The sequence below is a fragment of the Mustela lutreola genome, chromosome 4, assembly GCF_030435805.1.
Source record: "Mustela lutreola isolate mMusLut2 chromosome 4, mMusLut2.pri, whole genome shotgun sequence".
Lineage (NCBI taxonomy): Eukaryota > Metazoa > Chordata > Mammalia > Carnivora > Mustelidae > Mustela > Mustela lutreola.
The window spans coordinates 37,558,446-37,702,624 of record NC_081293.1 but is presented as its reverse complement, the minus strand read 5'-3'; the positions used below and the strand labels follow the sequence as shown (position 1 = coordinate 37,702,624).

General features: G+C 40.8%; 3 protein-coding genes and 3 long non-coding RNA genes across 22 annotated transcripts in view; 3 read left to right on the top strand and 3 right to left on the bottom strand.

Moving 5' to 3' along the window:
• The first annotated feature begins 8,314 nt into the window (after window positions 1-8,314).
• ZNF32 (zinc finger protein 32) lies at window positions 8,315-13,158 on the top strand. 5 transcript variants are annotated; one of them, XM_059169574.1, is made up of 3 exons: window positions 8,315-8,458; window positions 10,811-10,950; window positions 12,209-13,158. In XM_059169574.1, exons 2-3 carry the CDS (start codon window positions 10,881-10,883, stop codon window positions 12,958-12,960), a joined length of 822 nt encoding a protein of 273 aa, XP_059025557.1. In that variant the 5' UTR covers window positions 8,315-8,458; window positions 10,811-10,880; the 3' UTR covers window positions 12,961-13,158. The 5 variants fall into 5 exon arrangements, with proteins under 5 accessions (XP_059025557.1, XP_059025555.1, XP_059025556.1 ...); XM_059169572.1 differs by having other exon boundaries at window positions 12,167-13,158; XM_059169573.1 differs by lacking the exon at window positions 8,315-8,458 and adding an exon at window positions 8,477-8,658 and having other exon boundaries at window positions 12,167-13,158.
• Window positions 13,159-25,830: 12,672 nt separating this feature from the next.
• On the bottom strand, window positions 25,831-35,954 carry ZNF485 (zinc finger protein 485; the record flags this gene model as incomplete). Its single annotated transcript, XM_059169570.1, is given in 4 exon segments — window positions 25,831-26,488; window positions 26,490-27,382; window positions 34,925-35,020; window positions 35,816-35,954. Coding segments are annotated over 4 exon segments (1,317 nt in total), but the record flags the coding sequence as incomplete, so codon positions are not given.
• A 124-nt stretch (window positions 35,955-36,078) lies between these two features.
• Window positions 36,079-38,816, bottom strand: LOC131828693 (uncharacterized). Of its 2 annotated transcripts, none has more exons than XR_009352547.1 (3): window positions 38,641-38,816; window positions 38,139-38,229; window positions 36,079-36,285 (listed from the first exon to the last, which is right to left on the bottom strand). It is a non-coding gene; the product is annotated as an uncharacterized LOC131828693 (long non-coding RNA). The 2 variants fall into 2 exon arrangements; XR_009352546.1 differs by lacking the exon at window positions 36,079-36,285 and adding an exon at window positions 36,351-37,626.
• Window positions 38,817-54,404: 15,588 nt separating this feature from the next.
• On the top strand, window positions 54,405-86,471 carry ZNF239 (zinc finger protein 239). Of its 9 annotated transcripts, none has more exons than XM_059169557.1 (5): window positions 54,405-54,481; window positions 55,319-55,359; window positions 56,126-56,182; window positions 62,122-62,254; window positions 71,554-73,392. In XM_059169557.1, exon 5 carries the CDS (start codon window positions 71,807-71,809, stop codon window positions 73,043-73,045), a length of 1,239 nt encoding a protein of 412 aa, XP_059025540.1. In that variant the 5' UTR covers window positions 54,405-54,481; window positions 55,319-55,359; window positions 56,126-56,182; window positions 62,122-62,254; window positions 71,554-71,806; the 3' UTR covers window positions 73,046-73,392. The 9 variants fall into 9 exon arrangements, 7 of the variants coding, with proteins under 7 accessions (XP_059025540.1, XP_059025542.1, XP_059025539.1 ...); XM_059169559.1 differs by having other exon boundaries at window positions 62,044-62,254; XM_059169563.1 differs by lacking the exon at window positions 54,405-54,481 and adding an exon at window positions 54,490-54,628 and having other exon boundaries at window positions 71,554-71,958.
• Window positions 57,544-121,909, bottom strand: LOC131828692 (uncharacterized). 4 transcript variants are annotated; one of them, XR_009352542.1, is made up of 6 exons: window positions 120,889-121,909; window positions 120,636-120,694; window positions 94,864-97,084; window positions 63,176-63,267; window positions 59,644-59,896; window positions 57,544-57,767 (listed from the first exon to the last, which is right to left on the bottom strand). It is a non-coding gene; the product is annotated as an uncharacterized LOC131828692 (long non-coding RNA). The 4 variants fall into 4 exon arrangements; XR_009352544.1 differs by having other exon boundaries at window positions 121,249-121,909; XR_009352543.1 differs by lacking the exon at window positions 94,864-97,084.
• Window positions 121,910-142,209: 20,300 nt separating this feature from the next.
• The window catches only part of LOC131828694 (uncharacterized), a 16,572-nt gene continuing 14,602 nt past the window's right edge, over window positions 142,210-144,179 (top strand). Inside the window, exon 1 of the long non-coding RNA XR_009352548.1 lies at window positions 142,210-142,713. This is a non-coding gene — a long non-coding RNA (uncharacterized LOC131828694). The remainder of the gene's footprint in view (window positions 142,714-144,179) is intronic.

The window sequence follows — 144,179 nt, the reverse complement described above, 5'->3', positions numbered from 1 at the left end:
CCTCAGAGTAGTATTTAAGCATCTGATCAGAGTGGTATTTCATAAAGTCCCACAAGGAGCACCAGAGGCTATGCCAACTGGACATATTTGAGAGTAATTGCATTACAGTGCTGCTTCGCAACTATTTTTGGAGTCTGTGCCATGAGAACACCTTCCCATTAAGACCTCAAGCAAGGCATGTGAACAAAAACAAGGTCCCAAAATTATAGCAACTTCTCCTAGAATTGTAGAAAGATTACAGAAAAAAATATTACATCTCTTATTTTGTTAGTAAGCTCTTTTAAATGTTAAATATTTTCCAGTTAAATATTTTAAAATTTTGTCCCTGAAGGCATTTCTGAAAATGTTATTCAGAAAAATATAGGGAAATATTTTCCAGCAGCTTGTTTTATGAGTTAAAAACACCTTATTTCAACTCCTTGTGCAATAAATTTTATTTTAAAGGTATTCAAGTTAGCAAGTTGTCAAGTTCAGAGTCAAATATTGGAAAAGTCATAAATGTTGACCAACAGTTATATACTATACAATGAAACATTACTCAACCACCAAAAAAGGATGAGCTCTATCATTTGCAGTAACTTGGATGGACCTAGAGGGTATTATGCTAAGTAAAATAAGTCAGAAAGAGAATATGGTTTCACTTATATGTGAAACCTAAAAAACAAAATGAATAAACAAACAAAAAATAGAATCATATCTATAAATATAAAGAATAAACTGATGGCTGGCAAAGGAGAGGGAAAAATGGATATGGGGAAAATGGGTATAGGGGAGTTGGAGACACAAGCTTTCAGTTATAGAATGGTACAGCACAGGAAATACAGCTGATGGTACTGTATTGTGTGGTGACAGTGGTAGCTACACTTGTGGTGAGCATGGCATAATGTATAGAGTTGCTGAATCATGATGTTGTACACCTGAAAGTAATGTGATATTGTATGTCAACTATACTCAAAGCAAAATAAGTTTATGAACATTTGAAATGCCAATAGACTACACTACTTTTGAAAGGTTGAAATTTTTTTTGAAGATTTTATTTATTTATTTGACAGAGAGAGAGATCACAAATAGGCAGAGGCGTGGGGTGGGGGGGGAGCAGGCTCCCTGCTGAGCAGAGAGCCCGATGTGGGGCTCCATCCCAGAACCTTGAGATCATGACCCAAGCAGAAGGCAGAGGCTTAACCCACTGAGCCATCCAGGCACCCCTTGAATGGTTGAAATTTTTAAATAGTTGAAAGGATTTCAGAAATAAAAAAGGACAAAAACACAATGTTGTGTTCATATGCGCCCACTGGCATATTGTGCCACATACTTAAAATTTTTAAATGAAAAATGTTCCCAAATGCTATGGCATAAACCATTTTCTCAATTAGAGCTCATTTCCACACTGCTCTAAAAATAGCAGTCTTTGATAATGCAAAGCATAAATTTAGCATTCACCCTACAATTCATCTTTTCTCTTTTTAAGTAAACACTAGGACTTCTGTTTTCAGAAACTGAACAACCATTAAAGCAAGCTTAGCGTCTGAAAAATACTCTGCACTTGAGTGTGCCTGGTTTCTATAATGAAAAGATGCACTTGACTCATAGCAATTTTGTCAGATTTGAACATTTGGAAAGATACTCCCATTACCAAACTACACACCACCACCACCACCTCCACTGGAATTACATAAATTAATTTAGGACTAAGGTCAAAGTTTCTTTAAAAAAAAAATTTTTTTTTAAGTCTATAAAGCTGTTCTTTAGGCCTGAAGAACTTAGATCTTGATGAAACATTAAGACATTTTTTTAAAACTCTGGGATCTAGACAGATACATGTGTGACCTACCAATAAAGGCTGCCACAAGTTGTGATCAGGGTCTTTCAAGGCAGTGGTTCTAGGGGCACCTGAGTGGTTCAGTCAGTTAAGCATCTGACTTCAACTCAGGTCATGATCTCAGGGTCTTGGGATCCAGCCATGTGGAGGTTCTCTGCTCAGCAGGGAGTCTACTTGTCCCTCTCCCTCTACTCCTTCCCCCAATGGAGCACTCTCGCTCTCAAATAAATAAAATTTTAAAAAAAAAAAAAAAGACAGTGGTTCTATGTTGGGTTTAATCTCCACCCTATATAGAAGAACTCTAATATTTGTTATAAATCCTCAGTGCAAGTAAGATAACTTCAGGTCTGAAAGTGACCCGCTCTCTTCTATTGTATTCTTACAAATGAAATGTGTTGAAATGAGGAAAGGAACTTCAGTTGACATGGACCTGCTAAATATAAAATGACAATTTACCAGTAACAAACCCTCATTTGTCTTGGGAGAAGAATTATTTTTATCTTTAAGTGCAAAGTTTCAGATTCAGCTCTAAATGTCATTGCAGGCTTCCCCCTCTCTCTCTGCCTGCTTGTGATCTCTCTCTGTCAAATAAACAAATAAAAGCTTAAAAACAAAATAAAATCAGCCAAGGAGAGAAATGCATAGGGCAGAGTCCAGGAAAAGTAGCAAGCATGGATCTCTCAGTTGTCCTCTCCCCAAGGAGTCAGGATACCACTGCTTTCCCAGCATTAATGTGACAAAATGTCCAAAGTATTGCCAGCCAAGTAAGTTCACTTAAGCCTTGATGTCCAGAGTGTTTATTTGGGGTCCATCACATAGACATGATAAACTGCTCAGGTGACCCAAAGCTTCCACCATCTGTCATACTGTTAACTACCTGGAGTGTCCAGGCTCTATCCTAAGACTACTTGTTTAGTGTGGCAGCCCATACTGTAAATCACATTTTTAGACTATCCAGTGTAACCGAAAGCCTCCAGACTGATGAAAACACTCTTATCAAGCATAAAATTCTCTCTCCCTCTCACTTCAACCCCCTACTCACACTCTAAATTAATTAATTAAAATCATCAGTTGCCTTTTTTTACTAATTTTAAAATAAATAAATTATTTCTGTTAGCAAATAAAAATAAAACTAATTTTTAAGTTTCGCTTGGGGAAAAAAAATGAGTAAGAAGGGAAAAAAGAAGACAGGGAGGCAAATCATATGTATGTCCTTACATTTATCTTGCATTTTAATGTCATCACTACCAACAGATTTTATTTTCTTCTTTAAAATAGGGAAGTGCCACAAATATGAGAAAATTAATGAGACACAACAACTAAATGCAGTATGGGACCCTAGACTGGACCTAGGAACAGAAAATGAACATAAGGGTTAAAACTGGTGAAATTTCAGTAAGGTTAGTCATTTACTCTCTAGTATCACTTTTGGGTATTGTACAAATGTTAATTTCCTGGTTTTCATTGTTGTTGTAATTCTCTCAGTTGTTACTGTTAGGAAAAGCTGGGGGAAAGATGAATGTGAAAACTCCTGTATTGTTCTTGCAACTTTTCTGTAAGTCCGAAATTATTTCAAAATGAAAGTTCAGGGACGCCTGAGTGGCTCAGTTGGTTAAGTGGCTGCCTTCCGCTCAGGTCATGATCCCAGCGTCCTGGAATCCAGTCACAGCATCGGGCTCCTTGCTCAGCAGGGAGCTTGCTTCTCCCTCTGCCTCTGCCTGACACTCTTTCTGCCTGTGCTCTGCCTGTGCTCACTCTGAGAAATAAATAAATAAAATCTTTTAAAAAAGAAAGAAAGAAAGAAAGTTCAGGGTGCCTGGGTGGCTCAGTCGGTTGTGTCCAACTCTTCTCCTCCTGTCTCTCTCGCTCTCTCTCATTGTCAAATAAATAAATAAAATCTTAAAAAAAAAAAAAAAGTTAAGCATCTGCTTTCAGCTCTGGTCATGATCCCAGGGTCCTGGGATGAAGTCCCGCATCAGGCTCCCTGCTTGGCGGGGAGCCTGCTTCTCCCTCTCCTTCTGCCTGCCGCTCCCCCTTTTTGTGCTCGCTCTCTCTCTCTCTCTCTCTCTCTCACTGTCAAATAAATAAATAAAATCTTTAAAAAAAAAAAAACGTGTCTGACTCTTGATCTCAGCTCAGGTCTTGATCTCAGGATTGTGAGTTCAGGCCCAGATTGGGCTCCACAATGGGCATGTAGCCTACTTAAAAAAGGAAAAGTTAAAAGAAAAAGTTGAAAATGATATATCTCTATTTATTCAAGGATTCTCTAAAATAATCAATTTAATCTTTTTGGAGGTCAACCAACTCTTCAATGAAAATTAAGTACAATCTGCTCCAAAAGTTCACTTATGCCATTTTGCAAGTCCACAGACCCACGTGGCATACATCTATGGGTCCCCAGTGAAGAACCCTGGCTCCCAGGGCTGTAGCTGAGTCTTGGGTATAGCAGGAAGTAACATCCAACAGATAATCTGAACAGGAACAACTTCTAGCTCTCACCTGCAATCCCATTCATGCCTCTTCATTGTCTGGCTTTTTGGCGGGGTGGGGGGGAGCTTCCTACGAAGTCGGCTGACAGAAACATAGAACTTCATGCTCCCCCTTGACATCTCCTTAGAGGGTCATTATGAAAGGACTATACTCACCCACGCAACAAAGGGCACCTCCTCTTTTTGGGCCAAGCAGCACCATAAATATATCCTAAAGGGATCCCTAAAAGCAGCCCCACTAAGTGCTACCAAACAGAATAATCAGCTCTGGGCACTGGAACCTACGCAGGGAAGGACAGCCTGCCTGGCCCTTAGTGCTAGAAATAGATGCAAATATATACTAAGTGTGGGGCATCAATCCCCACCCCAAACTTCCCCTCCCATCTTCTGCTTTATAAGCAACTCCATCAAAAAACTGCATGAAGAAAGGTATAACAAGTTACATGGGAGAAATAAAGGGCAAGAATAAAAATCTGTCTGAATCCTGTACAAATAGTCTCCACAAGGATGAATGATTTAGATTTGAATAGAGTTAAGTTACAAAAGCTAAGATGCACACAGTAGGCATCATTAATGCCAAATCATTAGTAGAATGTAGGAATAGGGAGAATAAACACAAGACATGTTTGCTCAAAGGGACAGACGCAGCTGCAGAGAACAGGAATGGCTTGTCCAAGGAGAGGCCAGGATGACTTCCAGCCCTGAGAACTAGCTAGCAAGTCAAGAGACCTGTGGATGGCTCTAACTGAGAATTCAACCTTTCCAAAGAATTGTTCTAACACAGAGATCCCTTTCTTTCTGGTAGATCCATCTCCTCAAGTCTGGCCACTGGGCATAAAGCCCTGAGAGACAGCCAGCTTTCTGCCAAGCACTGGCATCCAAGATGGACATAAAGAGATGGCTTTGGAGGGCTGGGAAGGCCGGTTAGTTCAGTGAATGTACAGAATAATGGTATGAAGACATAAAACACAGTTGTTGAAAATGACTAAAGGCACTGCATTTCTGACAGGGACTAGAATGAACACAGACTTGAAACATAATGGAAATTATTCTGATAAACCCTTTCAGGAGGGCAGATTTTACCACTCTAGACCCAAAGACTGTTCAGAACTATGGCAGCAAGTGAAGGAGTAGAGCTTTCCTTGAGCATCATGCTATCTCATGGAAACTTCTGGGGCAGCAACTCCCTTCAAAGAAACGAGAATTTCTTTCTAAGTCAATAATTCACTTTAGAAATTTAGATGCTGCAGCTTTCATTCCACTTATAGGATACAATTATCTAATTTTTTTCCCTGGGGAAAATACTCTAGACATAATATGTATATTTTTAGGACTTTTTGATAGATATCACCAAATGTCTAGTCAGAATGACTGTCTCAATTTACACACGGATGAAAATGTCCATTACCCTAGTCCCTTCCACAATTTTTGCCATTCAACGGTCAGGAGAAAAAAAAATTTCCTCTGTCACCTGGCATTTTAAAAAGAGTAATAGCAAACCTAAGTATTTTCTTTTTTGAGTTGCTGTCCTTTGCCAAATTTCTTTTGAAATGTTTTTGTATGTTATCTTTAAATATGACAGTTATTAATATTTTCCCAGCTTTTCATATGTTAACTTCATAAATGGTGTTGACACACAGAAGTGTTGGATTTTAATGCTGTCAAATCCAGCAATCTTATTCTTTATTGTTTCTACCTTTGTTACCATGGTTAGGAAAGCCTGTCCCATGCCAAGATTATAAAAGTATTAAGCCATACATTCTTCTGGGCCTTTTGTGGACCTGGGTATTACATTTTACATTTAATCCATCTGGAGGCTATCTTGGCTATAGTAAGGTAAACCTTTAACTTTATTTCATTCCCAAATGGTTAGCCTTTTGTCATAACACCATTTATTGAATTATCTATCCTTGCCTAATGTTTTGAAATACATGCAAAGTGGAGGAATAGTTCTTTGGCAATTTTTCAAATCTACACTACTGACACCATCACCCTATTCCCTCCTCCACCTCCTGTTGAGTGGGGGCATTAAGTTGCTGGTTGTGTTTGAAGACTGGGCCCCATTTAGGATCTCAGTGAAGACTGCTAAGCATCTGTCTAGTGAGCATTAGGTCTTATCAATTCCAGTCCTAACTGCTTTCTCCCCTTAAGAGAATTTATGCAGATTTATGTGAGAAAAGTAACTACAAGTCCCCCCTCCTTTTTTTTTTAAGATTTTATTTATTTATTTGACAGAGAGAGATCACAAGTAGGCAGAGAGGCAGGCAGAGAGAGAGAGGGGAGAGATGGCTCCCTGCTGAGCAGGGAGCCCAATGCGGGACTGAATCCCAGGACCCTGAGATCATGACCTGAGCCGAAGGCAGAGGCTTTAACCCACTGAGCCACCCAGGCACCCCTACAAGTCCCCTTTTACAGCTACCTTTTCCCACTGAAGCTTTGTCATCTGCTTTCATGATGGGATCTGAAACTTGTCCTAATGCCCACAACTGATCCTGACCTCAACAGAACCAATATACCCAGAGTGACTTCTAGGTGCCTGGTGCTGTTTATCAGCAGAAGAAATGACTCCTGGAGTTTGGCAGGTGATAAACACAGCCCTATTGACATAGCTCAGGAGAGAAGAAAGCAGCAAACACTGGGACTGGCCTTTGCTGTGTGCTTCCTGAGCTTTGAAAAAGTAAAAGTATCTGGCTGTTCAGCAAGGAAAGAAAAACGGAACAGTGATTGTGCCCCATCCCCTGGTGACCTACCCCTTTCTCTCCCTGACTCTGGAATGAATGACAGAAGGATGCACCACAGGGAGATCTGCATTGGTGCTGAGGGGCTTTTGTGGGTGGCGATGGGGGGCATCAGAGCAGTTTCCACTGCACACTCATGGACCTCTCTGTGGAGAAGCCACTGGCACAGATTTTAAGAAAGGTGGTGTGTTTGTTTCTCAGCTAGACTTTCAGCTCCCCTCCCAAGAGAAGGGAGTGTGCCTTGTTCACATTTATGTCCCCATCACTCAGCACAGTACCTGGCACTTAAAATGGGCTCAGCACATAGATTCAATTGAACTTGAGTAATGATATTTTATTAGTAATAGTAATGACTAACATTTAAGAACCAACTTATTACTTACACTTTGTATACTCTGTGAAATTAATTTTTCTGTTTTGTTTTGCTTAACTGGTGGCTATGGGGTAGAGGACAAGGACATAGCAATAGAAAGTTTGCTTTATGAAGCCCTCCATTCAAGAGGCCAAACCAGTCCGCAAGTGGAAGCTCCGGAGCAGGGAGCCTGAAGAGAAAAGTACAATGAGCAAGAGAGTTCCAGGAAAAAGGAGAGCAAAGGTGATTCTAAAGAGGAGTCCCAGGCAACAGCAACCTGAGTCATCAGGAATTTTAAAGCCATTCTTGCCTATCCAAATTCCCTCTTGGGAAGAGGGCAAGATCCTAGAAAAGTGTGTTTGAGGGAGGCTTGGGGCACTTTCAGAGAACCTTTATCTCACAGATAGTCAGTGGTGGAGCCACCCACTTGCAAATTGAAGACAAGTATCTTGCTAAAAAGATCTGAAAGGAATAGCTCTACACCAGACGAAAGTATCCTCCTCTCAGACCCTTTAAAGTCTCCAGCTATGTCAAATTACTAACCCACAGGCTCTACTTGACAGATTTGCTCCTAGCTTCAGAGCCTGAACTACAGACCAGTCTTTGCTCAAGCAGCAGCTCAACACATAACCCCAATGCACCCAAGGCTTTTCTCCCGCAAGATTTTGTTTCCTTCCATGAAATCCTCAAGAACCCTGGATTCCGGATTTCCTGGCCCACCGGTCGGCTTTACTACGCGGTTATTCCAGGCCTAATCTGAGCGGCTGCATGGCTCCCTCACTCCCCGGACTACGACGGTGGACAGAACGCCTCTTCCTACAGCACAAAGGGGATCCGACCAAGAGCCCCGCCCGGTCGGGACCCTCAGAGTCCGAGTAGCAAGGCGCGCCACGGAACTACGTTTCCCACAGTGCTCCAAGAAGCCAGGCCAGCCAAGGCCCAGGACCCGGCAGGCGGGCTCTCGCGCAGCCTCTTGGGAGTTGTAGTTCGGTCCGCTCGCGCCGGCGCTGCTGTGGGCTCGGCGCCGGCCTTTGTCTGTCTGCGGGCGCGCGCCGCTGCGGTGAGTGAGGCCGCCGGCCGGGTCAGTGAGCCCGGCTAGGCGGGGCCGCGTGGGCAGGCCGCCGCCCCCGGGCCCTCTTCGGCCCCGGCTGCCCTAGAGCAGGCCTGGCCGGCCTGATCCCCGAGGGAGGCCACCCGCGAGGGGAGAGGCGTGCGGCCCGCAGAGAAGGGTCCAGCCGGACTGGAGAGCGGGATGCTGAGGTCCAGCACGCAGGGCGGGCCCGGGGGCGCCTGCGGCGGGAGGGGAGAGTGTACCCGGGGGAGCAGGGGCCCCTCCGACCACCGCTCCGCAGGACAGAGCATATGTGAAGGCCCCGCACCCTGGAGAAGCGGGAGGGGGAGGCCACAGGCAGGTGTGCCTGGGGCCTGCAGAGAGGATTTCACAAAACGTTGGGGCTGGGGGCTGCTCTGTCTAGGGAGGGGGAATGGGAGAGAGGACAGCCTTGTTAAGGTGGAGAATGGGAGGAAGAACAAAATGGATTCAGATGTGTAGAGAAAATAATCACCCCCACCCTCATCTCCTAAACCTGAGACTATGGCCCAAGAGGTCCAAAGACAGCAAAGCTTACCCCCTTTGAGGGCTCTCCACTTTAGGCATTCAGTCTGTAGGTGCCATCAGAGATTCTTCACATTTGGTTTTTATTCCCCTGAGAGCTACCTGATATGACAGTATTGTTAACCTATTTAGTTAGAGAGGAAATAGAGCCAGGGCTGTTTGGTTACTTGCCCAAGGCTGTATAGGGGTAGGGGAGATTCAAGGCAAGAAACCAAGTTATCTCCTGGCCTTATTCTGAGTTTTTCCAAAGGATAAATAGCCTTTGATAGGAAAAGCAATTTTCTATTAATAAAGCCACTTATAAATTTTTCAGGAAATTATTTCCTCAGATTTGTGACCTAAGGAGAAAAATAAAACAATCCCCATTTATTAACCAAGGCAGTTCCTGAGATGCAGCTGAGTTGTTACTTGTTGGAAGATCTCGTAGCATGCGGAGAAGCAGAGTTGTAAATTCTACCCACTTGTTCTGACCAAACTATTTGCTGGATTCCCCAGAGACAGAGTCTGACCTTAGGCAGGGTTTAGGTTTCGTGCACTTTCCAGGGACTCCTGATGGATGTGCAGTTGTTAAGCAGTAGCACCTTGAACAAATGAACTTCCTGTAGCATCCTGGCAGTATCAGAGGATATCATAGATAAGGATATCATAGAGGATTCCTTTGTAGCCTCTACTCCAGATTGGAGGTGACAGCTCCAAATACAAGTTTAAAATGCCTCTCCAGTCAGAACAAATGTGGCAGAACGTACAGTTGTCAAGACCAGATGTTCAGGTTAACAAAACCACTGTAGCATCACACCGCTATTTCATTAAAACAGGAGGCCTGCATTTTGATGAAACATATTGGAGGGGAATAAAGATTATGCACTGAACCACTGCATAAAGTGTACGAATTTAGTAATTAGGATCCTAAAGTAAGAAGAAAATACTCAAAAATGGGGAGAGGGAGGGGAGAAAGAGTGTGGAACAAGAGGATTCCTATGATCTCGAAGAGTGGTAAAGTCCTATCAAGCATTGTTACATTCTGTTCCAGTTTATAAAAATTCTCACCAGCTCTTAATTGTCTAGTTTAAGGGCATAGACTCTCAAAAGTCTTGAATTTGATCCTTTGCCCCCCCTGGACTCCTTACTGACTGTATGACTTTGGACAGGTTACTTATCCTAGTTGGAGGGCCTTGGGCTTGGTTTTGGGAGTCTGAAGAAGGTCTTTCTTTTCCTAGAATTGGCAAGTACTTACACTTAGAATTGGTATTCTCATATCCTGAAGAATAGGAGAGGGGTGGTTCTGGATCTGGACCCTCCTAAATATTGTTAAAAGGTAGACATGAGATCTCTTGTCCTTATAACCTGGGGGGAACTGGAGGGGAGACCTGGAGCCATTTTCATCATAGAATGAATCATGACGGCTGAAATGTTGTGTTTTTTTTTTAATTCTGAATTCCTTTGGAGGCTTGAAGTATAAAAGAGCAGGTGGTTAGGTGGGGGAAGGAAGCGGGAGATCCCAATCACATGCCATAGCTAAAGTACAAACAGGAGTGACCATTATCTTGGGATTGGCAGGAAGAGATATATGTGTTCTGTGCTTCCCACCTCACGTTTCCATCTTGACTCATTTATATGTGGTCATGGTACCTTTAGACCAACTTTGGGTTACATTATAGGTGGCTAAGATTACATCAGGCAATCCAGATTTCTTCCATTTACTCAAACCCCAAATTTATCCTTCTCACTTATCAATTCTCTTGCCTTTTCCTGTTTTTCTTTTTATGTTTTTTGTTTGTTTTTTTTTTTCCTCCTCAGGTGTTCAAGAATAGCCCATGGAAGGATCATATGAAGAGGTGGTAATTAAAGTCATACAGCAGGCGTGGACATGTTTGGATTTCCAACAGCTACCCTGCTGGATTGTCATGGAAGATATGCGCAGAATGTAGCATTTTTCAGTGAGTGAGTCGGTTGATCACTGAGATGCCCTTAAATCACAATATTTAGTATCCCTGTACTCAAGCACTGATCAGTAGGCTGAGGAAGCAGAGGAGACATTCCTTTGGAGGAGTTCACCATTCCTGGGGGTTACAGGGAAAGTTTGCAAGCTAGAATTAGAAATAGCATTAGAAACAGAGCAAGAGAATGATCTTGATATGGAGTAGTTTTGAGGTAGTCTCTGAGAAAATGAACGAGTAGCTTAACATCAGGGCACAATCGTTGAATAAGAGTAAGGCAAGAGAAAATTTTCCTAGGATGACTCCAAGAAAACTGTTAATAGTGATTAATGGACCCATAATTAAAGTGCAGTAGCAGGCTCAGATGCAGGGCACTATGGAAAACACTGTCAGCATGCATAGGAAGTGTCTGAGAATAACTTCCAAACCAAAATTGATTTCAGTTCCACCATAGCTTAGTAGACTGAAATAGCATGAATATTAAAGGGGAAAGTTCCCTGGATCAGATTCTATAATTGTCCTAGCTTGATCTGTGGTATCAGGCAAATTGTTTAACTTCCTTGAGCTCCAGGCTCTTCATCTGTAAAAAGGGACAGTAAACTCTACCTTGCAGGGTTACTGGGACTAGAGATAGTAGATGTAATGTTCCAAAGATTCTGGTACATATTTTCTGATGTCCTGGAGCTTACTCCACTGTCAGGAAAATAGATTGGTACAGAGATGATTTCTCACGTATTGGTCTCTCAGAACTCTCTACCTACTTTTATATTATACTTTTTCTTAATGGAGTGCCTCCAGAATCTTAAAGTTTTAGGTCCTGCACAATCTGGATCCATACCCATCTTGGAGTCAGAGAAAACTTGGTTATGGGACTCTATTTGATCTTATATAGTTTTGTTCATTTTCTGAGCCTATATTCTTGTCTATAAAAAGGAGATAATCATGTCTACCTTACAGGTTCTTTGGGAGGCTAAATTAAACTAAATTTAGAGACAGTATACTTCTGTGGAGCATGCCTGTGTTTGAATCCCAACTCTACACTTAGCTAACTGCAAGATCTGTGACAACCTCCCTGTGCTCTCATTTCCTTATCTGTAGGATAAGGTTTCATAGGGTTTTCATGATTAAATTATCTATGCAAAGTTCACAGTGTAATGTCTGGCACATAATAAGCATTCAAAGCATTGTTTCTTTTTTCCCTATTCTTCTCACTCAGCATATTGGTGCATCTTACATGACTTCCCTCTCATTTTACCAGATGTGATGACAGAAGCCCACCACAAATATGATCACTCTGAGGCCACAGGATCCTCAAGCTGGGATTTCCAGAATTCTTTCAGAAGAGAGAAGCTGGAACAAAAATCCCCAGATTCTAAGACACTACAGGAAGATTCACCTGGAGTGAGACAGAGGGTCTATGAGTGTCAGGAATGTGGAAAATCCTTCAGGCAAAAAGGCAGTCTAACCTTGCATGAGAGAATCCACACTGGTCAAAAGCCCTTTGAGTGTACCCATTGTGGAAAAAGCTTTAGGGCCAAAGGCAATCTTGTTACACATCAGCGAATACACACAGGAGAGAAGCCCTATCAGTGCAAGGAGTGTGGGAAAAGCTTTAGTCAACGAGGTAGTCTGGCTGTTCATGAAAGACTTCATACTGGACAGAAACCCTATGAGTGTGCTATCTGTCAGAGAAGCTTCAGGAATCAAAGTAACCTTGCTGTTCATAGAAGAGTGCACAGTGGAGAAAAGCCCTATAGATGTGATCAGTGTGGAAAAGCCTTCAGTCAGAAAGGAAGCTTAATTGTTCACATCAGAGTCCACACAGGCCTGAAACCCTATGCCTGCACCCAGTGCAGGAAGAGTTTCCACACCAGGGGCAATTGTATCCTGCATGGCAAAATCCACACAGGAGAGACACCCTATCTGTGTGGCCAGTGTGGGAAAAGCTTCACTCAGAGAGGGAGTCTGGCTGTGCACCAGCGAAGCTGCTCACAAAGACTCACCCTTTGACCACCCTCTTCAAAGGAAGTTCTCTTTATGAATTAAAAGTTTAAAAAAAAAAAAAAACTCAGATCAAGCAACCTATCCAATGCTATGGAATGAATGGAGACTCTTTCAGAAAGACCATCACTGGGTAGAGCAAACTGACTTTTCTCCTTTCCCCCAAATAAGTATGAAAAATAAATGTCTTGTTTATTATCATTATCACATATGTTTCATAATTTGTCAGTTTATTTTGACCTAAGTTCCCCCAAGTACCTCCATTAATCTAGTGCATACATGGGAGATTTTTCTATGTATAACAGATTCAGATTTTCAATCTGTAGTTGACATCGTTAGTTTTTGTTTAAATCAACCCTTTATTAGTCCCACGGTCTTTTCTTTACATATTCAAATCAATCTTGTATCAGGATTCAAGAAGGGAAGAATTCATCCCAAAGAGCTTGGTAGCAAATCTTTATCATCTAGAGAGGTAAATTATATCAAAGGTCTTTGGGCACAGAAATACTTTAGAAATACTGTGGGTTTGAATAGTAATATAATATCGCTCCCAAAGATACCCTGATACCATTTGAAGATGTATACAAGAATGTTGATATCATCCCAATTGGTAATAGTCATAAACTGGACAAAACCCAAAATATCCAACAATAGGTAAGGTAACATATGCTGGTATGTTCATATAATGAAATGTGACTCAGCAATAAAAAATAACATACAACTAATATATGCAATAATATAGAAGAATCTCAAAACTTTATGTTGAGTGGAAACACACACACACTAGAAAACTCATCTAATAGAATAGAACTAATGGAATTCAGATAGTTGCTAACTATGGGTGGAGGGAACTGAGTAAGGACTGACTTAAAAAGGGCACAAGGCAACCTTATAAAGTGAAAACATGCTCTATCCTTATTTCAGGTGGTAGATGCATGGGTCTGTGCAATTGTCAAAATTCATTGAACTTAACAGGAGTCTATGCATTTTCTTATCTGTAAGGTATACTTTAGGAACAATGAGGCAGTTTAAAAATACTGCACACAAGTTCTTTAGCACTTATCTCATGAAGAGATGGGGGTCTGTCACCTCCACTTGAGTTTGGGTAGGCTTGTGACTGCCTCAAACACAAAAAACAGAACTGATACTATATAATTTCCAAGAATAGGTCTGAAGAGCCCTTCAAAAGTGTGAAAAGTTTCTGCCTGATTCTCTTGAGATGCTTACTCTGGAGAAAATCAGCTGCCATGTAAAAAGTCTATCTTGAGGCCACTATAATGGACAAGCTGCATGTAAGTGCTCTAGCTGACAGCTTCCGCTGAGCTCCAACAGACAGCATCAACTACCAGCCACGTGAGTGCGTTACTGTAGATGTCCAGGCAAGTGCAACCTTGAGATGACTGAAGCCCCATATGACATCTGACAAAAACTATATGAGAGAGCCCTAAGTAAGAACAGACTTCTCAAATTCCTAACACAAAAAGTCATTAGAGAAATAAAAAGCTATGGTTTTCTACCACTAAATATTTATGTTATTTACTATACAGCAATAATAGAACATAACATTTTCTAAAAAGATAAGATACTATGAAAAGAAAAGGAAAAATCTGGGAGAATGACTTGAGATTTACTTACTGACTAAACCAAAACACGAAATTATAATTCATGATTCATGAGAAAGCTTAAGATTTAAAAGTAAACATTTCTTTTGACAAAACAGAAGGCAACGTATAGATTAGTTAACCCAGATACAAGTGACATGAAGAAGTAAATGCTGGTCTCCAGCAGTCCTGCTCTGTAAGAAATTTATTAGATAATTCAGTAACAATGAGGCAGTTTAAAAACGCTCCCCACAAGTTCTGTTAACACTAATCTCATGAAAAGATGGAGATTGGTTTCACCTCCACTTGAATCTGGGTAGGCTTGTAACTGCTTCAGACACAAAAAACAGCACTGATGGGACATGACTTCCAAGAATAGGTCTGAAGAGCTCTTTAAAGTGTGAAAAGTTTCTGCATGATTAGACAGATACATACATACATGCATAATCTATATATAGGTATCTTAGAATCCTTGTTCTGCAGAAAAGAAATGAGTATTTATAATAAAGAGTAAATAGGTCAGAAAATATAAAAGATCTTTAAAAATATTCTTCCTGGGACTTCTGGGTGGCTCAGCGGTTAAGCATCTGCCTTCAGCTCAGGTCATGATCCCAGCACCCTGGGACAGAGACCCGCATCATGCTCCCTGCTCAGCGGGGAGCCTGCTTGTCCCTCTTGAGCTTCCCTGTGCTTGTGTTCCCTCTCTCGCTCTATCACAAATAAAATCTTAAAAATAAATATTCTTCCTATTTTTTATACAGATATTATTAACTTTCTAAAGATTGTTGGCTGCTTCCATTAAAGTAACAACAAAAGAGTGTTCTAGTTTAAGAGGACAATGTAGGAAGATCCTGGGTTCACCTCCTCACACAGACAACCTACTCTACAGCTACCTATGGAACAATTTCCTCTTAAAAAACAAAAAACCTAAAAACTTGCTGAGTCACACCTACAGATAACACAAATAAAAAATTTGTATTGAAGCTGGTAGGAGAAGCTGAGACAACTGCCATAAATCCTACCCCTGGTGCAGCCAACCCACAATCAGGAGGGAACCCACAACCTGGATCTTCTTTCTGAGGAGTAGAGTTTGAGTCCCACATTAGGTACTTCAACTTGTAAGACTTGAGACATGAGTCCCCAAAACAACTAGCTTTGAAAACCAAGAGGACTTACATTCATGAGACCCACAACAGCTCTTAAAGAGCTCTCACACTTAGACTCACCTCAGGGACCAGCTCAGAAGCAGCCAATTGAGAGGTACTCAGACTTCATATGAAAGAAACTTATTTTCTTAAAGTGATGGCCTGAGGCACAGACATCTTTTTTTTTTTAAGATTTTATTTATTTATTTGACAGAGATCACAAGTAGGTAGAGAGGCAGGCAGAGAGAGAGGGGGAAGCAGGCTCCCCACTGAGCAGAGAGCCAGATGATGTGGGGCTCTATCCCAGGACCTTGAGATCAGAACCTGAGCTGAAGGCAGAGGCTTAACCCACTGAGCCACCCAGGTGCTCCGAGGCATCTTAATTTAACACACATCTAGGGGCCTGCATCTCCAGGGATGGAAGATGGCTGGCTCCCTCTGCCTCACTTCAGCTCACAGGTAATTCCCAGAAAACAGCTTATACCCTCCTCTGGCACAACAATTCTTGCAGCTGTGGCCAGGGGAACAACTCTAGTCACCTGGCTCTGGTAGCCAGCCAGTGGGGCTTATGTTCAGGGGCCCACAGAACTGTAACCAATGGAGAATTAGTTCTTAACTAGCTACCACCCTCAAAGCACAACAAGAGACAACAGAACAAGGCACTCAGTCTTTCCATGAAAGAGGTTTATTAGCTTATCTTCATAGCTGTGGCCTGAAGGGCAGGATGCTAATTAAACATACAAAGGCACACTATAATTCTCTCCAGAGATCTCAGAGGGCAGTCATTATCTTCATTCTCCCTCTGCTGTGCTCCACAGTACCAATATTTCCCAGAGACATGCTTGCACATGTCTCTGGTATGCTGGTTTTTATGGGTGAAACCCAGAGGGCATCCCCTTTCTCTGGTGGCCACCACTGAGCCACCCAGGCTCAGGATACAGTTCCTGTATCCCACAGGACTGTAACAAACAAAGAGATAATTCTTGGCTGGCTACCAACCCTAAGACATTGTGCACAGAGAAGACTGAAACACACCCCCAGTCTTTCTGGGAAAGAGACCTATTTGCTTGTCCTGGAATATCAGCCTGAGGGGCAGGCTTCTGGTTTGGCACACAACTAGGTGCCTACTGAGATACACTAACAGATGGCCCAGTGGATGCCATGTTCACACTTTCTCTCTGCCTCACTCCAAGTCATTGGTGTCTCCCAGAAGGAAACGTGTATACTCTCCTGGCACTTAAATATAGACACTTGTAGAGCATCTAGCTATGATGGCCAGTGGGACCTGCACTTGTGGCCCCACAGGACAATATATATTTGCATAAGTTAGAAGCTACTGCTTGAGCTGAACCTAAGTGCTGACTGATACCTACTCTTTGGGACACCGATAGGTCTTAATGCACCCCAGCTACTAAGAGTCTCTAAAATAAAATAAGCTGCTTGGACAATCATGAATTTGAGAGAACCAAGAGTTGGAGCAGGGTTGAATGATAAGGTTCATCTATTTTACAAGTCCACTTCATCAGGACTGGGAAAGGTGGCTATTTTATCCAGTGCATAGGAACCAACAGAGAGAGATGAAAATGAGAAACAGAGGAATATGTTCCAAATGAAAGAACAAGATAAAACCTCAGGGGGAAAAAGTTCTTAATGAGTGGGAGAAAATAAGTGATCTACCTGAAAAAGAGTTCAAAATAATGGTCATAAAGATGCTCACTGAACTTGGGAGAAGAATGCATGAACACAGTGAGAACTTCCAAAAAAGGTACAGAAAATATAAGAAGGAACCAAATAGAAGCCACCAGGGTGAAGAATACAAGAAGTGAATTGAAAAATATTGTAGAGGTGTTAAATAGCAGACTAGACAAAACAGAAAAAAGACTCAGTAAACTTGAAAACAAGGCAGTAGAACTCACCCAATCAAAGTAGCAAAAAGAAAAAAGAATGCAAAACAGTGAAAGAACTTATGGGACATCAGGTGGACCAATGTTCACATTATAGGGATTCCAAAACGAGAACAAAAAGAGGCAGACAATTTACTGGAAGAAATAATGTCTAGAAATTTCCCTAATCTAGGGAAGGAAACCAATATCCAGAACCAGGAATCCCAGAGTTCCAAATAAAATGAACCCAAAAAGACTCACACCAAGACACATTATAATTAAATGGTCAAAAGTAAAGGACAAGGAGAGAATCATAAAAACATGACAAAAACAACTTATTACATGCAAGGAAACGTCCCATAAAAACTTTGTATACCAGAAGAAGATAGCTTAGTATATTCAAAGTGCTGAAAGAAAAACAACTGCCAACCAAGACTATCCTACCCAGCAAAAGAAAAAAAAGTCCTTCATAACTGAAAGCAGGATAAAGTTTTTTAAACAAAAAAAGTTTTCCACACAAGCAAAAGCTAAAAGGAGTTCATTACCACTAGACCAGACTTACAAGAATGTTAAAGGGACTTCTTTAAGCCTATAAAGAAATGGACACTAATTAGTAACAGAAAAACTTGAAAGTATAAATCTCAACAATAAGGTAAAAAAAAAAAAATACATAGAAAGTTTAGAAAAATCAAATGTAAATGTGATAGATTAATTAATTATAAAGCACGTATGAAGGTTAATAGACAAAAGTAGTAAGAATAACTAACTATAACAATTAGTTAAGGGATACACAAAATAAAAAGGTATAAAATGTGACATCAAAAACAAAATTTGGGGGGAGTGAGTAAAATTCAGAGCTTTAGAATACATTCAAATTTAGGTTATCAACTTAAAAATAGACTCTTGTAAGTTGTTACATGTAAGCTTCAGAAAAAGGAATCTAAACCTACCACCAAAGAAAATAATCAAATCATAAAGAAAGCAGGAGAAGAAGATAGGAACAGAGGAACTACAAAACAGCCAGAAAACAATTAACAAAATGGCATTAAGTACATCCCTAGCAAATTACTTTAAGTGAATATGACTTAAATTATCTAATCAAAAGATACAGAGTGACTGAGTGGATAAAAAACAAGACCCAGGACAGCTGGGTGGCTCAGTCAGTTGAGCATCTGACTCCTGGTTTCAGCTCAGGTCATGATCTCATGGGTTGTGGGATCAAGCCTGGATCAGGCTCCATGCTCAGTTGGAAGCCTGCTTGAAATTCTCTCCCTCTGCCCTTCCCCTTGGCTCATACACACATGTATGTGCTCTCTCTCAAATAAATAAATAAATCTTTACAACTACAATAAGACCATCTCTATACTGCCTACAAGATACTCACTTCAGATGTAAGGACACACATAGGCTGAAAATGAAAAGACAGAAAAATATATTCCATGCAAATGAGAACCAAAAGAAAGCTGGGGCAGCTATACATATAACAGACAAAATAGAACTTAAAACAAAGACTACAATCAGAAACAAAGAAGGCCATTATATAGTGATAAAGGGGTCAATCCAACAAGATGTAAAACATTTGTAAATATTTATGCACCCAATATAGGAATGCCTAAATATATAAAGCAATGTTGACAGAAATAAAGGGAGAAACAGACAATAATGCAATAATACCAAAGGACTTTAATACACCACTGATATCATACAGACATAAAATCAGTAAGGAAACATGGATGGAATTAACAGATATATAACTTATATCTAAGACTGTAACAGATATATATAGAACAGTCCATCCTAAACCAATAGAATACATTCTTTTCACACATGGAATATTCTCTAGAATTGATCAGATATTGGGCTACAAAACAAACCTTAATAAATTTCAGAAGGCTGAAATTTATTTCAGTCTGATATCAGACATTACAACTGATACCACAGAAATGCATATCAGGCATCTTTTCTAACCACAATGGTATGAAAGTAGAAAATCAATTACAAAAAGAAAATTGAAAAACTCACAAATATGTGGCAATGAAACATGGTACTGAACAACCAATTGGTCAAAGAAGAAATCAAAAGGGAAATTAAAAAATACTTAAAGCAAATATAAATGAAAATATGGCATACCAAAATCTATGGGATGCAGCTAAGGCAGTTCTATGAGAAACTCATAACATTTAATGTCTACATCAAGGAAAAAACAGATCTCAAACACTCTAACATTATACCTAAAGGAACCAGAAGAACAACAAAGCAAAGCCCAAAGTTAGGGGAACCTGGATGGCTCAGTCAGTTAAGCATCTGCCTTCAGCTCAGATCATGATCCCAGGGTCCTGGGACTGAGCCCCATGTCAGGTTCCCTGCTCAGTGGGGAGTCTGCTTCTCCCTCCCCCTGCTCTTGCATTCTTGCTCTCTCTCTCTCCCTCTCAAAAAAATAAACAAAATCTTAAAAAATAAACCAAAGTTAGCAGAAGAAAGAACATAACAAATATCATAAATAACAGAGAGACTAAATAAATAACACAGAAATAAATAGCATGGAGACTAAAAAGAAAAGTCTCTAAAGAAAAGAGACTAAGAAGAAAAGACTAAAAACTAAATAGAAAAGATCAATGAGGGGTGCCAGGGTGGCTCAGTTGTTAAGCATCTGCCTTCGGCTCGGGTCATGATCCTGGGGTCCTGGGATCAAGCCCCATATTGGGCTCCCTGCTCGGTGGGAAGCCTGCTTACCTGTTCTGCCTGTAGCTCTCCATGCTCTCACTCTGACAAATAAATAAATAAAATCTTAAAAAAAAAAAAAGATAACCAAAACTGACAAACCTTTATCAAGGCTCACCCAGAAAAAAAGATAAGGGGATTCAAAATCAGAAATGAAAGAGAAGACATTACAACTTGATGCCACAGAAATACAAAGGATCACAGAGCCTACTATGAACAATTATAGGCCAACAAATTAGACACCTTAGAAGAACGGATCAGTTTCTAGAAACAGATCTCAGGGTTGTGAGATCCAGCCCTGCATTGGACTCCACTTTAGGCATGGAGCCTGCTGAAGATTCCCTCCTTACCACCCCGCCATATGCATGCTCTCTCTCTGAAAAAGGAAAAGAAAACCCAAAGACATCACCAAAAACCAACTGTTAGGTCCATAATCAAAGGAGTGAGACTGATACAAAGCGAAGGTCAAGCAAAACTTTATTTCGTGCCAAGCACTGAGAATCAAACCAACCATTCTGGGCCGCCTCTTACAGAGAGGGCGAACCCTCCCTGCCTTACAGACTAACTTTTATAGAGCAAAGGCCATGTGATTGACCTTGGCCACACACAGGTGGCAAATGAGATTATAACACACAGAAAAAGCTGCATAGTCATGCTAGATCACACAAGGGTGGCCAATTGAATTACAATTCACCCCATAGTAGCTATTTGAACTAACCTATCACCTTGGTCAGAATTGGCACCCAAAAGGCAGAGGCCCACACTCCTTGGTAGCTAGGGATACAGTATGTGCACCCCACTGAGTGGATGGCTCCACCTGGCCCGACTCATCCCTGCATTCGGGCTGTTATCTCCACCTGACCTGACCCGCCCTCCTTTTTGGGCTCTGTTATCAGGGACTGGTCGACCATATTTTACTGGTTTCCTGGACTTACTTTTAAGTAAGTTCCCCTGGGGGGCTGGTGGCAGGGTCAGTTTAAGTTTTACTGCATAAACAACAAAATGGCTGTTCAATCAAGGTGGAGCCACTCTGGCTAAATAGGCCCTTACACAGTTAAAACTAGTAAATGTATTCAGTCAAGCATAGAAAATAAATATATATACAAAATCTGTTGCATTTCTGTACACCAATAACAATCAGAAAGAGAAACTGAGGAAACAATCTGACTTACAATTGCACCAAAAAGAATAAAATATCTAGAAATAAATCTAACAAAAGAGGTGGAGAAAACCTGTACACTAAAAACTATAAGGCATTGATGAAAGAAATTGAGTAAGACAAATAAATGAAAAGATATTCTGGGCTCAGGGATGGAAAAATTAATATTGTTAAAATGTCCTCACTAAGGGCGCCTGAGTGGCTCAGTCAGCTAAGTGCCTTCAGCTCAGGTCATGATTCCAGGGTCCTGGGATCAAGTCCTGCATCAAGCCTACTTCTCCCTCTGCCTCCGCCTCTCTCTCTCTCTCTCTCTCATGAATAAATAAATAAAATCTTAAAAAAAAAAAAACTGCCCACACTACTCAAAGCAATCTACATATTCAATGAAATCCCTATCTAAACTCCAATGGCATTTTTCACAGAAACAGACAATCCTGGGGCACCTGGGTGGCTCCATAGTTTAAGTGTCTGCCTTCAGCTCAGGTAGTAATCCCAGGGTCCTGGGATCAAGCCCCGCATCAAGCTCCTGGCTCAGAAGAGTCTGCTGCTCCCTCTCCCTTCTGCTTGTGCTGTCTCTCACTATATATCTCTCTCTCTCTCGAATAAATGAAATCTTAAAAAAAGAAAAGAAATAGACAATCCTAAAAATTGTATGGAACCACAAAAGACCCCAAATAGTCAAGACAATCTTGATAAGAACAACACTGGAGACAACATGCTCCCTGATTTCAAACTATATTACAAAACCATCGTAATCAAATCTCTATGTATTGACATAAAAGAGACACAGAGATCAATGGAACAGAAAAGAGATCCCAGAAATAAACACACAATAAATTAATCTGTGACAAGGGGGCTTACATGAGTGATGGGAGTCAAAAAGTACAAACTTCCACTCACAAAAATGTCACCTTGCCAAAGCACTCCCTTCACAGAGCACCCTGGGAACCCCCAATTTGTGACCCACCTCAGCTCCAGCCACCCTGTCAGGGTACCCCCTCTAAGTTAGCACCCCCAGAAACCCCTGGCCCATATCCTGCCTTGGCTCCAGCCACCCCACTAGGGTGCCCCCTATGCTGAGCACCCCAAGACACCACAGGTTACACTCACTTCAGCTTCAGCTGTCCTGCAGCCCTATCTGAGGTCCTAGCCAATAGCATCAACCACCAAACCTGTAAACATGCTTTCAAACCAGAACTGACCAATAGAAATACAATGTGAGCCCCAAATATGGGTCTCATATGTAACTAAATTTTCTAGCAGACACGTTAAAATCATTCTAAATAATTTTAATATATTTAACTTAACCTATTTATCCAAAATACAATTCTAACATGTAATAACATTGAAAAATTGAGATACTTTAGTTTTTTCATACTATGTCTTCAAAATCCAATGTATACTTTACACTTACAGCACATCTCAATTCAGACCAGCCTGTTTTTAACTGCTCATCAGCCACTTGTGGCTACTGTACTGCGACAGCCTCAAATGATTTAACCATGCAACTGCTAAGTCAATTCCAGCCTTGAGTTTTCCCAGCTGAGACCCAAACATCATACAGTTAGAAAATTGCTCCTGCTCTGCTTTCTGATTTCTTGATACACAATCTGTGAGCATTAACAAAATGGTAATGAAGTCTGCGTGGCTTATAATGTACCACTAAAAACAGATATCAGTCTATGAAAGCTCTATAATGTATTTAAATATTTTCCTACCCTAGGTGTTTTTCCCACCTCTTCCCAGGGTTTTATTACAAACAGTGCTATGATGAGCAATACAATCTCTGTAAGCTAGGCGAATTGAGAGTGGCTTTTCCAGGTCAATGGGAGCACAAATTTAGATTCACATTCACATTGTCAAACTGCTCTCCAAAGCTTAACCAGTTTTCACTAATAACACACATACTAGGGTGCCTGGCTGGCTCAGTGGGTTAAAGCCTTTGTCTTCAGCTCTGGTCATGTATCCCAGAGTCCTGGGATCAAGCCCTGCATCGGGCTCTCTGCTTAGCGGGAAGCCTGCTCTCTCCTCTCTCTCTCTCTGCCTCTCAGCCTACTTGTGATCTACTTGTGATAAATAAATAAAAAAACACACACACAAATATACCCAACTGTGCTTTTAATTAATACCAGCCCTTTTCTAGTTTGAGCTGAATGTTTAGTTCCTCTCCTTTCTGTTCTAAAAAACTCCTCAATAATCTTGCTTTATTCTATATTTTAAACTACAAGTCATATATTTGAATGAAAGATTGAAATAGTGCACAAACTATATTAAATAGGTCCTATATTATTACACAATTCGGCTTTTTTCCCACTTATGTCTTAGACATCTTTCCCTGTTAATTAAAAAATTAAATCATTGGGGCGCCTGGGTGGCTCAATGGGTTAAGCCTTTGCCTTCAGCTCAGGTCATGATCTCAGGGTTCTGGGATCAAGCCCCGCATCCAGCTCTCTGCTCAGAAGGGAGCCTGCTTCCTCCTAACCCTTTCTCTCTGCCTGCCTCTCTGCCTACTTTGATCTCTGTCAAATAAATAAATAAAATCTTTAAAAAAAAATAACTCATTAAGAGCACCAAGATGGCTTAGTCAGTTAAGCATCTGACTTCAGCTCAGGTCATGATTTCAGGACCCTGGGACCAAGCCCTTTTCAGCAAGGATTTGGCTTCTCCCTCTCCCTCTGCCCCGCCCCCTGCTCACACTCACTCTCTCTCTCTAATAAATAAATAAAATCTTCCAAAAAATTTAACTCATTGGGGCGCCTGGGTGGCTCAGTGAGTTAAAGCTTCTGCCTTCAGCTCAGGTCATGATCCCGGAGTCCTGGGATGGAGCCCCACATAGGGCTCTCTGCTCGGCAGGGAACATGCTTCCTCCTCTCTCTCTCTCTGCCTCCTCTCTGCCTATTTGTGGTCTCTGTCTGTCAAATAAATAGATAAATCTTTTCAAAAAATTAACTCATTAAATGTTAACCGATTAATTGAATGATTTGTAATGGTTATATATTAAATGACTGCATGGTGGTCCAATGAGTGCATGTATCTTAATTTAATCATTGCCCTGGTAATAGATACTATGGTGACCCCAACTTTTCTTTACCATAGTCCTATAAAGATGTTCTTTACTCTTTATTGGATTTTAAGAAGTAGAAATGTTAAGTCGAAGAGTAGCTTTCTAAAAGTTGGTCAATATAGTCAAATTACACTTCCCATAATCAAACTTAATTCACAATTCCTTCAACAATATGTAGGTGTGGCTATTTTACTGTATCTTCAAAAGCACAAAATATATTTCTTATAAATTTTTGCCAAAGAGAACAAAAAAATGTTATTTTAATTCACATTTCTCTAAAGCTGGTTATCTCTTTTTGACTATTTGTACTTGTTTTTTCTGACAACTGTATATTCATATTCCAAACCATTTCTCCAATGGGATTTTTATATTACTCTTTTCTTTCCCTAAGATTTATTTATTTATTTTAGAAAGAGTGAATGCATGGGGGAAGGGAAGAGAGAAAGTTGGGGAGAGAATCTAAAGCAAACTCCCCAACGGGGACAGAACCTGATGCAGCGCTTAATCTCAAAACCATGAGATCAAGACCTGAGCTAAAATTAAAAGTAGTATATTTAGGGGCGCCTGGGTGGCTCAGTTGTTAAGCAGCTGGCTTTGGCTCAGGTCATGATCCCAGGGTCCTGGGATCGAGCCCCACATCGAGCCCTACATCAGGCTCCCTGCTCAGCAAGGAGTCAGCTTCTCCCTCTCCCACCCCCCATTTTTGTATTCCCTCTCTTGCTGTCTCTCTCTCTCTGTCAAATAAATAAATAGAATCTTTAAAAAAAAAAAAAAAAAAGAGTAGTACATTGAACCAACAGCCACCCTGGTGCCCCTGGGATTTTATATTATTCTTATGCATCTTTATGAATTCTTTAGATATTCTAAGTATTATTTGTTATAATATGATAATAATATTCTCCCCAAGTCTGGTTCTTTGTATTTTAACATCATGAAGCCTCTGGTCATACAAAAGTTTTTAATTTTTATTTTTTTTTAAGTTTTTATGGTTTCTGAATTCTCTTATTTAGAAAGACAACTATGTTAAATTATAGAGTATGCATGAAATATATATATATATATATACACGTGTGTGTGTGTGTGTGTGTATAGGATTAAATATTTCAAAAAACAAAGCCAAAGTCAAAATTTCACTTCATCATACAATAAAAACATTCTTCTCAAAGAAAGCAACTTTTGGACCTTATTTATCAGATCTTTTTGAATACACAGGAAATATATGTATAAATAAAAATAGCTTCATTGTTTTAAATATAAATTAGACCACAATACGTAGATTTTCTTTTTAAGATTTTATTTATTTGACAGAGATCACAAGTAGGTAGAGAGGCAGGCAGAGAGAGAGGATGAAGCAGGCTCCCTGCTGAGCAGAGAGCCCGATGCGGGGCTCAATCCTAGGACCCTGGGATCTTGACCTGAGCCGAAGGCAGAGGCTTAACCCACTGAGCCATCCAGGTGCCCCTGTAGATTTTTTTCAACTTGCTCTCTTAACTTGAACAACATATCATGTATTTCTATGACTCTACACAGAGCTCTACCTCATTCTTTTTGCTTCCTTCATAGTGTTCTATAGTAACTATTTCCTATTTCCATATTGATAGACATCTACATTCTTCAAATATTTCAGTAGTACAAACTATACTACAGTGAACATCCTCACAAATGAGAAGTTCTCCCAGATAGAGGCACACAGACTATTTTTCTTAAATGTGTGATTTGTTGGAAGTCTCCTCTTTGATAGTCAAAAGGAATAAACTACTTCTTCATTTACCACACTAACTACATTTGATGGTTCTTTCTTTGTTATGCATTTTCTTATGTTGTTTAAGGGCTGAACTCTGGGGAAAAGCCTTCCCACATACATTACATTCATAAGGTTTTTCTCCAGTATGGATTCTCTGGTGTTCAACAAGGCCAGAGCTATGCCTAAAGGATTTCCCACATTTCTTACAGTAATAGGGCTTTTTCTCCAGTATGAATTCTCTGGTGTCCAATAAGAGTTGAGCTCTTCATAAAGACTTTCCCATAGTCATTACATTGATAGGGTTTATTTCCACTATGAGTTTTCTGATGTCCAACAAAGGATGAGCTATACCTGAAAGATTTTCCACATTTACTGCAGTGATAGGGTTTCTCTCCTGTATGCATTCTTTGATGACTAATAAGAGTGGAGCTCTTCCTAAAGGTTTTTCCACATTAATTACACCAATATGGTTTTTCACCAGTATGGACTTTCAGATGTTCCAACACAGTTGAGTTATCCCTAAAAGCTCTCCCACATACATTACATTTAAAAGGCTTCTCTCTGCTATGTATTCTCTCATGACAAGTGAGAGCTACATTCTGAGCAAAGGCTTTCCCACAGTCATTACATTTGTAGGGTTTCTGACCAGTATGAATTCTCTGATGACGTAAAAGGATAGAGTTCTTTCCAAAAGCTTTTCCACATTCATTACATTTATGAGGTTTCTCTCTAGAAGGAATTTTCTGATGATTAACAAATGTTGAGTACTTCTTAAGGAATTTCCCACATTTAATACATCTATACGGCTGCTTGTCTGTATGAATTTTATAATGATTTAAAAGAGAAGAACTGCTCATAAAGGCGATCCCACATTCATTACATTTATGGGGTTTCTCACCAGTATGATTTCTCTGGTGGCTAATAAGGGAGGAATTATATTTGAAGACTTTCCCACATTCCTCACATTTATAATGTGCCTTCTCCATGGAAATTCTGCCCTCCCAGTCCAGGCCTCTTTCCATCACATCACTTCTTGTTTGCTCTCCCAGTACAGATCCTTCAGAAGTATGTTGCTTTAGGGTGGACATCTTTGTTTCAAAGCAGTACTTCTGGACTGAAAAAATTGTTTTAATTCAAACATTCGCTATGTTGAAATACTGAAAATGAGAGCTGCAGAGCATAATGTTCTATTTTACACAATTAAGGGTTATGTAAAACTAATTCATCCCACTGATGATTCTTGCTAAGAAAAGATGGCAAGACTAAAGATAAAAGTAAGAATCTAAAGAAGTGGAAGGAAGTTATATAATAAATATTTTATTTAAATAATGCAAGGAGAATCTAAAAAGTTGGCAGGTTAGGAAGGTTATATAGAAAACACATACCCCGAAAAATAGATGAGAATGTGAGAATAAATACATACTTGGAGAGAAAACAAAATATCCCAAAGCAAACCATGATTTCTAGGGCATATAGCTATAAGGTGGTACATTAGAGAACACTTTAATGTTTCCAAAAACTTAAGAATAACATTTCTCTGAGGATTTAACAGAGAACCAATATTTAATGTCTCAGAGAAAAAAAAACAGACAAAATATTTAAGGAACAAAAACAGTTCTCAAGAACAAAAAACTTTGTGGTAATCTATGTTTTTTAACATATCTTAAAAACAACACACCAAATTGCGACTTTCTTTTTTTTTTTTTTTTTTTTTACAAAGTACACACCTATTACCCAAGAAAAAATAGGTAAGATGATTCTGAAAAACTAATGGAGCCAAATTTATGATAAAAGTCACTGATCAATTCTTTTACTGAATGAATTTTTTCTTATATACATACATACATATCTATACTTATATCTTTTACTATTTATATTTATTAGCCTGGGGAGAGATTCCATACATCAGATACTAGAGCTAAGACTTATTTTTTTAGGAAAACTCAAGCTGAAAAGGAAGGCTGGTGAGAAACAGTCCAGATCCTTCAAATGGCCTTTGATGAGATACACATTTAATGTGTAATGATTAAACCAGAGAAAATTTTTAAGATACTGATTGTAAAGGTAGGTGGAGGCAAATTAGTCATATGAAGAGAAAGAGAAGCATATGGACAATTGTTCTACGACAAAGGTAGCTTGCAGAGCAGTGAGGAAAAGGAGAGAACACAGGTACTTGTGAGGTATGGGGGTTGGTTAAACATAAACCCCTACCTCTTGCCATGCTCAAAAATAAATTCTAAGAGGATGATAAATCTAAAAGTAAAAGACCAACAATAAAACTTCTAGTAGTTAACACAATAGAATGTTCTCATGAACATGGGGAAATGAAAGATTTATTTAAAAGGACACAAAGGTGTGCCTGGGTGGCTCAGTGGGTTGGGCCTCTACCTTCGACTTGGGTCGTGATCCCAGAGTCCTGGGATGGAGCCCCGGATTGGGCTCTCTGCTCAGCGGGGAGTCTGCTTTCCCCTCTCTCTCTGCCTGCCTCTCTGCCTACTTGTGATCTGTCTGTCAAATAAATAAACAAATAAATAAAATCTTTTTTGAAAAATAAATAAATAAAAGGACACTGACAAGGAAAGGGAAAGTGATAAACTAGAGGTCATCAAAATTAAGAACTTCTATTCATCAAAAGACCATTAATAGTGAAAAGCAAACCACAGAGAGAAGGGGATACTGCTATGTAATCAAGAAAAGATTCTCTGAATAGATACTTCATAAAAGATGATATATAATGGCCTATAAACATTTGAAAATGTCCTTATCCTCATTAAATACAATGGATAAGGATATTAAAACCACAATGAGATAAACACACCCAAAAAATGCCTAACTTCAAAAGATTAGCATTATCAAGTGTTGGTAGATACAAAAAAATGAGTACTCTCTCACACTGATGGCAGAAATATAAATGGAACAAACCTTTGAAAACCTATTTGACACTAGGTACTAAAGCTGAATATATACATATCCCATAAAATAGAAATTCCACTCCTTAGGTATACACCCAAAAGAAACATAGCCACACATGAACCAAAAGATAACCTACCTATAAGAATGTTCATAGTCTAACAGTCAAAAGCTGGAAATATCCCAAATTTCCATACACATATATGAGACAAGCTATAGAATAGCCATGCAATGAATAAAATACTCCAGCAATGGTTTTCAAAGTATGGTTCCCAGCCCAATAGCATCAGCAGCAGCATCACCTGGGAACTTGGTTCCAGCAGCAAGGACAATGAATCAAAGTGGCCAAATAAACTTTAGTGTTAGTTTGGGGGGGTGGAGAGAGGATGGCTAATTATTGGGAGGGATCAACATGTGATTTAGTAGTATTGCCAATGTTCTTTTCCTTGACGTGAGTGCTGGTTACATAGTAGTGGCTTTAAAAATACTAATTTAGACTGTGTATATATATTTTTTATCAACTTTTCTATATTATGTATTAAATTTTTAAAAATTTTTTTCTTTAAGAGGGGCGCCTGGGTGGCTCAGTGGGTTAAGCCTCTGCCTTTGGCTCGGGTCATGATCTCAGGGCCCTGTGATCGAGCCCCGCATCGGGCTCTCTGCTCAGCGGGGAGCCTGCTTCCCCCTCTCTCTCTGCCTGCCTCTCTGCCTACTTGTGATCTCTGTCTGTCAAATAAATAAATAAAATCTTTAAAAAAATTTAAAAAAAATTTTTTGAGTCTCTTAATACTTTGAGTATTATGAGTCTCTTAATATTTTGAGTCTCTTATGAGTCTCTTAATACTTATGAGTCTCTTAATACTTTGAGTCTCTTATGAGCTTATGAGTCTCTTAATACTTTGTCAGAGTAATGAAAACACAAAGTGCAAAATATCTAATAATCATGAAAACCATATCAGAATCTACTGAATACAACCAAAACACTGTACAAACAAAAGCTGAAAGCTTTAAATATATATATTACATAAACAAGAATGAAAATCAATGAATTTAAGTTAACAATTAAGAAGGTTAGCAAAGGTAAATAAACCTAAGAAAACTAAAAGGAAAAGGAATTAAATATTAAAAAATGGAATATAATAATAGATAAATACATCTAAGAGCTCTTTAAAAAAGCAAAAGAGTTAATAAATCTTAAAAAGGCAAATAAATAATATAAGAAATCAGTAGAAAGTAACCATAAATGTAGAGGATATTACAAAATGAATCAGCTGGCTCAGTTGGAAGAACTGAGGGTCATGAGAACTCAGGGTCATGAGTTTGAGCCCCGCGTTGGACATAGAGGTTACTTTAAAAAATAAATAAACTTTTTAAAAATAAACAAATAAAAATCAAAAAGATTCATAAAGTCGGGGCACCTGGGTGGTTCACTCAGTTAAGTGTCTACCTTCAGCTCAGGCCATGATCCCAGAGTTCTGGGATCAAGCCCCATGTTGGTCTCCCTGGTCATCAGGGAATCTGCTTCTCCCTTTTCCTCTGCCCCTCCTCTCAGCATGTCCCCTCGCAACCCATCTTAAATAAATAAATACAATTTTTAAAAAATCAGAAAGGTACTTTGTTCAAATTTACACAGACAAATTTGAGAACTTGAATTACTGGATATTTTTAGGACATTATAAATTACCAAAACTGTTTTGAGAGAAAGCGAAAATCTACTTGGACAAGCTACTATAAAAGAAAGAATATCATCATCATACTTACCTGGCAGGGGAGATACCATGATCATGAAGAAAGAATATCATCAAATAACTACCCCCCAATTCCTCTCCCCTGAACCTGCCATTAAAAATAAGTAAAAACAAAACAACGGCCAAACTTTCAGGGAACCAGCTATCATGTGAATTAAACTATACCAGAGGATGAAAATAGGAAAGGTTCAAAAAAATTTTTAAGAGGTATTACAAAACTGGGGCACCTGGATGGCTCAGAGAGTTGGGCCTCTGCCTTTGGCTCGAGTTATGATTCCAGAGTCCTGGGATTAAGACCCACATCGGGCTCTCTGTTCAGTGGGGAGCTTGCTTCCCCCTCTCTTTGTCTGCCTCTCTGCCTACTTGTGAACTCTCTCTCTCTCTCTCTATCTCTCTCTCTCTAATAAATAAATAAATAAATCTTTAAAAGAGAGAGAGAAAGATTAGGGGCACCTGGGTGGCTCAGTGGGTTAAAGCCTCTGCCTTCAGCTCGGGTTGTGATCACAGGGTCCTGGGATCGAGCCCCACATTGGGCTCTCTGCTCTGCAGGGAGCCTGCTTCCTCCTCTTTCTCTCTGCCTGCCTCTCTGCCTACTTGTGATCTCTGTCAAATAAGTAAATAAAATATTTTAAAAAATAATAAATAAATAAATGTTTCCTTATTTAAAAAAAAACTGAAATCAAGACCTAATGAAAATGGCCTGACAAGAAAGAAAAATGTAAATAAATTTTTTACAAATATCAACGCAAAAACTTACATAAAAGATTAGCAAACAGAATCATCTACTAGCATATTTAAAAAATAATGTAATGATGTCATAACCAAGATGGTTCTATTAAGAATGCAAAGTCGTTAAGATAATTGAAAGTAAAATTTACCGTATTAACAGATCAAAAGGGAAAAGAAAGATATTATCTTCACACAGGCTGAGAGGCACTTGATAAAATTCAATGTCCATGGGGCACCTGGGTGGCTCAGTTGTTAAAGCCACTGGCTTCGGCTCAGGTCATGATCTCAGGGTCCTGGGATCAAGCCCGCATCCGGCTCCCTGCTCAGCAAGGAGCTGGCTTCCCCCACACCCTCTGCCTGCCTCTCTGCCTACTTGTGATCTCTCTCTGTCAAATAAATAAATAAAATCTTAAAAAAAAATCCAATGTCCATGCTTACTTGAAAAACAATAATTTCTTAATGAAAGAAGTGAATTAAATACTTCCTTTACATAACATTTTTGTATCCCAACCTAATAACCAGTTAAATGGAAGAATCATAGACACAATCCCATTAGAAACACTAAAAGAGAAGCATATCCATCATTACCATTATAGTTGACAATACAAAAAAGTCAATATAAAACAAACATAAGGGGCGCCTGGGTGGCTCAGTGGGTTAAGCTGCTGCCTTCCGCTCAGGTCATGATCTCAGGGTCCTGGGATCGAGTCCCGCATCGGGCTCTCTGCTCAGCGGGGAGCCTGCTTCTCCCTCTGCCTCTGCCTGCCATTCTGTCTGCCTGTGCTCGCTCTCTCCCTCTCTCTCTCTCTGATAAATAAATAAAATTAAAAAAAAAAAAAAAAAACATAAAAAATCTACACTCAACCACACTCCTGATAAGAGAAATGCCTATCAAAATTACAATAAAATAAAAGGTTTTAACTATCAGATTAGAAATTATCAAAAAGTTTAAGACACTCTTGATGAGGTATGATCAGATTGGCATCTGGTATGACAATCATACATTGTCAACAGGAGTATAAATGTATGGATACTAGTATTGTCCACCAATTTAAAAATATACTTACACTTTCACCTATAAATTATTGTTCTAGAATTTATTTTAGATTTACTTGTACTTGAGAGAATTGATATGTGTATCAATAATCACTGCACCACTGTTCATAGTTACTATGTCCAATAAGAAACTGAGTATATAAGTTACAGTATAATCTGTAAAATGGAAAACTATACAGCCATTAAAAATAAAACAGCACTCTAAACAATGTAGCTATGTGAAATGATTTCCAAGGTATGACAAAAGCAAGACACGGAATAGTGTACAACCATATACCTTTAAAAAAAAAAAGGAATACATGTATATTCTTGCAAAGCATACATTATGTTTGGAAATTTCCACAAGAAATTTATACAAAGATGCCTCTGGGAAGAGGAACTAGATGATTAAGAAAGGTATGTGAAGAAAGCTGCATACCATTTGAACCACCTGAAATTTATACCATATGCATTTCTAAAACCAATAGAGTGGAATATGCAAAAAAAGAGGGGAAACTGTGAAACATGGAATGGTTGTGGAATCTTTGTATAAAGATTTATTAGTCTGCCAAATGGATGGAAGAAATGTCAAAGGAAACACTGCTAGCTTTTACTACATATCTAAATTCTAAACATTTTATATCAAAAAATACCAAAATCAAAACAGAAAGAACAAAGAAGGAAGAGTGAGTTACTACTATTACCCTATAAAGAATCTACACAGGGGTTCCTGGGTCATTCAGTCAGTTAAGTATCTGCCTTGGGCTCAGGGCATGATCTCACGGTCCTGGGATCGGCCCAGAGTCAGTCTTCCTGCTCAGCAGAGAGTCTGCTTCTCCCTCTTCTTCTGCCCTTCCCCCCTGCTCATGCTCTCTCTCTCTCAAATGAATAAATAAAATCTTTTTGAAAAAAATAATCTACCCAAAAACTTAGGGAAAACACATTAAACGTAGTAAGAACAAAAAGAATTACTGAAAAGCATTAAAAAACAAAACAAAACCAAAAACCTAGGTTAAACAAACTGTGCATCCTTGGTATGTTCCATGAAATACAGTTATAAAAGTTTCTCTAAGGATGATACAGACAAAATAACAGAGTTTTTTTAAAAAGGAATATTGGCAGGATAAATATTTTAGGTGAAAGAAACATCCCTTTTTAAAGATTTTGAAATGAATTATGACATGAAGAAAGTGACACACAGAAATTTATGCAGAGTATATGTAAAAAAAAAAAAAAAAAAAAATGAGAGTCAAGAGCAAAGGGTAACAGAGAAAAAGACCACAAGAGAAGAAAATGCTTCCCCATCAGTTTGTTTGCCAAAAATAGTAATTATCTAATAGTACGAAACTATGCTTACATTTGGAATCTGCCACTGCCACTATATGATTAGAGATAATGGATATTAAAACTAGAAAGGGATAGAGAGTCATTTATTAAGTTAATCATGACAGAAATTGAAAGGAATTGAGAATGGACAGAAGACAGAAACCCAAAGTATAGCCTGACAAGTGCCTGCAAATGGGAAGGGAAAAAAAACACATAAAAAAACTGAGGATTTCCGGGGTGCCTGGGTGGCTCAGTGGGTTAAGCCGCTGCCTTTGGCTCGGGTCATGATCTCAGGGTCCTGGGATTGAGTCCCGCATCGGGCTCTCTGTTCAGCGGGGAGCCTGCTTCCCTCTCTCTCTCTGCCTACCTCCCCGTCTACTTGTGATTTCTCTCTGTCAAATAAATTAAAAAATTTTAAAAAAAAGAAACTGAGGATTTCCGAGCAAGAGGTCGTGGGCCTGAAGCCCTCAAGAAGGGAGCTCCTGGGACACCTGGGTGGCTCAGTTGGTTAAGCAGCTGCCTTCGGCTCAGGTCATGATCCCAGCGTCCTGGGATCGAGTCCCACATCGGGCTCCTTGCTCCACAGGGAGCCTGCTTCTCCCTCTGACTCTGCCTTCCACTCTGTCTGCCTATGCTCGCTCTCGCTCGCTCTCTCTCTGACAAATAAATAAATAAAATCTTTAAAAAAAAAAAAGAAGAAGAAGAAGGGAGCTCCTCTACATAGGAATGAAGAGAAAAATGGCAAGTCATTTGATATGACAGTGACATTTAAAAGAGGAAACTTGTGTCAAGTACCCCAGCCTTGCTGCCCAGACATGGGCCCTCTAAGATGAGCCTTCTCACCAAGAACCCTTCCTAACCATTCAGTGTGTTCAGCTACTGCTTGAAATGGTACCCACCTCACTCACCAGAACAAGTATTTGATGGAATCTGTTGTACTTCCATCCATGGCTCTGCCCCTTGCTCCAGCTTGGTGATAAGTTTGGGTTTGGAAGAGAGAAGGCCTGTTCATACAGAAAGAAAAGGAATGCTATGGTGGTAATGAGCAAAAGCAGTTATTCCAGACCTCAATCTCACAGAGGTCTCCATGTCAGGAAGGATAGCACTCTCTGTGGTATCAGGATGTCCAAATCATGTAGTTATAGACACAAACATGGAAAAATTTAGAGACTGGCCTAGACTGCCCACAATGCTGCCATTTTAAACTCTACGCCTCTGACTTTCTTTTTTTTTTTTTTTTTTAAGATTTTATTTATTTATTTGATAGGCAGAGATCACAAGTAGGTGGAGAGGCAGGCAGAGAGAGAGAGAGGAGGAAGCAGGCTCCCGCTGAGCAGAGAGCCCGATGCGGGGCTCGATCCCAGGACCCTGAGATCATGACCTGAGCCGAAGGCAGAGGCTTTAACCCACTGTGCCACCCAGGCGCCCCTATGCCTCTGACTTTCTGAGGGACACAATGAGCATTAACTCCAGTCTCAAAGCCCATGCTAAAAACAAACAAAACCTCCTATTTAAGATCTTTAAATACCTATACACCTTGTGAAAACCCACAGTTTCCAAGGAATTCAATTTTGAGTTAAAAAGACATCCTTAAGGGGCACCTGGGTGGCTCAATCAGTTAAGGATCTGCCTTCAGCTCAGGTCATAATCCTGGGGTCCTGGGATGCCTGGGGTTCCCTGTTCAGTGGGAGTCTGCTTCTTCCTCTCACTCTGCCCCTCTCCCCTTTACTCACATGCATGCATGCTCAAGCTCTCTCTCTCAAATAAAGTCTTAAAAAAAAAAAAAAAGACACTCTTACCCAAAGACACCAAATTCCCATAGTTTTCCGGCATCACATCCCTATACAGCGTCTGCTGAGTGGTATCCAGGTGTTTCCATTCAAACTGGGTAAAGGTCAGAGCAACATCCCCAAATGTTAGTGATCCCTGCAAAATCAAACCCAACTCTGCTCATCCAGGAACTGTTTACACCTTTGACCCTGAAGTAGGGAACAAGGAAGTCCTCACGGGAAAAGGAAAGCTACACGTTCAAGGCCAGCTTCTGATATTCCAGATTGTTTATGCAGAGGGAAGTGGAACACAGTTAATAAAAGGATCAAGGGGGACGCCTGGGTGGCTCAGTTGGTTGAGCAGCTGCCTTCGGCTCAGGTCATGATCCCAGCGTCCTGGGATCGAGTCCCACATCGGGCTCCTTGCTCCGCAGGGAGCCTGCTTCTCCCTCTGACTCTGCCTTCCACTGTGTCTGCCTGTGCTTGCTCTTGCTCGCTCTCTCTCTGACAAATAAATAAATCTTTTTAAATAAATAAATAAATAAATAAAAGGATCAAGGGGGCTCAGAAAGCAGACTTGTTACACACGAACAACAAATTAGAAGATAAGAAGCTGGAAAATCCAGCCAGGGATAAAGGGAGGTAGTGGCTCCTCATTTGAACCACACTGGGCTCCTCCTGCTCTTCCAACGCACCGATCATGCTCCTTCCTCTGGGCCTAGCATTTGCTCATCCCTCATTTTGTATATCTTTACTTCAATGTCACTTCACCAGAAAGTTATCTTCTCCCATCCTCTACCACCTTCTATCCCATGAACCACTTCACTTTCTTCACAGGATTTCTCCCTTCCTGGCAGGATCAGATTTATTGTCGGTATCATCTATAATGTGAGCTCCAGGAGGTTAGGGACCACTTGGGTCACTGCTGTGTCACCAGCCTAAAATACTGGTTGGCACACTTTGGAAGTGTCCAAGGATTTGTCAATCAACAAATGAACTGAAATTCCAAAAGACATGCAGAGTAAAACTGGCTTTATCCTAGAATTTACTGATAAATAATATATATTACATAATATATATAGGTAAATATAGACATATATCTACCTATATATATGTATATATAGCAATGGCAACTTATATGTACCAGACACAATGCTAAGTCCCAGGATATACATCATATCTCTGAATTTCTACCATGACTATCCATAAAGTAAATCTACTTTGTGGCTAAGAACACTAAAGCTCAAAGAGTTGAAAGAATTTGTTCAAGGTCACCAGGCTGGTTGACTACAATATAAAAAGGAGCTACAAAAAATGGCAGACTCTGGGGCAAATTGGAAGAAATGGCTATGACATATTAAAAGGAAAAAAAAATGGGCAAACCTAAAAAACACATATGCAAAACAGTTTCAAATGAAATAATTTGAATTGTTAGTGTGACAGGAATACAGGTAATCTTTAATTTTTAAAATTTTCTGTTACTCTTAATTTGTACAATACTCAAATACATATTCCTCCCTGCCAACTTCTGAAAATCCTTCAAAACCCAGTTTTCTCCAGGATAAGGGCAAACTCCACCCTGGCATTCTAGGCCACAAATGTTTCCAAATTTCTCTGGGACCATTCAGATGTAATGGCTTCACTCATGTCTTAGCCTTCCCCTAGTCACCCCAACTTCTACAATTATGCAAGCTTCATTTAATCTTCAGGAAGAACTAAAAGGATTGGGGCGCCTGGGTGGCTCAGTGGGTTGAGCCGCTGCCTTCGGCTCAGGTCATGATCTCAGGGTGCTGGGATCGAGTCTGTCTCTCTCTGCCTGCCTCTCCATCTACTTGTGATTTCTCTCTGTCAAATAAATACATAAATAAAATCTTAAAAAAAAAAAAAAAGAACTAAAAGGATTACTACCACCACCACCACCACCCACCCACCCTTTGGATTCCTCTGACCCCTGAACATCAAGAGCACAACCATCACTGTGTCATGTGTATCATTCGCTGACACTGCAGCCTCTGCTGTTCTAGGATAAATGAGTGTTTTTTCTCTTCTGTGAGTTGGCAACCCCTCTGGGGCAAGAGCTATACTTTATGTACAAAGTATTCTTCAGCTTCTAGCACTACGAAAGCATGGGAAGCAAAGATCTGCTTAGTGAACAACTCTGTCATGATAGAGAGGAAATGAGAGGACAACAGTGGAGAGAGGGGTCCTTTCTCTGTAAAGCTGCACCAGTCCAGGATTGGCTCAGGCAACCTAATTTGGTTCAGGTACTGAGAGTGTATCTTCCAGGAAAGAAGCATAAACCCAACTTCACTTGAAAACGGTGTCGATTTCTCAGGAAAAGTTGAAATCAAACTTGCCTGGATTTGGACTCTTGGTAGACTTGGGGCCATCTGCCTCCTGAACTGTTCTCCCAGGCAAAGGCAAAGGATCCTCAATAAGCCAATCTGGGAAAGAAGAAAGGAAATGTGACGAGTCCCTCCGTGTCCTAAACTAGCTAGAACTTTCTGGAAGCTGGACAAGACCAGTCCTCCTCCCTCCCTACTCTCAGGTGAGTGAATATGTGAAGGTGGTTAAGGTCAGAGCCGGCTGGGCTGCCTGGAGTCTGACCCCGCAGCAAGCTTCAGGCCAAGCTCCGGGTGTGTGAGGGAGTTAGGCAGCTTCGCGAACAAGGGTGGAAAGTCTCACAGGTGACTCAATCCCTGGGCTTTAGTACAAGCCTTTAAACTTTAGGTCAGGCGACAGATTAGGGCGCTCACTCTGCAGGGCACCGCTCCTTGGGTTGGGGCCGCGGCCACATGTGCCCGTCCCCTCCTCAGCCAGCTCCTTCGGGCCCCCTCAGGAAAAGAGAGGCGCACCGGGTCTCAGTGCCCCAGCCCAGCGACGGCGTCCAGGACCAAGCTCGGCTGGCTGGGATACGAGGGTGGGCGGTCTGCGCTGCGACGCAGAGGACACGGAAAAACTGCGACCATCCGGAAAGGTACTTGCCACAGAGACCTTCAAGCTTACAGGAAGCCGATTCTACTCTCGCGGAAGCGGGCAGGGCCGGAAACAGAAGCGTCCGCGGGGGCCTCTGGGAAATGTAGTCTGGGGTGCAGTCTAGGCTCTGAATCTTCTTCCTATACCTTTTTGTGCATAGCTTTAAGAGCTTTAAAAAGCTACAGGGCGGAACGCCGGGGTGGCTCAACGGGTTAACCCCGCTGCCTTCCGCTCAGGTCACAATCCCCATCCCCAGGTCCTGGGATAGAGTCCCGCCTGGGGCTCCTTGCTGACCAGGAATCCTGCTTCTCCCTCTGCCTGCCGCTCCCCCTTCTTGTGCCTTCTCCCCGGCAAAAATAAATAAATAAAAAGAAATGGGGCCTACCTCGTGTTCCTAGGTAGCCCTGGCATGGGGGCTTTTTAAAGCTCCCACGTGATTCTAATGTGCAGCCAAGATTGGTACACTAAAAACTTCCTCACTATTTGCTGACATAGAAAATGGAACAAGATTGAAACCATTTTTTAAAAAAACGTGTCATTTTCTAGGGGGGGGGGGGAGTCCTACTCACAAACTCCAGGAATTTGACAGCTTAGGAAGGAAAATATATCTCTTTTGTTCAATTAAGACTTTTTATTCGGAAGACTATTTCTCAGAATGGGGCATTTATTCACCAAATTAACAGTAATTAACCAGTGCCCTGCTAAATGCCACTCACTATTCTAGATGCCAAGGACAGAGCACTTGACAAGGACTTCCTCCTTAACCAAATTTTGGTCAGAATCCTCAGAATCCTCTTCTGCAAGACCTTGTCTTTGGACTAATGAGCCCAATTTTAGCGAAGAATCCTACTAAGCCAGTTCATCAAGAATTCCCCCAACTGGGCACCTGGGTGGCTCAGTTGATTAAGCACGGGGAGCCTCCTTCTCCTTCTCCCTCCCCCTCTGTCCCTGGGCTCATGCTCACTCTCCATCTTAAATAAATAGTCTTTTTAAAAAAAAATCCCCCACCCTTGATCTCTAACCAAATTCTATTCTGCCCTCCCTCCATCTTCATACCTAATCAGTTTCTTCATAGTCATTTTCCATTACTCCTTCACCCTGTCAGTTGGCTATAAATCCCAACTTGTCTCTGTTATATTGGGAGTTAAGTTCAGGCTCTCTTCCATATAGCAATACAATAAAGTCTTGAATAAACTCTTCTTTGCAAGTTTCAAAAGTTGTCAGTATAATGACAGTGTACAAAACAAATAATGGGGGCGCCTGGGTGGCTCAGTGGGTTAAGCCGCTGCTTTCGGCTCAGGTCATGATCTCAGGGTCCTGGGATCAAGTCCCGCATCGGGCTCTCTGCTCAGCAGGGAGCCTGCTTCCTTCTCTCTCTCTCTGCCTGCCTCTCAGTGTACTTGTAATTTCTCTCTGTCAAATAAATAAATAAAATCTTAAAAAAAAAATAAAATAATGCCCATCCCCTCAAAGAGCTTACATTCAAATGGACATCTAAAAGAGAGAGATTCAATAAAATCAAGGTAAAGAGGTGAGAAGATTATTTTTATTTAATATAGAGCTGTAAGGACTGGCCCCTTTGATAAGAGATCATATATGCAGAAATCTTTAGAAAGTGAGATAACAAAAAGAGAAGTGTATCTGTGGGAAGTTAGTTTCAGGCTGATAAAACAGCAGATGCAAAGCCCCTACAGAGTATACTTGGTTTATTTGAGAAACAACAAAAGGTCAATGTGGTAAGAACACTAAAGACAGGTAAAGTCTAGATCATGTTTGTCATGATTAGTTTTGTGTCAAGGGATGCCCAGACAGCTGGTAAAACATTAATTCTGGGTGTGTCTGTGAGAGTGTTTCCAGAAAATATTTACCATTTGAATCAGTAGACTGAGTAAAGAAGATCTACCTTTACCAATATGGACTGGCATCATCCAATCCATTGAGAGACCAACTGAACAAAAATGTGGAGGAAGCATGAATTCTCTTTCTTCCCGAGCTGAGACATCCATCTTCTCTTGACCTCAGACATCGGAGCTTCTGGTTCTTAGGCCTTCAGATTCTGGGACTTCCTCCACACACCACCCTTCCCTTCTCAGGCCTTCAGCCATTAGCTCCCTGGTTCTTGGGCCTTTGGACACAGACTGAATTATACTACCAGCTTTTCTGGTTCTCCAGCTTGTAGATAGCAGATCATGGCAGATCTGTAACTAAATAACCCAACTAATTAATTAATTAATTACACATATACTATTTCTGTTTCTCTGGAAGACCCTGACTAATACAATATTCGTCCATTTAGTTCACTGCAAGGACACTGGCTCTTATTTTGAATGAAATAAGAAGCCATCAGAATGTGGGGAACTGGAATCCTCATTCATTGTTGATAAAATGGTGTGGCCACTTTGCAAAACAGTTTGGCAGTTCCTCAAAACTTTAATCATGGAATAACCATATCACTCAGTGATACAATTTCCAGATGCCTACCAAACAGAAATGAAAATATATATCTAATAAAAATCTCCACAAAAATTTGTACACAAGGGTGCCTGGGTGGCTCAGTGGGTTAAGCCGCTGCCTTTGGCTCAGGTCATGATCTCAGGGTCCTGGGATTGAGTCCCGCATCGGGCTCTCTGCTCAGCAGGGAGCCTGCTTCCTCCTCTCTCTCTCTGCCTGCCTCTCTACCTACTTGTGATCTCTGTCAAATAAATAAATAAAATCTTAAAAAAAAAAAATTTGTACACAAGTGTCCATAGCAGTGTCATTCATAAGTGTCAAAAGTGGGAAAGGCACGAATGTCCATCAACTGGCAAATGGACTAAAAAGTATGGTGTAGCCAAACAGTGGAATATTTGGTAATAAAAGGAATGAAGTATTTATATATGCTACATAACTGATAAGCTTTGAAAACAATACTAAGAGGGCACCTGGGTGGCTCAGTGGCTTAAAGCCTCTGCCTTCAGCTCACATCATGGTTCCAGGGTCCTGAGATTGAGCCCCACATGGGCTTTTATGCTCACTGGTGAGCCTGCTTCCCTTCCTCTCTCTCTGCCTGCCTCTCTGCCTACTTGTGATCTCTCTCTGTCAAATAAATAAGTAAAATCTTAAAAAAAGAAAACAACACTAAATAATAAAAGATGGTCACAAAATACAATATGATTCCATTTAAATGAAATGTCCAAAAAAAGGAAACTTCATAGAAACAGGAAATTTAAAGCAGGTTTGGAGGGATGGAGGAATGGGGAGTGACTGTTAATGGGTATGAAGTGATGGGGAATGATGAAATGTTTAAAATAGTAATTATATTTCTTTCCCAGGATTATCATAACAAAGTATCACAAACTTAAGCAATAGAAATTAATTTTCTCAATCTGGAGGCTAGAAGTTCATTATGAAGTGAGGCTGGTTCCCTCTGAGTCTTTGGGTAGAATCCTTCCTTGACTCTCCCCAGCTTCCTGTGTCTACTGTCAATCCAATTTCTGGCTTTAATTCTCCTATGTGTCTGTCTTCATGTGGCATTTTCCTCTTACAAGGACAACTAAATATATTGGGTTAGAGCCCACTCTAATGACCTCATCTTACCTTGATTATATCTACAACAACCCTATTTCCAAATAAGGTTACATTCTGGAATACTGGGCCTTAGGACCTCAAGTATGAAGGGGGAGGGTAGGACACAATTTCACCCATAACATTTAGTTTTGTGTTTTATGTTTTGTTCCTTAATGTTTTGCCTTTAATGCTCTCTAATTTGTTTTTAATGAGGTTCACATCTTATAAAAGAAAGGATCAAATTTAAATTTGTCTCAAATGATTGGATAATCTTTCCAGCACCATTGAAAAGTCTCTTCTTGGGCGCCTGGGTGGCTCAGTGGGTTAGGGCCTCTGTCTTCGGCTCAGGTCATGATTCCCAGGGTCCTGGGATCGAGCCCCACATCGGGCTCTCTGCTCCACGTCGGGCTCTCTGCTCCGCAGGGAGCCTGCTCTCCCCTCTCTCTCTGCCTGCCTCTCTGCCTACTTGTGATCTCTGTCTGTCAAATAAATAAGTAAAATCTTTAAAAAGAAAAGAAAAGAAAAGAAAAGTCTCTTCTTTCCTCTAGTAAATGAAATGCCATCATTATCTTATGCCACACTATACTGCCTCCCAAACAAAAGTTTGAGTTGAGTTTCTTAACCCGTGCTGTTTTTAAGAAGCACAGGGCTCAGCACACTATGTTAGGTTAGTTTTAGGTATACAATATAGTGATTCAACAAGTCTATATGCTATGTTCACAAGTGTAGCTACCATCTTTCACCATACAACTATTGCAATACCACTGTATTCTCTTTGCTGTAACTTTCATCCTCGTGACTTACTGACAAAATATTGAGTGAAAAAAAAATCAGGTTCTAAAACAGACTGTATAGTATAATCCCATGGGGTATCTCACATAATAATGAGATAATGCCAGAAACGTGCTAGCAAGGACCTACAGCAAGGTATGACCCACCTTATTCCAACTTCCATGCTAAATTTGCTACTTGAATTATCTCATTTAATACTTAAAGCAAACCTATGAGGTAGGTACAATTACTACTCTCACTAGCAAAAACTTCTGTTATAGAAATATAACTTTTGTTAATAGAAATTTCAAAATATGCACAACATAGAAGAATATAACTAGCCTCCCTGTATCCATAACCCAGGTTCATAAATATCAAGATTGCCTGTTTTATTTTATCTGTCAATCCTCTCCCCTCTTACTGAACTATTTAATCTATAAGTAATCAGGCATGTATCTTACCTAAGGGCATTATTTTTTACATTGTATTATTGTGACACTTTAAAAATAAGTAATAGGGGGACCTGGGTGGCTCAGTGGGTTAAAGCCTCTGCCTTCGGCTCAGGTCATGATCCCAGGGTCCTGGGATCGAGCCCCACATAGGGCTCTCTGCTCATTGGGGAGCCTGCTTCCCCCTCTCTTTGCCTGCCTCTCTGCCTGCTTGTGACCTCTCTCTCTCTCTCTGTCAAATAAATAAATAATCTTTTTAAAATTAAGTAATAAGTTGAGAGACTGAATGTCCAAATGGACAATGGCAAGACCATAAATAAAAACAATCTGTAGCAACTAGCCCAGGAAACCAATCCACAATCTACATTAACTAGCCCAGGAAGCCAGCCTGCTTATAGACTGACTTGTAAGAAATCAAAATATCATCCCTAGTCATCAGCCCAGACAGCCAAACTACTAATCACCCCTGAACAGTTAGACCTGTATCCCTGTAACTGACAGTATCCCTTAGTTTTGCCCCCACTTACAATTTAGGATCAATCAGAGTATGCCAAATATACTCCCCTAACCAATCATATAGGATGCCCTCTTCTACTTAGCTACCTACAGTTTCCCCTCGCCAACAGTCTGCAATCAGGGCATACCCAAAGCCTTCCCTCTTTTCCACTCTGAAGCTTTACCACTCCACTGCCAAAATGCAAGTGATGGTAGCTGACTACTTTGCCATAGCACACTTTGAATAAATAGCCTTTGCTATTCTCATTTGGTTAGTCTTCATTTTTTCCACAAATTCTTTTATATCTAATATCCAGTTCAAATTTGAATATCTCTAGGTGTCTCACAGATTTCTTTTATACTTGATTTGTTTGACTCAAAGGGGAGCCTGTCAAGGCAGGCCTGGGCCCTTATAACATGATGGTAGTAGTCTTTGGAACTTTCTTGCTCTTTGGCAGACAAGTTGTCCCAGGCTTACACTATGCTTTGCCACGAACCAGCCACTTTTCCAAAGAGCCCTGGCTATTTCAGTTTCCTGCAGTCTTTCGGATTCACCTACAAACTAGAGCTGTGGAAACTTAGCTGTTTCACTGGTCTTCTCAGCGTCCTGCTGGAGTCCACTCAAAGTGGAGTTCTCTTCTTTGTGGACTTCGTTATGTGGTGGCAGTTTGTGTTCTGGTTCCAGGACTTTCACTATCTTGGAATAGCTGCTAAAGCCCCATGGTGCTTCGACCCCACCTCTTCTGGGATTTGTGGGGGTACCCTGACTTTGGCTTTATTGAAGATACTGTCTAGTGGGGATGTTTCTTCTTCTTTTTTTAAGATTTTATTTATTTATTTGTCAGAGAGAGAGAGAACAAGCAGGGGAAGCAGCAGGCAGAGGGAGAAGCAGGCTACCCGCCCAAGCAAGGAGCCAGATGTGGGACTCAATCCCAGGAGTCTGGCACCATGACCAGAGCTGAAGTCAGATGCTTGACCAACTGAGCCACCCAGACATCCTTTTTTGAGGCGGGGGTTGGGAGAGTGGATGTTTCTTCTGCTATCCTAGTGATTCAGTCCATTTTTATGAGTGACTTGGGGAAATTCAAAAACTCCGCTGCTGTAAGGATCTCACCCTGCTCCTCATTTTTTTTTAACAGATGAGGAAGGTTTAGAGAGAACCAAATAATGTAGCCTCAGTCCATTCATATGCAAAAGTTAATAATCTCTGCTCGCCTACTTCCCAGGACTGTTCTGAGAATTAAACGAGATAAAAGAAATGAAGTCAGAGATACAAGGAGAGGGGTGCAACAGGGACTAAAGTCATAAATAGAGTCGCGGAGCAGGTCCAAACATCCTCCCACAGCTCCTCTGTCTCCAAAGGCATGCCTTTAGCAACGCCTGGCCCCTGAAGGTCAAAACAGGTAAATTAACTTTTAGCTCGGGGCCCTGCGATGCGCCCCTTCTATGCCTTATTTCCTGCAATTCTCACAACAGCCCGAGAGGGGCAGCTTTCACAAGCCTCACTGGAAATCAGCACTTGGTGACATTGATAAACCTGCCCAAGGTGTCTGTTTTCTGGTGGCCAAGCCTATATTTACACCCAAGCAATCGCACGCCACAGCCCCTGCTCTTGGCATCTGAAGCTGCTCTTGGCATCTTCCGTGAGTTTTCACGGAAGATGAAGGAAAGATAGAGGGCAGAGGAGAAGATGAGCCTGGAGGAGCTGGTAATTGAGCTGTTGAGAAGCTCTGTGCATCTATTCTCAGTATCCTCTTTCTCTGAGGTAGGTGGCTAAACTGAAGGCCAGACTAGCACATCTTTTGGGATGGTTTACCAGATTGCAATTACCCGCTTTAAGAGTCTTTTGAGGCCTTCTTAGAAACATGTTGCTCGTCTAGGGTTTCCAGATAAAATACAGGATGCCCAGCAACATTTGAATTTCAGACAAACAAGGGACACACATCTTCTAAAAAAAAAAAAAATTTTTTTTAAGTCACTCTTTGGTATCTGAAATTCTTATTGAACTGGGCATTTTCATTTGCTAAATCTGGCAACCCAACTCTGCCCACTCCACACAGCTCTTTTCTCTTTTCCATTTCTATCATCCTAATACATCTAAAAAGCCGCAGTCTTTTGGTTTAAAGATTTCTAAATCTCTAGGGATACTCTAGGATACATTTAGCCATAGATTGGGGGTATGCTCCTTAAGTTGTTATGTACTCATTAGTATCCCTTAGTTGGCTGTGCCTGATGTGATATCTTGGAGAAAGTGAACAGGTACAGTCTGAAAGAAGGTGGGAAGTGCAGCAACAACAATCAGGATGAAGAGGCTGATGGGGGAGAAGAGAGGATTCATAATGCTGAAAATCGCTAAAACCCTCACCCGCCCCAGTACTGGTGGAGCCCTGGGGAGAAATGGCATTTTATGCAATGAGGTACACAGAAGATACTTGCTGACTGCTTCTGAATGAGTAAGTGCAGGAATCAGGCTGAGGTGTATCTAGCAGGGTGAACACTGTAACTAGAGTTTCCACAGCCCTGGGGCCATCTACCCGCCCCCCTAAGTCTCCACCCTTAGCAGGCAGCACCAAGAGTCATTTATTACTGGGAAGGACTAACTTCCCTCCTCTCCCCTCCTTGCTTGCCTGGAGGCACTCAACCAATTCTCTTCTTTTCTCTGGGCTACAATTCCCAGTCTAAAAAGTGAAGATGGCTGTATGAGACCCTCCTTAGCGCCCTCTTCATTGCTATGGTTATATAGTATTTGAGCACACCCTGGGGACAATTTGGGAAACAGACCTGGAGACATTCTTAGAACTCTACAGGGATCCGGAGAGAGGTAGCTCTATGATCCGCTGCTTCAGCCAGGAGCCAACCTGGCTAGAAGGGCTCAAATCCACAGAGGAGTCCTAACCTCCCTTTTCCAGCTCCAATACTGATTTTTCCAGCTTTCCCAGGAGTCCACAGTGACTGGGCCTGCATCTGTCATCATTCTAGTTGACCTGGTATTTCTATGTTGGATTGATCCCCCAGCAGGCTGGATTGCGAGGCAGAGCCCAAAGGTTCCTTTCTTCATCTCTTTTCTGGCCTATTGTATCTGTGATCTCCTGAAAAGAGGAGGTGACAGACAAATGTACTATAGTGATAGTGCTTCCAATTCAATACCCAAGGCGTTGAGTTTCAATTCTGGCTCTGCCATTTACCAACAGCAGGATCTTGCACAAGTCATAGCCCTTTATCCCTCATCCTCTGTGCCTTCAGTTTACGACAAGTGAGGAATAACCCCTATTCCACAGTGCTGTTAACAGGCAAGGATGAACATTGGGCCCTGAGCCCAATGCAGGGCATCCAGGAGGAAATCAGTAAATGGAAGTCCCTCCACCTTTCTTTCTGTATCTACCAACCACTCTCCAGCTGAGGCCTACAGACTGAGTTGCTCCCTGCCTGGTGCCCTCCAGGTCCCAACCCCACAAAAGGCAGAAGATGTAGACCCCAAATGAAGACCTTGCCAGCTTCCCCCCAGAGCACCTGGCCCTGGCAACTTGGAGAGGATCCTAGAAAGGAGGCTTAGCAGGGCCTCAGTGGTCTTGGGGGCCACACCACTACTGGCTTTCTCTGGGGTCAGGAATGGAATCAGCTAAGGAGAAGGGGTACTGGATAGGGGTGGGACAAGACTAAAATAAGATAGAGGGGGGAAAAAAGCACCTTTAGATCATCCACACAGCAGATCATTTGCCTTGCAAAACAGATACAAACATTCCTATGAGCCTCTGTCCCACTATTTAGGCAAAGGGCTCCTTACCATATTGTAAGCCCACCAAACAGGGCTCAAGAAGGAATACTACTAACAACTCTACATTCATAAGTATGACTTGAAAGCAATGAACCTATTCCCTAAAAACCACAGATTATCCCCTCCCAAAAAGATAGTCTGAATAGTCATATAACTATTAAAGAAACTGAACTTGTAAAAAATAAAAAGAAATCTCCAGGCTTACATTGTTTTCACTGGAGAATTGTATCAAATATTTAAAGAAGAACTAACACAAATTTTATGCTATCTACTCCAAAAAATAAGAGGAAATATTTCCCAGCTCATTTTATGAGGCCATTATTACCCTGATAACCCAAACCAGAGTGTATCAAAACAAAACAAAACTACAGACCAATATCTCATTAATTTAGATGTAATAAGCCTCAACAAAATATTATCAAACCAAATCCAGCAATGTATAAAAAGGATTATACACCTCAGTCAAGTGGAATTTATTCCACATATGTAAGACTGGTTCAATATATGAAATCCATAGTATAATCTACCATATCGATACTAAAGAAGAGAAATATTAAGATCATTCAACTGATGTAAGAAAAAGCATTTCAGGGGCACCTAGGCTCAGTCGGTTAAGCATCTGGTTTTGGCTCAGGTCATGATCCCAGAGTCCTAGGATTGAGCTCCCCATTCCTTCAACTCCCTGGTCAGCAGGGAGTCTGCTTTTCCTTCTCCCTCTACCCCTCTCCCAATTCATGCTAGTATGCACACTCTCTCTTTCTCAAAAAAACAAAGAAAATCTTTTTTTTTTTTTAAGAAAGAAAAAAGGTTGGATTTCATAAAATCCAACAACTACTCATGATAACAACACTCAGAAAACTATGAATAGAAAGGAAATTCCTCAAATTGATAAAGACCTAAAGTAACACCAAACTTAATTTTAAAATCAAATGCCTTCTCCCTAAGACAGTAACAAACAAGGATGTCTGCTTTCATCACCTTAAGCATCATAGTGCGGGAAATTCTAGTTAGTGCAATAAGTCAGAAAAAACATAAAGGGGATACAGATTGGAAATAAAGAAGGAAAATTATCTCTATTGATGACATAATTTTCGATGTGAACAATGTCAAAAAAAAGCAATTAAAAAAAAAAAACAACCTTCTGAGGTGCCTGTGCCTGGGTGGCTCAGTTGGTTAGGCGGCTGCCTTCAGCTTAGGTCATTATCCTGGAGTCCTGGGATTGAGTACCACATCGGACTTCCAGCTCCATGGGGAGTCTGCTTCTCCCTCTGACCTCCCCTCTCATGCTCTCTCTCACTCAAAAAATATATATAATTTAAAAAGAAAAGAAAAGAAAACCCTCTGATAACCACTAAGTTCAGCAAGATCACTGGGTCCAGGGGCACCTGGGCAGCTCAGTAGGTTAAGCCTCTGCCTTCAGCTCAGGTCACGATCTTGGGGGTCCTGGGATCAAGCCCCACATTGGGCTCTCTGCTCAGCAAGGGGCCTGCTTCCCCACTCCTCTCTCTGCCTGCTGCTCTGCCTACCTGATCTCTCTCTCTCTGTGTCAAATAAATAAATAAAATATTTTTTTAAAAAGTCACTGGGTCCAAAAGCAACATAAAAATTAATCAATTTTCTATATACTAAACAATAAATGTGTGAAAACTGAAATTAAAAATGCAATATCATTTATGATCTTTCCTAAGAAAATTAAATACTTAAGTGTAAACTTAACAAAACATGTATAGGATCTATATCCTGAAAATTATGAAATTCAGTTATGTAAGATACTGCCATTAGAAGAAACTAGGTGAAGGACACAGGGACCTCCCTGTACATTTTTTCTGACTTCCTGTGAATCTAAATTATTTCAAAATAAAAAGTTTTAAAAATATATGAACTGAAAAAAATTGGGAATAATAGTGTATTCTCGCACAGACAATAATGGGTGAGAATGTAAGCACGTGCTGTGTATATGGTTGTATAGGAACAGGCTGTGAAGGGGTACAGACTGTATTTATGTTATAGTTTGTGTGAATGAGTACAAGGTATATGTTTGTAAGCAGGTTGATCACTGTCAGCAGAATGCCATTCAGTATAATCCTAAAGTCCCAGCACCACCCTGGGAAGAAATTCTCCAGGGATCATTCTCCAGGGATTCTAAACTGTGCAGAACATGGTATGATTATTTTTGTCCTCATAACAACCCCTTCTGAGACCCCTCAACTCATCCCTACAAACATCTTCTGATATTTTCTAAGTACAATGCACCACATTTCAGTGATAATTATCTTCAACCATACAGAACCCTGGAAAGTTCCTGAAACAGTTTAATCCCCTCTGCCTTCTTGGGGGTTTCCTTGAAAAGGGCTGTGGTTACTGGGTCCCTTTCATAATTGAGAAAAACAAGTCTTGAAGGGGAAAATTACATGGAAATGCGGGACCCCCATAAAGGGAGTCAACTGTGGAGAACATGTGCTTTGGAATATTTTTTAAAAAAATTGGATTTGAATCCATACTCTACCTTTATTATGAAATTGGAAAACTTTTTATGAGACATTAAATATGTTTCTTGAAACTTTTAAAATATAAAAGCTGCAAAATGGCATCACACTTCCTACCCTACTAACACCCTAAAGTGTATGAAAAAATTACATAAGATAAAGGTAAGGTATTTGGCATATATATGCTAATTATTTGCTTAATTTGTTAAAAGACATAGAACTGGGATTTTCATTGGTATCTGGTCAGGCTGCCATTCTGGTCTTTCTTCTTCCTCACTACCTCAAGAACATGTTCTTCCAAGTGGGCCTTTTCCTGTTCCAAACAGCAGAGTCTGAGAAGAGCTGTTGCCCTATTAGTAGGATGTAAGTCTCAGGTCTGTCCCTATATCCCTTTGTTAACCATCTGACCCTATCTCCCTCCCTAGAACTTTAAGCTGGACTTTTAGATGGTCCCATCCACCCCCACCCTAAAGGGGAAAAAAAGCATTGCCCTGACAAGAGGCAATCTCTTGGCTTAGCAGGGTTTGCAGTAACAAGTTGAATGACTTCAGGAAAATTCCATTTTGTCTTAGTTTTCTAAATCTATAAAATGGTGATAGTATTGGAAAGATAAGGTTCTTGGTTGCACATTATAGAAGTAAAAATAATCCAGATGACACAGTCTTAGATTCTTGGAAAGTGGGAAGAGCCCACTAGATGATACATGATACATGTTCTAATGCTCTAATTGGTTTTTATATGAAAGTACAATATATGGTTTACATATTCCAAAGAGCATTGCCTCCCAGGCCTTTCTCAGATGGCTGCCATTTTTACAGGATTGGTGGTCAGCTTTTGCTGTTGAAGTAATATTTGGAGCTCTTAGATGGACAGAAAAAAGCTCAGCACTCTGGCAGATGATGTCAGAAACCCTGTGGGCAGCAGATTCATGGCATCTATAGAGAGCATATTCATAGCATCTATAGAGAGGATCCATCTAAAGTCCATTTTCATAACTGCAAGTTGACTATGTAATATAAACTCCTTGAAATTTGTTGATATTTTGCCATTTTAATAGGATTTTTGTGACTTTTTCACGTTTTCTTTAAATTTTTATTTATTTATTTATTTATTTATTTGAGAGAGAGAGAGAGAGAACAAGTAGGCAGAGAGGCAGGCAGAGAGAGAGGGGGAAGCAGGCTCCCCACCAAGCAGAGAGCCTGATGCAGGGCTCGATCCCGGGACCCCGAGATCACGACCCAAGCCAAAGGCAGAGGCTTAACCCACTGAGTCACCCAGGCACCCTTTTTCACATTTTTTTAAAAAGTTATTTTCTGCTTCGGGGGTCCACTATTCTATATTTACCTACTAAATCAGGCTTAACAATGTTTTTCTGATCTTGTACATCCCCAGCAGATTTTTGTTGACTTCATTTTTTATCTGTAAGAGGTATGTCAAAATACCCAAGTTTGATAGTAATTTGTCAATTTCTCCTATCCTAAAAGTCTTTGATGTATAGATTTTTAAAAAATTTTTTCTTTCTTTAACACACAGAGATCACAAGTAGGCAGAGAGAAAGGGGAAGCAGGCTGCCTGCTGAACAGAGAGCCCAACGTGGGCCTCGATCCCAGGACCCAGAGACCATGAACTGAGCTGAAGGCAGAGGCTTAACCCTCTGAGCTACTGAGGCACCCTGATATATAGATTTTTGAATATAGGATATTGAAATCTAATGGTGACTTTTCCATTGGATTGTTAGAGGGTAATAACTAATTGCAGTGGATTCAATAGAATGGGAATAGGAAACATCTCTTAAAGACAATTTTCGAGGGGTTTTGCAATAAAGAGGATCAGAGAAATAGGGTAATAGCTTGAGAGAAATGGGATGAAGGATAAAGAAGTATTTTATAGAATATTACAGCATATTCATTTGCATGTTGCTGATTCAGTATGGAATGAAAACCTGGTAATACAGAAGAGAGAGGGGAATGCCATACAATTCAGGGTGCAAATGGAGAGTTTTCTTAAATAGGAACTGAGGCTGTTCGTTCAGAATGGAAAGTAGAGTGTACAGATTCCAGTGGAGAAAGGTGGGCAGATGGATTTTAGGACAGTATAGTTTTCTTTTCTCATAGAAAGCAAAGTCATCAGCTGTGAGTGAAATGGGAGGAGTTGTTAGAGGCTTAAAGAGTGAGGAGAAGCTATGAAATTGTTAAGAGAATGAATGGACTAAGCAAATGTAGTAGGATAGCTGGGCAGCATTAAGGGCCCACTTGACCTTAGTGGTCATAAATTGAAAGTGACACCAGTCACCTTGGCCCTGTGTTTTTCTAAGGCCACATCCACTACACAAGTGCAAGCACAGAACAGGCAGAAAATTGGATTCAACCAGGTTTGGTGTTTTATCCAGAGATATAACCAAGGGAGACATGGGCAAGAGAGTTGACAGGACATGCAAAGGACTAACAATAGTGATGAGCCATGGCCTCTAAATTGGTTGAGGAGGTAACTGAGAACATCAGAAAGTGAGTGTCACAGCAAGGGTGACAGAATCAATGGATCAAGGAATATTTAGGAGAGCAGTAAGATCCTAGGGAGATACTTTATGTTCTCCAGACAAAAGGTAGGAAAGCAACTTAGGAGCAGCCTCTCCAAATACAGTAGGTCACCCAAATGTGTCCCTGTCCTAATCCGAAGAAACTGGATGTTACCTTATACAGCAAAAGGGACTTTGTGAATGTGATTTAAGATCATTATGTAGGGAAATTATCCTGGATTATCCAGGTGGGCCTGATGTAAGGCCTCACATAAGTTCATAGAAGAACACAAGAAAAGTCAGCGCAAGAGAAGGTAATGTGATGACAGAAGCAGAGATTGGAGATAAGCACTTTGAAGATGGAAATAGAAACCACAGCCAAGGAATAGAAGCTATCAAATGTACTTTGAAAAAGACAATCAAATCCTCCTCTAAGCCTCCAGAAGGAACCAGCTGTCCTGATACCTTGACTTTAGCCCAGCGAAATTGATTTCAGACTTCTGACCTCCACAACTGTAGGAAAATAAATGTTTGTTGTTTGTCACTAGGTTTGCGGTAATTTATTACAGCAGCAATTGGACACTAATACACCAAGGAAGGGGGAAGATACAGAGGAGATGTCCAGGCAACAGTTAACTCCCAGAATAAATCTGAAGGGAATGTCCTGGGAGAGTTGGAAGTGGCCCTGTGCCCCTCAGCAAGGGGTGAAGGTAATGAAGGTGCAGCCTGGGAGGATTTTGGTCTTCTCCCCCTTGAAGGCTGTTTAACAGTTAGAAGGGTTTTAAGGGGGTAGGGTTTGTTTCACTGGTAAATTTATGATACACAGTATTAAGTACTATCGAATTTTTAAAAGCAAACAATAAGCCCATACATATGGCATGATACCATGCTTTTTAAAAAGTATGTCTGTGCATAGTTGTGTGTGCACATTTAGGAATGAGTTCTGAATGCCACAAGACTGATCACCTCACGTCAGTATCTTTGCTCCAATAACCCCCATTTAAAACTGCAAAGCATACCCCACCACACACCCACTCCAACACACACTGCACCGCTTAACCCTCCAATTCAGCTCTATTTTTTCCGTAACACACTATCACTTTATAACACACTATACCATTTATGTATAAATAAATATTGCTTGTTTGCCCCACTAAAGCTTAATATCCGCAGTGATTTTCAAGTTCCTGGAACATTGTAGGCCCTCATGTTTGCCAAATGCATGAACTTTGGAGTCAAGATGGTGATGCCGAATAGCATATATTCGTTTCAGAATATTTTTAAGGGTAAAGACAAAATAACAGGTGATATTTACATTTTTTTCATGCCAGAAGCCCTTCAGCAAAATAAAAAACCCTTTAATAGGTATTCCTAAAATAATTCTTCAGTTTGTAACAACAAAAGAAAGAAAAAGAAAGAGAAAAAGAAAAAGAAAAGGTAAGGTAACTTGAACGAATTAGTCCCCAACCTCAAAGAACAGCAGAGTACACGCAGACGCCAGGGACGGGAACCCGCCCTCGGCCCCAAGGCCCACGAAGCTCGGACCTTCGCCGGAAGCGAGTGCCGGAAGTGGGCGTGGTCGTGCCCCAGCTTTCTGGGACTTGTAGTTCCGAGCCCTTAGGCGCGGGCGCGGGTCAGTGTTGGTAGTCCTTGCTCTTCCAGGTATCGGATTCCACGTGGGAGGTGAGACGCTCAGGACGGGACAGCCAGCGCCGCGGACAGCGAGGCGTCCGATGGATGGGATATGGGAGTGCCTCGGGGGAGGCGTAGGGCCGCTGACACCCGGAAGCCTAGTTCGGTTGCTGTGGGAGGGCGCGCGACCTGGAGGAGGTGCGGCCCGGGGTTGCACGTGTGTCCAGGCGTCGCGACCGCCGCTCTGTCCGTCAGACCTGGCTGTGATCACCTGAGTTTGAGGTCCCCAACGCTGAAGTGGGTGCGGCTCCGAGGGGCCAGTCTTTCGCCCGGTTGAGCTTTGGCTTTGGCCGGCCTAGAGGCTCCGTAGTTGGCCGCACCGGCCATTTCTGTGGGGTGACTGGCCTTATTCCACGGTTTTCGGTGGACGTTAGGCGACCGAGAGGGGCTTCTTTGAGGGACCCAGGTTTCTGTCCCCACAGCACTGTCCTACCACCCCAGAAATGAGACAGGTTGGGGAAAGCGCCTCAGGGAGTCGAAATTCATTCTGAAGCAAAGCATCCAAGCCAAGAGCCCCTACTGGTCTTTCTCGAACTTCAGGGCAGAAATCAGAAACCCTGAGCAAATGGACACATCTTAGTGTGACTGGGGGCGGTGGAATTTATTCACCCTCGTGGCTTCGTTGGGGAGGCTTGGCTTGTTTAATTCAAAGCCCTGTGGAGAGAGATGAGGGAGGCGTCTCTGAGGGCATGTGAGGGGCTGACTGAAAAGGGATTAGTAGCAGGAGCACTTTTTTCCTACAGTCTTTCTGGAGTGGCAAGTCTGTATTCCTGCAAGGTGGACCTGATTTTCATGGCTTTCTCTCTTTCTCTAACTCTACCATTCCAGGACTCTGTCCTTCCAGAGAGGAGGAAATGACCAAATTCCAGGTGAGTTGGGGTTTCTTCTCTGAAAATACCTTGTCTCCGAGAATGAACATAATCTTTCTTGCTTGGAGCAAAGGAAGAACATCAGAATTAATTGAGTGCCTATCTGGGGCCAGGTCCTGTGTTTGTTCTGTACATTCTTTTTATTGTCAGACTTCAGTGTGAGACATACACTTTATAAATAATGGGTGTTAGGATATGAATATACTGAGGACATGTAGCTATCAAATGATGTTGCCAGAGTCTGCACAGGTGGCTGCTTACTTTAAATTACACATCATTTTTCACTGAACCACCCTCCCTCCATGAACTTGGCCCACTCCCCAGAGCACTCATCTATTCTATTGAAAGACTCCACACAGCATCTTTGCCTGGTCCTCTTTCAAAGTTACCCTTTTCCTGCCAAGACTTTTCACTTATAATTGAAAGTTAATCAGTTATCACATGCTCTGGCCAGTGTTCAGTGGTCTCAGGAAAACAAATAGAATTATAAATTGTGCTTTTCTTCATGAGCAGATTCCATGTATGAAAAAAATAAAATACACATATTAACAATAACCATTTACTAAATATTAAAAAATTTGTTAAATGCCAGCCCAGTAGTTACCAAATCAGTCCCAGAAATGCTTCTAACCAGGATGTTCATCAGAGTTATTTGTGTGTGTTTTTAAGAATTAAAAGTCATAGGCACTCCCTCCAACCCCAACCTACTAAAAGGAGAATTTCACTTTTTTTTCTTTTACTCCCATTGGCCTTTGGACATCCAAAGATTTCTTGGATTTATTGTGAGATATTTCTCTGCATACTTGATGTGAGCATCATTAAGGTACGTAAGATGGGTTATTCATCTTTTATGCTCTGATTGCTTTGTTCCCTTTACCAAAATATCTACATGTTTAATTGGTACAATAAATTGTTAAATTACCGAGTAGCACTTTTTAAGAAACTGATTGCTCATTTGTCTCTATAAAACCATTCCTAGAAAGTTACCTCAAGATTGACACTTAGACACAGAATGTTTGAAATGGAAGGGATCAGCCAGCCCTCTCTCTGCCTTGGTGCTGGCATTTTACCAAGAAGAGCTCTAATTCTGAGAAAGCTGAAGGGAAACACAGTGTCCTTTGTTGCAGAGCAGCAGAGTCAGAAGGAAACCCCATGTCTTCCATCTCAGTGCTTTTCCCTCTCCATAACTAAATAAATCAATTACACCAGAAGTTACTTGAGCGAAATATCAGGCTGGATTTTAAGGAAGAAATAATTGTTTCTTAATACCACTACCAGCAAGACCATCTTTTTGCTTGGCAAATACAGTTCTTGCATACATAGGAAGAGAACATGAGCTCTTATAAAAATCAGTTTAGAAGGCAGCAAGCTGCCTCAAGGTCCTGAGAATGCCATCTCTATGCCTAGAAAGGGAGTTGAGAACTTCAAGGGAAATTTATGTAAATAAGACCCTGCGCTCTCTATATTTTCCCTCCTTTTCCTCTACCTGGTCCTTGATGAAGATTATTTATCATGAAGTTGGGAGTTGCTAATACAGTGAAATTTTGGGATTCTTGTATATGTTAATAACATATACCATATACCATAATTTTTTTTTATTATTATTTTTTTAATTTATTTGACAGACAGAGATCACAAGTAGGCAGAGAAGCAGGCAGAGAGAGAGGTGGAAGCAGGCTCCCTCCTGAGCAGAGAGCCTCATACGGGACTCAATCCCAGGACCCTGGGATCGTGACCTGAGCCAAAGGCAGAGGCTTTAACCCACTCAGCCACCCAGGCGCCCCAATAACTTGAATTTAAAGAAAGGACTTCATTCCGCCAATACTTACTGAGTGTTCTCTTAGGTACCAGACATTGTCCTTGACTCTGCTGAAAGGGACAAGTCCCAATTTAACCCCTCCTTTTCTGACCTTGAGTAGGTTACTTCACTGTCATGAACCTTGGTTTTCTCATCTGTAAAAGTATGAGTTTCCTTGATGATCTTGAAGTTCAGTTTTACTTGTATCTTTTCATTATTCATTTAAGTTGAATATGAATTTATAAATATCATTTAGATTCCTAGTCAGTTGAGCTAGTTGCTGGGGATTTCAAGATTAGCAGAATTGTAGCCAATTTGGAAGACAGATTTTATATCTTTGGTAGAGAGATGTGAAAAATACTATGAGATCTTGGAAGAGATCATGATTGAGAAAGGTAGTTGTTTATTGTCCTGAAATTAGGAGTTGCAAAATGGATGGGAGAAATACAACTCAAGGCAGAAGCAGCATGTAAAGGGCTATTCTAGATTATAGCATGACATTTGGTTGACTACAGGTAATCCAGTGCGATGACAGCTCTTGTCCATCTCCTGACTTCAGCATTACTATTTCCTACCTTTAAGTAAGTTGTTGGATCCAGGGAGATGAGCTCTGGAAAAGAAGTGGAAAGCCACATGATACATGTAGTTTTAAAGAGTTTGACATTTGTCAGGTGGGAACAGGAAAGGAAACAGCTAGTCCCATGACTTTCCCCTTTGGTTGGCCTTCAGGATACTGAGTCTATCTTGGGTGTAATTTATTAGCTCCACTGATAGTGGGGCCGGGATGGGGGGCAGGGAGGCCCTCTTAATTATTCAGATTCCTTCATTCCCAGCTTGTCTTTAGCAGAACCACTATTTTCTTTCCCTTTTCCTTTGTCATGCTGATTCCTTTCATTTGGCCCACTGTCCTACCATTTCCTTTTTTTTTTTTAAGATTTTATTTATTTGACAGACAGAGATCACAAGTAGGCAGAGAGGCAGGCAGGGAGAGAGAAGGAAGCAGGCTCCCTCTTGGGTGGCCTCCCTCTGGGTGGCCTGGAGCCACCCAGGCACCCCTCTTTTTTCCTTAAAGATTTTATTTATTTATTTGACAGAGAGAGATCAAAAGTAGGCAGAGAGGCAGGTGGTGTGGGGGCGGAAAAGAGGCTCCCTGCTGAGCAGATAGCCCCATGCAGGTCTCTGTCCTAGGACCCTGAGATCATGACCTGAACGGAAGGCAGAGGCTTAACCCACTGAGCCACCCAGGCACCCCCTGTCCTACCATTTCTTATCCAAGAACCTTCAATCTACTGCAGAGTTAATAGTCCATTAATATATCCTTTCAAAAAGAAAATATAAATATAAATACATTTATATTTATTTGTATTTATATATTATATAGACATATACATATATATATTTTTACCCTTTCCATTCCTGGCATGGAATTCTCCCCACCACTTTGTCTGTGAGATCTTAAAAAATTAATGATTCTTTCAGCCTGTGGAATGAAAGATGACAAAACTTGTATTTTAAAGACTTAGTGGGCGCCTGGGTGGCTCAGTGGGTTAAGCCGCTGCCTTCGGCTCAGGTCATGATCTCAGAGTCCTGGGATCGAGTCCCACATCGGGCTCTCTGCTCATTGGAGAGCCTGCTTCCCTTTCTCTCTCTCTGACTGCCTCTCCATCTACTTGTGATTTCTCTCTGTCAAATAAATAAATAAAATCTTTAAAAAAAAAAAAAATAAAGACTTGGTAAGGAGTTATTGTGATCTAGGTAAGATGAGGGCCTTACCTAGGACAGTGGCAGTGAAAATAAAGAAGAGATAACACTTTGGAGGGAAATTTGGGAAATGAGTTGACAAGATCTGAAGTGGTTTGAATATTATTGAGGTTGGTAGGAGTCTTAGATTATCCAGATGACTGAGTGGAAAAATGGATAACAAATGAAAGGAAAAAAGGTAACTGATGGACTTAGATTCAGAAGGAAGAAATGGATTGGAGCATGCATCGGGACAGGTTAACCTTGGACAGAAAGCAGCCTTGTTCTCTGAGGTTGAGAAGAAAGTCTGAGAGGGGCTAATTCTACAGCTCCATGTTCCCTAGGTGCTGTGGTCTTAATGGGTGTCTGTATGGCTCCCTGAGGCAGCAACCTCCACTTCTACACCTTCTCTGTCCCATCTTTGCACAGGCACTTGCAGGCTTTTTTCTTTTATTTTCTTTTTAATATTCATTTATTTATTTTAGAGAAGGGGAGAGAGAGAGCACATATGGGAGTAGGGGCAGAGGAAGAGGGCAGTCGTCCAGCAGACTCCCCATGGAGTGTGGACCCCCCCAACACGAGGCTCAATCCCAGGACACTGAGAGCATGACCTGAACCGAAATCAAGAATTGGATGCTTAGCCAACATCCGGGTGCCATCAATCTTGCAGGCTTCTTGAGCCCAGTCTCATCTCTTTCTCCTCAGACACAGTGGAGGAGGAAACTGCCAACTTCCCTTATCATTACCTTTTCCACTGGTGATAAGTAGGATAGTCTGGTCACTCCTGCAAGCAGCCTGGTTTTCTTCAGTTTCCTGAGAAGTATGTGGGTAGTGCCCCTCAGGCCTGAGGTGTCAGAGTTTGAAGGTTATCCGGTACTTCCCTGGCCCAAGTTGAGCTGCTGCTTTGGCTTCACTCAGTTCTCAGTCACATTCTGTCATTCTGCTTCTCAGGGTGTGGCCCGAAGGCTAGTGCCAGTCCACAGACTGCTTGTTACCAGTCTGCATACAGATAAGGAGAGAAACTGAAAGTGTTTAAAAATGTTCTGTCTGTTGAATCTAATATTTTTTAAATGGCACTGATATTTTATACATCTGGATTTTTATTTCTAGTAACTCTTTTTTATTGTATTTTGCAAAAATATCTGACAAAAGTGTGACACATTAGAAACTTTTCAAAATAAACTGGTCCTGGGGCGCCTGGGTGGCTCAGTGGTTAAGCCGCTGCCTTCGGCTCAGGTCATGATCTCGGGGTCCTGGGATCGAGTCCCGCATCGGGCTCTCTGCTCAGCAGGGAGCCTGCTTCCTCCTCTCTCTCTCTCTCTGCCTGCCTCTCTGCCTACTTGTGATTTCTCTCTGTCGAATAAATAAATAAAATCTTAAAAAAAAAAAAAAAAAAAAAAAAAAAAAAAAAAAAATAAACTGGTCCTTCACCAGAGGTAGTTTGAGAAGTGTTGCTCCATCAAGAGAACGCTGGAAGGAACCAGTGTTACTGTGAAGTTAACTAAACGTCTGGATTCCGATCAGATGCCAGGCATTGCTTGAGGCCTTGAGGATATAAGGATCAAACCTCTCTCTGTTCTTAAGGAATATATATCTTAGTGGGGAGAGACAGTTAAATAAGAAACCAAATGAATAAATAAGAAAATGGGGTAAGATATAAGTAGTATAAAGAAATTAAAACAAGAAGTGATGGTTTCTGGATTCCACTGTGGATTAGACAGTCAAGGAAATGCTTCTCTAAGGAGTTGGCAGTTTGGTTGAAACCTGAAAGATAAGGAACCAGGTGTGTGAAGATGTGGGAAAAGAACGTTCTGGGCAGAGGGGACAGCCAGTGCAAAGGCCCTAAGTTGAAATGGGTTTGATGTTGTCAAGGACCTGCAAGGTCACTGGGGCTGAGTGTGGCAGATAGGAAGGAGTGATTCAGATTGAGATTGGAGAAATGACAGGACCCCAGTCTGTAAAACCCTGTAGGCCAAGATGAAGGATCTGGATTTTACTTGACATCCATTTGCAAAGCCTTTGGAGGGTTTCATCCCTGAGGTGGTATATGTTTTAAAAGATTACCCTGGCTACTATGTAGAAAATTCATTCTGTTGAGGAGCAAGTGTGGAAGCAGAGAGACAAATTAGGAGGTTGGTACAGTTGGAACTTCATGATGGCTGGGGCTTATAACCATACCTGTGCAAGGTGGAGAGAAGTGGGTAGATTCTGATATATCTTAGAGGTAGGACTTGGTGATAATAAAATGTGAGGGAGAGAGGAGAGAATCAAAATGACTTCTGAGACTGGCTTCAGCAATTGGGTACGTTATGTGATCATTTACTAAAGTGGGGACCCCTAGGGAAAAGCAGATATTGATGGAGATTGTTGGGAGCAAGAGTTCCATGGGGGCCTATTAAATTTTAAGTGCCTCTTAGACATTCAAGTGCAAATGTTGGGTAAAGGTATGGAGCCTGGAGGTGAGGAGAAACATGGCTGGAAGTAAATATTTGGGAATACCTAAGGAGAGTATCTTATGGTTTGTGCATGTGTGCTATTTTCTTTTTTCCAGAAATGTTCAAGTACTTAGTTTAGAACAAGAAAGAACATATGTTTGATAGGACCAGAGAAAGACTTAAGATCAAAAGTATACTTTGGGAAGAAAAAAAGCAGAAGAGTTCAGGGTAGTGATCTTGATAAACCAGATGTGATGGAAGAGGAAGAACAAAAAAGTCAGGAAGATGTTTTTAGGGAGTAGGTTATTAAGAGATTAGTATTCAAAAGCAGAGTGGTCTACACAGTAAAATGGCGCTGGTCATGGTTTTTGAGTGTAAAGAAATGAGACAGGGATGACTAGCACTATGAAGAAATTAAGAAATGTAAGGTTAGAGCATTCAGCAAATTGTTCTCTTTTGAGTGTTGAGGTTGTCAGAATGGTAGGACTGGGGTGGAAAGGACAACTCAGCAATGACCATGAGATGACAGTGACAAGAAAAGATTCAGTAACTGGACAGCTTGAGCTTGAGTGAGTTGTGGGCAGGAGGGGAAGGATTTGGATAGAAGTAGCAAAGTAGTTGAGAAAGGAAAGCTGATCTAACAAAACTTGACTTAGATGACTCAGCTCCCTGAACTATACTCTTCTTCTGTCCCCTTCTCACCCTGTCCAGTGTTACCAGCCCCACCTTTCTTCCAGGGCATTTGTGCAAACAGTTGTCAGTTGAGGAGGAATGTGCTTAATGTTTTAGGAACTAGTAACATTCAAGGATGTCTCTGGGGGCTTCACTGAGGCAGAGTGGGGCTGCCAGGACCCCACTCAGAGGAAGCTGCACCAAGCTGTGATGCTGGAGAACTACAGCCAGTTACCTACAGTCTCCGTAGGTAAGAACAAGAGCCTGGACACCTGCCCACTGGACTCTTTGTTTCTTCAATTTTAAATAGTGTTGGGACCCCAGGGATTGTGGTTTAGGAATCAAAGTTTCCTTTTGTCACAAAGTATGTTTCTGATTATTGTAAGCAGCCAAAGAATTTGTCTTGTTAAAAATCAGAGAATGTGGCTTTACTGAGTTGTCTTAGAAACCATGTCCATTATAAAACCATCTCTTGGGAATGATTTTGCTTTATACATAGTTATCTGATCCCTCTGTTTCCCAGATGTAATCTCTCAGAGCAGGGTGAAGATCATTATATAAGGGAGAATGAACTCCAAAGAAATCAGCTAGGCACTGTGGCAGATTACAAGCCCAGACTAATACATAGAAGAGGAGTCCCTTTTGAAATATTCTGAGTTCTCTCTGAAGTTCTCTGGTCTGTGAAGAAAGCCAGGGCCTCCAAAAGATACTTTCCACATACTGACATACCTTTGTCTATTCACTTATTTCCCCTCTTCCTTTCAGACAGTTGTTGTCTTTCCCATTTACACCTTCTTATTGTTACTCTTATCTTTTCCCACACTTTCCCAACATTGGCCTTGTACCATCTTGGCTTGGACTTTATTTTCATTAAATATCCCTACCCTACGGTATCTAATTTCCATTGCTTCTTTTCTTCCCACTCAGGGGTTCATCCATCTCCCCTTCTGAATATCAGGCAAAACTTGTGATGGGACAAAATTTCATACCATAGAGAATGATATGGGTATAATTGACACAGTTTTTCTCAAAAACATTTAGACTATAAGATACATATATACATACTAGATTAAACCATGTGAAATTGCCATTTTGTAGTAAAAATGGACATTGTACAAAAACCACTGAAAAGAAGTAGCCTGTAATGGTAGCTTTCAGGGCTTTTTCCTACCTTTGTCCACATGGACAGATGGTGGCTTTCAGGGCTTTTTCCTGCTTTTGTCTTCATACCCGTGGTTCTCAAACCATTATTTTCAGCTACACCTGGGAAGCAAGGCAAGTACCACAGAATGAATTGGGTCTCTGTAAGTAGTCAGAGTCCCATGTTTCTATTTCCTTTATGTAAACCTAACGCCTGTGCTTTATCTTTGTACCAGAATTGCTTACCTGGAGGTCACTATTAAACTTTTGTCCCTTTCAGAGCTTTTCCTTTTTTAATTTTTTTTTTTTTTTTTTTGAGATTTACCAGTTCTTCTGATGGCTTTGATAGTGTTCACCTTAACCTTCAAATTTTTTGATATGTATGAAGTCATTGTTTTCTTGTTTCCTCTGGCCTTTCTCCTGTTACTTTTCTCTGCATGTTCACTGGCTTGCTTCTCTGTCTTCCCTCCAGCTTTGGAAATCTTAAAAGGTCCTTTGCCTCTAGATCACCATTTATCAGTGTTTCTCAACCTTTTTTTTTTTTGTTATCACCCCCTTGGTGTCAACATTGCCCCTGTTGAGAATGTACACTGTATCTGTCTGTACACTTGTCTGCCTTCCGCAAAGAGCTAGCACACGCAAAAATGGCCTCAATGATCCTTAATGTCTTTTATTTCCTATCCTCATATGAAACTCTCTTCCCATGTACTTTCTTGGCTATGGGCTATCTACACTTGAATATGCAGTGTCACTTCACATTCAGTGTATTGAGAATTTTCTAAGTTATTTTCCTTTTTTAACTTCTCATATTCCCACTTTTTTAGTATTAACATTCTACCAGCCAACTAGATTAGAAATAAGCCATAAAGTTTATCCCCCGCCATCCCCAGCATCTGTAATTCTCTCATCAATTCTTTTTTTACTTGAAGTTCTTTTAAATTTATTAACATGCAGGTCTCACAGATTGCCCTCTAAAAAGGTCCACTTAATGCTAACAGTGGTAACAATGAGACAGATTGTTGACATCATTCTTCAGGCTCAAGTTGGATGTTGCAGGTAGGCTTATCTCCCTTAACATATAATTTATCATGTCACTCTTCATATAAAAACCTGGGTTTAGGGGCACCTGGGTGGCTCAGTGGGTTAAGCCGCTGCCTTCGGCTCAGGTCATGATCTCAGGGTCCTGGGATCGAGTCCCGCATCGGGCTCCCTGCTCAGCAGGGAGCTTGCTTCCCTCTCTCTCTCTCTGCCTGCCTCTCTGTCTACTGTGATCTCTCTCTGTCAAATAAATAAATAAAATCTTTAAAAAAGAAAAACCTGGAATTACCCTTAGTTGCTGGTTTAGAACCTCAAAACTCCCTACCTGGATTTCTCTAGAAACTTTGATGATTATCGTGCTCTGCTTCCTGATTAATTTGGTCCTTTAAGATGTTATTCAAAGTCTAGTGTGAAACCTTTGACTACTGCTTCCATTTGACTCCCTTCTCAGAGCTTCCGATTTATATCTCACAGTCTCATCAGATCTGATTGGATATTTTTTGTATGCTTTTATATTAACCATTGGATCTACAAGTCTGATTTATTTTCCTTGTTTCTAGCCAAGTTTCTGGAGGGAAAACTATTTAATACTGGGTAATAATAGTCAAGATTTAAAATTTGACTACTGTGGGTTTAGCAAAGAAGAAATATTAAGTAAACAATATATTATTATAAACTGCTAAGTCCTGTGAAGGATAAAATAGTGTGCCCTGAGAGAATGAAGGTATGGGACAAGACAAGTGATTGTTGAAAGTTTCAGGGAAAGCCTCTGACGTGACATTTCAACTGAGATCTAATGGCTTCATAGGCATGACACAGGTGACTGGTTAGGGTAAGGATATTCCAAGCAGAGAGAATAATACAAGGGAAAAACCCAAGACCTGGAAGGAGTGTGGCAAGAATTCAGGGAGCACCTGAGAAGAACAGAGTGGGGAAGATATGGTGGGCAGGGCCTGGCTCACTTGTGGCATTGAAGGCACGGGTAAAAAGTGTGGATTCATGCTAAGTTCAGTGGGAAGCCAGTGGACAACATAGTGGTATGATCCAATTTATCCAGTATCAGTGGGACTGCTGTGTAGAAAGTGGTTTTGCAATGGAGGAAAAACAAAGTAGGATATGTGTTTCTAGTTTCAATCTTGGTGCTGGGTTTTCATTTTTAATTGATAAAAAATTGAGTGGTTGTCCAACATTTTTAATGCAAGTAAGATATAAAAATCTCAAAGAATCAACACAGAATTATTATGAAATGATATCACTAATGATAGTGTATCCTTTTTTTATGTACTCCATACATAGGTATGTATATTACAAATATATGTGTTAAAATTTTATAAGATTATACTACATATATTTTTCTGTTTAAAAAAAAATTTTTTTTAATGATTTTATTTATTTGAGAGAGAGAGCATGAGAGGAGAGAGATCAGTGGGAGAAGCAGACTCCCTGCCAAGCAGGGAGTCTGATGTGGGACTCAATCCCAGGACTCCAGGATCATGACCTGAGCCAAAGGCAGTCGCTTAACCAACTGAGCCACCCAGGCGCCCCCTACATGTATTTTTCAACTGACAATCTTATGCAGTATGTCTGAGAGATCTCTGTTATGACATAAATACTCCCTGTAAAAGAACCCCTTTTCTCATTACATCAGCATTTTCTTCTAATATTAAATATTCATTCTTCATAATATTTTAAATATTTTTAAAAACTAATATTACAAGGTTTCATAACTATTTATAGAACCTACCATTAATACAATATCTCCCCCACTGATTTTCATAGACCTTCCAGTTCTGCGGTCATTCCCAGGTATTGTACAGCAAGAACGTTGAGGCAATGTCCTTTGACCATTTAATAACTTTGGCCCAGCACGTGACTTAACTGTTCCAAACTGCACTATTTTTCTTTTCCTTTTTCTTTTGCCATTACTTTTAAAATTTGTGAACAAATAATACATTCACCTAGGTAAAGCAAATTCTATCAAAAGTCTTAATTATAAAAGCCATTCTCCCTGTTCTGCTGCTCCTTATGCCATAGGGTGGCTTCTCATAGTCACTTGGTTTTAATTCTTGAAAATATGCAGTTACTAATTTTTTTTTTAAAGATTTTATTTGAAAGCTAGAGGGGAGGAGAGAACACGAGCAGGGGCAGGGGGCCCAGACGGAGAGGCAGACTCCTCGATGAGCACAGAGCCCAGACCCCAGCACGCTGAGATCATGACCTAAGCTGAAGTCAGATGCTTAACCAACTGAGCCACCCAGGTGTCCCATTACTTTTTTTTTTTAAAGGAACAAATACATTCATATGGTTTAAAAAAAAAAAAAGCATAAAGTACACAGTGTTACTTGTCAGCTACACCTAAATAAAGCTGGAAAAAATGTACAATGAAAATTTTGAACATTCCCAAATGTACTAAATTTTTTTTTTAAGACTTTATTTATTCATTTGATAGAGAGAGATCACAAGTAGGCAGAGAGGCAGGCAGAGAGAGAGGAAGGGAAGCAGGCCCCCTGCTGAGCAGAGAGCCCAATGCGGGACTCGATCCCAGGATCCCGAGATCACGACCTGAGCAGAAGGCAGCGGCTTAATCCACTGAGCCACCCAGGCGCCCCTGTACTAAATGTTTTTAAATTATTAAAATTATACTGCAAAAATAAAAAGGTGCACAGTGTAAGCCTTCCTTCATGTCCCTAACTCCTCTCTTCCAGGTTATGGTCATTTGCTATCACAAGCCATCTGCAGTGAGTAAATCTTGCACAGGTATCATTTCACAAGTTTGCCCGGAAATCTGAAGAATAAAACCCCCAAGCTGGAATGCTGAGTGCATACATTTATGATTTTGATAGATAATTTTGTCAAAATGTCCTTCTTTGGGGTGATACCAATTTACACTAACAAGCATTGTGTCTTCAAGTTTTGGGTAACAGGTGGAAAATGGTATCTCAGTATAGTTAGAGTTTATTATAATATACTGCTGTTTTTCAGTTTATCAATATTTTGTATTCTATATTGACTTTCTTACATCACACATGAGGATTTAGCTCCTTTACGTTATTTCCCCAGCATGCCCATCCTCCCAAGATTTTTTTTTTTCAATATTTTATTAATTTGTCAGAGAGAGAGAGAGCACAGGCAGGCAGCACCCTCCAAGATTTTATGTCAGGGTCACATCAGTGATTAATGCTTACATTGCTTTGACCTCATAACTCTTGTTCCTTGCAGGGTCAAGTACTGCACTATTGATTATAGTTCCTTTTTTATTTTTCCTTTCCTAAAGCTAATGTTTGCTTTTTAACTTTGGGGTGATTTCATCCCAGACTATTGTATAACATTTGAGTTAATTTGGTTAATTATTGTTTTGTATAGCAACAACTGATTGAATTTCATTGTTTTATTGACTTCTTTACTCACTGCTATTTCTTGTATCATGTATCATTTTTTTCACAATTACTTTTTCTCCGTAATTGGAAGATACTGCTCAGTTATCCTTAGGTATCCAGCATTGCTAGTTGTTAGTTCAGTGTCAAAAGAATTCTCATTTATTTGCACACAACCTGCCTTTTCTGTCTGGATGCTTTTAGCATTTTCTGGGATTTGTTTCTTTCCTTGAAATCCAGAGGTTTCCCACATAACTAAAAGCATTCAGTTAGCCATGAATTGTGGATTCTACGAGATTTTTATCTATTAGTGCTTTGATCATTTCTCTCCCTCATTTTGTCTTCACTGTATTCATGGAACTCCTACAATATGGGCTTTTACTTTTATCTTTCCATCTTTCTGTCCTTTTACTCCACATTCTAGGAGGATCTCTCAGTCTTAAAACTTATTAAACATGTGTTAATTTTGCTACTCGACCCATCTAGATTGCAGACCTTAAGAGCAGTCTCCCTGACAGTAGTTATGACAGAAGTCACTTAACTTCTTCAACCTTGGGTTTCCTCATGGGTAGAATGGAGGTCCTATGAGTTCTCTTACATGATAATGCAGCTAGAGCCTGAGTGCTTCACATGGGCCCGGTAGATCTTAGTTATTACAGTTGTTGCTTTTTTAATCCTTGGGTTAATTTAAAAGAATTCTGATTATTTTTTATAGCAATGTGTTTATATTTTATTAGATTATATTGTTTTTCTAAATGTGATATCCTCTCAGATTTCTTTGGGATTTTAATTATATACTGTTTAAATTCTGTTTCCTCTGTTCATTATTTCTTGAAGCCAATCTTCATTTATGTTTGTTTTTTACTTTTTTTTGGTCTGCTTATATTATTTTTATTATGTTGATCTCATATTTCTTTTCAAGAGTCTTATGTTCCGGGGCACCTGGGTGGCTCAGTTGGTTCAGTGTCTGCTTTTGGCTGAGGTCAGGGTCCCAGGATCCTGAGATCAGGGCTCTGCTTTGGGCTTCCCACTCCATGGGGAGCCTGCTTCTCCCTCTGCCCCTCCTCCCTACTTGTGTTTTTTCTCTCTTTCTCTCTCTCTCAAATAAATAAATAAAATCTTTTTTTATTGTTGTTAAAGATTTTATTTATTTATATGACAGACAGAGATCACAAGTAGGCAGAGAGGCAGAGAGAGAGAGAGAGAGGAGGAAGCAGGCTCCTTGCTGAGCAGAGAACCCGATGTGGGGCTCGATCCCAGGACCACCCCAGGATCATGACCTGAGCCGAAGGCAGAAGCTTTAACTCACTGAGCCACCCAGGTGCCCCTAAATAAAATCTTTTAAAAATCTTTTGAAAAAAAAAGTCTTATATTCACGGTATGGTACTGGACTATACCTCCTCAGCTGATGCTTGACCCTCTCTGGTGCATTCATGCTGTCCTTACAGAGGAGGCATCTGCTGATTGGGCTTGAGGTGACTATAAGAATCCACACGGAGGGTGATTCTACAACCACCTATTTGATGTTGCCTTTTCAGTCCAATGAGTTACCTGGGACATCCTACGCCTCTCAAGCTCTAGCTCTGAGGTATCTCCCTTGTCAGAAATCCCATTTCAGGGGCGCCTGGGTGGCTCAGTGGGTTAAGCCACTGCCTTCGGCTCAGGTCATGATCCCAGGGTCCTGGGATCGAGTCCCGCATCGGGCTCTCTGCTTGGCGGGGAGCCTGCTTCCTCCTCTCTCTCTCTGACTGCCTCTCTGCCTACTTGTGATCTCTCTCTGTCAAATAAATAAATAAATTCTAAAAAAAAAAAAAAAAAAAAGAAATCCCATTTCAGGGGTTAACTTGAGCTTTTATTCTGGGCAAATGTGGAGTCACTTGCTTCTTTTTGTACTTTAATCAACCCTGTCATTGTGTAGGTTCAGTATTACCTCAACTTCTGCTACTCTCTCCAGCCCAAATAATACCATTAGAAGTCTTTCTTTGGCTGGCTGTTTATTCTTTCTTGAGGCTTTGTGTGGGCCACTACCCTGAGCCATCCAGGATTTCATTTTTGGCAGGGAAGGTATTTAGGGAAGTGGTACTGCTAATGGCAACAACTAGTCAAGCCATTAGAAATGCCTAACGTGAGGGGTGCCTGGGTGGCTCATTTGGAGGAGCATGTGACTCTTGACCTTGGGATCATGAGTTTAAGTCCCACATTGGGTGTGGGTATTCAAGAGATACTTGAATAGAATGAATGAATGAGTGAGTGAACAGAAAAGAAAGAAAGGAAAGGGAGGGAGGGAAGGAAAGAGAAAGAAAGACCTAATGTGAATTAATAAACCTGTTTCCAAGATCAACCTCTTTTTATAGTTGTTGGTTCTGAGTTTGGAATTTGCATTTCTAGGCTTTGTTGAGAAGATCTCTTAGTCTTTTGGAAGCCTTCTGTATGTGATTTGAGCTGTGCATTTGGATTTTTTTCTAGTTACCCCATCATTTGTCATCCACCTACTCTTCATCATCTCGGAGTTCCTCAACATTTTTATTCTGCTGATTGCAAACTTTCTTTTTTTCCAAGACTATTGTGGACTTCTTTTTTGTCATCTCAGTGTCATATTAAGATATTCACTCTAATTATTTTGACTGACATACATACTAGTAAGTCTAAAATCTGCATTCCTAGCCCAGCTCTCTCTCTCTCTGAGTTCTAGACCCATGTTACTGAACAGTTCAAGAATGTTCTACCAGCACCACAAATTAAACAAGTCAAAGTTTGTGTTTATTGGTTCCCTCTTCCCAGCTCCAGCCTGTCTTACCATTTATACCCTCATACTGTCAATCAAGCAAAGAACTTGAAGATCTTGCTGGCGCCTCCTTCCAAGTTTAGTCATTGCATGATTTAGAATGAATCTCTCCCTTTCTCTCCGTAACCATCCTTATCATTTTATCATTTTGCTTCTGATTTGCTGCAGCAGTTGTTTCACTACCTAAAGTCTTGCTTATTTCTGATGGTGTTTATAATCACAAAGTCAGGCATTTCACTCCCCACTGAAGTCCTTAAATTTTAAATCCCTGAGAGTTGTAGCCCTAAATCCTTAGTAGTACACACAAAGCCCTTTGTTCTGGCTCCAGTCTTCTTTTCCAGGGCACGTTCTTTACCACTATCACCTGTTTTATAGCCTCCATAAGAAGTTACATACAGTTTTCCTGGGCATGTCAGATTTTCTCTACATTTTCACTTTTTTTTTACTCTCCCTTATATTTGCTCCCAGAAATCTTCCCCAAGATTCAGGTCGAGTCTATACTCTGTGCTCCCATGACTAGTTGTGCATGCATCTGTTTTTGCACTTAGAGTGTTACTACTGTTGATTTTTTTTTTCTTCGCAGTAAGCTCTAGCTTGAATAGCAAAAGAATTTCTCTTTCTTCCTTGTATACCCAGCACCTATTAAAGTGGGTTACTAATTAAATACAAATTTAATTAAAGTATAGTGAAGTGAAATGAAATGTTATTTGTGACAAGGACGTGGAATTCATAGCGTCTGCAGGGTAGGGGAACACACTTTTATTGACTATGCTTAAAAGGCAAAACAAGGTTCTTATACAAGCTAAGATGTCTTGTACAGCTAAGTTTTCTCTTTCTGACACTAACCCAAAGGATATGACTATAAGGACAAGACTGAACATTTTTCAGTTATTAACTCTTCAGGCAATAGGCAATCCAGTTCTCATCTGGGACACCTTGATGGTGTCAGTTAAGTCAGTTAAGCACCTGCCTTCAGTTCAGGTCGTGATCCGAGAGAGTCCTGGGATTGAGTTCAGCCGGCATCAGGCTCCCTGCTTAGTGGGGATCCTGCTTCTCTCACTGCCTCTGCCCCTCCCCCTGCTTGTGCTCACGCTTGCGCGCGCGCTCTCTCGCTCTCTCTCTGACAAATAAAGAAAATCTTTAAAAAATAAAATAAAATCTTGAAATCTACTCTTTGTGTGTTCTTATCACTGAATTCTCTTTGTTCCCTAGGAGACTTGAATGAAAATTCTATGGAGAGTCTTCAAGAGAAAGGACTTAGGGATGGATCTATTATATAGGGGCTTTTCTGCTGGCTAATTTTAAAAGATATGGTCAGTACAATAACAGAGTTGGGATTATATTGCGAATCTTCCAGGAGAAGTATGCAGGAATCCTGAACTAGATTTTTTCCCCTTATCAGAAGTAGGGACGGGCATCTTCTATATTTCCAGAAATAAGAGCAGTGTGGTAACTCTTCAAAGTAATGATTAAAAAAAACATGGCGAATGAAGAATATTTGTCTTTGAAAGTCCCAAGCCAAATGACCACACAGGACTCCTCAGTGACGTTCTGTAAAAATGAGCCCCAGGATCTTCAGAAAAGCAAAAGTCTATTTGTAACTGAAGAAAGCACTGAGAGAAAAGTCTTGCAGGGAGAAAGTCCTCCCATGGATCATTGTTCAGAGAACCTTCAAATTAAACTTATGTCTGATATAACAGAACTGGTCTCACCATTGGTCACTGGTGAGGCAAATTGCCAGAATGGCCAATTGAAAGAGTCTTTGGATCTCTCTGACTGTAACTGCAAAGATGTTTGTGGTTGGAAATCACGAGTGGTCAGTCGTAGTCATCAGAGAGCTCATACAGAGGAGAAACCCTGTAACCATTACAACATTGAGAAGAGACATAACAACAGCTCAGATGGTCATCCATGTGAGAAAATCCACCCTGCAGAGAAATTACACAGGTGTAGTCAGTGTGGTAAGGACTTCAGTGAGCACTCAGAACTACTGCTTCATCAAAGACACCACACAGAGGAAAAGCCCTACAAATGTGAGCTGTGTGGGAAGGGCTTCACAAGGAGCTCCAGTCTCCTCATCCATCGAGCAGTCCACACCGATGAGAAACCCTATAAGTGTGACAAGTGTGGGAAAGGCTTCACAAGAAGTTCAAGTCTGCTCATTCATCATGCAGTCCATACAGGCGAGAAACCTTATAAATGTGACAAGTGTGGCAAGGGCTTTAGTCAGAGCTCCAAACTGCATATCCACCAGCGAGTGCACACTGGAGAGAAGCCCTATGAGTGTGGGGAGTGTGGTATGAGTTTCAGTCAGCGCTCCAACCTGCACATCCACCAGCGAGTCCACACGGGAGAGAGGCCCTACAAGTGTGGGGAGTGCGGGAAGGGCTTCAGTCAGAGTTCAAACCTTCACATTCACCGCTGCATACACACAGGCGAGAAGCCTTTCCAGTGCTATGAGTGTGGGAAGGGCTTCAGCCAGAGCTCTGATCTCCGCATCCATCTCAGAGTCCACACTGGAGAGAAGCCCTATCACTGTGGCAAATGTGGGAAGGGATTTAGCCAGAGTTCAAAACTCCTCATCCATCAGAGAGTGCATACTGGAGAGAAGCCCTATGAGTGCAGCAAGTGTGGGAAAGGCTTCAGCCAGAGCTCCAACCTCCACATCCACCAACGGGTTCATAGGAAAGATCCCATTAAATAAGATCTTCAGTATGCTCATAGAGTAAAGACTTAAATATTTTTAACATCATTCTTTTATATTCTCTGGAGAGAGATAGTAAAAGTTACTCATTTCTGTTCCCTCACTGAAAATCATTCAGTTAAAGTATTTAAGTACCAAGCTTTTCTGTATACTATACAATGAGCTTATTGTTCCGGTTCCTCATGTGGGTAGAATGAAATGTCTGTACTTTGCAGTTCAACCAGCGTTGTCAGAACCACATGTCCTACCCAGATTTTTAAGTGGAAGAACTTTTTATTTGTGTAAGTAGGACATGTTTTCCTTTGTTCATATTATCTGAGAAATTGAAACTCTGGTTTCTCTTCAAATCTTGTGACTTGTGTTTTTCATATTTCCTTCTAGGCCTGATTAGCCTCACTAAACTATGACTGCACATGCTAATTTTAGGTCGAAGGAGTGGTTGGAGATAATAAGGGCATGAAATTTGTTGTGTTTATTTTAAAATATACAACAGTCTGTGGCTACACAAGAAGAAGGTGGAGAAGAGCTATTTGTGTGGTATACCCCATACACTATAGGATGTTGAATCCCCTACCCTTCTCCCCTCGAGGCAGCTGCTCAGGAACATAAGTAGTTCTTTTTCCTGGGTGCCGCTGGTCTATTGGAGTTTTTCCAGATTTCACCACTTCAGATGACCCCCTGCTGCCAAGCTAAAGCCAAGTAGGGTACATACACCATGTTCAAACATAGCAAATGAAGTTGAAATATATTTAAATGCATTTAATTCCTCAGTACCTCATTTCCTTTATTTTCTTCATCATTTTATACTATATAAAACAAGTCAGGAGAGACAGTTTCTATTATTTTTCTTCTTGGCCTTATCTCTTGTTTTAATATTTGATGTACCCCCAAATCCTGCTTGTTTTCACAGCACTCCCAGCCTCTTCAGGCCTCACTATAGACATATAACTTATTTATAAAATTATTTTTGTATTTGGCTGAAAGTACTTTATATAAAAATAGCTATATAAAAACATTTTAAAACTTTTGGAGAATATGTTTGGGATGATCAGGCTTAAAATATGCACTGTATCACATATAATTCACTTGGGGTGTGAAACTGGGACACCTCACTACATTAGACATTCATCCCCTAGAAGTTAATACTAGAAGCTCAAGCAATAGTTGAGAGTAGAAAAGTGATTATGTACGTAACTAAATTGGAATTTATGACACAATGAGGAGGTGATAGCAGCCCTCATTTTCTAACTGATGGTTAATGATTCCTCGTGCATTTCTTAGGAGGCTACCCAGTGTTCAATATTCCAGTTTTTCACCAATAACAAGTATCGATATATTTTAAAAAATGGTAGAGAAAATATGGATGCCTTATTTATTGGCTTGGGAAGGTGGGATTGTAACTGATACATCTTGACCAATTTAACCTGAGGCCATTAACTGGACATAGATATAACAGGGAAGCATACATTAACTTTGGGGGAACAGCTAATTTCTATTAAGGCATAAAGGAGAGAGATTAAGACATATGACTTTCTTTAAGAGAGCATTCCAGAATACTTGACTCCATCCCTGGGCAAGCATTCTATACGGAAGATTAGGGCGGTGACTGAGCATCCACCCTTCAGCATTCCATAATAGCCTTCAGTTGATTGGATACCTTAAGGCAGTATCACAAATGATGTTACTCTGTTTCAGCATCTCTAGGGTAATGCCTCTCAATTCCTCCTACCCTCATGGATCAAATAAATGAATTAAAAATCTTTAAAAAGAGGGCGCCTGGGTGGCTCAGTGGGTTGGGCCGCTGCCTTCGGCTCGGGTCATGATCTCAGGGTCCTGGGATCGAGGCCCGCATCGGGCTCTCTGCTCAGCAGGGAGCCTGCTTCCCTCTCTCTCTCTCTGCCTGCCTCTCCATCTACTTGTGATTTCTCTCTGTCAAATAAATAAATAAAATCTTTAAAAAAAAAAAAAATCTTTAAAAAGAAAAGAAAATATAAAGAGCAGTAATTTGATAAAGTGAGAACCCCTGAATCAAGATGGAGAGTCTTTCAGACCCAGGAGAGTGGGAGAAGAGTAAGACGGAAAGAGGGACAGAGATTGAGAGCAGGACAGAGATAGAGATTATTTATTTAACCTCTTGGAAAACTTATATTGACCATTCTGTTTCAAATTCTTACACATAACCACAAACTGCCTTTAAGCTATATCTTGATACCTGTAAACCCCACAAACTGTTATCAAAACAGGCAACTTCTTGACTGCTTTCAAAGAACAAACTAACAGAGGCAGATTGGTAGAATCCAGTTAAAAGTACATTGAATGTTTAAAAGGGTTATGTCGGGGCACCTGGGTGGCTCAGTGGGTTAAAGCCTCTGCCTTCGGCTCAGGTCATGATCCCAGGGTCCTGGGATCGAGCCCCGCATTAGGCTCTCTGCTCAGCAGGGAGCCTGCTTTCTCTTCTCTCTCTGCCTGCCTCTCTGCCTACTTGTGATTTCTGTCTGTCAGATAAATAAATAAAATCTTAAAAAAAAAAAAGGGTTAGGTCAGCAGCACTAACCCACTTTAAGATCAAAGATCCCTAGTTACATGGGAGGAAGTTTCATTTCTCAGATCATTTCAGAGCCTAATAATGTGATAAATACATAAGGTTATTTTATTTGGGCAATAATTTATCTTAATTTTTGTAGTTCTGTCTAATAAATTCTGCCTAGGGTCACCTGGGTGATTCAGTTGGTGGGGTGTCTGACTCTTGATTTTGGCCCAGGTCATGATCCCAGGGTTGTGAGGTCAAATCCCCAGTCAGCTTGAAATTTTCTCTCTCCCCCTCTCTCCTTTCTCTAAAATAAATAAATCTTTTTTTTTTTTTTTTTTTAGTATATCATGAAATCAAATAAATGGAAAAGGGTATGAAAATTTAACAAATATGTCACATAAAGCAGGATACAATACAAAGTTCTCATAGACAAAAATATGGTTTCCAAAGTCTCAGATGAGTTTGCTGCTTCTTTTCTTTTCTTTTTCCAGATGACTGCTTCCTAGGCCATTCTTAGGTATATCTTAGTGAATCAACAAGAAATTTTAAAACTTGGCCATTCTGAACTAGAACTGTTTCTCAGTTAAGCCAAACTATATGGAAGGAGACAGAAAGTAGAAAAAAAAGAAAAGAAAAAGAAATCCGCTGTTGAAATAAATATTTTCTCATTTTCCAGTTGCAAAAGTTCACAATCCTATGTCAAAGATAGCCTGTCAACCCATCTTGGAATTTTTGGAATACTCTCCTTCACTTTGACTTCCTTTCCCTCCCTCAAATAACCAGGGCCACGAAGATCTAGGGACTTTCCCTCAATATAACTTCTATCTCTAATTTGCATTTTTGTCTCAGTGCAAAGATGTTATCAGGAAGGTCATAGGATTTACAGAAATACACCAATTAACAGAATGTAAAGATTCTTTATTGGCTATGTGCATGGTAACTTACGAAGGCTGTTACACAAATCAAGAAACAACAAAGTATTCCTTAAGAAGAATTTCCTAAAACCCCCAGGGTTCCAGAAGAAAATGAAGCAATGAATTATACCACCCATACAAAGTAGGGATTCTTTCCACTGCAGAAGCTCCCTTTGACATACTCTTTTGGTTTTATACCATCCTGTCCTTCCAGCCCACTCCTGACTGTTTTGTAGTTTGGCTACATGTATCATATCAGGACCAAATAAGTGTAAAGCAATTTATTTCCAACATTTATTGCAAAATTAGTTAAAATGAAGGTCCATTTCTAGTACCATCCCAGAACAGGAATAGGCCTAGAACCTTGTCCAGAGTCCATGTCTGCAGGAGATTTTTATGAAAATTGACAAGCTGATTCTAAAATTCATATATTAAGAGAAAAGGGACACGAGTAGTTAGTTGAATTTGAAAACCAAGAATAAAGATAGCTACATTATATTGAAGGGTACATGGGTGGCTCAGTTGGTTAAGCGTCTGACTCTTGATTTTGCCGCAGGTCTTGATCTCACGGTTGTAAGTTCAAGCCCCACACTGGGCTACTACTTAAAAAGATAAATAAATTTGTTTAAAAATTATTAAGATTTAGGGGTGCCTGGGTGGCTCAGTGGGTTAAGCCTCTACCTTTGGCTCAGGTCATGATCTCAGGGTCATGGGATCAAACCCCGTGTCGGGTTCTCTGCTTGGCAGGGAGCCTGCTTCCCCCTCTCTCTCTGCCTGCTTCTCTGCCTACTTGTGATCTCTGTCAAATAAAATCTTTTTTAAAAATGTATTAAGATTTATATTTAAAATATTACATTGAGATTTATATAAAAGTTACTAAAGTGTTTATTATTAGTATACGGCTAGACAAATTAACCAGCAGAAGAAAATACAGAACCTAAAAGCAGATCATCAAATAAATGGTAATTTGGAACACAACAAAGAAAGCATTAAAATAACCAGAAAAAGCATAGGTAATATAACAAATGATGGTGGGGCAACTGACTCTCCATTTGGAAGAAAACTAGCATTTCCTACCATAAGTGAAACAGAAAAATAAGTTTTACATGAATTTAGGACCTAAATATGAAAATGTAAAATATCCTTTTAGAGGGAAATATGTACTTGTTTATAATGAGGGTTGGAAAGAATTTTTATTTTAAAAAAATTTAAGAGGCAAAAACTAAGAAAAAATATAAATTTTAATACTTTACAACTAAAATTTTCTCATTGACAAAATAACCCATAAGTGAAATTGAATGTATTAGGAACAGATTGGAAAAGCATATTTGCAAAGAATATAGCAAACAAAAGATTTTTATCCAGAACATCTATGAAGACTTATGCGACTTTTTTTTTTCATAATTCTTAAAGAGAAAGCAATTAATGGAAGAAAAAAGCAGAGTGACCTATTAACATGAAAGATGTGCCACATTAATACTACTCAGAAAAATGCAATTAAAACAGCAAAAATGGGGCACCTAGGTGGGTCAGTCGGTTAAATGTCTGCCTTTGGTTCGGGTCATAATCTCAGGGTTCAGGGATGGAGCTCTGCATCAGGCTCCCTGCTCAGTGGGAAGCCTGCTTCTTCTGTCCCTTTCCCCTTCTAGTGCAAGATCTCTCCCCCTCTCTCTCCAAAAAATAAACAAATAAAATCTTTTTAAACCAGCAAAAATGAGTTTCATGAACATCAGTTTACAAAAATCATAAGCCCAGTAATTTCAAGTTTTGGCCATAATGCATGGAAACATGAATTCTCTCATATACTGCAAATAAAAATATAAAATTTGGACATCCCATTTAGAAAGCATTTTGACATTATCCTGCCTGCTAGTTATTCCATTCTAGTGTGCTCCCTGGAAAAACTGTCCACCATATGCAAACAGAGACATGTATAAGAATGTTCATTGCAACAATTTCTGAAATTGAGGAACATTGGAAACAACATAAATTTTCATCAGTCTTGAACTGGACAAAACATTCTGATTTATGCTTACATCAAAATATCACAAATAAACCATATCTGCATATTTCAATGTGAATAAATCATATAAAACAAATTTAACTTTAAAAAAGCAAACTGCGGGGCGCCTGGGTGGCTCAGTGGGTTAAGCCGCTGCCTTCGGCTCAGGTCATGATCTCAGAGTCCTGGGATCGAGTCCCGCATCGGGCTCTCTGCTTGGCAGAGAGCCTGCTTCCCTCTCTCTCTCTCTCTCTCTCTCTCTGGCTGCCTCTCCGTCTACTTGTGATTTCTCTCTGTCAAATTAATAAATAAAATCTTTAAAAAATAAATAAATAAATAAATAAATAAAAAAGCAAACTGCATAGGGGCGCCTGGGTGGCTCAGTGGGTTGGGCCGCTGCCTTCGGCTCGGGTCATGATCTCGGGGTCCTGGGATCGAGCCCCGCATCGGGCTCTCTGCTCAGTGGGGAGCCTGCTTCCCTTCCTCTCTCTCTGCCTGCCTCTCCATCTATTTGTGATTTCTGTCAAATAAATAAATAAAATCTTAAAAAAAAAAGCAAACTGCATAAAGATAGACACAGTTTGACAACATTTATATAAACTTTTTTTAAGATTTTATTTATTTGACAGAAAGAGCATAAGTAAGGGATGCGGCATCAGGGGGAGAGGGAGAACAGGGAGTCCAATTCAGGACTCGATCCCAGGACCCTGGGATTATGACCTGACCTTAACTGACTGAGCCACCCAGGCACCCCATTATATAAACTTTTGAAACAAAAAAATCTATGTATTTATTTGACACACATCATTTTCTAGAGTGAAATTTTCATTATTATAAAATATCCCTCTTTGTCTCTAGTAACATTTTTGTCTTAAAGTCTATTCTGTCTAAGATTAATATAGCCCCTCCAGCTCTTTTTTTTTTAAAGACTTTATTTTATTTGACAGCAAGAGAGATCACAAGTAGGCAGAGAGGCAGGCAGAGAGAGAGGGAAAGCAGGCTCCCCAGTGAGCAGAGAGCCAGATGCAGGCCTCGATCCCAGGACCCTGAGATCATGATCCGAACCAAAGGTAGAGGCTTAAGCCACTGAGACACCCAGGCACCCCTCTGTTCCTCGTTTAGTACCCTTTTAAAAATTAAGAACTTTCTAGTGTACCATTTTAATCCTGTGATTTTTCAGTTTTTTAAATGGTTGTTCTAGGAATTAAAATATGCATCATAATTTATCACAATCTACTTCAGATTATACTAATTTAAAACCAGTAAAATAGGGGCGCTTGGGTGGTTCAGTGGGTTAAAGCCTCTGCTTTCGGCTCAGGTCATGATCCCAGGGTTCTGGGATCGAGCCCCACATCGGGCTCTCTGCTCAGCAGGGAGCCTGCTTCCTCCTCTCTCTCTGCCTCTCTGCCTACTTGTGATCTCTGTCAAGTAAATAAATAAAATCTTAAAAAAAAAAAAAACAGTAAAATAGAGGAACTCCTTCCCTCTTTGTGCTATTATTGTTATACATATTTATGTTATAAACTAACCAATACAGATTACTGCTTGATACCATTTTAGGACTTTTGTTTTGTTTTGTTTTTAATATCTCAACACAGAGCTTAAACTCAGAACTTGGAGATCAAGACCCAAGCTGAGATCAAGAGTCAGACACTTGGGTGCCTGGGTGGCTCAGTGGGTTAAGCCGCTGCCTTCAGCTCAGGTCTTGATCTCAGGGTCCTGCGATCGAGTCCCGCATCAGGCTCTCTGCTCGGCAGGGAGCCTGCTTCCTCCTCTCTCTCTCTCTGCCTGCCTCTCTGCCTACTTGTGATCTCTCTCTGTCAAATAAAATCTTAAAAAAAAAAAAAAAAAAAAAGAGTCAGACACTTAACCAACAGAGCCACCCTGGCACCCTGAGAACTTTTAAGGAAGTAAGGAAAGCAAGGAAAGACCTATTTTATAGACTCATACAGATGACATGTGATATTTAATGCAATTCAACAGCTACTGTTAAACAACTGTATTTTAAGTCAATTTTTAAAATAGGAAAAGGGAGGTGGCAGGGGTGGGGGGGACGCCTGGGTGGCTCAGTTGGTTGAGTGTTGACTCTTGATTTTGGCTCAGGTCATGATCTTTGAGTAGTGAGATTGAGCCTCACAGGAGACTCTCTCCCTCTCCCTGCCCACCCATTCTCTCTCTCTCTCTCCAAGCAAATGAATAAAACCTTTAAAAACATAGGAAAAAATATTTATACTGTGTTTTATATGTTCCTAGGTAATGAGAATTTTTTCCAGTGTTGCTGATTTTGGGGGGTGGATTCAAGTTATCATCTGCTACCAGTTTCTTTCAATCTTACTTTCTTTAGTATCTTATGTAGAGCAGATCTGCTAGCAACAAAAATTCTGTTTTTGTTAATCTAGAAATTTTACCTTGATTTTGTCTTTTTTAAAAAAATTTTTATTTATTTATTTGACAGAGAGAGAGATCACAAGTAGGCAGAGAGGCAGGCAGAGAGAGATAATGGAAGCAGGCTCCCTGCTGAGCAGAGAGCCCGATTCGGGGCTCCATCCCAGGACCCTGGGATCATGACCTGAGCCGAAGGCAGAGACTTAACCCACTGAGCCACCCAGGCGCCCTTATTGTCTTTTTTTTTTTTTTTTTTAAGATTTTATTTATTTGTCAGGGAGAGAGAGCACCAGCAGAGAGAGCAGCAGGCAGAGGGAGAAGCAGGTTGCCCACTGAGCAGGGAGCCCGAGACAGAACTCGATCCCAAAACACTGGGATCACAAGCCGAACCAAAGGCAGATACTCAACCATCTGAGCCTCCCAGGCACCCCGATTTTATTGTCTTTAATACACTTTTACTTTTTAGATAAGTTTTAGGTTCACAGCAAAATTGAACAAAAGTACAGAAAGTTCCCAAATACCCCTTGGCCCAGCATATGCATGGCCTCCCCCATTATCAACATTCTGTAGTAGCAGAGTGCATTTGCTACAGTTGAATCTACTTGATACATCATTATCACCCAAAGTCCACAGTTTTTATTAGGGTTCATTCTTTGTGTTTTAAATTCTATGGATTTTGACAAATGTATAAGGACATATATCCACCATTATAGTACCATGCGACATTGTTTCACTGCTCTAAAAATCCTCTCTATTTATCCCTCCCTCCTCTCCAGCCCCTGGCAACCACCGATCTTATTACTGTATCCATAATTTTGCCTTTTCTAGAATGTTATGTAGTTGAAACCACGCAATATTTAGCCTTGTCAGATTAGCTTCTTTCACTTAGTGTAATAAACACTTAAGGTCCCTTAAGGTGTCTTTTCACAGTATGAAAAGGCCATGCCATTTCTTCTTATCACTAATATTCCATTGTCTGTATGTACCACAGTTTGTTTATTCTAACAAAAGACATTGTGATTGCTTCCAAGTTTTCAGTTATGGATAAAGCTGCTATAAACATCCATGTGCATCCATACTCTTTTTGTGGACATAACTTTCAAACTCCTTTGAGTAAATACCACTGTGACTGCTATATTGCATTGTGAGAATATATTTAGTCATGTACACACACACAAATCCAGTTTCATTGAGATATTATTAACATATATCACTGAGTGAGTTTCCAATTTACAGCATCAAGGTTTGATTTACATATTGTGAAAATGATTACCACAATAAGTTCAGTTAACATTTGCCATCTAATATAGATACAATAAAGAGAAATGGGAAGAAAAATAACTAAATTCTCTTGGTAATGAGAACTCTTAGGATTTATTCTCTCAACAACATAACAATAACTCTCTTCATATATATCACTCAGCAATGGAAACCATACTCAGCATGTTGTACATTATGTCCTTAATACCTATTTGTCTTGTAACTTAAAGTTTGTGGCTTTTGACCACCTTTCTCCAATTCCCCTTCCTCCCACCCCTGCCTCTGGAAACTACAAATCTGATCTCTTTTTTCTAGTAGTTTTGTTGTTGTTTAGATTCTGTATGGATGCGAGATCATCCAGTATTTGCTTTCTCTAACACATTTCACTTAGTATAATGCCCTCAAAGTCCATCTGTGTTGTTGCAAATGGCAAGAGTTCCCCATTTTTAAAATTAGTAATTTTAGTTTTAAAAATATTTTTTAAGATTTTATTTATTTACTTGAGAGAGAGAATAAGAGAGAGCACGAGCAGGGGGAGGGGCAACAGGAGAGGGAGAAGCAGACTACTCACTGAGCAGGGAGCCTGACGAGGGACTCCATCCCAGGCCCTGGAGATCATGACTTTAGCTGAAGGCAGTTGTTTAATCAACTGAGCCACCCAGGTGCTCCTAGTATGTTTAGTTTTATAAGAAACTGCCAAAATGTGTTCAAAACTGCCTGTACCATTTTGCATTTCTACCTGCAATCAGTGAGCATTCCTGTTGCTCCACACTTTCACCAGCATTTGGTGGTGACAGTGTTTTGGATTTGCACCATTCTAATAGGTGTGCAAATGAAATGCCATTATTTTGTTACCATCATTTTTTAATATGGTAATTTTACTAGATTTAGAATTCTTGTTTTACAGAGTAGTTTTTTTTTTTTTTTCCTTTCAGCTCTTTCTCTTTTTCTTCTTGAGGTATAACTGACATATACTATCATGTAAGTTAAAGTATACAATATCTTGATAGGACATATTTCTATCTTACAATATGATTACCACCATAGTGTAGGCTTTCTTTACTCTTTCTATCCCCTTTGTTCTGCTCTAACGCGGTTGTTTCAAAATTCCTGCCCTCTAGTTTCCCTCTTCTGCTTTCCATTTGCTCTACTCTGATGCAGTTGCTCTCTACTGCTTTTTTTCCCCCCATTTCACTCACTGAATTCTTCAGCTCTAGGGATTATGTTTGACTATTATGATTTCTATCTCTTTGGTAAATACTCCATTTTGTTCATGTGTTTTTCCTCATTTCACTGGACTGAGCTTCCTTGTAGCTGATTTGAGTTTCTTCAAAACAGCTATTTTGAATTCTTTGCTAGCTAGATCACTAAAGTCCATGCCTTTGAGCTCAAATATTAGAGAATTGTTATATTTTAGTGATGACACGTTTTCTTTATTCATCTTCCTTGTGGTTTTGCATTGCTGTTTTCACATTTGAAGTAGCAGACACCTCCTCAAATCATTACTAGTTGCCTTCAAATGTGGTATATTACTCATTGGTCCTGTTCTGTCTGGGGCCTTTGTATAGAAACTCTGGCTACACACTTCTTGCTCCCTCTTGTGGCAGAATTCTTAAACTTTTAAGTCCTTCCTGGTTTTTGTAATTCACCAACCAGATTGCTCAAACCTCTCTCCTTTGTTTTCCAGAAGATGGTACTCAAACTCAAGTTTGAGGACTCTCCCATGCCCACAGATCTTGGTCTGATTTTCTGATAGCACTCCATTTACTGATTACTAGATCACTCTTTTTTTTTTTTTTTTTAATTAACATATAACGTATTGCTTCAGGGGTACAGGTCTGTGAATCATTAGTCTTACACAATTCACAGCATTCACCATAGCACATACCCTCCCCAGTATCCATAATCCAGCCACACTATCCCTCCCACCACCCCCCAGTTCTTTTTGTTTCTTGAGATTAAGAGTCCCTTATGGTTTGACTAGACTCACTCTTGTGGCCACGCTCAGGAATGTACACAAACAGCCAACCACAGTGGAAGAAGAGTGGGAAAAGATGTGGGTTTGGTACACAGGATGTTCAGGGCAGACATGATCCCAGTAGGAGATCCTTGGGATCTGACACAAGCTCATGGGCAGACTTCTAAAGAAATCTGAGGGTAGTCATGGGGAACCGTGTCCCTTTAATGTCTTTGATAATCTTATGTGCCTCTTTCTTAATCTCCCTCCCCATACCTCAAAGAAACTGGCTACTCTCCAGCAGTGTCTCACACATGAGGTTCATGAATATGTAGATTACGTTTTCATCAAATTTGAGAAGTTTTTGGATATTATGTATGCCTTTCTCTCCTTCCCTTCTGCAACTCTCATTATTGTTTTGTTGATATGTCTGGTGGTACACCATGGGTCTCTGAGGCTCTGTTCAATTTTCCTCTTTCCCCCTGTGCTTTCTAAGTGTCTAGACTGTAAAATCCCTACTGAGCTACTCTCAAATTCACTGATTCTTTCCACTGCCAGCTCAAATGTGATGTTAAAAATCCTTCTACTGATTTTTTTTTCACTTCATTCATTGTACTTTGCAAGTCCACATCTCCCATTTTTTTTAGTAATTTCTTTTTATTGATGATCTCTATTTGATAAGCCAGTGTCATCATATTTTTCTTTTAATCTTTAAGCACTGTTTTTCCTTTTAGTTCTTTGAACATATTTATAATAGCTTCGTTGAACAATTTTCCTGTTAATTCCAGAATCTGGAAACCCTGGGAGATAGTTTGTATTGACTGTTATTTAGAATGGAAAACCTCTACTGATCTATCTTCAAATTCAATGATTCTTACTTATGCCAGATTAATCCTTTTAATCACATTTAGATTTGTTTTATGGCCCAGAATACGGTCTCAGTGAGTATGCCATGTGTACAGATTCAATTTACTTAACAGATACAGAGCTGTTCTGCCTTTTCTATTTAATTTTATGTTGGATTTAGTATACCATATTTTTCAAAATATTCGTCCCCCTCCTCTAAGTTATGAAATTTACTAGCATACTGTTTTTCATAATATCCTCTTCTCTGTAATATCTATAGATACTATAATCTACATAATGGAATACATTGGAGTTTTCTGTGAATTCTCCCAGATTTTCTGCATGTTGCCTGCAAACAAAGACTTTATATCTTCATTCCTAATCTGTATACATTTTATTTCCCCTTTTGCCTTACTTGCAACAATAAGAGTTTCTGGTACAATTTTGAAAAAGAGTGGTAAGAGGGGACATCCTTGCTTTATAATAGATCTTAATGCAAAAGCTTTGAGTTTCTTATCATTAAATATGATGTTAGCTGTAGGCCTTTTTGTAGTCTTTACCAAGCTGAGAAACCTCCACTCTATTCCTAGTTTACTGAAGTTTTTTTTTTTTTTAATCACAGATTAGTGTGGGATTCCACACATAATGGATTATAAAGCCATAAAAAGAGGAGGAACATGACATTTGCAACATAAATGGACCTTGATAGCATTTTGCTAAGTAAAATAAGTCAGAGAAAGAAAGACATGATCTCACTTGTATTTTTTTCTTTTATTATTAAGTAGGCTCCATACCCAACATGAGGCTTGAACTCATGACCCTGAGATCAAGAGTCACATGCCCTATCAACTGAGCCAGTCAGGCACCACAATCTGTATTTTAACATATGATCTCACTCGTATTTGTATGTGGAATCAAAAAAGACAGGAAGAAAGAAAAAAGGAAGGAAGGGAGAGAGAGGGAGAGAAAAAGAAATACTACATGGCTCATATGATTTCTCCTTTTTGGATCTCACAAGGATGAACTCAAGCTGCTGGCTGATCATCAGGTCTCGTGTGGTGAGATGAGGACCCTCTTCCAAGCTAACTGGGTTTTTGCATAATTCTTTTCCTTTTCATGATTTGCAGGTGGCCTCTCTCCATCCTCAAGCCAGCAATGGTATGTCAAGTCTTTCTCATACTTTGAGTATCTCTGCCTCCCTCTTCTGCTTTTAAGAGTTCATGTTTTTATATTGGACCCTCATGATAATTCAGCATAACCTCCTTATTTTAAGGCCAACTGATTAGTCATCTTAATTACATCTGCAAAGTCCTTTTTACCAAGTAATGTAACATTCATGGATGTAACAGCAAAAGTAAAAATCACAGGGGCCAAAACTCCACCTACCACAGTGGATAATATACTATGGTATATTCACCCAACAGAGTAATACTCAGTTAAAGGAAGGATGGAAAGAAGGAAAGAAACATACAATATAGATAAATATCAAATATTATGCTAAGTGAAAAATGCTTACACACAGTAGTATATATATATATATATATATATATATATATATATATATATATGATTCCACTCATGTCTAATAAGTATATTTTATAATATACTCTTCTATCTGGCCACCTGCATGTTCCTTTGACAATCATCACTTCCTAATTTCAAAAGCAGTAACATGTTTTAGAAATTTTTTAGAAAATAAAAATATCTTGGGGCGCCTGGGTGGCTCAGTGGGTTAAGCCTCTGCCTTTGGCTCTCATCGTGATCCCAGGGGCCCGGGATCGAGCCCTGCATCGGGCTCTCTGCTCGGCAGGGAGCCTGCTTCTCCCTCTCTCTCTGCATGTCTCTCTGCCTACTTGTGATCTCTGGCTGTCAAATAAATAAGTTTTTTAAAAAATCTAAAAATAAAACTATCAGTAATAGAATCTCATTCAGCCATTTGTTTTTTAATTTTTTTAATTTATTTGAGAGAAAAAGAGAGGGAATGAGAAAAAGGGAGGGGCAGAGGGAGAGGCAGACTCCCCACTGAGCAGGGAGCCCAATGGCTGGACTCGATCCCAGGACCCTGGTATCACGACCTGAGCTGAAGGCAGACGCTTTACCAACTGAGCCATCCAGGTGCCATTTATTTTTTTTTAAGATTTTATTTTTAGGTAATGTATACACCCAATGCGGGGTTCAAACTCACAACCCTAAGATCAAGAGTTAAATGCTCCACTGACTGAGCCAGCCAAATGCCCCTCATTCAGCCACTTAAAAAGTTATGTTTAAAGATTTTTCAATCATAAATGAAAATACTCACCAGCTGGAGAAACTGTGATAAGTTACTTAGCCTCTCTGTTGAAGTAATATTATCTATAATTTTGGAAAGGATTAAGTTAAATGATACAGCAATTCTCAAAGTGTGGTCTCTGGACCAGCAGCATCAGGATCACTTGGTACTTGAGAGAAATGCAAATTATTTAGCCTCATCTCCAAGTGGGGACTTGGACGCATCAAGCTCAAGTTTGTGAACCACTGGGATAAAGTATTTAAAACATCACATACATAGTAATGATCATAACTATCAATTTCTAATATGTAGCACATGAAAAGCATTATGCTAGGGTTTTATATGCCTAATATTACTTAACCACCATGACAATTCAGTGAGGTATCACTACATCCACTTTATAAATGAGGAAACTTAGGCTTAGGGAAGACAAGGAGCTTAGATTCATTCTCTACTCAGGTTTCCCGTTTTTGCTGTTTGTTTCTGTTTTAAGGTTTTATTTATTTGACAGAGAGAGACACAGTGAGAGAGGAAACACAAGCAGGGGGAGGGAGAGAGAGAAAAGCAGGCTTCCTACTAAGCAGGGAGCCTGATGTGGGGCTGGATCCCAGGACCCTGAGATCACGACTTGAGATGAAGGCAGCCCTTTAATGACTGAGCCACCCAGGCACCCCAGGTTTCATTGTTTTGAGAAATCAGTGTAATAAGCCACAGATTCACTCACCTAATCAATCACATGCTTAGCGGTCTCATTTAGTTTATCACCTCATTTTATGGATTAAAAAAAGTAATTCCCAGAGAAGGAAAGTGATTTGCCAGGAGTCAAACGGTTTATGGAAGAGCCTAATAATAATGATGATGATGATATGATGATGAATTTTTACATAAAAAATAAATATTTTATTAAATAGCTAAAGAAATGTATCCAGAGAAAATAAACTTGTTTATGCTTATTAGCCTCTTAATGAAGAGAGTTGCTCACAGAGTTGAAAATACTGGAAGCAAACATTAATTGTCAATTAAAACACAGGCAGGGCACCTGGGTGGCTCAGTGGGTTGAGGCCTCTTCCTTTGGCTCAGGTCATGATCCCAGAGTCCTGGGATTGAGCCCCGCCTGGGGCTCTCTGCTTATCGGGGAGCCTGCTTCCCTTCCTCTCTGTCTCTGTCCACCTCTCTGCCTGCTTGTGATCTCGGCCTGTCAAATAAATAAATTAAAAACACACACACACACACACAAGGCAAATAATCAGTGGTTTTCCTTGCTCTTGATAAGTCAAAAAATGTTACTAGTCAATTTTTTTTTTTAAAGACTTTATTTATTTGACAGACAGAGATCACAAGGAGGCAGAGAGGTAGGCAGAGAGAGAGGAGGAAGTAGGCTCCCTGCTGAGCAGTTAGCCCTGATTCGAGGCTCAGTCCCGGGATCCTGGGATCATGACCTGAGCCAAAGGCAGAGGCTTTAACCCACTGAGCCACCCAGGCACCCCTACTCAATTATTATTGTTTATTTAGAATGTCAACAAGAAGTTTGACAAAAAGCAAAATTAGACTTATAAATAAAGAGAAGAACCTTATGGCTGATGGTTGCCAGAGGGGAGGGAAGTGGGGAGTAGGCAAAAATGGGTGAAGGGGAGTGGGAAATACTGACTTGCAGTTATGGAATGAATACGTCACGGGAATAAAAAGCATAGCATAAGGAATATAGCCAATGATACTGTCAGTGATAGCACTATATGGTGACAAAGAAGAGCTACACTTGCGGTGAGCATAGCATTATGTATAAATTTCTCCAATACTATGTTGTACAACCGAAACTAATGTAACATTGCATGCCAACTATACTCAAATTAAAAATTTTTTTAAATAAAAATTTTTAAAAACAGTAAGTTTCAAATGATTGGAGAACTAGTTCTTATAAACAGTCTATGTATAAATACAGGAGAGAATATTTTCAAACAGGTTGAAAAAACACTAATTCAGTACAACCTGAAGTAGAATCTGTGTTACAACTGGTTATAATGAAAATATAGAGCAGAAAAAGGTTGGGCAGAATTAGGAGTTAGATGTGTCTTATGCATGTTGTACCTGACGTATCTATGGAACAGGCAGACAGCTCCACGAGGCAGCTGGATATATGGTTCTGAACTTAGGAGGGAAACCCAAGATGAAAATTAATTCCACTTGTTTATCTTTTTTTAATACAGCTATTAGAGAAATTTAAATTACATATATGGCTTTTTCTGTTGGATCAAGTCTCTGTTCCACCTCTCTATTATTAACCCTGGATTAGGTGGTCAGTTCTCATCCTGGTCTTTGCCTTCCATCACCTAACCCAGGGGCTAATAATGGAGAGGTGGAACAAAGACTTGATCTAGCAGAAAAAGCTCAACGAAGATCAGGTCCTTGATTCTTAGTATAGATGGAAAGACAGGAAAATTGCCTCCCAGGGTATCTTTATGAGCATCTGAGGTGAGCCAGGTGCCATTTGCAAAGAGTGGGAAGCAGAGACAAAGATGCTGGAGGGAAATAAGAGTGAGAAAGGTCTTGGGCATGTTGTGTCTGAAGCATTTGTGGAACAGGCAGACGGAAATCTCCAGGAGGCAGTTGGATGTGTGGTTCTGAGCTCAGAAGGGAGGAAGCCCAAGAGGAAAGTGAGAATAGCAGAGTAACTGGCATTTTGGTGGTAACTGAAACCAGCAGTGAATGAGATGACTCACAGGGAAAGACACAACTCCACATAGGTGTCTGGAAGAACAGGTCATGAAAAATGAGAAAAAAATATACAAAAGGTAAAAACAAAACTAGCAATTTACATTAAACGCATAGTTCTTCACTTACAAAAAATGAATAGAAAATGAAGAAGCAGGGGCGCCTGGGTGGCTCAGTGGGTTAAAGCCTCTGCTTTCAGCTCGGGTCATGATCCCAGGGATCCCAGGGAGCCTGCTTCCTCCTATTTCTCTGCCTGCCTCTCTGCCTACTTATGATCTCTGTCTGTCAAATAAATAAATAAATAAAATATTTTTTAAAAAAAAGAAAGAAAGAAAGAAAATGAAGAAGCAGGGATGATTTCTAAAAACCAAGGACATAATGGTAAGAACTAAGATAATCAAAACAACTGAACATGGCTAAAATAAAATCACAGCAAGAAATGAAAGAAAATCTGCTTTGAGTTCCCCATGGTGCTTTTACAGATTAGAGTAGAAAACTGCTTAAGGACTGATTTTTAATAATAAGGAACCATCAGAGATCAAGAGATAATTCTCAAAAATTGAAAAACTTGATTACCAAATTGTGAAGAACAAACAAAACTCTTTTTAGAGAAAGCCTGAAATAGAATGGATGGACATAAATGACCAATTCTGCAAATTTCCTAGAATGTAGAATGGAAGACAGACCGCCAAATGCACATGGGAGGTAGAGCCTTCTCTCCTGATAATATAGAAAAGTAACAGTTTTCCAGCTTATCAGCCATCACAAAAGTAGAAACTCACTTACCCTCTCTTATCTGCTGGGCAACATCTGCTCAAGAGATCCTAACAACCTGTCTATCAAATTACTCAGGAAACACACAACCTAGATTGAGTAAAGGGCAATAACTACCCGATATAAGAGGAACCAGAATCCTGAGAAAGCAAGTCCAAGCAACATAATTAGTATACAAAGACAATGGTATTGGCTCACATACGAAGAGCTAACATGTAAATAACAAGGATTCCAGTAAATTAAAGGAATAAACGGAAGAGAATTAATCATGATGTAAATAAGATACTTTCAGAGTTGAAAGCCTTTGAGTTTTCACATTGAAAGAGACATTCTAAAAAGAATCAGCATCAAAACAAAACAAAACCTTGGTTTCAGCTCTGACATTTAAAGAGCTTAGGAGTCACTACTAAATTTAAATTTAAATAAAATTTAAAATTTTATTAATAAAGTTATTAAATTTTATTATTAAATTTTTTTTCAGAGAAAAAGTATTGGTAAGTAATAAATAAGAGAAAAAGGATTACTGTCCAAATTACATAAAGGATTTTTACAAGGTCACAAAAAATAGAGGAAAGTGAGCAAATATATAAAAAGGCACTCCACAGAAGAAACATATCACTGTTACTCAATAATTCACTAGTAAATAGTAAACCAACCATGGTAGGTATTCAGTGATGGAAAATAGGAAGTCTTGGTATCAGCAGGAGCCTGCTGTGTCACAGGATCTTTGAACTCTACCCCGTGAATGGCCGGCAGTCCAGAAAGTAGAAGAAACACTAACTGATGAACATTTTATTTTATTTTATTTTTTAAAGATGGCATTGGGACTTTTTTTTTTTTTAAGATTTTATTTATTTATTTGTCAGAGAGAGAGCAAGCGAGAGCGAGCACAGGCAGACAGAGTGGAAGTCAGAGTCAGAGGAAGAAGCAGGCTTCCTGCGGAGCAAGGAGCCCAATGTGGGACTCAATCCCAGGACGCTGGGATCATGACCTGAGCCGAAGGCAGCTGCTTAACCAACTGAGCCACCCAGGCATCCCACTGATGAACATTTTAGACAAGTTACTGAAAACAAGCTGGAGACATAAAAGAGAAGCATAAAGACGGGAACAAAGAGAAAATGAAGCTATGGTAGGCTATGAGGATAAGACAGAAAAAACAAATTTAAGAAATATTAACAATTTAAATGAAACAAGAATGGGATGACTAACAAGATGGATAGGAGAACTGAGATACAGAGTGGTTTAGGACCTGCTTCTTATCACTTGGATGACTGGCTAAGCAGTGTTAACATCTGACAGAGATTAATGAAACACGAGTACTTCCTAATTATGAATGTTGCTTCTGAACAAGTTACACACAGGGGACTAGCAGCTAGGTACACTGGAAAGACAAACTCTGGAGTCCCACAGGTGCTTCTCAGCTATAAGCACAGAGAGGATGGAACCCATGAGGGAAAATGAGAATAACAAGAAGCAGAAAGACTGGGACAGGCTCCTGAGAGGAGGATAATGTTTAAGGGCAAAAGGATAAAAGAAAGTACGACGAGGGGCACCTGGGTGGCTCAGCGGGTTAAAGCCTCTGCCTTCGGCTCAGGTCATGATCCCAGAGTCCTGGGATCGAGCCCCACATCGGGCTCTCTGCTCCGCAGGAGCCTGCGTCCTCCTCTCTCTCTGCCTGCTTCTCTGTGTACTTGTGATCTCTGTCAAATAAATAAATAAAATCTTTTAAAAAAAAGAAAAAAAGGAAAAAAAAAAAAGAAAGTACGACGAAATAGAAAATCTAGACAAAGGCACAAGCCATTTGGGGTGATGTCAGAGAAACCAACAAGAGACTCTCAGGAGAGAACAGTCAACAGTGTCCATTAGGCAGTATGCACTGGTAAGAGCCATCATTTTATATTTAAATTTTATAATTACATCACTGTGACCTTTACCAAAGGAGATTAAGACAACTGGAATGGAAAAAGCAAGAATGGTCTTACATGTGAAACAGAATTATGGACATAAGAGCCAAAGAGTAGAGGTGCCTGGGTGGCATTGGACATCTAGATGTCATTGGACATCTGCCTTCAGCTCAGGTCATGGTCCCAGGGTTCTGGGTTGGAGCCCTGCATCAGGCTCCCTGCTTAGTGGGAGGCCTGTTTCTCCCTTTCCCACTCCCTCTGCTTGTGTTCCCTCTTCCTTGTGTCTCTGTCAAATGGATGGATAAAATCTTTAAAAAAAAAAAGAAAAGGAAAGAGAAGAAGAAGACGAAGAAGGAGGAGGAGGAAGAAGAAGAAGAAAGAAGAAAAGAAGAAGAAGGAGAAGAGCGTGTGACTCTTGATCCTGAGGTTCTGTGATCTAGCCCCACATCGGGCTTTCTGCTCTACAAGCAGTCTGTTTCTCCCTCTCCCTCTCCCTCTCCCCCTGCCTGCTGCTCCCCGTTTGTGCGTGCTCTCTCTTTTTTGTCAGATAAATTTAAAAAATAAATCTTTAAAAAAAAAAAAAAAGAAGCCAAAGTATAGAACACTGAACTATCTGTGACACCAATAAATACAGCCTGTTGGGGGGGGGGGATCATTTACTTAAATATCATTAAAGGAGATACACTTGATTGCTTCCTCCAGATACTCTACATTTTATCCCTGGATCATACAGGAACATCAGAAAATGGTCTAGAGCACTGCTGCCAATTTGGTAGGCACTACTCACATGTGGCAACTAAGCACTTAAAATGTTGAAATGTGGCTTAAGAACTAAATTTTAATTGTTCTAAATGAAATATCTACATGTGGCTAGTGGTTACTATACTGGACAACATATAGTACCAGACATAATATTTTGATTCTCTAAAAATCTATATATTCACTGAGTTCTCCTTAGCTCTAGAGACTTCTGTTCCTATTGAAGAACTGCTGAATGAAAGAGGCTAGATTTCTTTTAGGGAAGTTGTTGAAAGGCTGCACACTTCATCATCCATATAGAGTGCAAGAAAGGAATTTTTTTTTAGACTTAAATGCTAGGAAGTCTTCATGCCCCATTAACAATCAATGTGGTTTCTCTTTGTGGAAAATGTGAATCATGTAACATGTATGTATTTTTCCATGACTATCAGAAAGATCAGAAATAAATCTGCAGCTCATCTTTGATAACTCTGTAAGATCACAAAACCTGTCCATACCTATATATTACTTCATCTTGTTCTTGATCTGCTACTGTATATTCTCCCTGTTGTTGATTTGTAATTTCTACATTTCCATTCTAATCTAACTTCAAAGACTCATACAAGGCCTTATAAATAAACTGGGAATAAGAAATAAACAATTCACCTGGGATCTGTTCATTTTCTGCTGGTTTTGGAAAAGTACGGAGAAGTATAAAGGTAGAGCTGGGAAGAAGGAAGTAAGAATGAAGTAAAAAAAAAATATATATATGGCCTGCCTTGCGGCTCCTGGATTGACCTTTCAAAAATGCTCCACAGAAGAAGCAGTTTAAACAACACAAGACAGGGGTGCCTGAGTGGCTCAGTGGGTTAAGGCTTCTGGCTTTGGCTCGGGTCATGATCCCAGGATCCTGGGATCGAGCCCTGCATCAGGCGCTCTGCTAGGCAGGGAGCTTACTTCCCCCTCTCTCTCTGCCTGCCTCTCTGCCTACTTGTGATCTCTGTCAAATAAATAAATAAATAAAATCTTTTTAGAAAAAAGAAAGAAAGAAAGAACAATTCACAGAAACTCTGAAAAAGAGAATCAGCGCTTTAGTATTTTTTTAATCTGTCCAAATTAGTTGCAATTTCATAAACTTTTTGATAAGAAACTTGTTTTTGCTATGCAAAGGAGACAGCTTGGGAATCAAGAAGCCAAGAAACTCTTCTGTCTTAATCAGTAAGAAAGGAGTGATCTGTAACATTCATTTATCTTCTGAGATTCCACATGTTTTCTTTCAAATGAGGCAGAAATAGATACTCTTGAAAACCCTGTGCTACTACGATGTGATTCTAAGTTCAAAATAAAGAATAAAAATCTAGATACTAAATACATGGATATACACCATGTACAAGTTCAGGATTTGGAAATAAGAGAACAAAAGAAAAACAGGCTGTGTAGAGAGTTGAATTAAACTTCCTTCTTGGTGATCCTTTCCTCAAGCCAACCACCCAAAAAGCCTGACATTTCTGCGCATCTTGCCCCACTCACCACTTACGGCAGCACGCCTGTCTTGCTGAAACCTGATCTTGATCTTCCACTGTCACAGAGATGTCGAAGTTTCAGATGTGACATCTGAAAGCATGCTCATTTAGAGCGGGGAGATAAAAAATTGCTTCTGGCCTTGGAAATCTGGAGTCTGTTTCTTTGGGGGGTTACTTCCACTTAACGTTCAAAACTCTGGTGAAAGGTCTGAGGAAGGTCGCAGGGGTGTTTTCCTTCAGGTGGGTTTCTGATTTGTGCCATTCCTTCCCTTTTATCTTTCAAGAATTGCTTTGTTCCTAAAGAAATGGAACTGGGGCCTACAGAACAAAATCATTTAACTGGAATCTTCACACAAGACCCCCAGTCTGACTCTCCTGAAGGTTGCTCCCAGGATTAGACCTTCTATAGGCTCAAATCAGAACTGCTGGACACACAAACTGGGAGAACTGGGAGGGGCCCACAGTCTCGATTATGGACTCTGACCCCAGGCATCTTGCCACTTTGCCGCTGTGAAGGAACCCAAGGTACTTTCCAGATAGAGTGGCCTTTTAGCAGCAGCAAGAGATTTGGAAAACAGATCTGGCCTTTAACCCAACCCCCTCATCTGTGGGCTATGTGAACTCGGGTGAATCATCATCTCTCCAAAACTAGTTCTTATCTGCTACAACAAATGGTTGTGAAAATTCAACGAAATGCCAACGGCTTTATCATTAACCACTCCACACTACTGGGCTCAAACATGCCTTGGTTCTCAGCGCAGAGAAGCGAGCTGAACAGCCGGGCCTCCTCCAGGGGGCGCTGCTGGGAGCGGACCAGAACCGCCTTCGCAGGCCGGGCGCACCCGCCCGGGGCTGCAACCCTCCCAGGCCTCCGGAGCCAAGACCCGCTTTTCCTGTGGGAGGACCGCCTTTCCCACCCCAAGGTCGGGAGGCACCCACTACGGGGTCCTCACAGCCGCGTTACGCATACGGACACCGGCCATCCACCCAACGCAGCAGAGCTATAGGCCCCGCCGCCGAGCGTACGTGCGTAGCGGGGCCGCGCGGGCAACTTCCCAGCAGCCCCGGCGGAGAGCGTGTACCACGGAGGCTCTGGGAGACGCGGGGCCCCAACAACAGGGGAAGCGGAGACCCGAGACCCGCCAGCCTAAGAGGGACCTGCATCCGAACAGCAGGGCTTCTCCCAGGGTAGGACAATAGTGAGGATGTTTCATCATCATTCTTCTGATGATGCTAGCCTGCAAAGATTATACAGTGAAACACGAAAATTTTAGGAAAATCAGAAAATACACACAACAAAAACAATGGACACAGCTTCCTTCACCTCCTGCTCCCTGAGATTTATGTGCTTAACTGTTAGATACACAACCTTCTTGTAGTTTGCAGGAATGAGATTATATGCATCATTTTTATCACTGTCCTTGCAGAAAAAAATATTTTGTAAAATGGGAAAAAAAATTTTCCTACGATAGCAGAAATAATCCATTCACAATAACATCAAAAGTGGTACAAAATAGGGACACCTGGGTGGTTCAGTCAGTTAAGCATCTGCCTTCAGTTCAGGTCATGATCTGGGGTCCTGGGATGTGGCAGCACATAGGGCTTCCTGCTCAGTAGGGAGTCAGTTTCTCCCTCTGCCCTAACTCCCCTGCTGTTTTCTCTCTCTCAAATAAATAGTCTTTTTTTTTTTTTTTCAAATAAAGTTTTTTTAAAAATTCGAGTTCATAAAAGAAGTAAATTTGTGGGGGAAAAAAAGACATTTTTTGGTGCATAACATTAAAAGACTTGAAAAGGGGGATGCCTGGGTGGCTCAGTTGGTTAAGCAGCTGCCTTCGGCTCAGGTCATGATCCCAGCATCCTGGGATCGAGTCCCACATAGGGCTCCTTGCTCCTGACTCTGACTTCCACTCTGTCTGCCTGTGCTCGCTCTCGCTCTCTCTCTGACAAATAAATAAATAAAATCTTTAAAAAAAAAATAAAAATAAAAATGAAAATAAATAAAATAAAATAAAAGACTTGAAAAGGTAGATAGCCCTATGATTTTCACAAAAAGAAGACTCAGTCTTCACAATATTCCAGGGGCGCCTGGATGGCTCAGTCGGTAAAGCGTCTGTGTTCCACTCAGGTCATGATCCCAAGGTTCTGGGATCCAACCAGGCATGAGACTCCTTGCTCAACAGGGAGCCTGCTTCTCCCTCTGCCTGCCGCTCCCCTTGCTTGTGCTCTCTCTGACAAATAAATAAATAAAAACATTATAATCAGTAGAGGGAAAAAAAATGTAAAGGGAAAATTTCTTTTCTCCACTCAAATAAAATGAACAATTAGTAAGTTACATATATATATAATATACAGAGCAACCACTAAAATACCTCTACAAATAGACTCAAAACCCTATATATACATCAAAATGGAATTCTAAAAAATGTTCAGGTAATCCACAGAAAGGGAGGCAATATAAAGAAACAAAAAACAAAAGGAACAAATATAAAACGCAAACCAAAACTGCAGACATAAATTCTAACATATCAATAATTACATTAAATCTAAGTGGTCTAATAATGCCAATTATTAGATAATGCCAGAGGTTGCCAAAGTGGATTTTTATTTTTTAATATAAAATATAATATATTTTTATTATAAAAATCTTTTTTTTTACTAAAGATTTTTATTTATTTATTTGACAGAGGTCACAAGTAGGCAGACAGGCAGGCAGAGAGAGAGGGGGAAGCAGGCTCCCTGCTGAGAAGAGGCCTTAACCCACTGAGCCACCCAGGTACCCTGCCAAAGTGTATTTTTAAAAGATAACCTAGGGGCACCTGGGTGACTCAGTGGGTTAAAGCCTCTGCCCTCAACTCAGGTCATGATCCCTGGCTTCTGGGATTGAGCCCCGCATCGGGCTCTCTGCTCAGCGGGGAGCCTGCTTCCCCTTCTCTGTCTGCCTCCCTCTCTGCCTACTTGTGATCTCTGCCTGACAAATAAATAAACAACATCTTTAAAAAAAAAAAAAAAAAAAAAAAGATAACCCAACTATGCTGTCTAGAAGAAACTGAATTCAAATACAATCCTATAGGCAGGATAAAAGTAATAGAATAGAAAAAAAAAAATCATGCCAACATTAATTTTTAAATGTAATATAAAAAAGCAGGGGTGGCGGGGCGCCTGGGTGGCTCAGTGGATTAAGCCACTGCCTTCGGCTCAGGTCATGATCTCAGTTTCCTGGGATCGAGCCCCGCATCGGGCTCTTTGCTCAGCGGGAGCCTGCTTCTCTCTCTCTCTGCCTGACTCTCCGCCTACTTGTGATTTCTCTCTCTGTGTCAAATAAATAATAAATAAAAAATCTTTAAAAAAAAAAAAAAAAGCAGGGGTGGCTATATAAATATCAAATAAGGTAGACTTCAGAATGCAGAAAAATACCAATAAAGAGAAGAACATTATATAAGGGGTAACTCCAAGAAGGCATAGCATAAATGCATATATACCAGATAACAGAGCACATAGTATGTGAAGTAAAAATTGACAGAACTGGGCGCCTGGGTGGCTCAGTGGGTTAAAGCCTCTGCCTTCGGCTCAGTCATGATCTCAGGGTCCTGGGATGGAGTCCCACATCGGGCTCTCTGCTCAGTAGGGAGTCTGCTTCCCCCTTTCTCTCTGCCTGCCTCTCTGCCTACTTGTGATCTCCATCTGTAAATAAATAAATAAAATCTTTAAAAAAAAATTGACAGAACTGAAGGATAGAAAAATCCATCATTATAGCTAGTGACATCAACATACTCTTAATAAATGAAACAATTACTAGACAGAAAATCACCAAGAATATAAAAGAACTCAGTAGCACATCAACGAACAAGATCTAATTGATATTTATAGAATACTTCACCCAACAATAGCAAATACACACTCTTTTCAAGTACCCATGGAACATGTACCATAAAACAAACTTCAGCCTATTTAAAAGAACTGAAATCACATACAGTACATTCTCTAGCCTCAACGTAACCAAACTAGAAATCAATAAAAGAAAGAGAACAAGAAAATTTCCTAACCCTTGTAAACTCAACAATACATATGTAAGAAAATCCATGGGTCAAGGGGACTCTCAGACAAAATTTTTAAAAATACATTAAACTGAAAGAAAGTGAAAAAAAATATCAAAAATTATGACACACTAACTGAAGTAGTGCTAAGAAGGAAATACACAACACTGAGTGCCCGACTCAGGGTTGCCACAAATGAGGTCTAGACAGGCATTTATTGCTTAATTGTGATACTTGCTTTATTTTGGTATTCTGGAACTGAACCTACAAGATACCTGATATAGCTTGTCATGGTAATGATTGCGTAACTCTATGAATATACCCCAAATCCCTAATTTGCATACTTGTATTTTGTGTTATATTAATTATATCTCAATAAATTTGTTATAAAAAATGAGGAAATAAAGTTTCTAGGGAAATGGAGTATAACCAGTAAGTTAAAAAATAATTAAACCAGAAGCACCTGGCTGGCTCAGTCCATGGAGCATGTGACCATCTCAGGATTATGAGTTTGAGCCCCATATTGAAGGCAGAGTTTACTTAAAAAAAAAAAAAAAGAAAGAAAGAAAAGAAAATTAAACCAGGGAAAAAAGATAATAATAATACCTAATGAGGGTATGAAGGGAAATAGGGAGTAATACTACCATAAACACAGCTCCTAATTTACTGGACACAGAAGCTTTTGAACATTCACAATTCCTGACAACTTTGAAAATTTGAGAAGGAACTGCATTGTTTTTAATTTTGTGCATAATGTTAAAATTTATTAGTATTATACAGTACTACTTATAATATAGAAAAATATTTTTTCATATTTGCACAACTGAAATTTTCCCCAAAATGCTATAGTACTTTCTTATGCAAGACATAAACACACACACACACAGACTTGAATAGCAAAAGAGTCTTTTTTTTTTTTTTCCTTTAAGTAGGCTCCACCCCGAGCATGGAGCCCAGTGTAGGGCTTGAACTCATGACACTTTGATCAAGACCTCAGCTGGAATCAACAGTTTGGGGGCTGCCTGGCAGGGAGCTTGCTTCCCTCTCTCTCTCTCTCTCTGCCTACCTCTCTGCCTACTTGTGATCTCTCTCTCTTTCAAATAAATAGAATCTTTAAGAAAGAAAGAAAGAAAGAAAGAGAGAAAGAAAGAAAGAAAACAGTTTTAGGGCACCTGGGTGGCTCAGTGGGTTAAAGTCTCTGCCTTTGGCTTGGGTCATGATCCCGGGGTCCTGGGATCAAGCCCCACATCGAGCTCTCGGCTCTGCAGGGAGCCTGCTTCCCTCTCTTTCTGCCTGCCTCTCTGCCTACTTGTCATCTCTGTCTGTCAAATAAATAAATAAAATCTTGGGGGGAAAAAAAAGAGAAATCAACACTCTTAGACGCTCAACTAACTGAGGCCCCAGGTAACCCAATAAATAAAAATTTTTTTTTTAACGGAGAATTGCTCAAATCCCATGGATGCAAAAGGATGTCTCCTGTGAATTATCTGCCAACTGGGCTACCCATTCACTTTCACCAGAAAAGGAGTATCATCTGGGAAATTCATTTTTTCAGCAAGAGAAAGGCTGCCTGCATCTTGGAGTTGGGTCAGCCAGACAATTCTACAACCAGGAGGGAATCTGCATTAACCTGGATTCCAAGCCAGTCTTTTCTGGGGAAGCTCAAAAATAAAACACATGACGCCCCAGACTTCACAATGAAAACACCAACCCATGTAACTGAGAAGTAGAGACCTGCTTTAAATTCAGCACTCCCCATATGCCTGACCAGCTATATATTTCTTTTAAAATACACACACACACACCCCTCCTTCACGGTAGGATGTATTACATTGCTTTAGGCCAATATTCCTTCTAAAAACATCTAGTACAACCCATATAAACAACAAAAATATACTTAAAGGCATCCAACTGTTGTGGGAGCAACAAGGATAAAGGAGACCAAAACTTGAGAACAGAAAGAATCGCAAGGAGGTGAACTCCCAAATTCCTGCTGTTTGTTTGTATGTGTGTGTGCTTCTCCTGATAGTATTTTCCAATTTTGGATGCAAGCAGAGCCTCTGGGTTTGTCTTGCCTCAGGTACTATGTCTCTGCTGAGGAAAAAACAAAGCAAGCACACTTTGAGCAGTGGTATGCTATGACAGGAATGACAGATTCAAGAGTTTCTACTAAGAGACTAATGAGATGAGACCAAAAAGGCAGAATGAAGTCTATCTCCGTCTTGTAGCGCTTAGAATATAAACACTTTCTGAAAACGGGGGGGGGGTGGAAGGTTGGGGTACCAGGTGGAGGGCACAGATTGCATGGAGCACTCAGTGTGGTAACAAAATAGTGAATACTGTTATGCTGAAAATAAATTTTTTTTTAAAGATTTTATTTATTTATTTAACAGAGAGAGATCACAAGTAGGCAGAGAGGCAGGCAGAGAGAGAGAGGAGGAAGCAGGCTCCCTGCTGAGCAGAGAGCCTGATGTGGGACTCGATCCCAGGACCCTGAGATCATGACCTGAGCTGAAGGCAGCAGCTTAACCCACTGAGCCACCCAGGCGCCCCCTGAAAATAAATTTTTAAAAAATTAAAAAAAAAAATAAAATACTTTCTGAAAACAAAACAGGCAAGATATGAAAATACTAGAAATTGTAGTGAATTGCTCTTCAGTATCTAAACCCACTTCTAACCCAGGACCACTTAACAAATTCTGGCACAAACAAGGGCTGAGAATAAGGCTTGAGCCCCTGCAAAGAGCAGGTATGGAGGATAGAGTCTAGTATTCAAGAAGGCTGGAAGGACTCCTGTGTGGCTCACTCAGTTAAGCGTCTACCTACATACAGCTCCTGTCATGATCCTGGGGCCTGGGATCAGTCCCATATCAGGCTCCTTGCTCAGGAGGGAGCATGCTACTCCCTCTGCCTGCTGCTCTCCCTGCCTGTGCACACATGCTGGCTACCTCCCACTCTGTGACAAATAAATAAATAAGACTTAAAAAAAGGGCAGAAGTTAAAAGCATATATTTGAATACGTAAAGTGTCTCAAGATAAGTACCAGGTTTGAAATTCTATGAGAAGACCTAAAATTTCTTTTTTTTTTTTTTAAGATTTTATTTATTTGAGAGAGAATGAGAGAGAGCATGAGAGTGGGGAGGGTCAGAGGGAGAAGCAAATTCCCCACTGAGCAGGGAACCGGACATGGGACTCAATCCCTGGACTCTAGGATCATGACTGAGCCAAAGGCAGTTGCTTAACCAAATGAGCCACCAGGAGTCCCTAAAATTGCTTTTTAAAAAAATTTTAGGTTTTTTTTAGAGAGAGGGAGAAAGCAAGGAGGGGCAGGCAGAGAGAGAGGGAGAGAGAATCTTAACCAGGCTCAACACCCAGCACAGACCCCCATTTGGGGCTCAACCTCACAACCCTGAGATCATGACCTGAGCCAAAATCAAGAGTAGGACACTTAACTGACTGAGCCACCCAGGCACCCAAAACTTAAAATTTCTTAAGGGTAAAACTGAATAATTGAACAAGGTCACAAATAGGCACCAGAGGTTCGGACTTCATCATATCTTTCAAGAGGACTTCATTCAACCCATAACAATTGCAGATGACAAGAATCCTTGAACTTGAGGATAGAACAACAGATTGGCCCATCTGAACCAAAGAGAAAATAGGCTGGGGGTGGGGGGAAGCCTCTTGGCCGTCAGCTCTATGTTTAAAAAAATAATGGCTGGAAATGTCCCCAAACTGACAAAAGACATATCTAAATAGAAGACACTAGTCAAACCTCCCAAAAATCTATACCTAGACATATCACAATTAAACTTCTGAAAGCTAAAGAAAAAAACCGTGGAAACAGCGTTAAAGAAACAACACATCACCCATAGAACACCAATTTGAATGACAGTGGATTTCTCATCTGAAATCATGGAGGCTGGAAGGAATTGTCACATTTTTCTTTTCCTTTCTTTTTTTTTAAGATTTTATTTATTTATTTGACAGAGAGAGATAGTAAGAGAGGGAACACAGCAGGGGTGGGAGAGGAAGAAGCAGGCTCTCCACTAAGCAGGGAGCCCTACATGGGACTTGATCCCAGGACCCCAGGATCATGACCCAAGCTGAAGGCAGACGCCTAACTGAGATGCCTGATCGAATTGTCACATTTTTTTTGAAAGCTCATAGGAAAATACTCTAAATTGTAAATTCTTCATCTGGTTTGAAACTCTCCGTCACGAATGAAGAAGAAATTAAGATACTCTCACATGAAAGAAAACTAACAGAATTTGTTGTAAGGAGATCTACCATTAAAGAATGGCTAAAGAAGAAACTATCCTTTCCTAATGAGTTTTATAAATCATATTTCAAGGTTGAAATAAAAATTAAAATACCATATTGAGTCAGTGACACTGAAGAGATCCCACAAAGGGCTGCTTCTTGCTCCTTTTCCTGCTTCTGTTCTTGCTGGGACCTACACCTGTGCCCGACACACACTGTGTCCTCCTTATAAAGGTCAAGGAGTTAACGATTCTTTGAAGTCTTCCAGCACTATAGATAACATCTAAAGAGTGACCAGGCAGTGTCACATGCAGTGTTCCAGACAGAGCAAGACCTCTGGCATCAGAGCATAAGTGACTTCGGAAGGACACCTAACAGTCTCTATCTGCTCTCTTTACCTTCAATAAATTGTTCTCACTTCCCCTCCACCTGAGTTTGATTTCTGTCCTATGCAAAGTCAAGGACTCTCTCGGCTGGTCCTGCAGGCCCCCCGTCTGGGTCCTCAAACCCAGCCTGCCTACATCAATGTGATACTCAAGAGAATAATATTTAAAAGTAGGGAAAGGAAAAACAACTAAATGGAAGTCAAGTTTCCATGCTTCACACTAAGTGGTAAAATACTGACGTAAGTCAACTGTGATAAACATTCAGTTACAAATACATTATGATACCAGGAGCAACTGCCACAAATATTGATACCTGCAGCTGTTAGAGGCAGTTGGTTAAGTTCTAAAGGAAGGCATGGAGTCCACTAGAGGAAGTCGTGGCCAGCTATCTGGAAAAGTCAGAAGCCTGTCTTGGCAGCACTCCAAAACAAAGCACAAAAAGCTGGATCAAACCAGCCAGGCCCAAGATGACAGGTGTTAAAACAGGAACTCCTGGGACGCCTGGGTGGCTCAGTGGGTTAAGCCGCTGCCTTCGGCTCAGGTCATGATCTCAGAGTCCTGGGATCGAGTCCCACATCGGGCTCTCTGCTCAGCAGGGAGCCTGCTTCCTCCTCTCTCTCTGCCTAACTTGTGATCTCTCTCTCTGTCAAATAAATAAATAAATAAATCTTTAAAAAAAAAATAAAATAAAATAAAATAAAATAAAATAAAATAAAACAGGAACTCCTGATCAAATAAGCAAGAAAAAGTACAAAACCCTACTTTGGAAAAATCCCCTCCTCAAGTAATGAATATTCTTCCCCTTGTTAACAACTGTCAATAAAAGTTAGAAACCCGGGGTGCCTGGGTGGCTCAGTGAGTTAAAGCCTCTGCCTTTGGCTCAGGCTCTGATCGAAGGGTCCTGGGATCAAGCCCCACGTCGGGCTCTCTGCTCGGCAGGGAGCCTGCTTCCCCCACTCTCTCTACCTGTCTCTCTGCCTACTTGTGATCTCTGTCTGTCAAATAAATAAATAAAATCTTAAAAAAAAAAAAAAGTTAGAGCACGAGGCGCTCTCTCTCTTGAACTCACCAGCTCTCACATCTTGAGAATGTACTTTGACTTTAACAAACTTTCCCACTTGTGACCCTCAGCTGCTGTGTTGTATTAGTCCTTGAATTCTTTCTCATGATGAGACCAAGAGCCTTTGGGGACATCTTTCAGATAGTTTAGGTTGAAGACCCAAGGCCCGCCATCTCCCCAGGTTCACCCGGTAACATAGCAACAACAAACAGTAACTGCAGCCTAACCCCTAGACAGATCAGGCTAAGACCACACACCAAAGAACTATTTATCTCCCTTTCCTTTACCCAATTGCAATGATCTAGTGTCAACTTCACTGTGCTAAAGGATGCCCACAAAGCTGGTAAAACATTTCTGGGTGTCTCTGTGACGGTATTCTCAGAAGAGATTCTCATTTGAATGGTAGACTAAGTAAAAATCCCCCTCACCAGTGCAAGCAGGCATTACCCAATGTACTAAAAGCCTGAACAGAACAAAAAGGTGGAGGAAGAGTGCTGTTTTTGCTTGAGCTGGGACATCCATCTTCTTCCTGCCTTTGGACATCAGCACTCCTGGCTCTCAGGCCTTCAGATTCAGGCTGAATGACACCACTGTCTGTCCTGATCTCCAGCTTACTGACAGCAGATCCTTGAACTTTGTGATCTCTATAATTGTGGGAGTCAAATCCTATAACAGATATCCTCTTATAAATATCTACATTTATCCTATTGGTTCTCTTTCTCTGGAGAATTCTAATACACCAGTATATCATGTTCATATATTTTTTTAAGATTTTATTTATTTATTTGACACAGAGAGAGACAGCGAGACACGGAGCACAAGCAGGGGAAGTGCGAGAGGGAGAAGCAGGCTCGATCCCAGGATCCTGGGATCATGACCTGAGCCGAAGGCAGATGCTTAACGACTGAGGCACCCAGGCGCTGCTGTCCCTATTTCAATAAAAACTGAAGTCATACTAAAAGAAAAAAAAAAAAAAAGACAGTTTGAAAAGAAAGAGAAAGCAGCAGAGGCACATTCAGGTATAGCAGAAGTGTTGGTGTTATGAGACTTGAGAATTTGAAATTAGGATTACTGGGGCACCTGGATGGCGCAGTTGGTTAGGCATCAAACTTCTGGTTTCAGCTCTGGTCTGATCTCACTCTGCACTCAGTGCGGAGTCTAGCTGAGACTCTTTCTCCCTCTCCCTCTGTCTCTCCCCACTGCTCTCTCTCAAATAAATATATTTTTAAAATAAAATAAATTATGATTACTATGTTAAGAGCACCAATGGAAAAATGGACAACATGCAAGAACAGATAAGTAATGTAAGCAGAGAATGGAAACTCTAAGAATCAAAAACAAATGCTAGAAATCAAAAAGACTGTGAAAGGAATGAAGAATGCCTTTTATGGGTTCATCAAGAGATGAGATGGCTGAGGAAAGGATCAGCAAGCTTGAAGAAATGTCAGCAGTAACTTCCAAAACTGAAATGCAAAGAGAACAAAACAAAACAATATCCAAATACTGTGAGACAATTACAAAGTGTAATATCCAATAAAGTAAACTTCAGAACAAAGAAAATTACTAGAAACAAAGAGGAATATTACATAATGATAAAATGAGGAATGTAATAGACATAACATTTAGAAATCCTAAATGTATATGAACCAACCAGTAGAGCCTTAAAATACATAAAACATAAAAATACAATAAGGCTAAAAAAAATCATAATTATAATTGGAAACTTTACCACAACTTCAGCAATATAAAACAGACAAAATTAATAATTATAAAGCTCCCAAAAAAGATACCTCCAAATCTAGATTTGGAGAATCTACTAAACATTAAAAGAATAATTAATATCAATTAAACATCCTTTTTTTTTTTTTTAAAGATTTTGTTTATTTGACAGACAGAGGTCACAAGTAGGCAGAGAAACAGGCAGAGAGAGGAGGAAGCAGGCTCCCTGCTGAGCAGAGAGCCCGATGCGGGGCTCGATCCCAGGACCCTGGGATCATGACCTGAGCCGAAGGCAGAGGCTTTAACCCACTGAGCCACCCAGGCGCCCCTCAATTAGACATTCTTTTACCAAAAAAAAAAAAAAAAAAAAACAGAAGAAGGGCACTTCCCAGCTCATTTAATAAGATTAATATTAGTCTGATATCAAAACCATACATACAGTGCAAAAGAAAAATAGACCAATACCTTTCATCAATTACACACAAAAATCTGCAACAAAATACTAACAAATCAAATCCAATCATGTATAAAAAGTACCACACACCATGACCAAGAGGGATTTATTCCAAGTAGCGAGGCTGGTTAAACATTTAAAAATTCATAATGTAGGGGCTCTGGCTGGCTCAGTCAATAAAGCATGCCACTCTTGATCTTGGGGTCCTGTGTTCAAGCCCCACATTGGGCCTAGAGCTTCCTTAAAAATCAGTCAATCATAATGTAATCCACCATATAAACAAGCTAATGAAGAAGACTCATGTGATCATACTAAATGTAGAAAAGCCATTTCGCAAAATCCAACACCTGGACAAACGCTGAAAAAGTCAAAAATAGAAAGTGTGCAGAAAAGGGTTAACATAGCAAGCCCGAGATTAATATCATTAGGAAGGGGGCGCCTGGGTGGCTCAGTGGGTTAAAGCCTCTGCCTTCGGCTCAGGTCATGATCCCAGGGTCCTGGGATCGATCCTCAAGGAGCCTGCTTCCTCCTCTCTCTCTCTGCCTCTGCCTGCTTGTGATCTCTGTCTGTCAAATAAATAATAAAATCTTTAAAATATATATATATATCATTAGGAAGGCCTGCTCTCAAGGCCTATTGCTGGCACCTAGGAACTTCAATTTTCGGGAGTGTTCCCATCTTTCCCCAATAAGAATGTCTTACTGTGCCTAAACTGTTCAGACAATACGCCTTATTCTGAAAACATGCTTTCCTTCTGGGAAGCTGGAATTTGGATATGTGCTAGGGAGAACACCCTGGGCACTGAGTCTTTGAAGAGTTTCACTGGTAGGCAATTCTTCACATGTACTGTCACAATTTGGTGTTGGGAGGAATCACATGCATCCTGTATGACTCCACTGGGAAAGGACTTGCAGAAGCTTGTGTCTGCTTTCCAAAGGGAGACTTTGCCCCCCATGCCTATACATTTTGCTGATTTTGCCTTGTCTCTTCACTGTAATACATTTAGCCATGAAAAGGACTACATGCTGAGTTCTCCAAATAAATCACCAAACCCAGGGTTCCTGGGACACCCAGTATAGAAGGAAATTACCTCAGCCTGGTAAAGAGAATCTATTAAAAAATCTAAAGCTAACATCATACTTAATGTTGAAAGACAGTCCTTTGCCCCTAAGATAAGGAACAAGTGGAGACACCTACTCTCACCACTCTTATTTAGTATAGTACTAGAAGTTCTAGTCACTACAGTAAAAAAATGGGGGGGAAATTCATAACACTTTTATTCATAATAAAATATTGGAAATAGCCTAGCTTAATAGGTAGACAAACTGTGGTACATCCAGACCACAAAGTAATACTGAGCAATAAAAAAGAATAAATTACTGATATGCAGAGAAACACGGTTAAATGAATCTTCAGGCAGTTATACTGAGTGAAAAAAGTGAATTCTGTTACATACTGTATGATTCCATTCATGTAACATTTTTTAAGTGACAACATTTTAGAAATGGAGAACCCATTATTTATTGGCAGGAGCTAGAATGAGATCTGGAAGGGAGGGAGATGTGGTTATAGAATAGAAACACAGAACCGCCATAGTGATGAAACGGCTCTGTACTTTGACTGGTGGTGGATACACGAACCCACACACGTGATAAAACTGTGCAGAACCCGGGGTGTTTGGGTGTCTCAGTCATTAAGAGTCTGTCTGCCTTTGGCTCAGGTCATGATCCCAGGGTCCTGGGATGGGTTCCGCATCCGGCTCCCAGCTCAGCAGGGAGTCTGCTTCTCCCTTTCCCTCTGCCTCTCCCCATACTTGTGCACTCTCTCCCTGACAAATAAATAAAATCTTTAAAAAAAATGCACAGAACTTAATATACATACACATAAATGAGGATAAATAAAACTGAGAAACTATAAACTGATTGGTGGATTGTATCAGTATGGTCATTTCCCCTGGGCTAATATTGTACTACAGTTTTGCAAGATATTACCGCTGGGGGAAGCTGGGTAAAGGCAACACCTGATTTCTCTGTTTTATTAAAACCACATCTTAGGGGCACCAGGAATGCTCAGTCAGTTGGGCTTCTGCCAGGGTCCTGGGATCAAGTTCTATTCGGGCTCTCCGCTCACTGGGGAGTCTGCTTCTCCCTCTCCTTCTCCCTCTGTGCTCTCCCTCCCTCCCCCTCTCTAACAGATAAATAAAATCTTTTAGAATTTTTGAAAAAATGTAAAACTGCATCTTACAATCTACAATTATCACAATGAACATTTCAATTAAAACAAAACAGTTACATAGGTATTAAGTATGGGACACCTTACCCAGTTCGTATTCATATTAAAATCATCGATTCAAAATTATATGTTATTAAGCAAACATATATGTTTCCTACTATAATGTTCAGTTCTAATAAATAAACCTATCACGTAAAATTTCTCTCATATAAGATATTTATATATACTCTGCCCAAAAAAAGCCTACATATATTTTTACTTTTGTTACATTGTAAATCTTCAATAGTCTTCATAATCACTGCAGTATTACACACAATAGCCAAGATATAGAAACACCTAAGTTCTCCATCAGCAGAATGGACAAAGATATATGTGTGTGTGTACACACACACACACACTATATATATATATGATAGATAGATAGATATATCATAGTCTGCAGTGTTTATAAACAGACTATGATTCAGCCATGAGAAAGAAGGAAATCCTCCTATATGGGACAAGATGGATGGACTCTGAAATCACTATTATGTTGGATGAAATAATTCAGACAGAGAAAGACAACTACTGAACAGTATCACTTATATATGGGATCTTTAAAAAAAAAAAAAAAAAAAGGCAAACTCACAGAAACAGAAGGTTAAAAAGGTGACTGCCAGGGCTAACAAGCAGTGGAAATAGGGAGAGTTTGGTAAAAAGTTACAAATTTCCAGCTATAAGATGAATGAACTCTGAGGATCTCATGTATAACGTGGTGACTACAGTTGATAACACTATACTGTATACTGAAATTTGCTAAGAGAGGAGAACTTAAATGTTCTCACAAAATAGTAAAAAATAAATAAATTTATGAGGTAACAATTGTAATAAATAATTAACTAGATGGGGGAATCTTTTCACAATGTGTATGTATATCAAATCATCAAAATGTATACTTTTTGTTGTTGTTAAAGTTTTTTTTCCCCCCGATAATTTCTACACCCAACATGGGGCTCCAACTCATGACCTTGAGATCAAGAGTTAAATGCTATTCCACAACCCAGCCAGGATCCCCTACACTTTAAATCTTACAATTTTGTCAATTATATCTCAATAAAACTGAACAAATTTAAAAATAAAATAAATGAAATAAAATAGTAACAGTTTTCCAGCTTATTAAAAATTCTGGGATATAGGACCATTAAAAGACTGAAATTTAATCATGAGATTAGGAAATGCTCCCCTCTCAACAGCTTCCCACCACATCAACAGGCTCCAGGGCAATAAGAGCAGATTACAGATGAAAAACCTGAACAGTTTCAAGACACAGGAGTACACAGGGAAGCCCAAAGTCAAGATGGGAGTCAAAAACAAGGACACTTAAGGAATTTGGAGACTCTGAGACCTCCAGCTACAACATTAAACACAGCCCATCTCCTAGCCAGAATCACATAAAACCCCTTTATCTCCTTTAACCCCTTCTAAAGTGTCCAGCTTTAGAAGAAAAAAAAATTGCAAAGCATATCAAAAAGCAAGAAAAAAACACGCTTGGAAGAGACAAAGTAATCATCAGGACAAGACTCAGATATAATACAGATGCTGAAATTATGAGAGGGAGTTTTAAATAACTATGATTAATATGCTAAACAGTTGAATGAAAAAAAAATAAGACAACATTCAAGAATAAATGAGTTACATAAGCAGGCAAAGAGAAATTCCAAGAAAAAAATCAAAAGGAAATGCTAGAATTCAAAACCACAGTAATAGAAATGAGGAATGCCTTTGAAAGGCACATTACACAAGCCAAGGAAAGAACCGGTGAACTTGAAGAGAGGTCAACAAAACTTCACTAACTGAAATGTGAAGAGAAAAAGAATGAAAAAAATAGAACATCCATCCAAGAGCTGTGGGACATCAAAAGCTATAATATATGCACAAGTAGAATACCAGAAGAACAGAGCAGAGGGAATATCTGAAGTAACAATGACCAAAAAATTCCAAAATTAATGACAGATCCAGGAAGCTCAGACAATACCAAGTGGGATAAATACCAACAAAACCACATCTAGTCATATCATATTTAAACTCCAGAAAACCAGGGGTGCCTGGGTGGTTCAGTGGGTTAAAGCCTCTGCTTTCGGCTCAGGTCATGATCCCAGGGTTCTGGGATGGAGCCCCACATCGGACTCTCTGCTCAGCAGGGAGCCTGCTTTTTCCTCTCTCTCTCTGTCTGCCTCTCTGCCTACCTGTGATCTCTGTCAAATAAATAAATAAAATCTTTAAAAAAAAATAAAACAAAATAAATTCCAGAAAACCAAAGACAAAGGGGAAAATCCTGAGAGAAGCAAAGAAGTGGGGAGTAGGGGGAAGCCTAGAGGGATGTGCCTCTTACCTACAAAGGAACAATGATAAGAATTACAAGAGACTTCTCAGAATCCATGCAAGCAAGAAGAGGGGAATTAAATACCTAAAACGTTGAAAGAAGCAGCCACCAACCTAGAATTAATGAAAAAAGATGCATCGAGGCATACATTTATATAATACTGAATAACAAGGATAAACTCTTACAAGCTTCCAGATGAAAGAACAACTGATGTATCCCAACTTCAGATTTCTCCTCTGCAGTGGTGAAAATAAAAAGACAATGCGATTATGAGAAAATAATTTCAATCTAGAAATCGTATGCACAGATAAACTGCCTTTCATATGACAGGCCCCAAACCAGATGTGTTCAAATGGGCAGTGCCTCAAGGGCTAAATCACCTATGTTACCTCCACAGAGAAAACACCAAGTAGGTACAAATAAACTGCTCAATAGTCTCAAGCAAGGGAAAGTTGAAGAGGAAAGGAAGGAGTGGGAAACAACAGATCTTGTAGGGATATACAGCTTCAACCAGATGGATAATATTAACATAATTTGAAATGTACAACATAGGGGCTCCTGGTGGCTGTCAGTTAAGCCTCCAACTCTTGACCTCAGCTCAGGTCTTAATCTCAGGGTTATGAGTTCAAGCCACCCTTTGGGCCCCACATTGGGTGTGGAGCCTACTTGAAATGTACAACACAATGTTAGAAAAAAGGCGTCTTGAAATAGAAAAGACTCTCCATAGGGAAGAACCAATAATACACTGATAAATTAGCAAAATGAAGGAGTCTGGGTGAAGGGTAGGGTGGACTAAAGCTTTCTAAGGTCACCTAAGAGGGGCTGGAGGATTCAGATTCTGAAAAATGTACAATTAATAGCTAAAACTAGGGTATATATTTATGTTATACTCAAATATAATATTTAGCAAACTAAGATGGATATGTAAAACCAAATACATGGATTACCGCAGAAAATGTGAGGGATGTATATTTTATCCAAGACAGACTAACATAATGGTCTAAAAAACCAAAAATGCTGACATTTGTTAGTATAAAAAAAATCTCAAAGTGATAAAAATGGTGAAAAATGAAGGAATTAACAAAATTTTATAAGAAAATGCAAACAAAAGGGAAGTAAGCATGGCCTTAGTTACCTCAGATAAAGTAGAATTTACAGTCTTAACTTTCAATGGGGCAAAGGCAAATATCATGTAATAATAAATGGTAAAAATTAATCAAGGATTTTTTTTAACATTTTATTTATTTATGCATTTGGTGTAAGGATAAAGGTGGCACTGGGCCTGGTATGTTTCTAAAACAGCAAGAAAGCAAGTAAGGCTGGAGCAGATGGATCAAGGCGCTAAGAAGCAAGATCGGATCAAAAATGGGCCACAGGGGCGCCTGGGTGGCTCAGTGGGTAAAGCCTCTGCCTTTGGCTCAGGTCGTGATCCCAGAGTCCTGGGATTGAGTCCCACATGGGGCTCTCTGCTTGGCAGGGAGTCTGCTTCCTCTTCTCTCTCTGCCTGCCTCTCTGCCTACTTCTGATCTCCGTCTGCCAAATAAATAAATCAAATCTTTAAGAAAAAAAAAATGGGCCACATAAACCACTGTAAGAACTTTGGCTTTTACTCAAAGAAAAATGGAGATGTTGAACACAGGAGTGACATAAAATAACCTGACTCAAATTCTACAAGGAGCATTCTGGATGCTGTGTTGAGGGGCCAGGGTTGAGAAGCAGCAAGACCTGCTCTGTGACTATTTCTGTAATCCAGACAAGACCAGACTCATTATTCTGGCCTGGTGAGGTTAACTATAGCAGAAAAAATCAGAAGAGGTCAGACCCTAGATATATTTTAGATATAGGGCCCCACGGTTTTCCTAACAAACAAGATACAGAGCATAAGAAAAAACAGGTCAAGGATCATCCCAAAGGGTCCGCTATTAAGGAGAAGACACCAGAGCAAGTAGGTTTGGGAGGCAAAGCTCAGGAGGTCAGTTTTAGTCAAGCTGAGCTTGAGTCTATAAACATTCAAATGGAGATACAGATTGGACAGTGAGATAAACGCATCTCAAGTGCAGGAAGAGAAGGCCGATCACAGATTATCAGCAGATAAGAACAGACTAGATCATCAAGGGAGGGGCCTCTGACAAAGGAAGGACAGGACCAAGGACCGTGCTCTAGGACACACCAACATTCAGAGATAGGAGGAACAGAAGAAACCACCAAGTTAAGAGAGAAAGAAGGAATTATTAACAGACTGTGAAAGCCAAGTGAGTGAAGTGAATCAGAAGGAAAAAGTAACTAGTGGTGTCAAAAGTGGCAAAAAGAACAAGTAAGGGAGCCCAGGGTGGTACAGTTGGCTACACATCAGACTCTGGATTTCAGCTCAGGTCATGATCCCAGGGTCCTGGGATTGAGCCCCGAATCCCACATCCTCAGGCTCCCTGCTCAGCACACTCCCTGAGCCCACTTGTCTCCCACTTCCTCTGTCCCTCCCCCTGCTCACATGTTCCCACCTCCTCTTAAATAAATAAATAAATCTTTTTTTTTTTTTTAAGATTTTATTTATTTGACAGAGAGACAGCAAGAGGAAACACAAACAGGGGGAATGTGAGAGGGAGAGGCAGGCTTCCCACTGAGCATGGACTCGGTTCCATGACTAGAGTGGAAGGCTGATGCTTAACAACTGAGCCACCCAGGTGCCCCAATAAATAAATCTTTTAAAAAATAAGAACAAAAAAAAATGCAAGTAAGAAGACTGAGACTTTCACCATTGGATTCAGCAATGGAGGTCACTGCTGACCTTGACCTAAAATAATAAGGGACAGGGATAAGATTAAGGCTTTCAGTTCATATCAAGATACTAAATTAACACCACTGTTGGCTCTCTTCCTAGAAGATCAGCCTAGGGGGAAATAGAGCCAGAAAGCAAAGCCAATGTGAGAAACCCTTTGTGTGATTCTTTTTATCAGAACTGGTGTGGGTGAACCATACTTAGCCCTGGAGAAAAAAAGCACCTACTGCCTACCTGGGATGACAAATGACAAACTGGGAAGAAACAACTGCAACTTTTATCGTGTCCTAAAGGACAATTTTCCTAATATAAAGAAATTAAACCTATAATTTAAAACTTTACATAAAGAAAATCCAGACTCGGGTGCCTGAGTTGCTCTGTGGGTTAAGCCTCTGCCTTCAACTCAGGTCATGATCTCAGGGTCCTGGGATCGAGTCCCACATCGAGCTCTCTGCACAGCGGAGAGACTGCTTCCCCCTCTCTCTCTCTGCCTGCCTCTCTCCCTACTTGTGATCTCTGTGTGTGTGTGTGTCAAATAAATAAAATAAAAATCTTAAAAAAAAAAAAAGAAAGAAAATCTTTTATAATTAAAGAATAAATAAATCCAGTCTACACAAACACCTCCAGACAACAGACAATGTGAAAATACCTAACAAGTTTTTTGAGGCCAATAGAAAATTGATATAAAACCTAACAAAGAGGGTCACCCGGGTGGCTCAGTGGGTTAAAGCCTCTGCCTTGGGCTCAGGTCATGGTCTCAGGGTCATGGGATCGATGCCCACACCAGGATCTCTGTTCTGCAGGGAGTCTGTTTCCCCCTCTCTCTCTCTGCCTGCCTACTTGTAATCTCTTGTCTGTCAGATAAATAAATAAAATATAAAAAAAAAAAAAACTAACAAAGACATTACAAGAAAGGAAAATAACAGCCTCTCTCATGAACAAAGACAAAGACAAAAACTGTATGCAGTTTACCATAAAATATAATTAAAGTTGACAGAATATCAAGATCGGATTGGATTTCTTTTTTCCCCCCTGGAAAATAAGCTGGTTTAACATTTGAAAATCAATGCACAGGGGCATCTGAGAGGCTCAGTCGCTTAAGGGTCTGCCTTCAGCTCAGGTCATGATCCCAAGGTCCTGGGATCAAGCCTCACATCAGGCTCCCTGCTCAGGGGAGCCTGCTTCTGCCTCTCCCTCAGCTTATGCTCTCTCTCAAGTAAATAAATAAAATCTTAAAAAGAAACAAAATATTAACAGAATTACCTCAATCAAAAATGTTACTTCAATCACTATGTTAATATCAATCAACCCATTAAAAAAATAAAGGAGATTATAATATAATCATCTCAGTAATCAACACCCATTGGATGATAAAAACTTCCAGCAAGCTAGGAACAGAGGGAAACTGCCCAAAGTATATCTACCAAAAAACTTACAGCAAACATCAAACAAAATAATAAAATATTGAAAATCTTCCCTTGAGACTGGGAAGAAAACAGGCTGTACTATCCCTATTCTATAGTACTTTATAGCCCCTAGCTCAGCAATAAAGAGAGAAAATAAATAAATAAAAGTTTAAAATTGAATTAAAAAGTAAGAAATATTCATACAACACAGCTGTGTGGGTAGAAAATCCAAAATAATCTACAGATCAAATATAAAGGTTAATGAATGGTAAGGTCATTGCAAACAAGTTCATTATACAAAAACTGACTATATTTCTATGTATTAGCAACACCCAAATAAGGAGAAAATTTTTCAACTACCTAAAAATAAATCTAACAAAAAAACTATAAAATACATACATGGAGGGGCGCCTGGGTGGCTCAGTCGCTAAGCAACTGCCTTCAGCTTGGGTCATGATCCCAGGGTCCTAGGATGGAGTCCCACATTGGACTCCCTGCTCGGCAGGAAGCCTGTTTCTCCCTCTCCCACTCCCTCTGTTTGTGTTCTGCCAATTAAATAAATAAAATCTTAAAAAAAAAAAAAAAAAGATACTTACATGGAATTTTATCAAACATTGCTGAGAAAAAGAAAACCTAAGTAAGTGAACAGAAATGCCATGTTAATGCATTGAAAATTCAACTCTACATTAATATGACCAGTCTGGGGGTGCCTGGGTGGATCAGTGGGTTAAAGCCTCTGCCTTCAGCTCAGGTCATGATCCCAGGGTCCTGGGATCGAGCCCCACATCGGGCTCCCTGCTCAGCAAGGAGGCTGTTTCCCTCTCTCTGCCTGCCTCTCTGCCTACTTGTGATCTCTGTCTGTCAAATAAATATATAAAATCTTTAAAATATATATATATATATGACCAGTCTGCCAAATCAATCTCTAGATTTAATGCAATACCAAATTCCAGCAGTCCAGCAGGCCGGGTGGGGGGGGGGGTAAGAGGGGAGATGACCAGATTATTATAAAATTGATATGGAAATATAAAGAACTTGAAGTGGCCAAGGCAATTCTTGAAGAATGAAAGTAGAAAACTTATACCCACAGAAAATGAATAGTTTTTATAAAGCTACAATAATAAGGTAGGGTACTACTGGCAGGAGGCTAGATAAAGAGACAACTGCAATAGAAATAAGAATCCAAAAAGGGAGTGCCCGGCTGGATCAGTCAGTTAAGACCAACTCTTGATTTCAACTCAGGTCATGATCTCAGAGTGGCGGGACATGCACAGGCCTCTGTGCTCAGCAAGGGGTCTGCTTCAGGATTCTCTCTCCCCTTGCCCCTCCCCCTGGTCTCTCTTCTCCCTGTCTCTGCTTCTCTAAAATAAATAAATAAATAGATCTTTTTTGAAAAAATCCAAAATAAATGCTCATATATGTGGCCACCTGATTTTCAACAATATTCTGTTGGGAAAGGAAGGTCTTAAATAAATGGTACTGCAGGAACTGGTTAGCCATAGCTCATGCAAAAAAAAAAAAAAAAAAAGAGAGAGAGAGAGAGAGAAGGAAAAAAGATATATATATATAAATTCAAAATGATCATACACTTAACGTGAAAGTAAATCAATTTGAGCTTTTAAAAGAAAACTCAGGAGAATTCCCTTATGACTGTTGGATAGGCAAAGATTTTTTTTTTTTTTTTCAAACAGGCCACACAGAGCACTAACCATAAAGAAAAGATTGATAAACTGGACTTAATCAAATTCAGAACAAGTCTCGAAGATACCTGCAGGGCACATATCTGACAAAGGACTCATATCTAGAACATACAAAGAACTTCTATAAGTTAATACAGCAAAGACAAATTGTCAAAATTTTTAATGGACAAGACTGAAACACACTTTAAAAAAAAAGATATCAAAATGGTCATTTAACATGAAAAGATGCTCCACATCATCGGTCTTCAGAGAAGTACAAAATAAAACCACAATGAGATACTACACTCACCCACCAAATACCACAAAAAAAAAAAAAAAGAAAAAAAAGAAAGAAAGAAAGAAAAAAAAAAAACTAAAAGAAAAGCTCACAAACAATACCAAATGCCATCAAGTGTCAAGTGTTAATTAAGGCTATGGTGCAACAGGACTGGTGTATGGCAGCTGGGAGTGTCAAGTAGTGTAACTATTTTGTCAAACCATTTGGCAGAATCTGTCAAAGCCAAACATATACATCTTCTATGACCCACCAATTCTACTTCTAGGTTTATATCCTTCAGAATCAAGTGCATATATACACCAAAAGACATGTACAAAAGCCAGAATTAGAAACAGCCCGAGTGCCGGGGTGGCTGAAAAGGTTAAGGGTCTGCCTTCTGCTCAGGTCATGATCCCAGGGTCCTGGGATCAGAGCATCAGTAGCCTGCTTCTCCCTCTGCCTCTCTCTCTGTCTCTCATAAATAAATAAATAAAATCTTTTAAAAAAAGAAAAAGAAACAGCCCACAAATCCATCCAGAGCAGGATGGATAAACTGTGGTATAGTCACACAGGGGAGAAAAAACAAACTAATGCTACCCAGGGATGCTCTCACAGACCTAACACTGAATAAAAGAAGTCAGACCACAGACACCTGGGTGTCTCAGTTGGTTAAGCAGCTGCCTTCAGCTTATGTCATGATCCCAGGGTCCTGGGATCGCCCCTCCTTGGGGCTCCCTGTTCATCGGGGAGTCTGCTTCTCTATCTCTGACCCTCCCCACTGCTCATGCTTTCTCGCGTGTACTCACTTCCTCTCTCAAATGAATAAATAAAAAATATTAATTAAAAAAAGGAAGAGATATTAACAACTTGAAAATAACAAGATTTAATCACCAACTGGATGTTTAGGTAGCAGGTAAAGGATGACACTTAAAACATGTTGTGTTTGGGAACGCCTGGGTGGCTCAGTTGGTTAAGCGGCTGCTTTCAGCTCAGGTCATGATCCCAGCATCCTGGGATCGAGTCCTACAATCGGGCTCCTTGCTCAGCAGGGAGCCTGCTTCTCTCTCTGTCTCTTCCTGCCACTCTGTCTGCATGTGCTCGCGATCTCTCTCTCTGACAAATAAATAAATAAAATCTTTAAAAAAACAAAACAAAAAAACCATGTTGTGTTTGTTACCTGGACAATGGGCTGGTTGGTGATAACATTTGGTAAGAGATTAAAGAAGGGCAGCAGGGGGGTGGCTGTTAATAACAACTTTCTGTTTGGATCTGTAGATGAGCTATAAAGAAATGTCCAGCAGAGTTGGCCATTAGGGTCCAGGGTAAGGGAATGGTCTGGACTAGAGACCAGATTCAAGCATCCCAGCAAATGGCACATCCCCAGAAGTCTGAAGAGATTCGCCCACAAGACCAGGAGAGTGAGCACAACAGGAGATCAGTAATGGACACTGTGGAAGAAACAATAATAAGAGGCAAGAAGAGGAGGAAGACACTGTGGAAAAGACAGAAAAGAAATAATCACAGGAGGAGGAATAGACTAGAAACCAACCAAGAAGACTCCCTACGAGGGGCGCCCGAGTGGCGCCCGAGTGGCGCAGTGAGTTAAAGCTTCTGCCTTCAGCTCAGGTCATAATCCCCAGGGTCCTAGGATCCAGCCCCGCATCAAGCTCTCTGCTCAGCAGGAAGTCTGCTTCCTTTCCTCTGTCTCTGCCTGCCTCTCTGCCTACTTGTCTGTCAAATAAATAAAATCTTAAAAAAAAAAAAAAAAAGACTTTCTAGGAGAGACTGGACATGGGCACCAAAACTGGACAGAATGCTCAATTCACTGAACTCAAGGTAATTTAAGTACTAAAGTAACCATGACATTTGCCATAATAAGATCTCCATTGCCTCTTACCAGACAGACCCAACAAGTGATTTGAAACATGAAAGGGAAATGGGGACATATTTGCTAGAAAACACAACTTTAATCCATCTGCTGCACAATCGATTTATAATATTAAAGGAGATTATCTATATCTATCTATCTATCTATATTATTCATTCTTCCTTGGAGACATGGTTCTATGCCTAGATCAAGTGGGATCATTAGAAAGAAGTCTATGGGACCATGCTGGCACCTGGGCCTATAGAAACCTGGATTGACTGAATTCTCCTTCAACACAGTGTGCCCTGCTTCCCTTGAGGAGCAATTATAGGCAGCAGGCTATATTGATTTCCCCTAATCCCTGAGAGATTATTTACTGTTACCTACAGGAAAATCAGAACAGGAACATTTTTTAGAACTCTTACTTCGCATGAGGAATTACCACGACAATTTAAGAGCCAGTTCAAATCATGCAACAAAGAATGTCTTTCAGAAAAGTCAGACAGGGCGCCTGGGTGGCTCAGTGGGTTAAGCCGCTGCCTTCAGCTCAGGTCATGATCTCAGAGTCCTGGGATCAAGTCCCGCATCGGGCTCTCTGCTCAGCAGAGAGCCTGCTTCCCTCTCTCTCTCTCTCTGCCTGCCTCTCCATCTACTTGTGATTTCTCTCTGTCAAATAAATAAATAAAATCTTAAAAAAAAAAAAAAAAAAAAAAAGAAAAGTCAGACAAATTTAGGAGCACCTGGTTGGCTCAGTCATTGGAGCATATGATTCTTGATCTCAGGGTTATGAGTTCAAGTCCCACGCTGGGTGTGGAGCCTACTTTCAAAAAAATAAAAATAAGAATAAAGTGGTGCCCGAGTGCCTCAGTAGGTTGAGCGTCTCTTATTTCTGCTGGAGTCATGACCTCAGTGGTGGGAATAAGCCCTGAGTCAGGCGCCTCACAGAGTCTGCTTGAGATTCTCCCCCTACTTATTTTCCCCATTCTGCTCCTCCCCTCACCACATGCACTCTCTTTCTCTAAAGTAAATAAACAAAACCTTGGGGGTGGGAGGTACCATACAAAAGAAAAATCAAACTTGGCTGTAATATCATAAAACCTGCATATTTCTGCATACCACTTAGTCCTGATATTGATGCATTCCTGGATATTTTCTCTGAAGCTGATTTTCATCTATTTCTGTATTTCCATTTTAACCTATTGACCCTTGAAAGCCTCAGACAGTCACAGTAAACAAAACAGGGAGAAGAACAATAAACAACTCACCTGAGATCTATTCATTTTCTGTGGAACTAGGATACATGCAGGGAACTACAAAGGTGGAGCTAGGGGAGAAGAAAGAAAGAATAATCACAAGAGATCTGACTTGCCTCAAACCTCCTGGATTCTCCGGCCTATAAAACTCCACCTCACTAGCTGGAAAAAACACCCTCCTGTTAGAGAACATCCTTTGGTCCTTAACTACCTTTGCGGTAGTTTCTCAGTCTTTTGAGAGAAACTCGTTTTGACTTAACTGTACCTGAAAATCGGACTATTGGTTAGGCCACAAATGAACAGGATAACCTCTCTAGCTCCGCGTTTTTCATCTTTCATTGCAAGCAGAAACAGGTAATTCAGGAAGTTCTTTCCGGCACTACTTTCTGCGTCTGTGAAACCAGAAAGGCGGAAGCAACCACATGTCTCAGTGCTACATGTGGTATGAGAGCCCCTCGGGATCTGAAAACAGCGGAGGCTCTGAAAGAAGTCAAAGGCTGTTAGGGAGGTCTGAGAGAGAATTTTCCTGGTGGTAGATGGTTCTTTCCTTCCCCCAGGCCATTCTCTCTCAGACTTTCAAATGAAGGGACTTGTCCTTGGCAGGCCTGCCTTAGCCCCAGCTCACCCAGCTCGCCTCTCCCAAAGCTTGGCTCCGACCTCAGGCTGTCAGCAGTTTGAAGAGTGGCTTGCAGAACACAAGGATCCCATATTACTACTAGCAGCGTGAATCTAGCGTCCGCTCTATCTCAGCCTCCTCCTCCTCTGCTCTGCAGCCCTGGTGGGAGGTCGCCATTCAGACTGGCCATCTGCCAGGTGGGATTCCGCTTTACTTTAGGAGTTGGTTTGTTCCTAGGAAGCAGGGCTAGAACGGCCAAAACCATTTAGTTGTAACCTACCATAAGGGTCTTAAATCATGGAACTCCCTGTACCCCGGAATCTTGGGCTGGGCCTTCAAAACACCCAAACCAGGACCACTGAGGACACACAGGCTGGACAGTTCAGACCAGGCCCGTAACCAACCATTATGATGTGTGACCCAAGAAGCCCACAGAGACGCCAAGAATCCCAGAAATACAAATGTCCCACGACAAAGCGGATTCCACATTATACTCGACGACAATGCCCCCTGGTTCAGTGCTGGGTGGGCTACGACGCCGGATTTAGGCACAACCCTTTTGAAAGAGGCGACAGCTGTGGATGTGCCTCCTAGCGCCGCCTCCGCCGGCTGCGCGGTCTGAGGCGCTCGCTGGCCTGTTTTGACTCTCTGTTTCCTAATCTGCTAAAGCGGAACGCCTACACTGTCAAGCCTGAGAACCCCCAGGCCCCGATAGATGAACAAAGGTCGAGCCGCGATCCGCCCGCCCGGGTAGCTCTAGCGGGTTGGGACTTGAGGCCCAAGGCCCGCCCTTCCGCAGGCGCAGCTCATTTTCAACACGGGCGGCGCCCCAACGGCGCTACAGTACCCGCCTCGCCCAGGGCAGGGCCCTGCGTGGGCGGCGCATGCGCCGAAACGCTCGCCCCCGGGCTCCCGCGCAACGCAAACCCGGAACCAGGAGGGGCGTTTCCCGTCAGGCCCCGCGGCAGGAGGCCCGCCCCGGAGAGGGCGGTGGGGCCGGAGCTGAGTCGGGGAGAACCGCCAGGGGGCGTGAGGCCGACTTTCAGCTTCGCAGACTGACCAGAAGGGAACGCTCGAGAAAAATACAGGCAGTGCGAACATTATAAAAGAAAACAAGCCCGTGACCGCAGAGCTTTTCCTACCACAGAGCTGGTGGTGTCGGCAGTAGTCGTAATGATAATAAAATGATAGTGCCAGCTTCTCAAAATTGCTTGTAATGCATAAAAATTATAGATGAATAAAAATACACACAAACTAAAAGAAAACGACTACCACACGCAGCCCGATCTCCCGTGGATGACTGTGCACAATCTTTATACAAATGCATTTTAAGGGCATTATACAAATGCATTTTAAGGGTATGACTATTATAGCATGTTTTCAGTGAAGAATATAAACATTTTCTCGGTCAATATATGTCCCGGCTCTTACTGATAATTTCAAATAGAAAATTGGAAAGAATTCAATGAGCACACATAAACACCTCACCTAGAGTCAACAGCTGTTATATTTTTCCAGGTTTATTTTATCTATCTAAATGTATAGTCAGTCATTTATGATGACACTTCAGCCCTGAATATGTCATCATTGATCTGATAAGATTAAGGACGTACTCCTACATGATCACAATAACATTACCACACAGTAATTCCACAAAAACCTTCTAGTATCAACTCCATATTCATATTTCCCCAATTGTTCCAAAATGTCTACTACAAAGATTTTGTTAAGTTTTTTGAAGTTGTTTTTTTTTTTTTTAAACCAGGATTCTGGGAGGCCTGAGTGGCTCAGTCAGTTGAGCAGCTGCCTTTGGCTCAGATCATGATCCTGGGATCCTGGGGTTCTGGGATCCTGAGGATGGAGTCCCACGCGGTGAGCTCCCTGCTCAGTGGGAATCTGCTTCTCTCCTTCTGCCTGCTGCTCCCTCTGCTTGTGTGCCTCTCTCTGTCTGTCTAAAAAATAAAGTATTTAAAATAAGTAAATAAATAAGTAAAATAAAAACCAGGATTCAACAAACCCCAAAACAATAAAACCCACACATTATAGTACATAGTAGTGATGTAAGGAATGGGTAAGTGAAAACAAGGCAAAATTTACTCTCTAGATAATGTAGTACTGATTTTCCCACTGGAATAAGTGTAGTAAGTGCATTCTCAAAGAGCATAAATCTACCAATAGGATAGAGAAATTTTGTTTTAATTCTGCTTCCTATTTTCTGGGATCAAGTCCCACATCTGGCTCCTTGCTCAGTCGAAGGCCTCGTTCTCCCTCTGCCTGCTGCTTCCCCTGCTTGTGTTAGCTCAAGCTTTCTCTCTGACAAATAAATAAATAAAATCTTTAAAAAATAATAAAAATAAAAGTTCCATTCCAAAGTTATCAATTTTCAGGCATGTTTTACAGCACAAGTATGAATACCACTCCTGAGTAAATATTTGGGTTAGTTGGTTTTAAAAAAAGATTTTTATTTCAGCAACACCAAATATTAGAGTGGCAACACGAGTCTGCAGATCATTCACAAAAGGAATGTTTCAAAGCACACAAACAGCACTTATACGAGACTGACACATGATAGTCAAATTTTGTGTTTAGATTAAGGTGAAGGGGATTATGCATAGTAATAACAAATACTGACCTCAAGTTACTGTTTAAGAGAATTTTAAAATTCTATGACTCCCAATAATTTTTTAAAATATTGAGAATCGCATTATTTCAAACTTTGCATATAACATACAACTTTTCAAGTATTTATTCACATTATTTTAAATTTGCACAATTTAAATTCCCATAAAAATGTGACAGCACTGCATTCAACAGGCAGTCCTCTGCACGGTTCACATATGCATGAATTTCAGTCACCATGGTTTAGTTAAAAAATACCAGGACCCCAACAACATGATTCAAACTTCAGTTACCACTTTATATTAACTGTCAGTAATCACATAAAGTACAAACAGCTGCTACTCTTTGGTCTACAAATCACTACACTAATAATGGCTACACATCATGATCAGTGACAAGTCCCATCGCTCCTTTCAAAGTCTGTTGGTCACCAGTCACTGCAAATCTGTTCCTCAATTCACACAAGGACAGCAACAGTTGTAGTTGTGTGGGCTCTTTGTCTCCCGTTGGTAAACTGTTTTAGTTCCTGAGAATTGCAGAATTGTGAGCACATATGGATTCTGCCCAAATCTCTCCTGAGAGACAAATTCTAGCATGGCTTCTACCAACATAAGGCTGTGTCCTTATGATTATCCCAACCACTCCCATGCCCACCCTCCCCCCCCACACACACACCTTGCTTGTCAGACACAGACAGACACACACAGATACACACACCATTAAAATGTCAGGCCAAAAAAACTCAACTCCGCCAGAATTTGCTGTTTGTGCCAGCCAACAGGGAGGACAGGCTGCTGACTTCCCTTAGAGTGTTCACTGTGAATTCTTCCTCTGTCCCTTTGAGATGTACATGTATCTCCTACAACTCAGACATAGCTCTGTCAAGGACCTGAAAGCCAGATCCTTGAAATGAAATGTATTCCTCGGGAAGGATAGGGCCTGTGTCTTTCAGTCTCTGTGGGAGGAAAGAATTCTAATTTCGATAATTACAGATGCAGCTGACCTAATTGCATTTGTCCTTTTTATTTTTTTTTTTAGAGAGAGCAGGCTCTCAAGTGGGAGAGCAGCAGAGGGAGAATCTTAGGCAGGTTCCAGGCACAAGGTAGAGCCCCAGGTGGGGCTCGATCTCAGGACCCTGAAATCATGACCTGAGCCAAAACCAAGAGTTGGATGCTTGACTGGCTGAGCCACCCAGGCGCTCTGCATTTTTACTTTTTAATATTTCACTTTTCTGAGTCTCTCCTTGCTCCCCACCACATTCTCCTTTTAAAATATCCTATCACCTCTGCAAAATTAGAATGGAGCTCAACTCTTTCCCCTACTGTCAGTAGTTACTGAATAGAATCTATTTTCACCACCTTAACTAATGTCCAGCTGTGTTTATCTTTGATACCCTGAAGAAATGAGATGGATTCCCCACCCCAAGTTTGGTTTGGATGTTAAAACGGATGGCACCCTACATTTTTTAAGTTTATTATTATTATTATTTATTAGTTATTTATTAATTTTTAAATTTAGGTTGTTTATTCATATAATGGGGCTTTGTGGAGTGAATAGGGATAGTTACCACTCAATCCAAAAATGGCTTGTGAGAGCTTGGAAAAGACTGGCTTAAGGGTTTTATTGTAATTAAGGGGTGGCTGGAGCTGGGACTTGAACTTCCCTCCAGAGTCAGAGGGGAGCACATGGGTTTTCTCATCTGCTTGCTGTGACACAGGGCAGAGGGAGAAGAAAGGGGTAGAGCTGGAAGCTGTCATCAATCCAGGGTTAAATACAGAGTCAAACTATTATACAAACTCAAATGGCATTTTTTTAAAAATTAGATAACTAAGGGGGAATCGGCCAATGAAGATAAAATTACAACAAAGAAAGCGGAAGTTACAATGCTGGAAGTGAAACTCAAACCGAACATAGAGCTCCAGAAGCAATAGCTGGCCAGGGAGTATCAACACTGTCACCAATTTAAGGGCTCTAGATTTACAGCTCGAGGAACCTGCAGAAGGGGAACTCGACATAACTGACGGAAATGACAAAAGGGATGAAGTCCTAAGGAAGTGATGCTGTTTTTCTGTTTTGTTTCTTTCAGTCACTGTGTTAGTCTTCTATCAACTCGATATATTGATGTCCAGCAAACTGCTTGTGCACATACGAAAATAGTGAGACAAGTGTCCCTTTGCAATTTAGTTCTTAGGAAATTGCTACAGGGACGCCTGGGTAGCTCAGTCGGTTAAACATCTGCCTTTGGTCACGGTCCCAGCGTCCCGGGATCAAGTCCCGCATCAGGCTCCTTGCTCAGTGGAGAGCCTGCTTCTCCATCTGCCTTCCATTGTCCCTACTTGTGCTCTCTCACACACACCAAATAATCCTTAAAAAAAAAAAAAAAAAAAAAAAAAGACAGCTTTTTAAAAAAAAGGAAATTGCTACAATCACAGATTTTCAGGCGTTTATTATTTGTTTTACTAGTTATTTGTTATTTGTTACATAACGAATAACCCGTAATCTGGCGGCTTAAATTAAAAAATGTTTATTATCTCACACCACTTCTGAGAGTCAGGAGTAGCTCATCTCTATAGTTCTGTCTCAGGCTTTCTCTTGAGGTGGCAACACAGCTCTCAGCCAGGCTGCAGCCACCTGAAGGCTTGGCCAGGGCTGAAGGATCAGCTTCCAGGATGACACAACACATGGCTACTGGCAGGCGCCTCGCTTCCTGGCCTTGGGAGCGTCTCAACATGGCAACGGGCTTTTCTCAGGACAACCAGTCTGAGGCGGGTGGGGAGAGAACGAGAGACAGAAGACATAGTGTCCTTCAGAAACTTGCCCCAGAAGTGACATGCCGGGACGCCTGGGTGGCTCAGTTGGTTGGACGACTGCCTTCGGCTCAGGTCATGATCCCGGAGTTTCGGGATCGAGTCCCAGCTCCCAGCTCCAAGGGGAGTCTGCTTCTCCCTCTGACCTTCTCCTTGTTCATGCTCTCTCTGACTGTCTCTCTCTCAAATAAATAAAACCTTAAAAAAAATTTTAAAAAGTGACATGCCACTTCTGCTGCATTCTATTGATGGCACAGGCAACCCTCACACAATGTGGGAGGGGACTATACAAAGAGGTAAATCTGGGGGCAGGATTACTGAGAGTGACAAATTCCCAGAAGGAAGGAGAGTGTGATGTCCTCCATAGAAAGCAAACAGGCCGTGTGTGTGTGTGTGTGTGTGTGTGTGTGTGTGTGTGTGTGAAGTTCTTCGCACCCACCCATATTTCTTTTATTTCTCTTCTGGATGTTCTTCTGCATTTTTTCTTCCATTTTTCAACTCTTCCCTTGTATTCTGGTTTTCTCTTTGTAGCTTAAAAATGGTTCAGGGGTGCCTAGGGGCCTCCATCAGGTAAGCTTTCAACTCTTGATTCCAGCTTGGGTCCTGATCTCGGGGTTTTGAGATAGGGCCCTGCCTCAGATAGTGGGGAGTCAGCTTGAGATTCTCTCTCTCCCTGCTCGCACTCTCTAAAAATATTTTAAAGAAATGGTTAAGATGATAAATATTGCAGGGCACCTGGGTGGCTCAGTCGGTTAAGAGGCTGCCTTCAGCTCAGGTCATGATCCCCAGGTCCTACAATGGAGCCCCGCATCGGACTCCCTGCTCGGTGAAGAGCCTGCTCTCCCTCTGGGCCTCTGCCTGCCACTCTGCCTACTTGTGCTCTCTCTCTCTCGGTCAAATAAATAAAATATTTTTTAAAAAAATAAAAAAGATAAATTTTGCTGTGTATATTGGCACCTGGCTGGCTCAGTCGGTAGAGTGTGAGGCTCCTGATCTCATGGTCCAGAGTTCAAGCCCCACATTGGGTGTGAGACCTACTTAAAAAATAGTAAAGTAAAATCCCTTTTTAAAAAGGTAAAAAAGGAGGTGCCTGGGTGACTCAGTGGGTTAAGCCTCTGCCTTTGGCTCAGGTGTGATCTCAAGGTCCTGGAATCGAGCCCTGCATCTGGCTCTCTGCTCAGCAGGAAGCTCTCTTCCCCCTCACTCTCTGCCTGCCTCTCTGCCTTCTTGTGATCTCTGTCAAATAAATAAATAAAATCTTTTTTTAAAAAGGCAAAAAAATTTAAGAGACTGTAATGATTAAAGATTTTTTAATCTGACAGGGATCTCTGGTTTCAAAAATTTCCAGAGATATTATCAAGATTTTTTTTTTCCCAGATACTTCACTCAGAATGCATTAAGAATGTCCCAGATTCAGTAAATTCCTCTGGAGATAAAGGTGGACTACTATTGTTCTGACTGCTCCCCATGCCCAAAGGTGGAGATTAACACTGAGACATGTACAAATGCTCTTCCTTCTCTCCCTTTCACATTCCTGTTTTGTTTTTTTTTTTAAAGGTGGAGGAGGCGGATCTAGCAATAGGGCATTGGGATAAAACTAAATACATACATTCATTCAGTAATTAATTATCATGACCCAGAATACCTCTTTCTCTTCTGTGAAATACTCTTTCTTCCCTAATCTCATTTCCTTTCACCATTTTAGACCTGGCAGTGCTGTAGTTCAGTAGAAATATAATGAGATGGGGTGCTCAGTTGGTTGAGCTCAGGTGGCTCAGTTGGTTGAGCATCTGACTCTTGGTTTCATATCTGACTTGGTTTTGGCTCAGGTCATGATCTCAGAGTCAGGTCATGATCACAGGGTTGTGGGATGGAGTCGAGCATTGGGGTCTGCCCTTAGCTCAGAGTCTGCTTGAGATTCTGTCCCCCTTCTTCTCCCTTCCCCTCTGGTCCTCCCCACTGGTCACATACTCTCTTTTTGTCTAAAAATTACAAATGTTTTTAATTTTTAAAAAAGAAATATAATGAGAATCATATATGTAATTTTAAATTTTATTTAAAATAAGAAACAGGTGAAATTAACTTCAATAACATTTTTTTTAAATATTCAAAATATTATTTCCACATGTAATCAATACAAAAATTATCAAGGTACTTTACATTTTTTATTACAAAGAGTTTTATGCCTCTGATATTTATTTCACACACTTTCATCAATTTGGATTTTATAAGTCCCTTATTCTTAGCATGCTATCGTCCTCCTCCTCTGAGAACCAGTACAGTTTTTACTTGAGATGCAGGAACACTTTTCTAATACTCCACTCCTCTTTCATCCTACCACTAATTAGTAGGCATTATAAACTCTCCAATAATAAAACGATGTGAAATTTGAAACTGACAGTGCTTTTCCGAATAGATTGCTAATATGATCAGCACATTGAAAGTGTTGTCAATCAATTTCCAGATGAGGAAATGGAGACAATACAATGAAGATTTTTTTTTTTTTTTGTACTAAGTCTTCAATATCTGGTGTGTATTTCACACTTAAGAGCATCTCAATTCAATTGCTAAATTTTCATCAGAAATATTTTATCTGGGGTGCCTGGGTGGCTCAGTCGTTGAGCCTCTGCCTTTGGCTCAGGTCATGATCCCAGGGTCCTGGGATTGAATCCCGAATCGGGCTGCCTCCTCAGCGGGAAGCCTGCTTCTCTCTCTCCCACTACCCAGCTTGTATTCCATCAATCCCTGCCTCTCTCTCTGTCAAATAAATAAAATTTAAAAAGAAAAGAAATATTTTATCTGTATTTAGATTTCATAAAATTTACTATTTATTTTTATTATTTTTATTTTTTTAAAGTTTTTATTTATTTATTTGACAGAGAGGGATCACAAGTAGGCAGAGAGGCAGAGAGAGAGAGAGGAGGAAGCAGGCTCCCCACCAAGCAGAGAGCCTGACGCGGGGCTCGATCTCAGGACCCCGAGATCATGACCCAAGCAGAAGGCAGAGGCTTAACCCACTGAGCCACCCAGGTGCCCCCAAATTTACTATTTTTAAAAAAGATTTTATTTATTTGACAGAATGAGAGCACAAGCAGGCAGAGTGTGAGGGAGGAGCAGGCTCCCTGCTGAGCATGGAGACAGATGCAGGACTCAATCCCAGGACTCTGGGATCACAACCTGAGCCGAACGCAGATGCCCAACCAGCTGAGCCACACAGAAGCCCCTAAAATTTACTACTGAAAAAATATTTATATACCAAATCATTCCAGGCACATTTAAAAGTTTTCCGTAATACCAGTAACTAAGTATCTGTATTTTTTCCCCAAATATCTATATTTAATACACACTTACATTAAAATTAAAAGGAGAGATACCTGGGTGGCTCAGTTGGTTAAGCCCTCGACTCTTGGTTTCAGCTCAGGTCATGATCTCATGGGTCGTGGGATCGAGCCCCTTAGCCTTGGGCTCCATGTTCCGCAGAGTCTCTGCTTGAAAGATTCTCTCCCTCTGCCCCTCCCCCTGAGCATGCTCACTCACTCCTTCAAAATAAAAAAAAATAAATAAATCTTTAAAAAACTAAAAGGAAAAATTCAGGTTTTTTGTTTTTAAGATTTTATTTATTTAACAGAGAGAGACACTGAGCAGGGGAAGTGGGAAAGGGAGAAGCCGGCCTCCCAACAAGCAGGGAGCCCCAAGAGGGCCCTGATCCAGGACCTTGGGATCATGATCTGAGACAAAAGCAGATACTTAACGACTGAACCTCCCAGGCATCGGGAAAAATTCGGTTCTTTAGTCACAACAGCCACATTTCAAGTGCTCAACAGCCACATGTGGCTTCGTAACAGACAGGGCAGTTTTAGGCAAACATTCTTTTTAAGGAATTCTTTTGTGAGAATCCCAATTTGTGTTTCCACAAGATTTGTATTTATCTCTTCATTATACTTAGATTTCATTATGTGTGTGAGGGGTTTTATATCTTTTTTTTTTGGAATTACGCTCTGTGATGTTAAAAAAGGTATCACTCTTAGTCATCTTTCTATTTCCAGGGCCTGGCACCATTCCTGACCAAAACAGGGGCTCGGGCAAGTTGTTACATTTAGTAAACAAACTAGTACTGTAGTGAGTTTAATTGCGGCCTCCCAAAAGGATTATGTCCAAGTCCTAATCCCTGGAACATGTGAAGGTGACCTTATTTGGAATAAGGTTCTTTGCAGGTATATAATTAAAGAATCTCACGATGAGATCATCCTGGATTAGGATGGGCCCTAAATCCAATGACGGGTGTCCTTATAAGACACAGAAAAGGAGCTGTACCGAGATAACATAGAAGAAAAAGCCATGTGAAGATGGTAGCAGAAATGGTAGGGCAGCCACCAACCGAGGAACACCAAGGACTGCCGGAAGCCATGAAAAGCTAGGAGAGGGGACTGGCATGGAGCCCCTCTCAGAAACACCAGATAAGAGTCGATTTTACCAACCCCTCTGGCTTCTATAGACCTGTGAGAGAATTTCTGTTTAAAGCTACCACATTTGTGGCAATTTGTACAGCAGCCTTAAGAAAATAGCAGTATCATGGCCACAGATTACAATCACGGCGGGAGGCAGACCTCTCGCAGGAGCACCTGAGCTGCTAAAGCACCTCCCCAGATTTTATTAATAACCAAAGAGGGTTCTTGTGACTGGAATATAGAAAATACACCATAAGACTCTGAACATGATTTTAGAACAGGACCAGGGAGATAATACACTCTTGTAACAGAACTAAAGATTTCTGATAGCCCAATGCAACATTTTACTAATGATTTAACATGAAGAGAACCCCATCAAATTAAATCTGGTAACCAAGGGGTGCCTGGGTGGCTCAGTGGGTTAAAGCATCTGCCTTCAGCTCGGGTCATGGTCCCGGGGTCCTGGGATCGGGCCTCGCATCAGGCTCTCTGCTCCGCGGGGAGCCTGCTTTCTCCTCTCTCTCTCCTCTCTCTCTCTGCCTACTTGTGATCTCTGCATGTCAAATAAATAAAATCTTTAAAAAAAAAATCAGGTAACCAAATAAAATCTCAAAAAAAAAAAAAACTACCTAGACTTTTTTACACAATGAGTCTTTTTTTAATCCATTCCGATCATTTCAGTTGTTTAATTGGTTTGTTTATACCATTTCTATTTCATGCCAAAAAGAATTTAACACAGCAGGCCTGAACCTGCTAACCTTATCAAGGCCTGCTTGCAAGGCTGGTCCCTGGCTGGCATCTGAGAACTGGCCTGGTAAACAGTTGCCTACACTCATACAAAACTTTCCCTAAATGGTAAGAGTGGCCCACGGCACTTAAACTGACAAAATGTATGCCGGACACCTGCTTTCCTTCGGAGCATCTGGAATTTCAGCGACTGGCACGGTAACGCCAGCAATGTGTGCCTCCGTGACTCCTGAGGAAGAACGTGAATTCCTAGCCTCTGGTGAGCTTCCCGCGTAGACAGCGCTTCACAAAAGTTGTTGCTATTTGTTGCTGGGGGAATTCAGTGCATCCTGTCTCACTCCAGTAAGGGGAGTCTGGGAAGCTCAGGTCTGGTTTCTTTTAGATATCACCCCATGAGCCTTTTTCCCTCTGGTGAGTCTGCTTTGGGTCCTTATAATGTAATAAATCTTAGCCACAAGGATAACTATATCCTGAGTCCTTGAATCTTTCTGCGAAAGATAATTTAACTTGGTAATAGCAATTTTAGTTAAAATGTTTCACTTTAACAAAACAGACTTAAAATGAACTAACAGGGGGCACCTGCATGGCTTAGTGGGTTAAGTGTTTGCCTCTGGCTCAGGTCATGACGCTAGGGGGTCCTGGGATAGAGCCCCTCTTGGGGTTCCCTGCTTGGTGGGAAGCCTGCTTCTTCCTCTCCCTCTGCCTCCCCACTCAGCTCGTGTGCTCAATCTCTCTCCCATAAATAAATAAAATCTTTATAATAAATAAGATAAAATAAAATAAAATGAACTAACGTTAAAAAGAAAGCTTTAAGGGACGCCTGGGTGGCTCAGTGGATTAAGCCGCTGCCTTTGGCTCAGGTTATGGTCTCAGGGTCCTAGGATTGAGCCCCACACCTGCCTCAGCATCCCTGCTGAGCAGGGAGCCTGCTTCCCCCTCTCTCTCTGCCTGACTCTCTGCCTACTTGTGATCTCTCTCTCTGTCAAATAAATAAATAAAATCTTAAAAAAAAAAAAAAAAGAAAGCTTTAAATTGAGGCTTCACAATTTCATGTAATCACAAAGACCAAAAACCTACAGTATCATGTTTCTTTTTTTTTTTTTTTTTTAAAGATTTTATTTATCTACTTGAGAGACAGTGAGAGAGAGCATGAGCGAGGAGAAGGTCAGAGGGAGAAGCAGACTCCCCATGGAGCTGGGAGCCCGATGCGGGACTCGATCCTGGGACTCCAGGATCATGACCTGAGCCGAAGGCAGTCGTCCAACCAACTGAGCCACCCAGGCGTCCCCAGTATCATGTTTCAATTTACAAACTGAATGTTGTTAAATCTTAACTTACCTTAAGGATTATAAAGAAAAACAGATTAGAGGAGCACCTGGCTGGCTCAGTCATAAAAGCATGTGATTCTTTAAAAAAAAAAAAAAAAAAAAAAAAAAAAAAATATATATATATATATATATATATATTTCTTGATTTTGGGGTTGTGAGTTTGAGCCCCACATTGGGTGTAGAGATTACTTAAATAAAAATAAAATTTAAAAAAGAAAAACCAAAAAGATTAGGATACAAAGGGGCTCCTGGGTGGCTCAGTTGGCTGAGTGTTGGACTCTCGGTTTCCATTAGGGTTATGATGTCAAGGTCACGGGATGGAGGCCTGTATCAGGCTCTGCACTCAGCGTGAAGATTCTCTCCCTCTCCCTTTGCCTCTGTTCCTCCCCCTATTCACGTGTGCTCTCTCTCTCTCTAAAATAAATAAGATCTTAAAAAAAGGATTAGGATAAAAGAAATTATAAAAAAAGAATTTTTTTAAGATTTTATTTATTTATTTGACAGAGCACAAGCAGGCAAAGAGGCAGGTGGGGGGCGGGGTGGGGCGGCGGGGGCGGGGTGGGGCGGGGTGGGGGGGGGCAGGCTCCTGGCTAAAGCAGAGAGCCCATTCCGGACTCGATCCCAGGATCCTGGGATCATGACCTGAGCCAAAGACAGAGGCTTTAACCCACTGAGCCACCCTGGTAACCCCAAGAAACCAAAAATTTTAAAAATGGTGAATCTAATTCCTTTAATTGAATTTTTCAAATATGTTTACAGCAACGTGGTATTTTTAGATATTTTATTTTTATTTTTTTATTTCACATAACTGAAATAATTTCAATATGCACATTTAATTGCTGAGGTACACTACTACAATATAAACTGAAGCAAGCTCAAAATGCAAGAGACATTTTGAGGCATTACAAAATACTGAAAAGGAAATTTTTTTAAAATACTGATGTCACAATTTCATGGTACAAATCGGTCACACAGCTTCCACTTCTGTAATAACAAGCTGCACATTTTTCCTGGGCTCCCTGTATAAGATTAGATTGTAGCCAGTGGAGTTTTCCTATAAAACAAGCTATATCAGCTTGAGCTGTTTGACTAATACTATATATGACACTGCCCTTCAACCCTGAGCTGCTTCGATTCTGTGGGACTTGAATAATTTAATATATCTGTGTTCCACAGTTTCTTCCCCGCCCCCTTTTTAAGACCATTTGATATATCTTCTATTTAGAGTTAAACAAAAAAGGAAATGAACACTTGATACCCCATCTTCAATGTTGGAAATTCTGTACAAATTCAGCAGACAGCACCAAGGTGAGCTGGGCCTCTAATGCCTTCAGGAACAAGCATCAGTGAAGGGACACTGGACAGGAGAGCATCAAACTAGTTTGGGTGCAATCTTTTGTGGCTGAAAACAAAGTAAAACTGAATAATTTTTCATTTAATATATGTAACAAGAATACATAATAAACATTATTTTCCCCATTTTATAGATGAGGAAGGTAAAGTGAAATATAAACGGCCTTAAGAATATCAAATGGGGGGTGCCTGGGTGGCTCAGTGGGTTGAAGCCTCTGCCTTCAGCGCAAGCCATGATCTCAGGGTCCTGGAATCGAGCCCCACATCGGGCTCTCTGCTTGGTGGGGAGCCTGCTTCCCTTCCTCTCTCTGCCTGCCTCTCTACCTACTTGTGATTTCTGTCTGTCAAATAAATAAAAATCTTTAAAAAAAATATCAAATAGGTTTCAGAGCTGAGATTTAATCCCAAGACTCTTGATTCCAAAGCATGTACAGATACGCCCACCCCACCTACAAGCACTTTCTGATATTACAGAGAGTCTATAATTGAATGGAATCAAAATGACACTCAGAGCACATACTTCAGTAGGACTTTGGACCAAAAACTCTAAAAATGACAAAAGGTATTTTAAAAACATAAGTGGCTATCATTGCTGGAAAATGAGAAGCATCACCCTCAGTGGACATGCAATTTTAAAGTATTTAAAGATGGAATGACCACAGAGTTGGATCCACAGTTCAGGACCCTTGCATCCCTGGATGCAGATTTTTAAAAGCCTAAGAATAGCAGAAGATGACAGCATGAAAAGAGGCAAGAAGCACCACAGACAGTCTGAGGGCTGGGGCTCCCTCCTCCTCCAGCCCAGACGGCTGGAAAGCAGCTGTGGGTCCACTCCCAGGCGGACACAATTAGTATGACCAGAGCCTCAAAGAAGTGCCTTTGGTGTCTGGCAGCAACTAAGATACCTTAGGAATGCCACCTCACTACTGTCTCCCGCACCCAGACCACACAACGCTCCATCCTGTTGCCAGTAAAGGGTAGAAGTCAATAGTATTTGGAGTCACGCCAGCAGGACTCTCATATGACATCTGAGAAACACCAACACCCCAAAGAGTATTATGCAACCGGAAGGACAAAAACTAATACTGAAGGAAAATAAGCCAACACACCAAACAAGAGATTCTGAAAGATGTGTGTCTAATATATTCAAAGAAATATGAGAGACTAAGTCACCTGTAAAAGAATATCTTTTATGCAAAAGTTTTGTTAACTCTTACATTAAAAAATGGAAACAATGTAAGAAATAGGACAGTGGAATGATGGCTTTTTTTTAAGTCTACACTTTTTTTTTTTAGATTTTATTTATTTATTTGACAGACAAAGATCACAAGCAGGCAGAGAGGCAGGCAGAGAGAGGAAGGGAAGCAGGCTCCCTGCCAAGCAGAGAGCCCAACACGGGGCTGATCCCAGGACCCTGCGATCATGACCTGAGCTGAAGGCAGAGGCTTTAACCCACTGAGCCACCCAGGCACCTCTGGAATGATGGTTTTAAAGTATTGAAAGATAAAACTTTATATGCAGAGATACTAAAAATATCTTTCAAAATAAAGGCAAAACTTCCAGTGCAGGACAAGATAGAGTAGCTATACCTCATATTCCCCAACTAAGTACAACTAAACATGCTGAACATTATATAAATAAATAAGACTAAAAGGTAGAGAGAAAATGGCAGATCAAGAAGGGATCTTAGGACCCAAGAAATGACATGATGTTGGGGTCCCTGGGTTTTCTTTTTGCCTCGTGTCTACCAACTATGTGTTAGAAAAGCCAGCAATCTGGGGGTACCTAGGTGACTTAGTTGGTTAAACGTCTGCCTTTGGCTCAGGTCATGATCCTGGAGTCCTGGGATGGAGCCCCCACATGAGGCTCCCTGCTTGGCAAGGAGCCTGCTTCTCCCTCCCCGCTGTTTCTTCTTTCTCTCTCATTCTTATTCTCTCAAATAAATAATTATTTAAAAAAAAAAAAAAGACCCGATGGGAAAAAAAAAAGCCACCAATCTGAAAATGTTAATGAATGCAGATTTTTATTTTTAAAGATTTTACTTATTGATTTGATGGAGAGAGACAGTGAGGGAGGGAACACAAGCAGGGGGAGTGGGAGAGGGAGAAGCAGGATCCCCACCGAGCAGGGAGCTCAATGTGGGGCTTGATCCCAGGACTCTGGCATCATGACCCAAGCTGAAAGCAGACGCTTACCGTCTGAGCCACCCAGGCACCCCTGGATGCAGATTTTTAAAAGCCTAAGAATAGCATGCTTTTTCCAGCAAAAGGACAGGAGAGGGGCAGCCTTACAAGACAGAAAACTTTGAGATAATAAACACCTTGCTCCAGCCAAACTCCATAGACAAAAAGTGTGACAACACCCCTACCCATATCAGCAAAGGTTTAATAGGAAGCCTAGACTTACCCCTCTTCTAGTGCACCCTCCTATGAAGGTGCCATCATTGAAGGTCCAGTGGGGAACCTGACAGCCACTACTGTCCAGTAGAATAAAACATTCCTTCCATTCCCAATCTCCAGACTGTCAACAGAGGCCAAGTAGAGAACTTGGATTTCTGCCTTAATGGGCAGCAATGAGATAGCATCTTTCCTTCTCTTGCCAGTGTGGTGTCAGAGAAGAACTCCCAAAAACAGAAGATTTAGGGGATGCCTGGGTGGCTCAGTCAGTTGAGCATAGTAGGGCTCTTGATTTTGGATCAGCCATGAATGATCTCAGGGTCCTGGCATCAAGCCCGGCAACATGCTTTGTGCTCAGCGGGGAATCTACTTGAAGATTTTCCCTCCCTCTCTCTCTACCCCTCGCCCCTGCTCTCTATCGTTCTCTAAAATAAATAAATCTGGTCACCTGGGTGGCTCAGTCATTAAGCATCTGCGTTCAGCTAAGGTCATGATCTTAGAGTCCTGGAATGGAATCCCACATTGGGCTCCCTGCTCAGTGGGGAGCCTGCTTCTCCCTCTATCCCATTACCCTGCTCATACGCTCACTCTCACTCTCACTCTCTCTCAAGTAAAATAAAATAAAAATAAAATAATAATAAATAGTAAATAATAAAAATAATAAAATAAAAAATAAAAATAAATAAATCTTAAAAACAACAACAACACAGAAGATTTAGTAAGAGTCAGAGCCTCAAAAAATTGCTCAAAACGTCCAGGATCCAATTTTAAAGAAATGTCATACCAAGAGCCATGAAAGCATTGGTGGTTCAGTGGTAGAATTCTCGCCTGCCAAGAGCCATGAAAATGCCACTTGAATGAGAAAAGAAAACCATTATCAACACTAATATCTGCAATATCTAACAAGGATTTTAAAGCAGCTATCACAAAAATGCTTCAGTGAGCAATTACGAACATGTTTGAAACAACTGAAAAAGTACAGAAGATTTAAAGAACCAAACAGAAATTCTATAACTGAGAAATATAATTACAAACTAAAAAACTCACTAGATGGGCCCAAAAGCAGAATGAAGAAGGGGGAGGGGGAGTAGCAGGGTATCAGTGAACTTGAATACAAATAATGGAAATTACTCAATCTGAATGACAGACAAAGAGCAACAAAAAACCAGAACCAAACCTCAGGAAGGAACCTCTGGGACTGTAACAGAAGATCTAACATTCAGGGGCACCTGGGTAGTTCAGTGGATTAAGCCTCTGCCTTGGCTTGGGATGATCTCAGGGTCCTGGGATTGAGCCCCACATCAAGCACCACATCGGGCTCTCTGCTCAGCGGGGATCCTGCTTCCCCCTCTCTCTCTGCCTGCCTCTCTGCCTACTTGTGATCTCTCTCTCTCTCTGTCAAATAAATAAATAATTTTTTTAAATCTTTAAAAAAAGGGTGCCTGGGTGGCTCAGTGGGTTAAGCCGCTGCCTTCGGCTCAGGTCATGATCTCAGGGTCCTGGGATCGGGTCCCGCATCAGGCTCTCTGCTCAGCAGGGAGTCTGCTTCCTCCTCTCTCTCTCTGCCTGCCTCTTTGCCTACTTGTGATCTCTCTCTGTCAAATAAATAAATAAAATCTTAAAAAAAATAAAATAAAATAAAATCTTTAAAAAAAGTAAATAGAGCCCTAATAAAATATGGCCATATACTCCATTAGAATGACTAAAATAAATATTTTAAGTTTTTAAAACCCACAATATCAAGAATTAGCAAACATGTCGAACTGCAACTCTCGTGCATTGCTAATGGGAAAATGGTACAGAAACTCTGGAAAAGTTTGGTAATTGTTTACAAAGTTAAACATTTACTCACTCTATAATCTAGCAGTCCCACTGGCTTGAGGGAGGTAAACTGGTATAACTGTTTTACTAAGTATCTTTATGTGAGGAAGTTAAATGTGGGCAAATTCTAGAACCCAGGAATTCTGCAATAGGGATGGTCTAAAGTAAGTCTGGCACATGTGACATAGTTTTGGAATATAGGTGAGGTTTGGTGGGGTGAGGTTGGGAGCTGACAGCCAAGAAAGAATTCATGAGATAAGAGAAGTTTCAAAAGGATCTTCATAAGCTAAAGAAGATACAGGATATCAGAGACCTCGCTATTGTCAAAGGGAGATTGTATTTCCGTTTAGCAAGTCAGTAACATTAAGACAATTAGGAGACAGGAGCTTCTGGAAGGATGATTATATTCTGCTTGCCTCAAGTATTTGTCAATGGGCTGCAGGTTATATGGACATTTAATTTTATCTACATTTCCTTCTGCCTTTGTTTCCTATATCATGGGTGCCCCCAGAAGACATGTGCTGGTTCAAAATACCACTGTTTATAATATCCCAAACTGGAAACAACTTTTATGTCCTTTAACAGAATAGTGGAGAAGTAAGTTGTTGCCTGCTTATTAAATGGAATACTATAAAGCAGCAAAAAATATTATAGCTATATACTTGGTCTTAGAATAATCCTGTGAAGACAACAGACAAGGCTAATTAACAAAAGAAAGGCACTGAGGAAAACAGTGTGAAAACAATTAATATATAGAATCCAAAGACAAGCAAAACTGATGTGGTAAACAAAGGCAGAAGAAAAATTATTAAATTTCCTTATTACCTACAGACCCTTGACAAGTCCTTGAAACAGGCTGAGTGACATTCCTCTAGGGACTCAACTAACTTGATATTAATATTTTGCTAAGGTCAAAAGTCAATCCTGGCCTGACACCCCTTCCCCCTAAGATCCTGTAAGTCTACTTTAACACATAAAAATTCCTTCAGAAACTTCCCTTATCTCTAACCCCCTTAATCCCCCAATATATGTGTTGGTAATCATCCCCCAAGCATATGGCCCACCAATATACATATGAAGGGTCACATGACTAAGGTTTTATTAGACTGTAATAAATGACTTTTTCCTAACAATAGCTAGCCCCCTCAAGGTCCTGGAAACCTTGCTTCCAAAATTCCTTAGAGACTTATACTATTCCTAACCCCCTTCCAACTTGAAAGTATACAATGGGCCACACCTCATGACCCCATGGTAACTCTTTCTGCCCATGAGTCCTGTCCCCCTGCTTTAAAAAAATCATCTTTTTGGGCGCCTGGGTGGCTCAGTGGGTTAAGCCGCTGCCTTCGGCTCGGGTCATGATCTCAGGGTCCTGGGATCGAGTCCCGCATCGGGCTCTCTGCTCGGCGGGGAGCCTGCTTCCTCCTCTCTCTCTCTGCCTGCCTCTCTGCCTACTTGTGATCTCTCTCTGTCAAATAAATAAATAAAATCTTTAAAAAAAAAATCATCTTTTTGCACCAAAGACGTCTCAAGAATTCTTTCTTGGCTCTCGGCTTTGAACCCTAACATCTTTTCCTACATCAAAACTATTCAATTCATTTTGGGGAGGAAGGAATAAAAAAAATTTTAGTTAAATTCTAATTAAAAACAAGTAATTTAAAAGTATAAAGTTCAAAACAGTAATGGGGGCAGTTAATGATTGATACTACACCAAAAGTTATAAATCAGGGTAGAGCTCTATTAAGATTAGTGGAACATACACAGATTTTAGGTTAAGTAGTATTCTTATCACCTTGAAGACATGTTTCACAATATAATCCTTATATGTCATATTTCTTATTTTTAAAATGAAAAAACCACTACACATGAAAATCTTGATCATACAGAAAGTATATGAGAGCCTGAGACAAAGCTCTGGACCCATTCCCACCCCTCTGAATTTAGGCTTATTCCAAGATGAGATGTCAAAAAGGAACCAGTGCAAAAAGCAGTCAAGGGTATGACTAGGAAAAGGTAAAGAAAAACAAACGGCTGACTACACACAGGCAGCAGCAAAGTGTGACCAAGAGACAAAGGAAATCAATGAGGAAATATTTCAGACTGAAGTGTTCAAATTTAGTAAAGGAAATAAAAGAAGTGCACAGAGAAGAGATGCAGATAAAAGAGGAAGAAGTAAAATTTCTGGAGAAGACAAGTTTAAAGGTTGGAAATTATTTCCTCAGGGAGGCAGGAAATGGCGATAGAGAGAAGAAAAGTTTTTGAGTAATAAAGCCTTGTGCAAGTTTGTGACTCTTGAAATATGTGCATGTACTGCCTTTAATTAAGAGCCCCCACCCCCACCCCTCCACGTCTCACTACCCTTAAAGGTGTCCCTGCAGGCTGGCGAAGACGTCTCAGATCTGCGGGTCTAGGACTCCCCCGCCATCCCTGGCCTAAGAAAGGGATTCCTCAAACTCAGTCCCTCTAGATCCCCTCATCTCCATCTTCCCAGATGGACTGGCGATTCCCCCCCCACTGAAGCCAAGAATCTTGGCTCCCTCTACAACGAATCCTCCCCCCCCCCCCCGACTCCCCACATACACACACACTGTCCCCACACGCAAGGGCCCAGTTCTCGGTCGGTCCCAGTAGTGCGGCCCTCAGCCTCGGACCCGCCGCCGGTCCCGCCCCTCACCTCGGGATCCGAGTCTCCACGCTCCCGCTCTTCACATCCCGCACCTCGATCGTCCCTCTGAGCACCTAGAGGAGGGTGGAACGCGGGGAGCTTGGCAGTAGTAGCTGAGGCAGTTGAGGCTAGTTTGCCATCACCATGGAAACCCCTGGCAGCGCGCCCTGGGCGGGGCCTCCGCCGGGCGGGGTCTACCGCAGCGCAGGCCCGAGTGCACAACTCTCGCCCGACAGGCGCACGCCATGTTGGGCTTGCTCGGTCCCTGCTCGGTCCCCGCTCGGCCCTGTACCCAGCACCCAGGAGCCACAGCCCGGGAGCCCGCGCACCCGCCGGCCTGTTTCCCCGCAGAACCCCACCTCTCCGGGAAGATGGGGCTGGAAGTGGAGCGCGGCTGGGTGCGGGCGAGGCCGCGAAGGCGCCATTGTGACGCGCCCGGCCGGGAGTGGAGAGTGGCGCGCCAAGGGTGTGCGGGATCCGGGACCCGCGGAGGGGGGCCGGAGGGCAGCGGCCGGCAGAGCAATCCTGAGCCCCGGAAAGTACAGACTGAAAAGCACCCCAATCAATGAGCCCCAAAGACGCCTGGGTCGAAGGCCACCGTGAGAGGAGAAAATGGGAGCCATTTCCTGCCGAGGGAGAAAGAAGGAACCGAGAACAGCGGAGACATAAAGGCGGCTCCCAAGGGCGGAGTTTGAGGAGCCGGCGCGGGCTGTGCTCCCGGCTCTTGGGTCGCTACTCCGCACTATCGGGTCGCTTCTCCTGGCACCCGGTTCCCCCGGAGGGCAGGGCTTTGGCCCTCTGGCCTGGTTCTCAGAGACAAGGCGGGGGGGTGGGGGGACGAGAATGTTCGTTGCTGGAGAAACGCTCCAGTTCGATGTCATTTGAGTTCCTATTACGTCCAGGCCACCCTGTTTTTGCTCTAAACGAGACAGACTGAACTTGTCAGCCCTTGATGGGGAGTTGCTCGTTAAGCACATGTACACAGCTGGAATTAGCAGTATCGCGGACCAGAGTTGCCATTTCTGTAGCAAAAGCTGCTAAGCAGTCTTCTGTTGCTTTCTGTCTTAATTATGATCAGATGCTGCGCTAAGAAAAGCAGCTCTGAGAGCCACGGTTGGGAGCTGGCCTGGATGCCCTGATGAACGTAAGCAGTGCCGTGGAATATTAACGTTAGAATGAGTTCTCTCTCTGACAAAGAAGAAGAAAATAAGACCACTTTAATTCTGCATGAACAGATAAAAACAGACACTGTGCAAGCACAGAGATGACCAAACATCCCATCCCCAGCTAACGTGAGTGACTACTGCTTTAATGACAACTCTAGCCCTGCTCCAATTCCTCCTGCTTTCTGATAAAAATTAAGCTAGTCCTTGAATTGCTCCTGCTTTCTGACTGAACCAGAACAAAACCTGTTTCCTTGGACCCTCCCCCAGATCATCTAACAGAAGCCCGTATACTATAATGAGCCCTCTCTAACACCCCCATCTTGAGACTCCCCCTGGGGTGAGGTCTTCCCTCACTACAGCAGCTAATAACCCTTCATTGTTTGACCACAACTATGTCTGGTAGTCATTGGTAGGCACCACCAGTATGAATAAACACGTATTTCAGAATTATAAGTAAGCATACACACAAAAATAAAACCTTACAGTCTGTACCAAGAAGTAAAAACATTAATGTGAATGGTAAAATGGGGCAAGATCTTTGTATATAAAAAGCTTACATTATAAATGCAGTTTGGCTTGTGTGTTGGGTTCCAGAAAAGTAGAAGGACATTAATGGTAAAATCAAATTAAAGTCTATAGTTTAAGAGTATTCTACCAATATGAATCGCTTTCTTTTTTCTTTTTTTTTTTTTTTTTTTTTTTTTTTACATTTTTGAGAAAGCAAGAGCACATGAGCAGGGGGATGAGGTAAAGCGAGAGAGACAAGTAGACTCCCCACTAAACAGCCCAATGCAAGACTTTCTCCCAGGATCCTGGGCTCATAACCTGAGCCCAAAGCAGACACTTAACTGACAGAGCCACCCAGCACCCAGTGTGAATTTCTTAGTTTTGTTAAATGTGCCATGTTTATATCACACATCGAATATAGGAAAAACAGTAAAAGGTATGCAGGTATTCCCTGTACTATCTTTGCAACTTTTCTGTATATTTAAAATGATCCCAAAATAAAAATTTTATTCAAAAATAATTGTGAATTGGGGCACCTGGGTGGCTCATGCAGTTAAGCATCTGATTGAGCGTCCAACTCTTGGTTTCAGCTCAGGTCATGATTTCAGGAGCAAGCCTGCAGTTGGCTTGAGGATTCTTTCTCTCCCTCCCTCTCTGTTCTACCCCTGTGCCCCTGCTCGCTCTCTTACATAAATAAATAAAGCTTTTTAAAAAATGTATGAACAATTATCCTCCATGGAAGAGGTGTTTGTTTGTTTGTTTGTTTGCACTGGAGTGGTAGTGATGGCTATTATATCCTGAGTGACTCTGGTATGAGAGGTAAATACATTCACAACCACAACTCTACTGTCTCAAATCTAGCTTTTGGTTCTTCCCATCCCAGCATGACAGGGTTTCTTCCTGGCTCCCTACACACCTCTCTGTCATGTAGCCCCCAGTCACTGAAAGTGACCACATCTCATCCATGTACTGCCCCACTACTTTGTTGTCATATGGAAGTCAGTCCAGGATTTATGACTACTTTCAGAGTGGAAATAAGCTGTAAGTGGTAAAAACCACAAAACGTACAGAAGTTTTGTCAGGCA

Bases quoted from the DNA above. Each gene is read 5' to 3' on its own strand.
- ZNF32 (XM_059169572.1), top strand. From the start codon at position 10,881: ATGTTTGGATTTCCAACAGCTACCCTGCTGGATTGTCATGGAAGATAT. The intron at 10,951-12,166 runs GTGAGTGAGTCG...CTTCTCACTCAG, and splicing joins GCAGAATGTAGCATTTTTCA to CATATTGGTGCATCTTACAT.
- ZNF239 (XM_059169556.1), top strand. From the start codon at position 71,807: ATGATTAAAAAAAACATGGCGAATGAAGAATATTTGTCTTTGAAAGTC.